This window comes from Schistocerca cancellata, chromosome 6 (assembly GCF_023864275.1).
Source record: "Schistocerca cancellata isolate TAMUIC-IGC-003103 chromosome 6, iqSchCanc2.1, whole genome shotgun sequence".
Lineage (NCBI taxonomy): Eukaryota > Metazoa > Arthropoda > Insecta > Orthoptera > Acrididae > Schistocerca > Schistocerca cancellata.
This window is the reverse complement of record NC_064631.1, coordinates 47,735,579-47,879,757: the sequence shown is the minus strand read 5'-3', so window position 1 is coordinate 47,879,757 and position 144,179 is coordinate 47,735,579. Positions and strand designations below refer to the sequence as shown.

The 144,179-nt window shown below is 44.0% G+C and overlaps 1 protein-coding gene across 2 annotated transcripts; it reads left to right on the top strand.

Annotated features, from left to right (window-relative positions):
- The first annotated feature begins 37,454 nt into the window (after positions 1-37,454).
- Positions 37,455-122,042, top strand: LOC126191546 (uncharacterized). 2 transcript variants are annotated; one of them, XM_049932456.1, is made up of 6 exons: positions 37,455-37,578; positions 90,158-90,290; positions 95,580-95,829; positions 104,723-104,973; positions 110,545-110,659; positions 120,558-122,042. In XM_049932456.1, exons 1-6 carry the CDS (start codon positions 37,568-37,570, stop codon positions 121,934-121,936), a joined length of 2,139 nt encoding a protein of 712 aa, XP_049788413.1. In that variant the 5' UTR covers positions 37,455-37,567; the 3' UTR covers positions 121,937-122,042. The 2 variants fall into 2 exon arrangements, with proteins under 2 accessions (XP_049788413.1, XP_049788412.1); XM_049932455.1 differs by lacking the exon at positions 37,455-37,578 and adding an exon at positions 56,143-56,223.
- The last annotated feature ends 22,137 nt before the right edge of the window (positions 122,043-144,179 follow it).

Below are 144,179 nucleotides of genomic sequence, written 5' to 3'. Positions count from 1 at the left end.
GTACTCCTGAAGAAACAAAGACAATTGCACTAAGTGGGGTATAGTAACTTGCATGACATGAGAAGCTCAGGGCCTGAAAGCCATAACAGACTTTAATTTTCTTTCCATAAACGTAATAGTCGAATTTTCAAAATACGTAAACCACTGTTTAAGTTTCTAGCTTAGTAGCAGAGTATGACCATTCACATTCAGATCAGGTGCGACTAGTAAAGCTTATGACTCGAATTTTTAGTTTTCCATTTTCCTCATCTACCTGAAATAAACAAGCTCCTAATCCATAATACGATGCGTCAGTAACTAAACAGAAATCTTTGCCATATCAGGAAGACGTTGATTGTCGGATTTTGTTTAAAGCCTCTCTTATTGCATTAAAATATCAGGAAGACGTTGATTGTCGGATTTTGTTTAAAGCCTCTCTTGTTGCATTAAAATCATTCTCACTATCACTCGTCTAAATCCATGGTGCATTTTACTTCAAAATACTTAGCAAATCTGATCTGTTTAAAAGCTGAATGGGTGCAAATCTAGAAAAAAAATGAGCATAACCCCAAGATTGCTTTGTTTCTCAGTACGTGAATATGGGAAATTTTTGATGGCACCCATCTCAGTGGAGGTTACAGTGTAACCAATAAATTTTAACTTCTCCATGATAAATTTAGACTTTTATAAATTGGCTGTCACTCTTGTTCTGGAAATTCATGTAGCGTGTTTTCTAATAACCGCACATGTTCTTCCCGTGTGTAAGTAGCTGTTAAAATCAACATACAGTGTAACTTGTCAAGCAGTTCAAGTCCTATGACAGTATGTAAGATGGTTACAAATACACCTGCCTAAAAGCACATTTAAGTCAAATGGCAATACCCAGAATTGATAGCTTCTTCCAGTGAAAGTAAATGAATTGTTTTTCCTAGATTCTTAGCTAAGTCTTATCTGCCACTAAGATTTCGTAAATGGATGATAGTGAGGAATTTAACCTCAAGGAATTTCTGTAATTGTTCCTCAAATTTTTCAGACAAGTTCATACAGGGATGATAATCTTGATAATTGCCCTGGCATCCAAAACTAAACCAACATGACCACCAGGTTTTGCCACAACTGACAGCAGGTTGCTATAGGGCGACATAGAGGGTTCTATTGTTGTGGAATGGCAAGAGAGCCAACCCACTATGAGAGGAAGCCGAAAGGCACGCGTCTTAGCTCACACAGGCTGGCGTGAGGTCTGGAACAGGTCAAGGAAATTAGACTAGCAAAAAAGGACGTATCTGCTGGAATACTTAACTTTAATCCATAAATGGTGAACATCGCTCTTGACGGTACATGTTTTAACAGCATCAATAGTAACTGGTCATGGCGCCTAGCTAAGTCGTAGCAAATGACGTAGCTGAAGGCTATGCTAAATAACGTCTCGGCAAATGAGAGCGTATTTTGTCAGTGAACCATCGCTAGCAAAGTCGGCTGTACAACTGGGGCGAGTGCTAGGAAGTCTCTCTAGACCTGCTGTGTGGCGGCGCTCGGTCTGCAATCACTGATAGTGGCGATACGCGGCCGATTTAAAGGCTACCACCTAGCAAGTGTGGTGTCTGGCGGTGACACCACGTCTGTTATATGCCACTCAAGCATCTCTTTTATTTATTTACTGATTGCTGCTTTCTTAGACCACGGGATGGAAGAGCCATTGTAGCAATAAATCTCATGGAGGTCAGACTTCCATATGATACTGATATGGGTTTATGATACTAGATTTTTTGCTACATACATGCACATACTTCAGCAATAAATTTTCTAGCTCAGCTCGTTGTTATGAGTCAATAGTGGTAGACTCCTTTATTGTTTCTTAGTATCTTCAACCTGATCACTTTCTACAGATGTATTACATGTGGATGCAGTTGCGGTTTTAACTAACTTCACTTTCATCCCTTGGCAGTATTTACTATGGTCTACTACTGTGTTTAGCAGATCTATTATGATTCTTTGGCTATTAATGTTCAGATAGCATTTAACTGTAGAGTAGTCTGTTATTGTATTTTTCTCTCATAAAATACACTCCTGGAAATTGAAATAAGAACACCGTGAATTCATTGTCCCAGGAAGGGGAAACTTTATTGACACATTCCTGGGGTCAGATACATCACATGATCACACTGACAGAACCACAGGCACATAGACACAGGCAACAGAGCATGCACAATGTCGGCACTAGTACAGTGTATATCCACCTTTCGCAGCAATTCAGGCTGCTATTCTCCCATGGAGACGATCGTAGAGATGCTGGATGTAGTCCTGTGGAACGGCTTGCCATGCCATTTCCACCTGGCGCCTCAGTTGGACCAGCGTTCGTGCTGGACGTGCAGACCGCGTGAGACGACGCTTCATCCAGTCCCAAACATGCTCAATGGGGGACAGATCCGGAGATCTTGCTGGCCAGGGTAGTTGACTTACACCTTCTAGAGCACGTTGGGTGGCACGGGATACATGCGGACGTGCATTGTCCTGTTGGAACAGCAAGTTCCCTTGCCGGTCTAGGAATGGTAGAACGATGGGTTCGATGACGGTTTGGATGTACCGTGCACTATTCAGTGTCCCCTCGACGATCACCAGTGGTGTACGGCCAGTGTAGGAGATCGCTCGCCACACCATGATGCCGGGTGTTGGCCCTGTGTGCCTCGGTCGTATGCAGTCCTGATTGTGGCGCTCACCTGCACGGCGCCAAACACGCATACGACCATCATTGGCACCAAGGCAGAAGCGACTCTCATCGCTGAAGACGACACGTCTCCATTCGTCCCTCCATTCACGCCTGTCGCGACACCACTGGAGGCGGGCTGCACGATGTTGGGGCGTGAGCGGAAGACGGCCTAACGGTGTGCGGGACCGTAGCCCAGCTTCATGGAGACGGTTGCGAATGGTCCTCGCCGATACCCCAGGAGCAACAGTGTCCCTAATTTGCTGGGAAGTGGCGGTGCGGTCCCCTAGGGCACTGCGTAGGATCCTACGGTCTTGGCGTGCATCCGTGCGTCGCTGCGGTCCGGTCCCAGGTCGACGGGCACGTGCACCTTCCGCCGACAACATCGATGTACTGTGGAGACCTCACGCCCCACGTGTTGAGCAATTCGGCGGTACGTCCACCCGGCCTCCCGCATGCCCACTATACGCCCTCGCTCAAAGTCCGTCAACTGCACATACGGTTCACGTCCACGCTGTCGCGGCATGCTACCAGTGTTAAAGACTGCGATGGAGCTCCGTATGCGACGGCAAACTGGCTGACACTGACGGCGGCGGTGCACAAATGCTGCGCAGTTAGCGCCATTCGACGGCCAACACCGAGGTTCCTAGTGTGTCCGCTGTGCCGTGCGTGTGATCATTGCTTGTACAGCCCTCTCGCAGTGTCCGGAGCAAGTATGGTGGGTCTGACACACCGGTGTCAATGTGTTCTTTTTTCCATTTCCAGGAGTGTATAAAAGCCCAAAATAATTCGAGTATTTGTCCATTTGTGATTAAGAATGGACATTTTATTACTCTATTTCCTAACCTCCCTTCCACCTGTGCCTGGGTTATGACATTCCATGATTGAACTCTTATAGTACCCAGGATTTTACTGTTCTGCACAGGATACGTATGTACCTTTGTACAATCATTATAATATAGCATCTTTATTGGATTTTTTCCTTTTCCCCAAACCATCCCACGATCAGCACTTGATGGCTTAATGAGACCATGTCTAGTTTGTTGACCTCGTGTTTGAGGGTCATGGTTCATCCACACTTCAGTTATATTTACTGTTTGGTGTTGAGTTCGTCAGTCACCTAAAGTACGAGTATGTACTGGCGTCTTAAGTGCTGTTGTTGTGATTGTGGGTTTTTTATTGGTGATGACTTTTCATGGGTGAATCCCATCTGTTGTTGTTGTTGTTGTTGTTGCTGCTGCTGCTGCTTCTGTTATTGTTATTCCAGTTGTTATGGTGGTTTTGTCACTGGTCATTTCCAATTCCGTTATATCCCGAAGAATACTAGTTGTCACCTCGCTTTCTGTTTCTAGAATCAACTGGGACATAACAAGAGAATCCGAGGCTAACATAAAGCAGTCTAGGTCGGATTCCGGTGCTTGTAACAATTTATTCCGAAGATCCACTCGCAATTTGACCTTTAAAATTCTGAGAACATACCGGTTAGAAATAGGATCGTCCCAGTATCTAATATTGCTTATACATTTTTCGAAATTCTTGCAGAAGCTACACTGTTTGCTATTGAAGAGCTCTAGATTAAATAAATGACACCAAAGTCTTTCTTGCACGGACCCAGATCAATATTTTGCTGATAGTGCCCACTCAAGTTGAACATAATCCTCGCAACTCTCAGTTGTCTCACTGGCCCAAAGGGCGGCTAGCCCTTGAATAAAACCTGTGATGTACTGAATTCTTTGTTTCTCAGTCATCAAGCTAAGTATTACATTTTTAAAAGCCTTAATTACCACAATAAGGTGTGTACGTTTTTATTAGGAATGAGTACTTGAAACTGCCTATGTTTAAATAGGCTTTCGTCCAGTAGGAAGGATGACAATTGTGACACTGCCCTATATCATACAACACACGGTCAGGTGACATGTCACTGTCTAACATTTTGCGGGGTGTCTGTTGTTCTAAGTCCTGTCTCCCTACCACTTTCGCGCAACGACGCTCTGAGCGTGTTTTTTAGGGAATTGACTAGTCTGAACCTGGGACCTGTTGCTGGTAAGGAGACGCCAGACCACACATGACATGTAGAATTCAGAAGAGTTCAGTGAGACTAGCGATGATATAACCAAATACTTAATGATTTCAGCGTCAGCTCCACTGCACTCCCTGTAAAAGAATTTTAATACTAACTAAATTTAGTGGAAGGGGTTCAAGGCTTTCCTATTTTTAGTTAGCTGGTAAAATAACGTCGAAAAAGCAGTTAAGTTTACCATTGGAAATTTTATTCTACTCACAAAACATTGTTTATAAATTGCACTGTTGATAAAAGGAAATGTTTTAATACAGGATGATAAAAACCAACTGTGTTCAACAAAAATGTGAACGAATATTCCCTGAATGGGTTTCCAAGTTCTACAATGGATCGAAGGATGACCTATGCCATATCACGTCTATAATCTAGGTTTAAATTAAGTTTCACAAAAGAGAAAACTATCAAAATGGTCTACAGTGACCCTCAATTATCTTTAATTACTTATCTAACTTGTCGTAAATTACAGTGGCTGAGATGGCTTCTCAATAATTTTATAACAGAAAAATCATCGCGTTTCAGATTTTAACTTACGTAGCAAATGTGAATACCATGAGCTTTATTTGACGATCGACACTAGTATTACGTAAAAAGGGGATGTAACAGATGAGACTTCTGCATTTCTGAGTGAAGCCTTATGCGCTCAAAAATGCGGCATCGCGTGCGTTCATTACCTTGTCGGTGTTCGTCAGGGGGCGGCGGGCAGCACAGCTCCGCTCACCTTGTCGTCTCGGAAGCAACTCTTGCTAACTTCTCCTTACTACAATTTACCGAAGTTAGTTTAAAAAAAACTATCTGGCTGTATTTTCATCTGACCAATCAGGGTCTCAATGTTAACCTTAAGCTCCGCCTACAAAAATTCTGTCTATCCAATGAGAAACGTTATACTTTTCGTGGTGGGGCAATGTTTTTAACGTTTGCAACGTAACAGAGACGCGAAAAAGTCTCACGCTACAACTTACAGCTGGTGTGGTCCTAGCGGTTAGCTGGCGACGTGGGTCTCCGTCCCTTATCGTAGGGCCATATAGCTTAACACGGTTCTGCTCTCGGCTTCTGTTCTCATTTCTCCTCTCGGAACTGCGTCTGTCTCACGGTGGGAAGGTATGACATGCATTTAGGCATTCTTGTGTTAGTCTGTGTATTCCATTTGCTCACTCGTTACTCGTATTACTTTGGTTAATTTAATGTCACAATTTATTCGGAGCTATGTGACATACTACTGGATTTGCTTATCATGTCAGGGTTTTCATGGAAGGTGTTGGGTTTGCCTGACACCTTACAACTGTGATTCACTTCATTCCCATACTGCGACACAAGTCACAGGACTAATATTTCTGTCTGCTCTAACAATAGTGGGTGTTGGACTGTTGACACATTGCTTAACCTTTGCCAACTCTTGTTGAATTTCTTTAACTTGTGATGTGACATTCTTTCGCCACTGTGGAAAACCTTTGTTCATGTAGTAGCACACTTCTGCTGCGTACTGTAAATAGGAGCAGTATTTGCACTTATAGGAGGCGTTATTCAATTTAATAGTTTTAACTCTGTATTAACAACTTCTCCTTGGGCTAATATCTCATTAACAGATTTTTGAACTACATGCAGCAGTTTAGAATGCAAACATTCATTTACAAATCTATCTTTATTAGCATGTCACTCAGAATAGTTTTCGTCAAAATTAACTAGTTGTGCATGTAATTGCGATTTAATGTTAGCTGTCGTTCTGTAATAAAATTTTCTACTTTAAGATCTATCTAACATACAAATTCTGCAATTATTGTGTGCTCATCAGACAAGTGTCTCATTTTCTTAGGTATATCTTCGTTTGCATCCTTAAATGCAGCAAATTCAGTATTTATGATAGCCTGATGGAGTGACAAGTTTGTAACACCATTTGTGAGGGTATTACACTGTAACGTTAACTTTGATATTTCCATAGGGAGATTCATTGTTTGACCACAAATTTCGCTATGGAACTCATAGAGCTTTGCATAAATTTCAGATGATAATTTTGCAAACATTTCATCACTTTTCATTCACAATTGATTTGACAATTCATTATGTTTGGTAGATATTTCAGATGCTAATTTAGTTGACAGGTGATTGGACTGTTCTGAGGTTTTATTTATTGAAGTGTTGGCAGAAGAGCCAACACTGTGTTGCTAGAGGAGGCCGAAATGCACGCGTTTAATTACACGCTGACTGGTTCAAAAAAATGGCTCTGAGCACTATGGGACTCAACATCTTAGGTCATAAGTCCCCTAGAACTTAGAACTACTTAAACCTAACTAACCTAAGGACATCACACACACCCATGCCCGAGGCAGGATTCGAACCTGCGTCCGTAGCAGTCCCCACGCTGACTGGCGTGAGGTCTGGAACAGTTAAGGGAATTAATAGTAGCAAATAAAGTACGTAGCTGATGGAATACTTAACTTTAATCCATAATTGGTGAACATAGGTCTCACGGTACATGCATCACAAGATAAATAGCAAATGATAATGGCGCCTTGCTAGGTCATAGCAAATGATGTAGCTGAAGGCTATGCTAACTATCGTCTCGGCAAATGAGAGCGTAGTTGTCAGTGAGTCATCTCTGGCTAAGTCGGCTGTACAACTGGGGCGAGTGCTAGTACGTCTCTCTAGACCTGCCGTGTGGCGGCGCTCGGTCTGCCATCACTGACAGTGGCGAGACGCGGGTCCGTCGTATACTAGCGGACCGCGGCCGATTTAAAAGCTACCACCTAGCAAGTGTGGTGTCTGGCGGTGACACCACATTTATTACCTCCACTAAACTGTGAAGCAGTGTAGTTTTTGGATCTTGTACTTAGCTACTGGTTGGATTAGTCATAGTATTAACTAAATGATTTATTGTAGGGCTAACTACTTCGCTTTCAGCTCCTCATGAATCAGTTTCTGATGCTGAAGCGTTCGTACCATCTACAACAGCGACATCAAATTAGTTCTCATCAGCACTAAAACCATTATTATGTTGTGTCACTAACATCATTGCGCTGTGTCTTCCTCTCTTTACCATAAAAGTACTGTAGGACGGAATTCATTTGTAATTCAAATAAACTCATCATCGAAGTAATTAATTCTATTGAGCAAAACTGTTCTTGTAGTACAATATGGAAAAACTGAAACAGTGAAACAGCGCTGTGTTATTATGTGTTCCTGCGACATGAATTCAGCAATCTCATGCAGGAAATTACCTACGGATTTAGAACTCGTTACTATGGAATTTATTAATTCTACTATGATAAACAAGTCTACTGAATGGGTACTGACTGCAGCTGAATACAATGTACACAGAATTTGTTGTATTAGACTATATCATCCTAACCGGTTTTGTACATTGTGTGCAGTCAGATATTCTTTTGATATTATCGTTTTTCTTGTTTCTCCACTAAAACATATTTGTCATTATTAATCTTCTGTTCCCCTTTATAAATTGTATCTACTTGTCATACTTATTGTCACTTCTGTTCACTGTTATTATTGGTCATTTATACATGAAGTAAAGACAGAAAAATTACAATAATGCAGTATCCTTTAATATACTCATAATACTCCTACTGTTAATACATGATCCTGTCTGAAGGGAACCAGTGTGACATTTCCCATAAAAAGTGCGTGTAGTCAGAAAAGGATGGAATACTACATTGAATAATAATTGTTTTCAGACGGAAAAATCACAGGGCTGCAGCGGTAGTGAAGATGATTTTGTTTAGTTTTCAATTAAGAAATGATTTGAACAAACTCCCACTGTAGCTGATTCTGCATGTGTTACTATTATTTTTCCTCTTGTGATGAAACCAGCCACAGAGATTGTTGTAGAAGAGTGATAAGTTGGTTGATGGGTGACTGTGATAAATTTATAGTACAGTGTGACGACATATATCGCAGTGCACAGGACGAGTAATCTGATTTCGTATAACTACCAGTTCAGACTGCAGGTTCTAAGAGAAACGATGCAAATATGCACATCACAGCACACTGATCGTGCGCAATCGACACATCACTGAGCTTACGCTTGCCAGCGGAATTAGATTCCTGAAACATATGACAAACTTGCACAGATAATAATTAGTGATATTTAAGGTACAAATCAATAAACAGTAAGCCTATTTAACTCAGTACCAAGATTATTATTCATAGTAAACGTAGACATAAATATGGCGTTTTATATGGATCTAGACACAAGAATGACTGGGAAATAAGTAGTACTTCTAAGGAACTTCCGCTGCTTTATATACAAGAAGGACTAAATTAATCCATCTACTCTAATAAATGCGAGTTCTTAACAAAGGGGGCATTGTTCTTGAACCAGTCAGTTGCCCTAGCCCATGTTTATTTATGACCTGATTAATGAGCAATTGCTGTCATGATAATGGCATTTAATGTTCATTAACTGTCAAGATAATTACTGTAATTTATGGGCAAGATGGGGACCTTGTAGAGGACTTGGGTTCATGTTTACCCAGTTGTCCAAATGCTTCTAGCGTAAAGTGATAACTATCAGTTTAATGATGGTAATTTATGAGCCAAAAATGGCGTCCCACTACTACTGCAGTGCGCTCATGCCTCTCCCTCCAACGCCCCCACTATGCTCCTGTAGGAGTCAGAATGTCCAACTGGTACCCCTACTGTTTTCAGGATGTTTGTGGTAGATTCTTGGACACATCAGCAGACGCAGTGACATAAAAATCAATTTTAAGACAGGTTTATTCAGTAATTTTACAATCCAGACAGCGTCATCCGTTGGCAGCTAAGGTCTGGGTGTGGAACCTCACGTCCATATGCTGCTGTGGTCCCCTGACTGAAGCTCTGAGAGGATGCAGGAGGGCTCAGTCCCTCCCATGGCTCCTCTCGCCTGACCACACAGTATTGTGAGGTTGTTCAATGCCGTGAAACCTGACGCTATTTCCCCACTGGACACTGCATGTTGCTGTGTTGTTGGTTGCCGTGATGATCGACGCTACTATACATCAGGTGACTGCACTGTCGCGTTATTATGCTGTTGGGCGAGCCTGACCCTCCCTTCGGCAAGCTTGTGGTGGTTCGGAGGTTGCTTCGTTAGAGCAGCTCATGCCCCAGCTTGGTGTCATGGCCAAAATCTCCTGAGTGGCTCATAGGCGACAATTATCGTTCTGGTCAAACATGGCTCCTAACATCTCACTAAGATGCAGTAACCCTCACCCATCAGTGCAGTGGAGATGTACAGAAGAACTGGAACAATCTTGTGCAAACTGTTACCAAATACACTAGTGGCCATTAAAACTGCTCCACCACGAAGATGACGTGGTACAGACGCGAAATTTAACCTATTGGAAGAAGATGCTGTGATATGCAAATCATTACCTTTTCAGAGCATTCACGCAAGGGTGGTGTGGTGTCACCGCCAAACACCACACTTGCTAGATGGTAGCCTTTTAAATCGGCCGCGGTCCGCTAGTATTCGTCGGGCCCGCGTGGCGCCACTGTCAGTGATTGCAGACCGAGCGCCGCCACACAACAGGTCTAGAGAGACTTCCTAGCACTTGCCCGAGTTGTACAGCCGACTTTGCTAGCGATGGTTCACTGACAAATTACGCTCTCATTTGCCGAGACGATAGTTAGCATAGCCGTCAGCTACGTCATTTGCTACGACCTAGCAAGGCGCCATTATCATTTGCTATTTATCTTGTGATGCATGTACCGTCAGACCTATGTTCACCAATTAAAGATTAAAGTTAAGTATTCCATCAGCTACGTACTTTATTTGCTACTATAAATTCCCTTAACTGTTCCAGACCTCACGCCAGCCTGCGTGAGCTTAAACGCGTGCCTTTCGGCTACCAATCATAGTGGCTTGGCTGTCTTGCCAAGTCACAACAGGTGGCGCCGGCGGCGACACCTACAACGTGCTGACATGAGGAAAGTTTCCAACCGATTTCTCATACACAAACAGCAGTGGACCGGCGTTGCCTGGTGAAACGTTGTTGTGATGCCTCGTGTAAGGAGGAGAAATGCGTACCATCACGTTTCCGATTTTCATAAAGGTCGGATTGTAGCCTATTGCGATTGCCGTTTATCGTATCGTGACATTGCTGCTCACGTTGGTCGAGATCCAATGACTGTTTCCAGAATATGGAATCGGTGGGTTCAGTAGGGTAATACGGAACGCCGTGCTGGGTCCCAACGACCTCGTATCACTAGCAGTCGAGATGACAGACATCTTATCCGCATGGCTGTAAGGGATCGTGCAGCCACGTCTCGATCCCTGAGTCAGCAGATGGGGACGTTTGCAAGACAACAACCATCTGCACGAACAGTTGGACGACATTTGCAGCAGCATGGACTATCAACTCGGAGACCATGGTTGCGGTTACCCTTGAGGCTGCATCACAGACAGGAGCGCCTGCGATGGTGTACTCAACGACGAATCTGGGTGCACGAATGGCAAAACATTTCCTTTCTCCTATGTGGCAAAACGTCATTTTTTCGGATGAATCCAGGTTCTGTTTACAGCATCATGATGGTCGCATTCGTGTTTGGCGACATCGCGGTGAACGCACATCGGAAGCGCGTATTCGTCATTGACGGCACTTTGAACAGTGGACGTTACATTTCAGATGTGTTACGACCCACGGCTCTACCCTGCATTCGATTCGTGAGAAACCATACATTTCAGCAGGATTATGCACGACCGCATGTTGCAAGTCCTGTACGGGCCTTTCTTGATACAGAAAATGTTCGACTGCTGCCCTGGCCAGCACATTCTCCAGAACTCTCACCAATTGAAAAAGTCTGGTCAATGGTGACCGAGCAACTGACTCGTCACAATACGCCAGTCACTACTCTTGACGAAATGTGGTATTGTGTTGAAGCTGCATGGGCGGTTGTACCTGTACGCGCCATCCAAGCTCTGTTTGACTCAATGCCCAGGCGTATCAAGGCCGTTATTACGGCCAGAGGTGGTTGTTCTGAGTACTGATTTCTCAGGATCTATGCACCCAAATTGCGTGAAAATGTATTCATATGTCAGTTCTATTATAATATATTTGTCCAATGAATACCCGTTTATCATCTGCATTTCTTCTTGATGTAGCAATTTTAATGGCCAGTAGTGTAGTAATCAGAGAATCGACTGTAAATGATGTGAAAGCCATCAATCCTAGTCATAGAGTGACCACTGGCCTGTCAACTGGCGTATTTATTATGGATGGGGAACAAGTTTTGCTATGAGATGCAATTCTTAACGAACAAACCATCCTCTTTATTCCTAGTTTCATTAGTCTCTCCTTCCGCTACATTTGCTTAATGATTCTTTGTGGCATGTTGTCCCTCTTGACAAACCTCCGCGAGTGGAACTGTGAAGTGGATCATCCCTCTTGTATAACTTTATGGGGGCGCACCGAGGCTCGCCATCTCGGCCTCTGTCGAACTCCTCCTGCTAAATCACTCACAGTCACACATTGCCTTGCTGAACTTGCTGTTTCTGCTGGCCTGTTCGCCAAGGGTGTTCCACTTACGAAACAGGCTGCGAATTGTTGACACACTGACCCCGCTCCAGATGCAATGCTCAGTCAGTGAACTTACAAATTTTCTGTCTTCCTAAACTGTTCTACTGTGGAGCACCCTCTACCCCTTTAGAAAATTTTTCCCGAATTTTGTTTATTTCTGTAGTCTATCATAACATGTAATTATAACAGTAGTTCTACTTACTTACCTCTAACTAGTATTTATACTAGTTACACAGCTTACTCATTTCCTTTTTTATGTTAATCCATTATGCAGGAATCTCATGAGGCAGCCTTTCATTTGCATACCTGGTCCTTTCCCTAAGAATATAATACGTTGTAAATACTAGTAACACAGTAATACTAGTGGTTGATATACCAATCGTTATAATGTTCCATTTACGTCGTCCACGTTGTAACATGCAACTCATTGACAGTTGTCCTCTTTCTGATTCGATCAGGCCATCATCATCATCACCATCTTGGACAGTTTCCAGCCACTGGCTGGGTCTGTCGGGAACACAAGCCTCTCTATCGTGTTCTGTCTTTCCACCATTCCCCCTCTTCCACCTTCGTCCAGTTCTCTCCTCTTCTCATCACACATTCCTTCACTCCCTTCACCCATCGATCAGGCCATCAATTGGTTTTAACAATGTGGAACCTAAAGTGCTATTCAGATAGATAAGATTTCATGTATGTTGAAAAGTGTTTCCGGGCAACATAATACTGGCCATATACCCGTAACTATAGTGGTTCTGGTAATCGTGACATCTTGTACTGTTAATCAATTGCCCACTTCCCAACAACTCTAAGTTTTGTAGACCTGTAAAAGTTCCATTGCCATTGTTTATGGTGAAAACAAAGAATAGATCCAATTACTCCTTAATCTCTGGGAATGTGAGTCAGGTATTGATACCACTCTCTTGCACTCTGTTGCTTGAACCTGACCCAAGAAAAATTGAATCTTACATAATCACTAAGTACCACTTGTGCTGGACAAATAGTGACTAATTCCCTTATACACTTGCTGAAATCTGATACTGACATGACAACGTGGGTATCCCTCTTCTCAGAAACAAACCATATATCATGAGTTCAAATTTAATCCATTTACTGACACATTCCCACCAGACAGATATGGATGTACGGTACAACATTGGTACAGCATATTTAATCTGCTTGCGGGAAACTGCATATCTATCTACACTCTGGCTTGATTGGTATAAACCTTTAGCCTAGAAACTTGATAAAACAATGCTATGTTGCTACTTACTAATGCGACCATGTGTTGTAACTCTACTGGAAAATCTTTTTATACCTGTAGCAGACCCTTCAAAAACTGTTGTGGTGTTAATAACATAATGCTTAATTGCCCATGGTCAATTGTTTCCTGCAGAGCGCTAATCTCTAATTTATTATCCCCCATACCAGTAAATAATTCACACAGTAATTTGACCATTGTTAATTCCCCATCTAATGTATGTAAGTGTGGCTGTATTTATTTTAGATCCCGATTTAGCGAATATCTTGTTTGAAACTTCTTACCAGAGTAAAACTGCGTGCCGGACCGAGACTCGAGCTCAGGACCTTTGCCTTTCGCGGGCAAGTGCTCTACCAGAGAGTTCTGGTAGAGCACTTGCCCGCGTAAGGCAGAGTTCCCGAGTTCGAGTCTCGGTCCGGCACACAGTTTTAATCTGCCAGGAAGTTTCATATCAGGGCACACTCTGGTGCAGAGTGAAAATCTCATTCTGGAATATCTTGTTTGCTTCATATAGACTTTCAAATCTGTTGTAACCCTCTGCAGTACCTTTGTGATGTTCAGTAACCCCTATGCTTGATCTGTGTCAGTATAAATCTACTCGTTTTTCTGTGCGACTCGCCATTTCCTGTACGTCCCTTATGACGTTATTTAAAATAGCGACATCTTCCCTGTCAGCAGTTTTAAACACAGTCTGAGTAATTTATCCTGTGCATTCAACTTTTCCCTTACCTGTAAACTTCCAGCAGTTATTGCAACTGAGCTCTTATCACTTATAAAATAATGATAGCTGTTGATATTCACCTGTGTAATCCTATATATCTGCTAACATCTGATTTTTTATCACTTCACTCATCAAATTTAAAAACCCTTGTTACTTTGTTTCTTATCTCCCATATGCTGAGTGTAAGCCTCAGCACCGCTTATGGCTTATAAGGAGCACATCTTGTTGCCTTGAGAACAAGACTCCAGTTTCCAGCGGTAGATTCTACGTTCCACAAGACCTATATTCCTGCAAGAAGATTATGCCCACCATAAACCAACTGAGCATCATCATTGGCACCACATAGGAGAAAGGAAATGTCAATGAATCCCCCTCCATCTCTCTGAACAACAAAGTAAATTAATACAACAGTAATCAAGAGAATCTACATACATACATCTATTGTATCTATTCCTAGATCTAAGCTTATATGGCATATTATGCCTTGATCTCCTTTATGCGGCAGCTCCTTCTCTCATTACATAGAAGGAGATGCTTGTATTAATGCACCAGTTGCACATTTAACAGGACTGATGTGGACCACACAAGTCTTTTGCTGCCACCTGACATTCACTGGTGATTTCAGTTGTACCATTTGGTATGGCATCTGAAACTTAGCAATTTCTTAGACCTACCTTTCAGATAATATGGATTCGCTAACAAAACCAGTAGCGTGCTTGTTGCTAACCTCTGCTCTCCTGATGTTCTAATGCTCTTTTATTGCCCATTACACCTTCCACTAAACTTCCTTTAATGGTCTCGCGAACTGCTTCACATGCTCACCTACAGCACCTAACTTTAGCTGTATCACATCAAAAGATGACGGCATTTTCAGCCCATACACTTCCTCATACAGCGATAGCCCTGTACCTGTGTGAACTTTAGAATGATAGTCAAATGTGACATAACTTAAAGGCACGTTCCCGTCCAAGTGTTGGCTGTTTAAATAGTAACTCAATATCCTTGCTATTATATGGTGGACTCGCTTCATATGGCCACTTTTTTATGGATGAAACAGACCGATAAATAATTTCTTGACTCTTAACAAACGGCATAATTTTTCATCACATCAGACATAAAATTTGTGCGTTGATCTGTGATGATGGTCTCTGGATCTCCATATTTGAGCAACCAGTTGTTGACCATAGCTTGCACCACTATACTTGCCTTTTGATCTGGCGTTACCCCCATTACCGAATGTGTTCGATCATCATCAACACATATTTGTTCCCCGCTAAACTCCTGTTAAAGTGTCCTAAGACATCAGCCCCTACCATTTGAAATGGTTTGTCTGATTTGGATTAACTCAGTTAAGCATGTTGCGCATGTAGAATAAAATTCCCTACAAACTGCTTCACGTCTTGTTGTAGCGTTCTCCACCAAAACTATTCTGCAGCTTCTTTGTCTATTGTTCACCTGCCTCCATGACCCAAAAGTACATGATCCTGTGCTTTTCACAAAACCCAAGTTTGAAACACAACAGTAATGACGATGCATGGACTGCATTTTGTTAATCTTGCCACATACACCGTACAAGATCAAACTGCATTCTTCCTACACTCCCCATACACCATGAGCTTATCGGCTCTTATTGCACTGGTAAATCCCATCGTCCATTGATGACCTACTGTTTGGAATGTCACACACTACTTATTAGCAAGTCGCAAATGACTGAGGGGCACATAAGCATACAGTAAGCAAACATAACAATCTCGTACCTAGCAACATGCAGTTGAGTGGCACAAACAAATGTCGGTGTGGAAACTTTTCAAAATACCATAAATCGCAAACGACTCCCACTAGAATCCTGCAACAAGCCCCTCCGATATTCTAATCGACCATACTTTTAGTTTGTCAATAGGCACTGTACGTTTGTCCAAAAAATACACTCTAGAAGTGTTATTACAATCAGTTTATGGCAAACTATACGAGCCCCTGACTACCAATCAATTCTGTGAAAACCGCACATGAATAGCACTTTCCATTTCCCCAAATGTTGCAATTTTTAGGTAATTCGCTATGTATACCATACATTAATAGGACCAGAAATCTCATACACTGTCACCAGCAACATTAACGACAGTGAAGTACCTAGCAGTAAGCATCTGAAGCGATCTGAATCACAATTCATCAGTTGGATGCAGATTAATTTGTAGCAATTGTGAGGGAAGTAGCCCAAACACTAAGAACTATGCACAGACACATCAAAAAGAGTATTGCATCACTCCGGTACCCAAACTCTTGAAGATGGAGGTTGACTGTGGATATTGTATCACAGACACAATCTCTTTGACTGTTCAGAGATGTCACTAAACCCGCCCAAGGATATAAACAATCATGCATGAGCAGCGCCTATTAGATGGAGGGGGTCCGACAGCCGATCAGTTCCAGTCATTCCTCCAGGAAGGAGATACACGGCTCGTGTTGCCTGTAGTTCATCCATGCCTAGACGGTCAATACCGTGGTTAAATCACGTCTACATTGTTACTTCATACCAGGAAGGGCTCTCAAAAAGGGAAGTGTCCAAGGGTCTCGGAGTGAACCAAAGCGATGTTGTTCGGACATGGAGGCGATACAGATTGAACAGGAACTTTCGATGACATGCCTCGCTCAGGCCGTCCAAGGGCTACTACTGCAGTGGATGACCGCTGCCTACAGATTACGGCTCGGAAGAACCCTGACAGCAACGCCTCCACGTTGAATAATGCTTTTCGTGCAGCCACAGGACGTCGTGTTACGACTCAAACTGTGCGTAATAAGCTGCATGATGCGCAACTTCACTCCCGACATCCATGGTGAGGTCCATGTTTCCAACCACGACACCATGCACCGGTACAGATGGACCCAGTAACATGCCGAATGGATCGCTCTGGTTTTGCATCGCATTCTCTTCACTGATGAGTGTCGCATTTGCCTCCAACCATAAAATCGTCGAAGACGTGTTTGGAGGCAACCCGGTCGGGCTGAACGCCTGAGACACACTGTCCAGCGAGTGCAGCAAGGTGGAGGTTCCCTGTTATTTTGGGGTGGCATTATGTGGGCTCCATGTACGCCTCTGGTGGTCACGGAAGTCGCCGTAACGGCTGTACTATACATGAATGCTATCCTCCGACCGATAATGCAACCATATCGGCAACATATTGGCGAGGAATTCGTCTTCATGGACGGCAATTCGCGCCCCCATCGTGCAAATTTTGTGAATGACTTCCTTTAGGATAACGACATCGCTCGACTAGAGTGGCCAGCATGCCCTCCAGACATGAACCCTATCGAACACTCGTCGCATGGATTGAAAAGGGCTATTTATGGACGACGTGATCCACCAACACTATAAATTTCTCGCAAAACGCTGTGTATTAAAGACGCTGATGACATGCCATCGTATATCTAGCGTAGAGATCTTAGGAATACGATAAAGGAGGACACGTAGAGCAATATCTTTATAGACAGTCATTCGACATGGTTGAATGGCAGGTGTTAGGGCTCTGAATTTGTTTGTGCAGTTCTCATGTACTGATGGTGCAGTAGTAAGGCTTCTTGACCGTTGCACAGTAGAATTATTCCCCTACATTCTACCCATTCTGCAACTGAGATCATAGAGGAGATAAGGGTATGTACAGAGAGAGGTACGTAGTATAGATAATCTAGATAATCATTTTTACCAGATCATTACGTGTGTGAGTGGAATAGGAACGTAAAAATTGATAATACTGCTATTACATAGCCCACCCAGAGCAGTGGTTGTGGAATGCATAGGCTCTTTTCTATAGCAGAGCTGCAACACCAGTAGGCTAAAGTGATATGCACAGGACCGACGACTGGTGCAGGTTGGAGATGAATGTAAATAAATGTAACGCTTGAATCTAAATAGCCAAAGAGGCTTGCTACTGTCCTGTTACGCCACGGGCCACAAATCACAAGAAACCGTACCAGTCATAAAATACCTGGACATAAACATTCACAAGGTTGTGAATTTCTTCTTGTACATTAGTGTGCTTATTTTTTCTTGTTGTAACAGCTCTCCAGGTAGACATCCTTCTAACTAATGGAACAGAACTGTCGCAACATTATGAGATTTCGAGTAAAGTTGCAATGATCTGTGACTTGGTTGGAACATCTAGAGCCACCCTTACTTGTCAAAATAAGGCAGATCCAAATTCCACAAATTGAAGAGAACGTGGGAGAGGGGGGGAGTCTAACAGAACAGGGGCAGAGAGATGATCTCTGTACTACTTGTCCTAAGTATTGTCAGGAAACATATTACCACCTCCACATATGTCTCAAAGTGACTCCAACGAGAAAATTTCTACTAATACAAAAGTTTTTAGCGAAAGACGTTCATCAGCAGAAGTTCCGTCTTTTGTTCTCTCGATAAATATATTATGGTGGAATAGTAAAGAAAATGTATGATGCGATAAAAGAAATTATTCAGGTAGTGAAGGGAGAAGAAAATTTAATAGTCATGGGTGACTGGAATTCGACAGTAGGAAAAGGGAGAGAAGGAAACATAGTAGGTGAATATGGATTGGAGCTAAGAAATGAAAGAGGAAGCCGTCTGTTAGAATTTTGCACAGAGCATAACTTAATCATAGCTAACACTTGGTTCAAAAATCATAAAAGAAGGTTGTATACATGGAAGAGTCCTGGAGATACTAAAAGGTATCAGACAGATTATATAATGGTAAGACAGAGATTTAGGAACCAGGTTTTAAATTTTAGGACATTTCCAGGTGCAGATGTGGACTCTGACCACAATCTATTGGTTATGACCTGTAGATTAAAACTGAAGAAATTGCAAACAGGTGGGAATTTAAGGAGATGGGACCTGTATAAACTGACTAAACCAGAGGTTGTACAGAGTTTCAGGGAGAGCATAAGGGAACAATTGACAGGAATGGGGGAAAGAAAAACAGTAGAAGACGAATTGGTAGCTCTGAGGGATGAAGTAGCGAAGGCAGCAGAGGATCAAGTAGGTAAAAAGACGAGGGCTATTAGAAATCCTTGGGTAACAGAAGAAATATTGAATTTAAATGATGAAAGGAGAAAATATAAAAATGCAGTAAATGAAGCAGGCAAAAAGGAGTACAAACGTCTCAAAAATGAGATCGACAGGAAGTGCAAAATGGCTAAGCAGGCATGGCTAGAGGACAAATGTAAGGATGTAGAGGCTTATCTCACTAGGAGTAAGATAGATACAGCCTACAGGAAAATTAAAGAGACCTTTGGAGAAAAGAGAGCCACTTGTATGAATATCAAGGGCTCACATGGAAACCCAGTTCTAAGCAAAGAGGGGAAAGCAGAAAGGTGGAAGGAGTATATAGAGGGTCTATACAAGGGCGATGTACTTGAGGACAATATTATGGAAATGGAAGAGGAGGTAGATGAAGATGAAATGGGAGATACGATACTGCGTGAAGAGTTTGACAGAGCACTGAAAGACCTGAGTCGAAACAAGACCCCAGGAGTAGACAACATTCCATTAGAACTACTGATGGCCTTGGGAGAGCCAGTCCTGACAAAACTCTACCATCTGGTGAGCAAGATGTACGAGACAGGCGAAATACCCTCAGACTTCAAGAAGAATATAATAATTCCAATCCCAAAGAAAGCAGGTGTTGACAGATGTGAAAATTACCGAACTATCAGTTTAATAAGTCACGGCTGCAAAATACTAACACGAATTCTTTACAGACGAATGGAAAAGCTGGTATAAGCCGACCTCGGGGAAGATCAGTTTGGATTCCGTAGAAATGTTGGAACACGTGAGGCGATACTGACCTTACGACTTATCTTAGAAGAAAAATTAAGGAAAGGCAAATCTACGTTTCTAGCATTTGTAGACTTAGAGAAAGCTTTTGACAATGTTGACTGGAATACTCTCTTTCAAATTCTAAAGGTGGCAGGGGTAAAATACAGGGAGCGAAAGGCTATTTACAATTTGTACAGTAACCAGATGGCAGTCATAAGAGTCGAGGAACATGAAAGGGAATCAGTAGTTGGGAAGGGAGTGAGACAGGGTTGTAGCCTGTCCCCGATGTTATTCAATCTGTATATTGAGCAAGCAGTAAAGGAAACAAAAGAAAAATTTGGAGTAGGTATTAAAATCCATGGAGAAGAAACGTCATCCAAAGGGTGGAGAGCCCAGCTGCGAGTCAAGACAACTCGAGCTCTGTACTCTTATGCCCGAACTCGTGACGGAGTGACAACCAGTCGTGTGAATGGCGGCCGTCTATCGTGTGAACGGGCCCAGTATTAGATCGCGTTAGCAGCGACACGCGATAAATTTTGGAAAGATGTGGTAAGGTCTTATGGGACCAAATTGCTGAGGTCGTCGGTCCCCTAAGCTTACACACTACTTAATCTAACTTAAACTAACTTACACCAAGGACGACACACACACCCTTGCTCGAACCTCCGACGGGGTGAACTGCGCGGACCGCGGTAAGACACCTCAGTCCGCGCGGTTATCCCGCGCGGCGACGCGCGATAATTGTAGGTATAATCGATTAGGACCAGTTCCAAATTCGGTGCTAGCAGCCTCACTCCGCATGCGCGAGCTAGTAGCTGTCTGCTATTGTCACGCCTCTGCCGAATGCTGAGACTGCAATACTGTTTCTGGTGCACTTAACGTATGATGAGTTTTGTTTCTCCTTATGGTCGTTTCGTTATCACAAGGAGTTTTCTCAGCAAGTGAGTACAGTACACTTTTCGTAAATATTTTCACGGAAATTTTTAAATATTTGTAAACTTCGTAAATAATTAAGGATACACTAATGTGAAATCACGACTCTTGGCACTGCGCCGCGCGGAGTGGCCACGCGGTTAGAGGCGCCATGTCACGGACTGCGCGGCCACTCCCGCCGGAGGTTCGAGTTCTCCCTCGGGCATGGGTGTGTGTGTTGTTGTTAGCATAAGTTAGTTTAAGTAGTGTGTAAGTCTAGGGACCGATGACCTCAGCAGTTTGGTCCCTTAGGAATTCACACACATTTGAACATTTGGCACTGCTATGCTAGTAGTGGTACGCTGTGTTTACGTCTATCATTTCAACACGCTGCGACAAGATCTTGTACGAGTTTATAATTCGGGCCTAGTACGCTTGGAGCGCTTTCTCGAACACTTCCGTTCGTTGTGTAAAACTGGCTTTCGTGTTCCGTTTATCCACATGCACCAACACCGGCAGCAGGCGGGCCCCGACAAGCACTGCAGTGGCGCGGCTCCAGTTAGTCGCTACGCAGCTGTAGTGTGCGGACGCACCGTCAGAGGTCCTGTCGCGTGCTTTTCTCTTGTCGTTTGGAGGATTACGGACAGGACCCTCCAAACATCTGGAGATATTGACGATGTAACGCGCCAATCGGACAGAATTTGGCTCGGTATCCCTCAGCAGGATACCTAACAACTCTATCAATCAATGCCAAACCGGATAACTGCTTGGATGAGCCAGGCGTGGATCAACGCGTATTGACTTTCTCAGTTTGTGAAGCTCTCTCTCTTGTATAAATCATCCAGCTTTTCAGACACAAGTATCGAACTCCCTCACCCCCTGGTTGCTCCTCTCCTCTCCCATCCCCACCCCCTGCCACGTCTTCACCGTTGTGTCCCCCCTACCCTCCATCTCTACACCCTACATCTCCTTTCCCAAGGTGGCTTCCATCAACTCCCCCTCCCGGATGATGCCCTCTCTCCCTCCATTTATCCCTCCTATCAACTCTGATCCTCACTCCCCCTCCTTTCCTCTGTCCTTTTCCCGGGCTCCCCCCCCCCTTCCAGCCTCTTTCTTCCCCACCTCCCCTCTCTTTGCCCCCTTCTCTCCCCCGCGTCCTTTTACATTTCCCTCCTCTGCCTCCTCTCATTCCCTCTCGCGTCTGCCCTTCTCCCCCTTTATTAGTCCTCTCCCTCCTTGGTTTCCCCCCCCTTTTCGTTTTTTCCTCTCCTCCCTCCTTGTTTTCCCCCTCCTCCAGGTCCCCCCCCCCCAATCTGCCTTGGGTCGGGAGTGCCATCTTTGTGCCGCCTTTTTCGTGCAGTGTTTTACAGTGTGTTTTTCCAGTGCGTGCTCCGTGTTGTGTCTTTTGGGAAGTGTAGCGAACAGCCATCATACTGTCGCTGGGTGTGCTTTTTATTACTTGCGAACAGAAACCAGACTGTTTTTTAATTGTGTGTCTACTGTGTTACTTGTCTGATTCCTGTGTCTTTTATCTACATTGCCAACCCCCTTTGCTTTCTGTTTTAACTTTCCGCAATTTTACGCCATTTTTCACTTTAAATCGCCATTTTATCGCCTGTTTTTCCTTGTTTCTTTCTTCTTCCTTTATTTACAAAAAGTCTGTAGGCTGTAGAGCAGCGTAGTAAGCTGCTGCCGGCTCGCCCCCTTCGGGGGGGGAATTGAAAATCAATAAAGAAAAAGAAAAAAAAGACACAAGTATCATTCGTTTGTCCCCACACGTACATCACATTTAGCAATTTCCGTCCCATTCGGATAATTCCTTCATGCAGCGTCTTCTTTTCGTCTTCTTAGTGTGCAATACACCGGAGAGCCAGAGAAACTGGTACACCTGCCTAATATCGTGTAAGGCCCCCGCGAGAACGCAGAAGTGCCGCAACAAGATGTGACATGGACTTGACAAATGTCTGAAGTAGTGCTAGAGAGAAATGACACCATTAATCCTGCTGGGCTGTCCATAAATCCGTAACAGTACGAGGGGGTGGAGATCTCTTCTGAACAGCACGTTGGATGACATCCCAGATATGCTCAATAATGATCGTGTCTGAGGAGTTTGGTGGCCAGCGGGACTGTTTAAACTCAGAAGAGCTTTCGTGAAGGAACTCTGTAGCAATTTTGGACGTGTGGGGTGTCGCACTGTCCTGCTGAAATTGCACAAGTCCGTCGGAATGCACAATGGGCATGAATGGATGCAGGTGATCAGGCAGGATACTTACGTATGTGTCACCTGTCAGAGTCGTATCTAGACGTGTCAGAGGTCCCATATCATTCCAACTGCACACGCCCCACACCATGGTTCAAATGGCTCTGAGCACTATGGGACGTAACTTTTGAGGTCATCAGTCCCCTAGAACTTAGAACTACTTAAACCTAACTAACCTAAGGATTTCACACACATCCATGCCCGAGGCAGGATTCGAACCTGTGACCGCAGTGGTCACGCGGTTCCAGACTGTAGCGTCTAGAACCGCTCGGACACCCCAGCCTGCCAAGGTCCATGGTTTCATGAGGTTTTCTCCATAACCACATGTCCATCCGCTCGATACAACCTAAAACGAAACTCGTCCGACCATGCAACATGTTCTAGTCATCAACAGCCCAATGTCGGTGTTGACGGATACAGGCGAGGCGTAAAGCTTTCTGTTGAGCAGTCATCAACGGTATACGAGTGGGCCTTCGACTCCGAAAGCCCACATCGATGATGTTTCGTCGAATTTTTCACACGCTGATACTTGTTGATGGTCCAGCTTTGAAATCTGCAGAAATTTGTGGAAGTGTTGCACTTCTGTCACGTTGAACGATTTTCTTGAGTCGCCGTTGGTCCCGTTTTTGAAGCATCTTTTTTCCGGCCGCAGCGATGTCGGAGATTTGATGTTTTACCGGTTTCCTGAGATTCACAGTCCACTCGTGAAATAGTCTTACGGGAAAATCCCCGCTTCATCGCTATCTCGGAGATGCTGTGTCCCATCGCTCGTGGGCCGACTATAACACCATGTTCAAACTCACTTACATCTTGATAACCAGCCATTGTAGCAGCAGGAACCGATCTAACAAGTGTAGCAGACACTTGTTGTCTCATCAGGCATTGCCGACCGCAGCGCCTCATTGTGCCTGTTTACACCCATGCATATACAAGTTTCTTCGGCACTTCAGTGTATGTACAGGGTGTTTCAAAAATGACCGGTATATTTGAAACGGCAATAAAAACTAAACGAGCAGCAATAGAAATACACCGTTTGTTGCAATATGCTTGGGACAACAGTACATTTTCAGGCGGACAAACTTTCGAAATTACAGTAGTTACAATTTTCAACAACAGATGGCGCTGCAAGTGATGTGAAAGATATAGAAGACAACGCAGTCTGTGGGTGCGCCATTCTGTACGTCGTCTTTCTGCTGTAAGCGTGTGCTGTTCACAACGTGCAAGTGTGCTGTAGACAACATGGTTTATTCCTTAGAACAGAGGATTTTTCTGGTGTTGGAATTCCATCGCCTAGAACACAGTGTTGTTGCAACAAGACGAAGTTTTCAACGGAGGTTTAATGTAACCAAAGGACCGAAAAGCGATACAATAAAGGATCTGTTTGAAAAATTTCAACAGACTGGGAACGTGATGGATGAACGTGCTGGAAAGGTAGGCCGACCGCGTACGGCAACCACAGAGGGCAACGCGCAGCTAGTGCAGCAGGTGATCCAACAGCAGCCTCGGGTTTCCGTTCGCCGTGTTGCAGCTGCGGTCCAAATGATGCCAACGTCCACGTATCGTCTCATGCGCCAGAGTTTACACCTCTATCCATACAAAATTCAAACGCGGCAACCCCTCAGCGCCGCTACCAGTGCTGCACGTGAGACATTCGCTAACGATATAGTGCACAGGATTGATGACGGCGATATGCATGTGGGCAGCATTTGGTTTACTGACGAAGCTTATTTTTACCAGGACGGCTTCGTCAATAAACAGAACTGGCGCATATGGGGAACCGAAAAGCCCCATGTTGCAGTCCCATCGTCCCTGCATCCTCAAAAAGTACTGGTCTGGGCCGCCATTTCTTCCAAAGGAATCATTGGCCCATTTTTCAGATCCGAAACGATTACTGCATCACGCTATCTGGACATTCTACGTGAATTTGTGGCGGTACAAACTGCCTTAGACGACACTGCGAACACCTCGTGGTTTATGCAAGATGGTGCCCGGCCACATCGCACGGCCGACGTCTTTAATTTCCTGAATGAATATTTCGATGATCGTGTGATTGCTTTGGGCTATCCGAAACATACAGGAGGCGGCGTGGATTGGCCTCCCTATTCGCCAGACATGAACCCCTGTGACTTCTTTCTGTGGGGACACTTGCAAGACCAGGTGTACCGCCAGAATCCAGAAACAATTGAACAGCTGAAGCAGTACATCTCATCTGCATGTGAAGCCATTCCGCCAGACACGTTGTCAAAGGTTTCGGGTAATTTCATTCAGAGACTACGCCATATTATTGCTACGCATGGTGGATATGTGGAAAATATCGTACTATAGAGTTTCCCAGACCGCAGTGCCATCTGTTGTTGAAAATTGTAGCTACTGTAATTTCGAAAGTTTGTCTGCCTGAAAATGTACTGTTGTCCCAAGCATATTGCAACAAACGGTGTATTTCTATCGCTGCTCGTTTAGTTTTTATTGCCGTTTCAAATATACCGGTCATTTTTGAAACACCCTGTAGATAAGCGAAGCGTTATCGGTGAGAGACAACCACTTCACCCAAACCGTTCCTTATTTTCTACTAGTGTATAATATCGCTACGTAACCAGTCACCAAATCTCTAAGTTCTTTTTATTATTTGAGACAGCTTTAGGAGGCTTAGCTCCATCGTTAGAGGGCATTTCCTGTCTACAGTTCAGTTGCATTTCTGCTGGGAAACCAATGTTGTCGGAATAGCTCATCGCATCTTCGTTGTACACTTGCCTCGAGATCACCGAAGTTGAATTTAACACATTCACTGTTAACAAACTTCAGTATCTCTGACCGAGTGCATTTGTTTCAGTGTTCGTTCTCCAGGAGCAATGCACGTGAACTTAACGCCGGAACTGCCATCTGATAATAAAGCAAAGTCTCCGAAGGTCGTCGTAAACAAAAACCGGCTTTAAATCTAGTGAATGGATACGATGTGTGTTTTTTTTATATATATATTTTAAACTGATAGCCAGAGCTAACAGCTTACCAAATATGTGTAACGTATGTGTGAAATGCGTAAGAGCTTCTGCGTTGCTGTAGAATGCAGTTCTCGCTGGCGACCCGCTACCGCTCAGGCGGGAAAACGGGACAAAATCAATACGGAAACAGGTTCCAGGGGAGCTGAGGCCCGCCGCCGAAGTTACGCAACGGCAGCTGACGTGAAGTGCCTGCGAGGAGGCGGCGGGATTCGGCCACTTCCCCGTTCCGGTTCGGCTGCTTGCACTCCGGACCGGCTCTCTGAGGTTGCACAGCCCGCCCAATGCTATATGACACAACAACACAGTGCCTCGTGATTTAACAGTCAGTTGATTCCGTAATTTTAAAGTAATTACCTCTATATATACGTATTTTATCAACTAAGACGGTGTTCACCATTTAAGTTTGTAATATGATTATGATAAAACTATGAAACGTCCCCTTATGAAAATTATACAAGACTGTGCTTAAACTGACACACAATATTTTTTAGCGCAACGCAATCTGACTTTCAGAAATCCCTACAAAGGAATGGCCCTAACTAACATTAACCTGTACCTTTCACAAATCACTTACCTCACCAAAAATCTTCGTTACTCGAACTACTGCAATACAGCGAGCGCCACTACTGCCAGCTAAATAAAAGATTCAAACTACGGAAGGCACTAACTACTGATAGGGATAGTTAACAAATGAAAGATTTTAATAGAGAACAAATAATGTATTTACCTTAATAGTCATAATATATATTGCAGTTCATAATATCGAGTATAACAAATTTCAAAACTCCGCCATCTCTCTCCCCACATCCACCACTGCTGGCGGCTCACCTCCAACTGCGCAACGCTACGCGCTGTTCACATCCAGCTGCCGCTGCCCAACACTACAATGGCAGACAACAATGCAAACTAGCCACAGACTGCACACAGCACAGCCAGTGATTTTCATATAGAGCGCTACGTAATGTTGCCAATAAGAAAACATAAACAGCCTACTTACAAAACTACTGAAAAATACAGGGTGACAATACATGGAAAAAAGTAAATTACTTACAAACTACGGCGCGCACACACTTTATTCAAGAACGTCGCTACAGATATTCAGATTTAGGTTGTGACATGTTCGATATGCCTGCGATAATGTGGCGCAGAATTCTGAAATTCTGCATCACCCGCTGAAGTGCGAGGACATCGATGCTGTCGATGACCTCCTGAATGGCCGTTTTCAGCTTAGCAATGGTCTTGGTGCTATTGCTGTACACCTTGTCTTTAATATAGCCCCATAAAAATGAGTCGCATGTTTTCAGATCCGGAGAATATGGCGGCCAATCCAGGCCCATGCCAGTGGCCTCTGGGTACCCCAGAGCCAGAATGAGGTTCCGAAAGTGCTCCTCCAGGACGTCAAACACTGTCCTGGTCGGATGGAGTCGAGCTCCGTCTTACATGAACCACATCTTGTCGAAATCATGGTCACTTTGGATAATGTGGATGAAATCATCTCCCAGAACCTTCACGTATCGCCCGGTAGTCTCCGTGCCATCAAGGAATATCGCACCGGTTATTCCGTGACTGGACATTGCACTCCACACAGTCACTCATAGAGGGTGAAGAGACTTCTCGATCGCGAAATGTGGATTCTCAGTCCCCCAAATGCGCCAATTCTGCTTATTGACGAACCCGTCCAAACGAAAGTGAACTTCGTCGCTAAACCAAACCACTATTATGCCCCACGGCCAACCGTGGAGTTTCAACGTCCTAACGTAAACCGTGCAGAAGTTATGACGATTTTATTTCACATAGTTCAATAGTTGTCACCCTGTAATATTGAAAAAACTTTGAAGTAGAAACGCTAGCTTTATAAAAAAATAAAAAATAAAAACAGGAGAAATGGGTAATGTAGACAATTTTAAACCAATTTCTAGGCCATCGGTGTTTCCTAAAATGTATACAAGGCATTTCAAATCACATAATTCGCTGTCAAATGTACAGTTTGATTTTAGAAGTGGTTTAACAACTGAAAATGCTATATTCTCTTTTCTCTGTGAGACTATAGACTGATTAAATAAAAGGTTGCGAACGCCAGGCGTCTTCTTTGATTTAATTAAGGCGTTCAATTGTGTCGATCTTTGATTTAATTAAGGCGTCTGATTGTGTCGATCACCATAAATATTGGACCATTATGGAGTAAGGGAAGTAGCTCATAGTTGGTTCATCTCTTACTTTAAGAACAGACAGCAGATGCTAATTCTTCGCAATATTGAGAATGGCTACGACGTGCAGTACCATTGGGTCACAGTTAAATTGGGGTACCAAATGACATACCTTCTAGTACTACAGGTGATTCTAAAATATTTCTGTTTGCTGACGACACCAGCTTGGTAGAGAAGGATGTTGTGTGCAATACTGACACGTTATCAAATGCTGCAGTTCAAGACATAGCCTAAGTTCGTGTGCTTCAAATGCCCCACACCCGTTCTGAAGGCAATATATACGCTACCTTCAATTCATTCTGACGTAAAAGTGCCAGCAAAGAGCTTTTTATCACCGACACGCAAGACAGTGATGGAGTTGGAAGTTTTTAGTTTTCATCGTATTTCTGGAGAAATGTAAGTGTAATCCTGTCATCTTTCTGTTGATACCACCGGAGAGATCCTTAAATAAAAAATCCAACGGCATAATATTTTGCGAAAAAATAAAAAGTTTCTTAAATTATCGTTTTCTTTTTCATCTGAGTTTACGAACTGATCCACGGAATAATTGCCGACCGAAGTGAGCCCAATATTGCCTGTTGGCAATATTACGAGGTTTCATATCATAGTTCAAATGCTTACTACACTCACTTTTTCAATTGTTATGATTCGGTTTTACCTGACACTCATCCTCATAAAGTTTAATCGAACAGTAAGGCTTCTAATGTGCAGAAAGATATGGGGAAATGACAGACACAGTCCACTTAAAATCTTCGCTGTGTATTTCGTGCTGTCCGGAATGAAGGAACGAGAACGCTGAAAGTTCAGAAAACGTTTGCAATATCCTAACTACCTATTCCGGACTCCATGAGAAGTAACGTTGGAGACAGAAAGTGTTAATTACTAAATGAGGGTCCCGGCGGAGGTTCGAGTCCTCCGTCGGGCATGGGTGTGTGTTTATCCTTAGGATATGGCTTGGTTCAAATGGCTCTGAGCACTATGGGACTTAACATCTGAGGTCATCAGTCCCCTAGAACTTAGAACTACTTAAACCTGCCCAGGCAGGATTCGAACCTGCGACCGTAGTGGTCACGCGGTTCCAGACTGAAGCACCTAGAACCGCACGTCCACACTGGCTGGCCTGTCCTTAGGATAATTTAGGTTAAGTAGTGTGTAAGCTTAGAGACTGATGACCTTAGCAGTTAAGTCCCATAAGATTCCACACACATTTGAACATTTTTTACTAAATCAGTTAATTACAAAAATCAGTTTTATGTTATTCGGAATGAGATAAAACAGATGGCTTCCAACTACAATTCTCTACAGGAAACGACAGTTTGTAGTCCAACGGAGCTGTCTTCCTCATTTTTAAAGCAGAATCCAATGTCGTCAGTCTCAGCTCCGCAGAGAGGTCAGCAGCTGCAAGCAGTTAATTCCATACATTATCTGGGGGTAGGCATTAGGAGTGATTTAAAATAGAATGACCATATAAAATTAATCGTCGGTGAAGCAGATGCCAGACTGAGATTCATTGGGAGAATCCTAAGGAAATGCAATCCGAAAACAAAGGAAGTAGGTTACAGTACACTTGTTCGCCCACTGCTTGAATACCGCTCACCGCTGTGGCACCCGTACCAGATAGGGTTGATAGAAGAGAAAGAGAAGATCCAACGGAGAGCAGCGCGCTTCGTTACAAGATCATTTAGTAATCGCGAAAGCGTTACGGAGATGATAGATAAACTCCAGTGGAAGACTCTGCAGGAGACGCTCAGTAGCTCGGTACGGGCTTTTGTTGAAGTTTCGAGGACATACCTTCACCGAGGAGTCAAGCAGTATATTGCTCCCTCTTACGTATATCACGCGAAGAGAAAATGAGGATAAAATCAGAGAGATTGGAGCCCACACAGAAGCATACCGACAATCTTTCTTTCCACGAACAATACGAGACTGGAATAGAAGGGAGGACCGTTAGAGGTACTCAAAGTACCCTCCGCCACACACCGTCAGGTGACTTGCGGAATATGGATGTAGATGTACATGTAGATGTAGACATTCAGTAAGTACTGCATCTCTTTCCAGTCAGTACAAACTTTAATTTTATTAATGTATTATATACCTAATATGTTTTAGAACAGTTGTAAGTAGGCTGTTTATGTCTTCTTTATGTAAGTAGGCTGTTTATGTTTTCTTATTGGCAACGTTACGTAGCGCTCTGTATGAAAATCACTGGCTGTGCTGTAACGTATTGTTGTGCTACGGAAAAGGCTGTCTCCTTGTAGCTATACCACAAAAGTTACTACTAAAACATGTTTTACTTTCCAGAAGAATTCAGAAAAACTGTGCAGATATAAAACAGATACACCGCAAAAGCAATATTGTAAATTGTCACTCATTAGTAACGTCGTGATATAATCGTGTAGCTGTCACATTACAGTTCTCAATTGTTTGAATTTTATTCTGAATTAATTCATTAGTTTCAAATATGCCGTCGATATCATCCCTGTCAGTACTTGCAGAGTGATTGTTAGTGTCTAGTTCCGTAGAAAATTCCGAACTGTTGTCTAACAAAAGGTAAAGCCGATTAATTTCCTCATCATGGTTTGAGAGCCAGTCTTCAAATTTCAAAGCTATTGACTTACCTTCTTTCTCGAAACTTATTTCAGCATCGTGAAAGCTTAAGATTGCTTTATGTAAGTAGGCTGTTTATGTTTTCTTTATGTAATTAGGCTGTTTATGTTTTCTTATTGGCAACGTTACGTAGCGCTCTGTATGAAAATCACTGGCTGTGCTGTGTGCAGTCTGTGGCTAGTTTGCATTGTTGTCTGCCATTGTAGTGTTGGGCAACGGCAGCTGGATGTGAACAGCGCGTAGCGTTACGCAGTTGGAGGTGAGCCGCCAGCGGTGGTGGATGTGTGGAAGGAAATGGCGGAGTTTTGAAATTACATATATTATGACTTTTGATGATATTAAGGTAAATACATTGTTTGTTCTCTATTAAAATCTTTCATTTGCTAACTATCCCTATTAGTAGTTAGTGCCTTCCGTAGTCTGAATCTTTTATTTAGCTGGCAGTAGTGGCGCTCGCTGTATTGCAGTAGTTCGAGTAACGAAGATTTTTGGTGAGGTAAGTGATTTGTGAAAGGTACAGGTTAATGTTAGTTAGGGCCATTCCTTTGTAGGGATTTCTGAAAGTCAGATTGCGTTGCGCTAAAAAATATTGTGTGTCAGTTTAAGCACAGTCTTGTATAAATTGTTCTAAGGGGACGTTTCATACAGTTAGTTTAATTCTGAAGACGATGCTCATAGTAGCGTCGAAACCTGGTCAATTTTGACTTAATATTTGTGACCGAGGCCTTATTTGTTTCTAAGACATTCAGGAGCTTGGGTCTTGACTTCCATTGAACCAAATGTGCTGTTTTTCTTCTCCAATTTCTCTGAAAATCAAGTCGGCTGTTCACAAGATATCACTAGGAGTAAAGGCAGCGCTCAGTGCGAACGTATGTCGCCACCCTCCACCCTCCTCTACTCTTACCCCAGCATCATTTTCCCCAAAAAAAATATGAACATAATGAAAGGATTTCCTCTTGGACCCAATGCAAGATTTTATGGACTAGGATGGATCCAGAGGAGTCTGTTCATAAGTGAATGAAGCATTTGGCTTCTCTTGTGAGACCTTTGCCGAGGATCTGTAAAAATATGGATCGGGATGTTAACTAGAGGTACTCAAAGCGGCCCTCTTCATCTGCCGTAATTAATCGCAAACCCTCCAAAATAATGAATAAGGTAGTCGTTATGTGTTAAATTAATCAAGTATCACAACACAGTTTATTAAAATGCAAGTGTACGATAAATCATCTGACAGAGATTGACAAATATAAACTAATACCTTGCTTAGTATGGTAAAGGTTCTGGGGGAAGCGTATACGTTTGCAATCGTGGCTGTGGTTGTAAGTGTATTGATCGTAAAATCCGCAAACCAGAATGAAGCTTGAAATTACTGAAACTGAGTAAAAATGATTTGATTGACCTTATAGTTCATCTCACTGTCGTGCCTAGATCTCACCATATTAATCTGCAGGTGGAAGTTGAAGTTTGTGTGAATTCAGTCATTGGGTGCATACCAATAACTTGTATTTACGACTAGATTCAACCCAGCCAGAAAATTTTCTAAGCCCCCTACACCGGCCGGAGTGACCAAGCGGTTCTAGGCGCTACAGTCTGGAACGGTCGCAGGTTCGAATCCTGCCTCGGGCATGGATGTGTGTGATGTCCTTAGCTTAGTTAGGTTTAAGTAGTTCTAAGTTCTAGGGGACTGATGACCTCAGAAGTTAAGTCCCATAGTGCTCAGAGCCATTTGAACCATTTTTAAGCCCCCTACTCTGGTTCAAAGAGTTGCCTGCCTGCAGAGACGCTCGGCTGATGAAGTGATGTTGTACCTTCTGCTTCCTAAAAGGCAGACTTGTGTTTTCGCGTTTTTCGCTCGTCACATCATTTACACTGAAGCGCCAAAGAAACTGGTATACCCATGATTATTCGAATACAGAGATACATAAAAACGCAGAATACGGCGCTACGGTCGGAAACGGCCATAAAAGACAAGTGTCAAATTGGTTCAAACCCGGGCGTGGGAAGCGAGAACGCTACCGCACGACCACGAGCTGCGGACAGACAAGTATCTGGCGCAGTTTGATCGGTTACTGCTGCTTCAATGGCAGGTTATCTGGACGCATCATCCAACGACGCTACAGAGCGTCGAAGTTAGCAGACGCCAGCGCCTGCCTCTAGGACACCCCTCCAGCAGCAAACGTGACTTTGTGTGGTGACGGACCGAAGGCGCAACGTCTCGAAGTGCTGTTTGTTGTTCAGTGATTGTGACTGATTGCCGCGATAGCCACTGGAGAAGATGGAACCAGCTGCCGCGTAGACAGGCCTTGTCTCCTACAAATGTGATGCTCTGTTGCCTTGGTGGACGACGTTGTTGACGCGGTTTTGCATCTCCAGTTTATTTTTCTCCTGTATAACGAAAAACACTGGAGGTTTAGAGGGCCTCAGGAGAAAAATAAACAGCCGATGGAAACCCGTGTCCAAAACTGTCATCCACTAAGGCAACAGAGCATCGCATTTGTAGGAGACGAGGCCTGTCTACAACGCAACTAGCTCCATCTTCTCCACTGCTGATCGCGGCAATCAGTCGCAATCAGCAGTGGAGAAGATGGAGCTAGTTGCGTTGTAGACAGGCCTCGCCTCCTACAAATGCGATGCTCTGTTGCCTTGGTGGATAACTTGCGAGACGTTCCGCCTTCGGTCCGCCAGTGTACAGTCACGTTTGCTGCTGTAGGGGTGGCCTAGTGTCAGGCGCCAGCAATCACAATTTCGACGCTCTGTAGCGTCGTTGCATGACGATTCCGGACGTGGTTTCTTATCCTCGATTTGTCTCTCAGACACACTCTAGAACCCCTCCAACATTGACAGAACGTTTCTGGTAAACCATGTAGACTACAAGAAAACTTTCAGTTGGGTAGTCGACCTATTTTATGATTATTTTTGAAAGGCGAGATACTCGATGCACTTAATACAACCAAATAACTTTACGAGAAAAGTGAGGATGATCTTTGCAGTAATCTTCAAGCGATCTCGATGGGTTAAACGCAAACCTACCTTTGAGGGGTTGAGATGTGCAGTAGACGAAAGGGCTGTTCTTGGGTGTAATGGGGACACATTTCGGGCAGGTATACTGCATCAACTTTTTTTTTTGCATGGTGCTGGAACTGCCCATTCTGCATCTCGCTATGCAAGGAAGTGACAAAGAGGAGACAAGATGCTCTATATTCTGTAATGGTTCACATCTCCCAAGACTGTAAAACGATGCCATAACTGCCGCCACGAAAGAAAAACGGAATAATTTCCCGTGAACGACCTGAAAACCACAAAATCAAGTGTTTCAAATGGTTCAAATGGCTCTGAGCACTATGGGACTTAACATCTGTGGTCATCAGTCCCCTAGAACTTAGAACTACTTAAACCTAACTAACTTAAGGACATCACACACATCCATGCCCGAAGCAGGATTCGAACCTGCGACCATAGCGGTCACGCGGTTCCAGACTGAAGCGCCTAGAACCGCACGGCCACACCGGCCGGCATCAAGTGTTTACTAAAGCCACGGCGTACCACACAAACTGCAGTTGGTAAAGCTACGTCTGCAGTTGAGTAGAATCAGAAAGCAGCATTTCTAGAAATAAGCGAGAATTCTGAAATCAATAAAAATTCTGCCAGAAATTCCAGGAGGAGGAAAGGTAGGTACGAGTTTACTTTTTCCATAGATCCTCTGAACGATTCTTTTATCGAAGTCATCTTGAACTAATTAGTTTACAGGATACGTATACAAGATTAGTGTTACCATTAACGAACATAATACCTTTTAATCCTACTCATGCAACTACACCTAAAAACTAGCAGTTTTACGGTCTACAAGTTTTTAAATAAAAATTCGTCCCTGGAATAGGAGTTGCCCAGGAGAAATGATTTTATGTTATTTTGAAATTTGATTTCCTACCTGTCAGAGATTTTGTGTCAAAAATTTTTTTCCTGTGTATGGAACTCCTTTCTGAGCCACTGAGAACTTCGGTAATGGGTAATGAATGTCATTTTTCCCTCTAGTGTAGTAGATATGGATATTACTATTCTTCTAAAATTATGATGGATTATTTATGACGAATTTCATTCGCGGATATATGTAGTGTGACGGTGCAGTTAAAATACCTAACTACACGAAGAGATGCGTATATGACGAACGCGGATGATCACCAAATGTTATTATTTCTGCTCGCTTTTGTACCATCAAGACTGACTTTCTAAGAGACGAGTTAGCCCAGAAAATTATTCCCTAAGACGTTATTGAGTAGAAATATGGAAAACATATCAGTGGTTGGAGTCGTTGTTTTTTATTGACTAGCAGTTATAACAAGAGTTGTAACTGTAGTAGAGAGAACCACTTCCCTCTACTAGGATTTATTGTGAAACTAGTATCATCGCAAAAGCACCAGTCTGCTTGATGAATCTTGAGTGACGTGGTTGACATGTACAGAGTGGGTGAGCTGCCCCTACCGCTGTCGCTTTATGCAACCAGCAATGTTATAGCTGCCCTCCATAAACCACTCGTGAGATTTTCATACTCTCTCGCTCTTTACACGCGAACTATTAGACCAACAGAGAAATGAACAGGGTCTTTTTGTAGGAAATTTTAGGTAGTTATATTTTGTTCTGGGGTAGGTTTTCAGTAGAGGTCGTAGTTTTCGAGTTATTAAAGAAGAACATGCAAAAGTGACTTTCAAAGGTACTCACACCCTGCCGCTAAAGATTTCTAGTGTGATGTCTATGGCACTCCCTCCTACCACTGAATACATATTTGCGACTGCACGAAATATTTCCCACATTCGAACATTTTTGGTCTTCATTGACTGGCCTTATTACGCCACCGGCTTAGTCTGGCACTTATAATTGTAAAATTGGCATTTGCGTAAATTTTAAATAACAGTTTCATTAACGTTAACAGCATAAAGTAAACAATTACATCGTTTTGTTCGTCAGGCGTCCTGACTGCGAAACTGCTGTGCTTGTAGGGCTAGCTTGGGATCAAAGTGTGAAAGTAATAAGTTTCAGCCGGCCGGTGTGGCCGTGCGGTTAAATGCGCTTCAGTCTGGAACCGCGTGACCGCTACGGTCGCAGGTTTGAATCCTGCCTCGGGCATGGATGTGTGTGATGTCCTTAGGTTAGTTAGGTTTAATTAGTTCTAAGTTCTAGGCGACTGATGACCTCAGAAGTTGAGTCGCATAGTGCTCAGAGCCACTTGAACCAATAAGTTTCAGCATAAGACAGAATTCGTTTTTTCTTCCATTGCTCTCACGTGCATGCTTAAATTAATAATATTAACTAATTAGCCCAGTCAACTGGTACCAAAAAAAGATCGAATATCGGGGCTATCTGGTGTAGTCGGAAATGTTTGTACAGTAGCAGGACGTGCCACGAACAACATACCCGAAATCGTAACTGACTGGAGATGAGTGTGTGGTGGAAGTGCACTTAAAGTTAACTTTTGTACGTTTTTCTCGAAAACAGTGGCCTCCACGGGAAATGTATACCAGTACAGAAATTAACTACTTTAAATTTTCTACAGAAAGATGGTGCTCATTTTATTCTGTAGGGCCACTAGCTTGTGCATAGGGAGCAAGAGAATATGGAAATGTCACGCGTTGATTATGAAGGGCTTCTATAACATTGTGGGTTGTATAAAACAACAGTGCTAGAGGGAGATGAATCACTCTGTATAAGGAATAATATTGGACCCAAAATTGAAGCCTGTGGAACTCCGTTGTTGATTTCTCCCCAGTCCTTAAAATTTTTCAACCTTCTAAGATTGTTTGAATTATCCAGAACAGCTTCCTTGCATTCTTTTTGTGAGTATGATTCAAACTAGTTATGCATAAAGCCATCAATTCAATAAAACTTAAGATTTAAAAAGAAAAGGAGTGCCGGTGGTGATCCGTTGAACACTCGCTCGTTTTCACCTTGCGTGTAGCCTACCCACCAGTGCCCCCGCTTGCCCCCCACCCTTGCGGCCGCCTATGTTCAGTATACTGCTTTGTCCTAGGTGTACGACGACTTCGCGGAGATACCGTACAAAGTGATAATGATGATGTATGCTAATGGAAGTGGCGAAATAATGTTGTCTGCTACTGGCTGGCCCACCAGGCGAAGCGAGAGGCAGCTGTCGATTTGCACACAGGACAGCCAGTAGACGCGGGCAGCTGGGCGGAAGGCAGGGGCGCCACCCTGGCGGCGGCGGGCGGCGCCACCGGCTGGCAGGGAGGGGAGTGCGCCCTCGACGCAGGCCGCCGATTGGCCAGGGGGCGTGGCCCGAGGTCGCGGGGATGTCCCCGCGCGCGCCGGCAGCGCGCAGTAGCGAGCGACGCGCAGAGCGGCGCAGTTGACGCGGCAGAGACACGGCGGCGGCACTGCGTGCGTGCGTGCGAGACAGAGTGCGTGAGCTGCGAGCGGCAGAGTGCGTGCGTGAGGAGGAGGAGCAGCAGCAGCAGCAGGGGGAGCCGCGAGCGACGCCGACGCGCCGCGCCGCCGGGACCGACGCGTACACACAGCGGACTCCACCTCAGCTGCGATGGTCATCCTGTGAGTACCGACCGGCGCGCGCTTTCACTTTCCACTTAACCTGCCCGCCAGTGCCGACGTAAACACTCCGTCCGGATCGGTAGCATTCCTCGCGCCACTGTTGCCACAAACCAACACGATGACTGATGCTTATCAAAAGCCGACACCAATCGAGGGATGTGACGTCAGTGGGTGGCGTGTACTGTGCCGCGGACCGCTCCCTTCAACTCCTGAAAGGGTAGGGTGTCTATAAAAAGTGACGGAATGTATTTTCGTAAATTATGCCACTGTTTGCCCTGTGCTGATAACAACACTACAGCGGAAGAAATTATTCCGGAGAAAAAGTAGTTACAACAGCAGCTTGAGATTCGAGCGTTCAACGTGACCGGCACCCAAAATGAGTCACATTTCGTACCAGCTTGATGTGGCGCCGGTCATAAGTGCGGCAGTATTGCGCAGTTGGAGAAACTGAGAAGAAACTTTGGCCAACTGTCACGTACCATCACAGCTGTATATTCGTTGTGAAATGTTAGTGGAGACTTATACAGTACAGTTCCGTCTTACAGCACATCCACGTTGCCAAGTTTTCGTAGCTGTTACGGACTTTCCCGTTCAGGACGAGCAAGCGAGCTATGAAATAGGATCAACTGTAGAGAATACATTGTAGACTAACCCGCTTTAAGACAGTGTAATTACTTTTACAACGTACTTAATCGTGACTTCCACAGTATCTGCAACCAACACGTTTAGATGTTTCGTACTCTTCTTGCGCTACTTGTCAATTTTTGGTCTGATATTTATCTGACCTATACCACTGTGGCGTTCTGGAATTTGTCTGAGGTACTATTTTCTGTCTATAATGTTGTCTCGACGGCAAATTCGTCTTCTTCCAAGAAGCATTGTAAGAATTAATACTGTCACCGATACTGTTGTGCCTTAATCTTTGCCTGCCAGCGAATAGCTTACCTTTCAGAGTATGTCGACGAAATTGGTGCTTTACAAGTTTCGGAGTTACCAACGGATTTGATGCTGTCATTTTCCTTCCACGTGTGTTTCCCCGCTAATTTTCTTTAATCACATCGGAAAAGATACCAATGTTGCCTCTCTGTATACTCGTAGATAAGTGGCTGTTAATACTGATAATGTTTTTTTTTTTTTCTTTTTTGAGGATTGCGTCAATTTTTGATTGGTGTTAAATTTTTTGTGAGACTATTTTTTTATTCTTTCACGGCGTGTGGCGTGTTCCGTTGACGGTTTGGTTGGAGTCTCGCCACCGATAAAGGCAACTGGGCCAATTGTCCAAATATTGTGCAAGGAAATGACAACAATAGCTCGTGTGTAAACACAGTTAGTTGGAAATTGTGGTAAAACGTATCAGATTCAGATGTCATAACAATGCCCAGAGACCGTGTGTTTCATAGTTACAGTACTTATGTAAAAATGTCGCAATAGTGAGTGCCCAGCTGCAACATCAAGATGAAGAAGCTGAAGACAACGTAATGAAAACGTATGAAAATATTGCATGAAATATCTTCTTGTGAATCTCTTGTGCATCTTGTTGTGAATCTCACCCACCGTTCGCAATATTAGCAGCAAAATGGGAAATGACAGGTGGTTCACTGTCCGTCATATACCATGAGGTGTCTTGCTGACTGCAAATGCACATGTATTCACTTTATCCGTGGTCGCGGCAGACTGCCTACAGGCAGTGAGGTTTTAAGACTCGGTGTTTGTGGTGAACGCAGCGCTTTCTCGAGCCGCTGGGTTTGGGGGTCTGCATGCAGCCGGTGCAGTGCCTCTGGCGGTCCCTGGCAGTGAAGGGGCGTTGCTGGCTCGCGTTTAAAAGCCCGCAGCCGGCCTCGAGGCGGGCAGACCGGAGTGCCTCGAAGGCGGGCTACGCGGGACTGGGTCGGTCCTCTCCTCTCCTCTCCTCTCGCCCCGGCTGGCGATCGCGGCCCGGTTGGTCCCCCCAGAGATATCGCCGTGTGTTTACATCCCGCGTCTCTGGAGAACGCGTCTGTCGCAGCAGCTCGGAGACGTGCCGCAGCTACGTAGTTCAGAGGTGACAGTGATTTTTGGGAGGTTTTCGTAGAAGGTCGTCTATAACAGACCGGTAACACGTGTACTTACACGCAGTTCATTGACAGTGGCGTAAACCTGCTGGCTGCGAGCTGTACAAAAATCCCCGTATTCAACACGTTTTACTCCAAAATTCCTCGTCAAATAATTAAAAAATGTCGCTGAGGTGTCTATTTCTTTAATTAATAAAGTTCTGAAAACACGATGGTTACTACAAACCCCTTTAACGAGTCCAAAGTTATTTGAACAGGAGTCGTCCCTTACCACGCAACGCCCAGGGTCAACGATTTGTTTCCCGCTAGAAACGAAACAGTTTTTCATGCGCAATTTTACGAGGCTATTCAAAAAAATGGTTCAAATGGCTCTGAGCACTATGGGACTCAAATGCTGAGGTCATTAGTCCCCTAGAACTTAGAACTAGTTAAACCTAACTAACCTAAGGACATCACAAACATCCATGCCCGAGGCAGGATTCGAACCTGCGACCGTAGCGGTCCTGCGGTTCCAGACTGCAGGGCCTTTAACCGCACGGCCACTTCGGCCGGCTACGAGGCTATTCGACAGAACTGTCCCAAATTAATCTAGTGCAATACACGGTTTAGAGACATGTGTTAACAGCGACAGTAAAAACCTTTGTTCTGTATGTCTATGTTGCACGACTCATCCTTCTCTTGCGTGCGACCCTGGCCGGCGCTGCGTGCTACAGCCATGCAGCAGCGCTGCTCAGTCTGTTCTGGAGTACTGGTAATTCCTCGTCTCTTACTGTCCCTGTTAATAACGTATCTCCAAAACAAATATGGCATTAGACTAATCTGGCATTACTCTATCGGATGCGCAAGTAAAATTCTGCTTAAAAGAATGATTTTGTTTCTAAATGGAAAAAAATCGACTCTTTTACTTCACACTCGACGTCGCGTGAAACATGTGACGAGTAATATTTGTCTGGGCTGACTCCAGCTACACGTTGCAAAAACGAAGCTGCTAATATCTGCCGAAACATCAGAGAAAATACGCATGGCGACTCCCAGGTGGGGCACCCAGAATGTGTGGTGGCCATCCACAGATGGGTGTTATGGACACAGATTTCTAAACCGTATTTATGAATGAAGTGAGTTCGACGTTTATAAACACAATCTTCACAGTAAAATGATTATTATTCTGCAGAAAATCCTGAAACTAAATCACTTGTGCCTCTTGAATTTACAATATTTGCCTTCTTGTGAAGCTAAGAACCGTGGTTTCCTAGCAAATTTGTTTACGCCAGTTGAGCCTGTCGCAGTCTATCTTGAGAGGAATTGCACAAGTGTATTTTTCTTATTGATTTTTCTTATTTTTTCCTAAAAAATATACACGTAAATCACGTCAAACGGGGAGCCCAGTTACACAAATTATTAACAGTTCTGTATGTGACAGAGACGCCCCCCCCCCCCCCCTCTCTTAGAAACCACAAAAATTCTGCGACCGAGTGTTACCGCTATTTAAATGATAACAAACATGAACAGGTAAGTCCTTATGTTGTCGGAATGAATGACACCATGTTCCATTCTCATTGTTATCTTAAATCGCTTTATCGACTACAGAGATATTATTTTCGACTAGGACATTTCTCAATTCCTTCTCGTCATACTGTCTCAATAGTAACATAGCTATCGATACACTAACATAAAAATATTCCATGTGGGCATTTGTAACGCATGGTTCAAATGGCTGTGAGCACTATGGGACTTAGTATCTGAGGTCATTAGTCCCCTAGACCTTAGAACTACTTAAACCTAACTAACCTAAGGACATCACACACTTCGATGCCCGAGGCAGCATTCGAACCTGCGACCGTAGCGGTCGAGCGGTTCCAGACTGAAGCGCCTACAAACGCTTGGCCACACCGGCCGGCCTGTAATGCATGCTGAATGACATTAGCTTAGAGAAAAATCGAGCAGGTGTGTGGGACCGGCTCAGCATTCTCCTTCGTCATTAAAAATAGTATAAATTTGTAAGCTGTGCACGTCACAAGACGTAAAAATGTTCTATCCGAAGGTACTAGAGAATTTTTTACTTTTGGAGTCAGTCATGTCCCAAAAATGTCTGACGACAACAATATGTGATGGTGCTGAGGGGAACGGTCAAGTCTATATCGAAGTCTTGGTAGAATAACGGGAAACTAATGTTCTGTTTCCAACATATGTGCGATCGTTTAGAAGATACTTGCGCAATCCTTACTGAAGTATTTCTCAACTGTGTGATTTCCTATCCCTTTGGAGATAGTAATGAAACCATATCAAAATGCATGCAGTAGTTCCTTAGATTTGTCACAACGTACATAAAGAAAAACAGGACAGCGACTTTATTTTACGTGTATATATGTCGTACGCTGAAACGACTCGTGCGTCACCTATTGTAGAATGGGTGTACTAACTGAGAAACGTTGAAGGGCGTGGGCACAACAGCTCAGCATACTTACATCGTTGTTGGTTGCAAGCTACAGGAGCACATACAAGACAAACAAAGAAACATTCATATTTAGGGTGTTAGCATATTTTTATTGGTGATTGAGGACAGTGTATTGGAAAACATTACATCAGAATTTACTTTATTTTCAGATTAATAATTGTAGTTATTAGTAGTAATACATGCACTTAGCGGTGCTGTTACGACCTTGGAAAAAACATCAGATAGTGAATTATGTGATGTGTTTGCGGGAAGATTGTTAGACACAGAGAAGAAACAATTTACGCACTGCAGGGGGTCCATATTAAGATACCAATGATCACAACAACTGCATTTATACCCCCCACGCAGTGTAAGGTCTATATATTAATATAAATGGTTCAAATGGCTCTTAGCACTATGCGACTTAAAATCTGAGGTCATCAGTCCCCTAGAATTTAGAACTACTTAAACCTAACTAACCTAAGGACATAACACACATCCATGCCAGAGGAAGGATTCGAACCTGCGTAGTGGTCGCGCGGTTCCAGACTGAAGCGCCTAGAATCGCTCGGCCACACTGGCCGGCTATATATTAATAAACTTGTACAATTGAAAAAGCACTACGCCAAACATTTAAGTACGAGTTGCAGAGCAATCACGCAGATGTCTGCTAACAGGGGACAGGGAGAGTTTAGATATAGGGCGAAGCAAAAGGCCGCAGATTTTTATGACTGGCGAAGGAATTTAATGGAAGACCTTGCAGAAACCTGCTTACTAGATACCAAACACCGGCTTTGGGGATGTTGTCTGCGAATATACCTCATCTCCGTACACATCATTTCCATACGGGTTGTGAAGATGTAGTTAGACTAATAACAGCGCGCGCGGACGTCAAGATTGTAACCTCCCCACAAAAATGTAAGAGAATAGAACCTAGTGTAACCTCCCAGCAAATAAAATAATTTATTGACAATGACAATTAAATGAGAACTAGCAATCTGACCCATGTATAAGCTGCCCACAAAAAACGTAAGTCAATTTAATAAGAAATGAATAAAATCTCAGTGACAATGAAAATGCAAATAGACCGAAATGTCGATCTTTAGGCCCTGATTAAACTCAAATTCTTACCTCAGTAAAACTGGATCTGCTCTTATTTTTCGCCATAGCTTGGAGGAAATGCTTCGTAAAAATTCTTTGAACTTACGTAAAAACTTTTCTTTAAGGAAATCCAAGGGAAATGTTATTTCAAAAAAGGATTGTTTGTTAAAATGCTTGGTTTAACAAAAACAAAATTATTATTGGGGCGATTCTTGAACAAATTAATTACAGTTAAGATCCATTACAATACATTATTAGCTGAGCGCAAATCTGCTTCATTACCTTATTTAACAATATACCTTGTCGTGAATCTCGACCATAGAGCCATGTCGACGCCCGCCGACTCCTCACACACAACACCGACTGTCTCTCGCGTACTACAAGCACAGACTGCCTACATGCAACTCCACTGCTAACTCGCAACAAAACATACTCTCGCGCTCGCTAGTAACTACTACTGCATCTACCGACTCGCTACATGCAACTGCTTCGCAACAACTGAACTCTCGCGCGCTATTACTCTCTCGCAACTGAACTGACTACATGCTCTCTGGTCAGAGATTCTGTGGCTCGCCATCGCTGCCTATGAAACGTACGCGTTTCAAGATGTAAGGTGCGAAAACTACCCACTACCACACACTTTGCAGGAGGTACAGACGTGGATACGGAGCTTAGGGCGTTGGGGACTGGTCGCAGTGCTGGTAGCATCGCGACAAGTGTGCACTCCGCTAGGCTACACGCGAGAGCCCCGGGAGTCGCGTGCCGGCCGGGACTGGTTATCCTTGCCGTGAGTCACCGCGCTGCAGACGCGCCGGGCTTTACGGCGCTGGCGCCTCGCCGTCGCTGCCGCCTCGCCACTGCTCTGCGGGCAACTGGCCCGGCACCGCGGGGCTGCTGCAAGAGCCTGCCCGTCCACTGTGTTGCTCCCATGTCACAAGGTGTGGGCACCATCCCTCAGGGCTCAATGCTTGGCCCAGCATTCTCGACAAGATACACAAACCGTGCAAATATCTGGAAGCTGGTTCAGCATAGCGAGAATTCTCCAAGAGACAGAACACCGTGTCGCAAGGGAAGGGGATCAGCTGTGATGTCCCTTAGAGCACAATGCTCGGCCAAACGTTCTCCGGACCGATGGCCTTTGTAGTCTGGTCCCTTCAACCCCCACAAACCAACCAACCGGCGTTCTCCACAACCGTAAAACATCTGGAATCTGGTCAAGCATAGTGAGACTACTACGAGGGCTATCCAGAAAGTACATTACGTTTTGGAATTAAAAATAAATAAATTATTGGAATTTTTTTTATTATACACAGATGAAAGCCACACTTCAATACTACTTTTCTACATAGTTGCCATTTAAATTAAGGCACTTATCGTAGCGATGGACGAGCTTGGAAATTCCTTCGTCGTAAAATTCGGCCGCCTGCGCCTTCAACCACGTGGTCATCTCCTCTTGAAGCTGTGCGTCGTCATCAAAACGCTGCATAGCCAACCACTTCTTCATTGCTGGGAATAAGTGGAAGTCGCTCGGTGCCAGGTCGGGACTGTACGGCGGATGAGGAAACAACTCCCACTTAAAAGATTCGAGAACTTCACGAGTAGCATTTGCCGTGTGGGCCCGGGCGTTGTCGTGAATCAGCAAGATCTTTGAGCCCAACTTTCCCCTGCGCTTGTTTTGTATTGCTCTTCTGAGGTTGTGCAGAGTTTGGCAATACCTTTGAGAGTTTATTGTAGTGCCTCTTTCCAGGAAATCCACAAAAATCGCACCTTTTCTGTCCCAAAATTAATTCCAAAACGTAATGTACTTTGTGGATAGCCCTCGTACAACATAGAGCTCGTTTATCATGTAGCTCCCATCACACAAAACGTGGGAATCAGCTTCGGCTCAACGTAGGGCTCAATTCTTAGCTCAGCATTCTCTCCTCAACATACATAAACTGTATAAGTATCTGGAATCTAATTCATCACAGCGGGGCATCTTCATGTGACAGGCCACCCATTATGTAGCTCCCATGTGACAAGTGGTGGGCATCATCTGCAGTGTCCCTCAGGGCTCAGTATCTAGTCCAGCATTCTCTACAACATACACAAATCATACAGATACCTGTAAGCTGGTCCAGTATAGCGAAGCTGCTCCAAGAGACAGGCCCTCCGGTGTGTACCTTCAGTGTCACAGAAGGTGGGTCTCAGCAGTTGCGTGCCTCAGGGATCAATAACTGGCCCAGAATGCTACCCAGCATACAAAAATCATACAAATACCTGGAAGCTGGTCCAACATACCGAAGCTGCTCTAAGAGAGAGGCCACCCAGCATGTACCTCCCATGTCACAAAAGGTGGGCGTCAGCTGTGGCGTCCCTCATGGATAAATAACTGGCCCAAAATGCTCCACAACATACGCAAACCGTACAGTTACCTGGAAGCCGAGCCAGCACAGCGAGGCTGCTGCGAGAGAGAAGCCATCCAATATGCGGCTCCCACGTCGCAAGAGGTGGGCGTCAATTGCGGTGTCCCTCAGGGCTCAATGCTTGACCCAGCGTTCTCCACAGCATACATAAACCTTACAAATATTTGGATTTATCAGTTTGTAAGGGTATGAAATGGAGTCATCATACATCCCAGTGGTAGGAAAAGCAAGTACTAGACTCCAGTTAGGCGACTGGAAAATGCACTCTAGAAAAGAGAGTGGTTACCAGACTCTCATGTGATCCATCCTAGAATATTGCTCAGTAGTGTAGGACCCATACCAAATAGGACTGACAACGGTATTGAATGTATACGAAGAAAGGCAGTACGAATGGTCACAAGTCTGTTTCACTCTTGGGAGAGGAGAGTATCACAGACACGCATCACGCTGTGATTTGCTTTTAAAATCCTGTGAGAATACTTTCCTAGAAGAGTCAACCAATATATTGCTACCGACTACATATTTCTCTCTAAAAGAGCGCAGAGGTAGAATCAGAGAGATTAGAGCTCACATGGAAGCTTTCCAACAAGCGTTCTTCTCTTTCACCCTTCGCGAGTGGAAGAGGAAATTGGGAGAAGGTGATAAGCGAGAGTAGCATAGAAAGTACCCTCCACCACCCACTTTAAGGTGGCTTACGGAGGATGTATATGCTGAAAAACATGACAGCCGTCGATCGTACTGCAGATGCCTGCCTATAAAGCTCCAACAATTTGAGCAACCACCTAGATACCAGTCCCGTAAAGACCGCAGTGACAATATGAGACTAATTACAAAGGGCACATAGCCATTAACCAGCCCTTCTTCCCGCTCCCCATACGCAAATAGGATGGAAAGCAACTCTAATAGGAGGTACAATGGGAAGTACAGTGATCTCTCAGATCTTCTCAGTCTGGTTGATTAATGCTGTGCTTTAGAGTGTTCAGTCTAGTGAAGTGAGGCAGCTCGAATTTCCTGACTATATATTGTGGGCAAAACAGAATCAACAACTCGGCTAAACACCCGAAAGTGTAACATCAATAGGAAGTATCCTCTGCCATGCACTTCGCAGTGGTTTGCAGAGTGTAAATGTAGGTACTTATAGCTTACATCAAAGACGTTAAGTAGCCTTCTACAGAAAGGCGTATCTGATAATTACACGATTACTGTGTTTTGTTTCCCTTCGTTGTTGTTTGCTGTCAGCATGCGGACGTCCATCATATCTTACACACTGTTAATTTTTAATTCCAAAGCAAGAATTTACTTAAAAAGTAAAGTAAATCTCTCGTCAACCAGGAAGCTAGTTTGAAAACTGCAGCGCTTTTCTAGGCATAGTCTATTGGAATTGATATGCCCTTCCCTTCCTCGGAATTTTGGACTGACTTACTCACTAATTTAAAGTTGATTGCGACCCACAGTGCAGGTTGTCATTTTTCACTTATAAAAGTTATTTATTATTTATGCATTTATTACTGAATTTTTAAAGCCGTTCCTTTGTAGTCTAAAGCTAGTTACGTTCTATGCAATATACTCGAAAAACGTACATCACAGAAATAGTTCCATTATTTCAACCAATTTACTGTTAACAGTACAAAAAATCCTTATAATACTAACAAGGGAACCTCCCCATCGCACCACCCTCAGATTTAGTTATAAGTTGCTCAGTGGATAGGCCTTGAAAAACTGAACACAGATCAATCAAGAAAACAGGAAGAAGTTGTGCGGAACTATGAAAAAATAAGCAAAATATACAAACTGAGTAGTCCATGTGTAAGATAGGTATCATCAAGGAGTATCTGAGCTCTAGAAAGCTGTGGCCCCGAGGTTAGCGTGAGCAGCTGTGAAACCAGAGGTCCTTGGTTCAAGTCTGCCCTCGAGTGAAAAGTTTTAATTATTTATTTTCAGACAATTATTATCTGTCCGTCCGTTACGTTTTCATCACTTTTTTGGGAGTGGTTATCACATCCACAAGAAATCCTAAATCGGGCAAGGTAGAAGAATCTTTTTACCCATTCGCCATTCGACAACATATTCCTGTCATGTGACGCACATGCCGTCACCAGTGTCGTATAGAATATATTCCTGTGGAGGAATCGGTTTACCTATGACCTTGCGATCAAATGTTTTCGGTTCCCATTGGAGAGGCACGTCCTTTCTGCTAATCGCACGGTTTTGCGGTGCGGTCGCAAAACACAGACACTAAACTTATTACAGTGAACAGAGACGTCAATGAACGAACGGACAGATCTTAACTTTGCGAAAATAAATAAAGTTGTCATTCGAGGGAAGACTTGAACCAAGACCCTCTTGCTCCGCAGCTGCTCATGCTAACCACGGGACCACGGTGTTCCTGGGCTCAGACTATCCTTAATGTTGCCTATCTTGCGCATGGGCTACTCAGTTTGTATATTTTGCTTATTTTTTTCGTAGTTCCACACAACTTCTTCCTGTTTTCTCGATTGATCTGTGTTCCATTTTTCACGGCCTATCCACTGTGCCAACATATAACTAAATGAGGACGATGGCATAAACCAGGAACTGCGAATACCACCCACTGATGTCGACATCAAATCCTTCGGACCTTCTTTAAAATTACGAAGTTAGTAGTTCTCCAAATTATTGTCTATTCCTCCGTACCATTGTCACAAGCAGTATTTTCACAATAACGCCACTTCTTTACGTCTTTTTTCTTCCTTTCGGATGCGGCTGAATCTCGACCATTCGCGAGAGCGAGGATCCTACCCTGGAATTTACGTCGTTCGTTTTTTAATTACTTGGGCGATCTGGGGTGTACGTTTATACCAGAGTTGTTTCCACATCTCCGTGATATCAGCGATCAGTAGCTCAACCAAAGGTGGTTCTGTGACTTTAGGCGCGCTGCTGGTGGATTCTAGAAAGCGCTGCTCAGAAGCGAGCTGAGAGGAAACTATGCACTCTTGTAAATTTGTCTTTTAGCACCTTTTTTATGGTCCAGAGCGGCAACATTGGAAGTAACAGGCAATCACTGAACTGGTGTCAGTCTGACAATACCAGTAATGGTCTTCATGATCCCATTCAGGCCTACATCTATTCTGCGCAATATTCAGTGCTGCATACTTAAGTCAAATTGCAGCATCAGTTAGCTTACCTGCATTTCCTCTCCAGCTCTTTCTGACTGCTTTATGAAAGAGATTTACTCTTTGAGCGAAGCTTCTTTGACAGATGTGACAGATATTTTAGCTAAATAGCGATGGGAAACTTCGATCCCATCAAATAGCACATGTAATTTGCTGTATGCTCCTTTATTATAGAGATGTAGCGCTGTGGTGGAAGGCTGTGACCTATGTTTACCAAAAATAGCAAAGTAAAAGGTTAAACAGCAAGTAATTCTGTTACAAAACGGAGCTTACAATATGAGGAGAAATTTTTTTCCCTAACACCGGAAGGTTTTAAACGGATGCTTGCGGTCACGGTAACTGACTACAAAGGGCAGGATTCAGCAATTCTAGAAATAATGACTGGAAAAAAAACATACAAACTTTGAAAAAGAGACACATCAGAATCAGTAGGGATCGCGAAAAAAAATAGAATAACATGACGTAAAATGATAATGAGGTCTTTGACGATTTCCGTCTGTAAGACTCGTCGCTTGTAGGCTGAATAACACATTTCATGTGTTCTGCGTCAACATTGCCCGGCATATTTGGGAGACCTCGGTGCGAAAAATGAGAAAATGCAGAACTGAAACCCGAGTATTTTGTGTCAGGTACGATCTATCATACATACTGCGAACTTCTTAGCTGTGGGAAAGTGTTTGGGACAAGCCGACTACGTTACGAATGGCTCTGAGCACTATGGGACTTAACTACTGAGGTCATGAGTCCCCTAGAACTTGGAACTACTTAAACCTAACTAACCTAAGGACATCACACACATCCATGCCCGAGGCAGGATTCGAACCTGCGACCGTAGCGGTCACGCGGTTCCAAACTGACGCGCTTAGAACCGCACGGCCACACCGGCCGGCTAGAGAATAACAGAGACGCATGTACTTAAAGAGGGTAAACAGATAACAACAGCTAGTAATCTCGCGCGGCTAGGAATTTAGGAATTTCATCAAAAGTAATGCACTAACGGAAGTGTGAGAGTATGATATTTGTCAACGAGTGGGAACATACTAGCATGAATCACTTTACTGCTTTATGGAACTGCAACCAAGCGAAAAACTGTACGTTTAAGTACTGAGAAGAGTATTGTCCGTTATGAGATACAAAATAATTTATTACGGTAGCAGCGAAAAAATAAACTATTCTTGGAGTGAGAAATCTGTCTTGCTAAACCTCGCGTTTTGCTTATTACGTAAAACAGATTTCCATGTATGCGGTTTCATCATTAGACGCACTTTACTGGAATCACGTAGTTATTCTGCGACTGCACACGAATCAGCTTGCATTATCTCTAACAAACAAATCATAAGGTTGAATCAAGGCAGATCTCCTACTCAAAATGTATTTCAAATAGAAATCGCGGCCGAAACACTGAAAATTTATAAATTATCTTTTCTGTTGCATTACATGCTGTAGACGAGTTTTCGTTACTCTTGTTTTCAATTTAGTTTGTATTTGACAATTAGTGCAATCGAAGAGATTATAAATTGAGAAATAAATCCATTAATTCAACGTCTCTGACAATTAACCACTAACGAGGCAGGAAATGTGTCAATAAGCTAACTAGGCGTCTTTTTTTAGTTACTTTTGCCTATGTTGTGCTGTACATAATACGGTTTTCATAATTTGTTTCCTTCAGCACATATCTTGAGTTTTTTGCTTGTGACAATTTTTTTTCTTAAATACATAGAGATAAAACATTGCGGTTCCAGTAATAATTGCAGTGTTGTGCATGAGTCAGCTGTCCGCCTGGAACAGTTCTCGGTTGTCATAAAACTTGTTGTGCCGAGTTCTATTAATAGTACTGGAGATTCTTTCACAGCACAGATAGTACAACAGCAAAACGAAGTCAACGGTGAGTATGGACGGAGCCACTGCTTCAAAGTACGAAGCGAAGAAAACGGACTGTCGCTTTAAAGATAAAGATCTCTTTTAAGTGTGTTACGCTCTTTAATGCGCGCTACACAAGAACAAGCTACTTACTTAACCACAAGGATAATGCGTGAAAGGCTTTACCGACGCTCGAAATTACTTGTTTCGATAGTACTAGTTTAATCAGTGTACTGGCGTCCAGTTTAATGACGCTGTTCATTCGATAACCACCGTTATTATGTGGCATTAGTCTTCTCCTATCCAGCAATTAACACTCTGAATGGTCACGGACATCCCTGGCGTTCGCTTTCGGCATCAAACAAAAACGATGACTACCTGCCGCTCCCGGCGAGTCTGTAGTGACGTGTTCATCGTGAGGCGAGAGGCTGGCTGTATCACAGAGTGGTGGCTCTCCCACTGTGGAAGCGACACAAAATAAAAGAGCACGCTTTCCGATGATACACAGCGAATAGTGAATGCTTCGAGCAGACAGGTGATGGACCAATTGTGAAGTTAGCTTCAGCTGACCGAGACAGTCAAGGCATCGGACTGGAGAAGGAGCAGCGTTCGAATCCCGGGCGACCATTCCGATTTAAATTTCCCGCGGTTGAGCAAATCATTTTTTAAGAAAAGAGGGGATTTTTTTTCTTTAACACGATCTCCTGTCTTCTCCAGTGTTATTCAGTAGAGTTCTGGAATTACGGTCTGCGTTACCGAAATGAATTTTTGTTCTTTGTTCGCCTGAACATGTTGAATTCGCCCACTACACTAAGTGAGGTGGATTCCGGTACAAATCCCTCTAGCCCTCCATGTTTAGCTTTCCCGTGGTTTCCGTAAAATGCTGAGATGATTCCCTTAAAAGGGACCGGTCTGCTTTCATTCCCCACACCCACCAATTCGAGTTTGTTCTTCATCTCTATTTACTTCAAAAATTATAATAATTTTAATAATTTAATAGTAATAAAGTGGTGGTGTTAGAATTAAAAATTATTGTATCAAAGTTTGAATGCATCTAATGACAACGTGAATAACAAAAAAATGCCTCTGAGCACTATGGGACTTAACATCTATGGTCATCAGTCCCCTAGAACTTAGAACTACTTAAACCTAACTAACCTAAGGACGTCACACAACACCCAGTCATCACGAGGCAGAGAAAATCCCTGACCCCGCAGGGAATCGAACCCGGGAACCCGGGGTGAATAACAGTACATACAAAGAACTAATAGCATTGATGCTAGCGGTGCTATAGCAGCTGCTGTTGCTGATAGTAATAGCGATAGTAGCAGATACAGAATGAATTTATACGTGACATTTTCTGACATAATGAGTGCTGAGGCAGAGAAATTCAGGTAGACTCCATCAGCTACGGACTTCGAGAATGAGAAAGGTCTTCGTCGGAAAAAAGGAATGTTAGTTGTAATGGGGTAGGTGTACGCACAGAACAAAGACAGAACTTATTGTTCCACGATATGAGAAGGGGCAGCATCAGTCGTAAATTTTTAATCTGCTTATTGCAGATCGATTTCAGCTACTGTGTAGCTATCTTCAGTCCATTATATCGAAGTCATGATGATTTATCGTAAATACAACACCACATTAAGGAAAACGGACATCAATTTCACTGATGTTCGTTATCTCTCCTCGTCCTTAACGCTCTCGTGTGGGCAACAGAACAGAAACACTCACTCCCATCCGAGCATAAACCTTTTCTCGTCACACTCCATAGGCAGTAGTTCAATTGATGTTGGTTATCTGTAATCTCAAGTGGTACCGTATGGTATTTTATTTACGAAAATACACTGAAGATATCTTCACAGTAACTCAAATAGATCTGCAGAAAACAGATTAAAAATTTGTGACCGATGCTGCCATTCCTCCTATTTTGGATCTCATTAATACAGTCGTGGAGCACGCTGCTCCTGATGGAAACAAACATAAAGACATTATTGTGTCCGCCCCCGGTTGCTGAGTGGTCAGCGCGACAGACTGTCAATGCTAAGGGCCCGGGTTCGATTCCCGGCTGGGTAGAAGATTTTTCTCAGGGACTGGGTGTTATGTTGTCCTAATCACCATCATTTCATCCCCATCGACGCGCAAGTCGCCGAAGTGGCGACAAATCGAAAGACTTGCACCTGGCGAAAGGTCTACCCGACGGGAGGCCCTAGTCACACGACATTTACATTATCGTTGTCTTACTAGATATATCATCAACGGTCTTTGGGAACTGGAGTTGTTACCTGGTTATCTGATAGAGTAAGGGGGATCATTCTTACTAAATCATTCTTACTAGATATATCATCAACGGTCTTTGGGAACTGGAGTTGTTACCTGGTTATCTGATATAGTAAGGGGGATCATTCCGTTGTTGGGTTCCTGTTGCTGATGGTGTGTGACAGAACGGTGTTTGCTCTGATGGGAACGACTGTATCTGCTTTGTTGTCCAGACGAGAGTTTTAAGGCAGAGGAGAGATACAAGGGACAGTGTATGTTAATGATAGAGGAGACAGGGTGTATGGAAATCTCTCTGCTTGGCTGCATCTAGCCACGGCAGCGGTAGGTGGAAATGTGATCAAAAAGTCCATTGTCACAGATATCTCTTTAACAGGCATTGATCACCAGTTAAAAGCGCCGAGAGGACTACTGAGAAATACCTTGCACGATAACATCAGTGTAAGCAATAATTGAAAATACAAGCGTTCGTACAAGTGCCTTTCTTACTTCTAAAGACATCGTAATCATTCCTTTCTTCCACCTCTTGGTTATTAAACTATCGAATTACGTTAAGAGTAAATTGTGGCTATGTAGCATACCTGTGTTCGGTTACAGCACTCCATTTGCAATATACGCGTGCACCTTCCAACTGCTGTTCATATTTTTTGTAAGCTTTTCCCCGTATACTTTTCTACGAAGACCGTAATATTCGTCTTTAGTTAGTGTATGAGAGAACTTTACTAGTACTTATAACTTCTGCTCTTTTATTGTTGTTGTTGTACTCTTGTGTCCGATGACTGATTTGATGCCGGCCTCCTCATTACTCTATCTTGAGAATGTCCATATCTGTACACTTCCGCAGTCTGCTTACACCTGAACCTGTTAGGTGTAGTCAGGCGTTGATCTCCGTCTACAATTTTTATCTCCCACTCGTCATTCCATTAGCAAATTAATTGTTCCTTGATGCCTCGCTATGTGTACTGTTATCCGATTCGATCTTTTAGTCAGCCTATAAAGCTCTTGTCTCCTCGACTCTACTCACTACTTCATTATTTATCGAATATACCTATTAACTCTTCAGCCTTCTTCTTTAGCACCACACGTCAAGAGCTTCTCCTGTCTTCTTGTCTGTCCTTCCAGAGCCCGCGTTCCACTGCCGTATGAGGAACATTTCAGACATATCCTTTAACAAAAGTTTCCTAACACTTTAAATTACTTGTAAAAAATTATATCATTTAGAAAAGCTATCTTGCCATTGCAATTCTCCATTTTCTGTCGTCTCTACTTCTACCATCGTCATTATTTTGTTGTCCAAATAGTAAAACTCATGTACTACCACAAGCGTCTCATTTACTAATCTAATTGCGTCAGCAATGTCCTATTTAATTCCACTGAATTCCGTTACCCTTGTTTTACTTTTGTGGACGTGCATTCTGTAATCACTTTTCAACACGCTGTTCATTCTGTTAAGTTGCTCTAAGTCCTTTGTAGTCTCTGATTGAATCATAATGTCATCGCAAGTTTTTTTTTCCTCTCCAAATTTCTCGTTGGTTTCCTTCACAGTTTGCTCATTGTGTCGAGTGAATAACATCGGGGATGTGCTACAGACCTGCTTCACTCCATTCGCAACTACAGTTTCCCTTCCGCATCATTGCAGTCTTATAACGGCAGTTTTATTTGTGTACAAGTTGTAAATAAACTTTCGATCCCATAGATATCTTAAAAGTACAATCAACTAATAATCGTACGGACAGGTGCGTATATGCAGTCATTCTTCCCAAGCTGCATTCATGAACTGACCTGAAAGGAAACGTATAGTTTTCCTCGACGGCGAGTGTTCATCAGAGACAAGGGTATAGTCAGGAGTGCCCCAGGAAAGTGTGATAGGATTGCTGTTGTGTTTTGCATACTCGTACATAAATGATCTGGCGGACAGAGTGGGCAGAAATCTGCATTTGTTTGCTGGTGATGCTGTGGTGTGCGGGAATGTGTTCAAGTTCATTGATTGTAGAGGGATACAAGATGGCTTATACGAAATTTCTGGTTGGTGTGATGAATGACAGCTAGCTCTAAATGTATAAAAATGTAAGTTAATGCTGATGAGCATAAAAAACGAACCAATAACATTGGTAGTATCCTGCTTGATACAGTCACGTCGTTTAAAAATCTGGGCGTAACATTGCAAAGCGATATGAAGTGGAACAAGTATGTCTCCATTGGGGTAGGGTCGACTTCGGTTTATTGAGAGAATTTTGGTGAAGTGTGGTTCATCTGTGAAGGAGACCGCATGTAAGAGGCTAGTGCGAGCTATTCTTGAGTACAGCTCGAATGCTTACGATCCGCACCAGTTCGGATTAAAGGAAGACATCGAAACAGTTCTGAAGCGTGCTTTTGTATTTGGTAGCGGTAGGTTATAACAACACCTAAGTATTAGAGAGATACTTCGCAAACTCAAATAGGAATTGCTGGAGTGAAGGCGACGTTCTTTTCGCGGAAACCTATTGAGGAAATTTAGAGAAACGGCTTTTGAAGCTGACTGCGGCATAGGTCTGCCACCAACAGACATTTCACGTAAGGACCACAAAGTTAAGACAAATTAGGTCATATAGACGGTCGCGTTTTCCTCGCTGTATTTGCGAGTGGAACAGGAAGTGGTAGTGGTACACAGTACCTTCTACCAGGCACCGTAGAGTGGCATTAGAAGTGTGTACGTGTCTATGTGGATGCAGAAAACATCCCCCTTGTCACGGACGATGTACTGGTTCGCAGACTCTACAATATAGAATTGTGGTGGAGATAAACGCCAAATATCGGACAACCAGTGCAGGTGTGAACGCATGGCGCGGGTGACAATGAGAAGCAGCGTTCTCGCTGTCGGAGTCGTGCGAGGGGTGGAAGGAGTAATAGGGCAGCCATTTCACGCGAAGCGCCTTTCGACACCCGATAGAAGACCGGCGGCTGGAAAAAGCGCCCCGGAGAAACGAGGGGCCGGCTATCCCTTCCACGCGCTTCCGCTTCAACCCCCTTCCCCGGCGGGCCGCCGCCGCGATTGGCTTCGCCGGACCCACCCTTCCGGCGGCGTCGCCCAATAGCGTGCCGCCGAACTCTTGGCCGCGTTTTGCCATTGGCGAGCTCCAGATTCGGCCGCGGAAGTGGCGCGGGCGCGCGCCGATACCGCCGCCGCCGCCGCCGCCGCCGCGCTGCGGGGCAGATGCGGGCACGCAGTAACGCACGCGTTAGCGAGCCAGCCGGTGACCGCCCGGTCGCCGCGGACTCGTCCCACTCCTGAAGACGCGTTCGCCAGCGGGTGCCGAAACGACGCCGAGAGGAGAGGACAGGAGTGGCCCTTGATGCATGCACCTGCAGCCGCTGGATGCGGACCCCAGGTACGGTGCCCGCAGCCGTCTGCACCGGTGATCTACAGTGCCACACCCCTGCCCCTCTCACGCTGCACAGTGGAATGCAGTGAATAACAGTGAACAACTTTTTATACGAAAACACCTAAGGGGAAAAATCGCTTAACACGAGGTTATCCTGGCTCCCGTCAAAACACGGCAAGCTTATCGAAAGGTTTACGAATTTTCCATGCACAGCCCGGATATTACTGAAAAGGCAAAAAAAAAAAAAAACAAATCCTGAAGTGTTCTCTTATAATTAGAACGATCTATTAACGACACACCCCAAATTCTTTAAGGAATCGAATTCTATGTATAAAACGACGTCAAAGAACTTACTACATTTCAAATGAGTTAATGTGTTAAACTTTTGACATTAAACTAGTAAAACCTATATCGCTGATGATGAAAAACCCTAATCATCTTCGTTTTATTAGTTTCGTATTATTCACCCACAGATAGGCCAAAACCGAGGTTACAAATTATATTTAATGTCTGTTGCACGTCGCAAGTGCTCTAATTATCAAACGCTGGATGAGTAGAGTCAGTTTTAAGAAAAGCTGATTTTTCACGAACCCCTAATTTTATGACGCAATAGCTCCTAAACTATGTGTCTTATAGTGCTATAGTTTTGCATGTACGTGCTTGTGACATGTGTAGATACCGTTCGCAAAATGTGTTGTGAATAGAGTTAGCAGTAAAGAAGTAATAAATTAAAACATAATACCTGATGCTCAAGTTTTACTGCATGAACAGCCAAAATGAACGATAAACTTTTTTTTCTTTTCGTTATTCATATTCACTGACAAAAAGATTCGAGAAGGTTTGAAATTATCTGCAAAATTCTGCTTGAAGTCGCCAAGAGCTCTCATTCTCAAATATTAGATGTATGTGCTCTGGGTAATATGTGCACCATGAGTTAGGTTGCCTCTTTTTCTAATTTTAATACTTGAGTTTTTGTGATAATCCCTTAACATACTATAATACAGTGTGTTTACGATTAAACTTTCGCTTCTTGAGCCAGTATACACGGAAAACTATTGACTGTATGTGTACCAAACTTTATAGGAACTATGTTCAGATTGTGTGCTGCAGGATTTGCAGTGTGTTAGAGTCGTGACTTTCCGTTAGACACCGAAACTCGTTATGGTGATGCAGGATTGAAACACAAGCATCAGTGTGCATTACAGTTGCAGACAGTCAACATAGGTGAGTAACGTGTTATTCGTTAAGCTGATTTATCAAAATAATAGTACTAGTGCTGGTGCATTTCGCAAATATTGATGCATTAAAGGAATGCAGAGAGGTCCTCTTTCGGCACTGGTGTCGAAGAACAGGATTCGAAAAGTCGAACTGACCGGCGGTTTGGAAATTGCTCCTGGGAGAACCGAGGGTCCACTTCCCCCACAAATTGTTCAGGGAGTTACTGTCGCCATGGCCGAGAATGCTGGGCATAGTGTTTGATCTTCAAACAGTGCACGAGTTGTGTCACGCCAGCTGAACATTTCATTGTCCACCGTTGTTTCGGACAGCAGTAGAGCAATCGCTAGAGCGATTCCACTCTGTCGTGGATACAGGTCGTCATCACATTGATCAATGTTTGTAAACTGAAACGTAAACATGGTACGCAATTAACAAACGTCACCCTGCCACTCGGAAGTTAAAATGTGCTTATTTCAATGCTATATTCGTTATTCATCTACATCTACATCTACATTTATACTCCGCAAGCCACCCAACGGTGTGTGGCGGAGGGCACTTTACGTGCCACTGTCATTATCTCCCTTTCCTGTTCCAGTCGCGTATGGTTCGCGGGAAGAACGACTGTCTGAAAGCCTCTGTGCGCGCTCTAATCTCTCTAATTTTACATTCGTGATCTCCTCGGGAGGTATAAGTAGGGGGAAGCAATATATTCGATACCTCATCCAGAAACGCACCCTCTCGAAACCTGGCGAGCAAGCTACACCGCGATGCAGAGCGCCTCTCTTGCAGAGTCTGCCACTTGAGTTTGTTAAACATCTCCGTAACGCTATCACGGTTACCAAATAACCCTGTGACGAAACGCGCCGCTCTTCTTTGGATCTTCTCTATCTCCTCCGTCAACCCGATCTGGTACGGATCCCACACTGATGAGCAATACTCAAGTATAGGTCGAACGAGTGTTTTGTAAGCCACCTCCTTTGTTGATGGACTACATTTTCTAAGGACTCTCCCAATGAATCTCAACCTGGTACCCGCCTTACCAACAATTAATTTTATATGATCATTCTACTTCAAATCGTTCCGCACGCATACTCCCAGATATTTTACAGAAGTAACTGCTACCAGTGTTTGTTCCGCTATCATATAATCATACAATAAAGGATCCTTCTTTCTATGTATTCGCAATACATTACATTTGTCTATGTTAATGGTCAGTTGCCACTCCCTGCACCAAGTGCCTATCCGCTGCAGATCTTCCTGCATTTCGCTACAATTTTCTAATTTCTATTTCTCCCTTGCATATCCTTACAAATGTTTCCACAATATTTCCTTGTCGTTCGATCACTCGTTTGTCGTGGGGGTCCTTTCAAGTAGCGAAGGTTTAACTGTAACTATCCTGCACATCTTAATGAGTAGATACGACAGCATTTTAAATTTTTGTTGCCCATGGAAGGCGTCAGATGGAGAGCCTGTAACTCGGATCGAGTGACGAGGTGACGTTTTAGCACTTTGTAGTTCAGGTTAGATATTTTCGTTTATAATACGCTATTACGCATGTGACTTATGCTTTACCGCTTTAAGACGATGCGGGCGCCAGTACCGATCCCTGAAATACTTTTACGTTGTTAATTTCGGGTAAACATGGGGACCCTACAAATGCTTCAAATGGCTCTGAGCACTATGGGACTTAACAGCTGAGGTCATCAGTTCCCTAGAACTTAGAACTACTGAAATCTAACTAACCTAAGAACATCACACACATCCATGCCCGAGGCAGGATTCGAACCTGCAACCGTAGCGGTCACGCGGTTCCGAACTGAAGCGCCTAGAACCGCTCAGCCACCGCGGCCGGCGGGGACTCCACATTTGTAACAGGTCCACGGCCGATTTCTTATCTATATGTTTGTTTAGTCCTTTCCCAACTCATTGAAAGCGGATAGCAAAGAAAATGATTTGAATTTTCTTCCTGAAATGTTTCCCTTAGTAATTCTTGCTCGGCGCTGATACGAAATGAAAGCACACTGTTAAACACTGCCGTGAGTAATGCATTGTTCATGATACTTTTCCAGTAACCGGTAGATCTCAATAACACCGCAGCTTCTAAACTGGATGATTGACAATGAATGTTAACCTATACCACGTTGCTTGTTGATACTGAAGCTGCAGATAGTTGACATGTGCTAGAAAGATGAGAGAGAAACGCAAACGTGTTATTCTGAAGATCAGAAAGAGGAAGTTGTGGAAAAATTAGATAAAGGCAGATCTTTAGCAAATATTTCCCGGGATTATGGGATAGCAATAGAAACAGTGAGAGACTTAAAAGAAAAATAAAGGAAAACCGCTAAGTTTTGCAACCAGAGCTGACAACCGAAACCGGATGATCACGCGAAAGTAGATGAAGCACTGCATTTGTGGTTCCGGCAGAAAAGAGGAGAAAGAGTGCCCGTAAGAGGTCACATGTTAATAGAGAAAGGAAGGGAGTTCCTTATAACTCTGACGACTGAAGGAAACATTTAACGCTTCTTCAGGACGGCTGACTCAATTTAAACATCGCAACGGGATTCGTCGTAACAAAGACGCGGATGATGCTTTTCGCAATGAATTCGTTAGTTCCATCGAACAGAACAATTTTCTCCCACGACAGATTTACAATGCTGATGAAACTGCCTCATGCTGGAAGGACATGCTCACACGAACTTCAGCCAATCGGACCGAAGCATATATTAATTTTCCGTTATCAGTGCGGTCTCGGGTCCGCAGTAACCCTTATAATCGGTAGCTTGTTATACTAAGAGAAGTGCGGACAGTAGTGGGCATCGTCTGAGAGTGTGCACTTTAAGTTTCTCTATCTTCACTGCATTTGGCGGGAATCTGGAACTGGCTAATCATTGCCGTAGAGAGTGGTGTCGTAAACACCAGATGTTTGCTGTTGCTCCTCTTTTCTTTCGTGGTATTCAGATAAGAAAGCATTTATGCTATACTCAAAATCATTAGCTGCGAAGTAAACATGGTACCGCTTCCGTGTCGACTTCATAGCAGCTATCTGTCATGCGGTAAGATCTAACGATGCGTTTGTCAACTAATGCGTTTTGGACAGGGGTACTCAGAACTGCGGTGGTTCTTTCAGAAGTGCCTACCGTCGGATAGCAACGGACAGTGAAAGCATCAAAAGCATTTGCAGTAACGAGGATGTTGCTCCTTCCCGTGTAATGGCAGGAGACGAAACTACAGTTCGCATCATCGTGTATAATAGCACGACAGGAGGAGATAGCAGCCCAGCGAAGGAAACCCAGCCAGGAACTTCTGCAGGGGTGCTAGCATTAGTACGTGGCAAAGAACGTGGTGAGCACAAAAATACAGTTGCTGTACCTGCACCAGCACGTCTTTAGAAAGCATCGCTCCTGCGAAACGCAACTCGCTCTTTTTTCACATGATATCTTGCGAACCATGGATGAAGGGTATCAGACGGATGCCATATTCCTTGACTTCTGGAAAGCGTTTGACTCGGTGCCCCACTGCAGACTCCTAAGATACGAGCATATGGGATTGGTTCCCAAGTATGTGACTGCCTCGAAGACCCAGTACGTTGGTCTCGATGGTGAGTGTTCATCGGAGGTGAGTGTATCATCTGGAGTGCCCCAGGGAAGCGTGGTAGGTCCGCTGTTGTTTTCTATCTACATAAATGATCTTTCGGATAGGGTGGATAGCAATGTGCGGCTGTTTTCTGATGATGCTGTGGTGTACGGGAAGGTGTCGTCGTTGAGTGACTGTAGGAGGATACATGATGACTTGGACAGGATTTGTGATTGGTGTAAAGAATGGCAGCTAACTCTAAATATAGATATATATAAATTAATGCATATGAATAGGAAAAAGAATCCCGTAATGTTTGAATACTCCATTAGTAGCGTAGCGCTTGACACAGTCACGTCCATTAAATATTTGGGCGTAACATTGCAGAGCGATATGAAGTGGGTCAAGCATGTAATGGCAGTTGTGGGGAAGGCGGATAGTCGTCTTCGGTTCATTGGTAGAATTTTGTGAAGATGTGGTTCATCTGTAAAGGAGACCGTTTATAAAACACTAATACGACCTATTCTTGAGTACTGCTCGAGCGTTTGGGATCCCTATCAGGTCGGATTGAGGGAGGACATAGAAGCAATTCAGAGGCGAGTTGCTAGATTTGTTACAGGTAGGTTTGATCATCACGCGAGTGTTACGGAAATGCTTCAGGAACTCGGGTGGGAGTCTCTAGAGGAAAGGAGGCGTTCTTTTCTTGAATCGCTACTGAGGAAATTTAGAGAACAAGCATTTGAGGCTGACTGCAATACAATTTTACTGCCGCCAACTTACATTTCGCGGAAAGACTACAAATATAAGATAAGAGAGATTAGGGCTCGTTGAGAGGCATAAAGGCAGTCATTTTTCCCTCGTTCTGTTTGGGAGTGGAACAGGGAGAGAAGATGCTAGTTGTGGTACGAAGTACCCTCCGCCACGCACCGTATGGTGGATTGCGGAGTATGTATGTAGATGTAGGTGTACAGTGAAAAACATTTAACAGCGACGGCACCGAAATATCTTTTCGGATAAAAGAATTTTATGTTGAAAAAGCATGCTTACAAAGAACTGTATTCTAGATTTGGTCAAATCTTATAACATTACAGTAATTAGAATTCCTGTCAGAATTTACTCTTATAGCTACATACTGTACCGAAGCTTATATACAGAATATTATGGTTTTTAGGGAAAATATGTGTACTGTTTTTATGATGTCTTTTTAGCGTCAAATTCCCGAAAAATTTTTCACTATCGTTCGCTGTTTTATTTACTTCGCGACTCGAATGCGCATCTAAGCACCACACACTTTTCACCGTGTTCCACATTTCTGACTAGCGTGCGTTCTAACTGAAATGCTGGCAAATTCGTCGTCTACGTCGACGCGATCTCTCCAGCTTTGAACGGTCTGTAAAACGTCCTCGTTTGCGATAATCGGCGCTGGAAAGACGTAAGTGACTGCAAGCAAATTTTTCAGTGGTACTGTAGGAGAATGTAATAACGAAGAAACTTTCCCGATTTCTCTGACATTTTGCATAATAAATGAATTTCCAGTCCCTGTATTTAAAAAAAATTGAAAACTCGAAAACTACTTTGATACAAAATTGATTGACCAAGATACACATTTCACCGATTTCAGTATTCATCGCTGAATTCGTAATCCGACTAAAGTGTTTCTTGATATTGGGAGTACCCAGAGACGAATGTTGCCAATACAACAGTAACGACCTGTATTTACTTTGTGGGATGTAACGAAAAAATTTGAGAGATATCGCGACTGCAAAAAACAGGTATATTTTTTTGACGATGAAGTGAAATATTTTCATGTTAGACAAATACTGTTTCATGAAAAAATGAGAAAAATTATGTAATTAGGTAAACGGGTTTCTGGTAAGTGTACGCAGATACGGAGAAACTACTGACATCTACTTAACCTTTTACTGTACTCTAATTATTTATTTAGCAATCTCTCATTTAAGCTCTTACACATTAATCACCATAAAACTGAATGAACGGTTACTCTTAAGACAGACACAATAAGAGCGAAAATGCATAAGAGTTAACTGCGTACTTTTACTCGAACCTGCGGATAAGAGCACTCGTTTAGTCAGGCGAGAGTTGACACACGAAATCTTTCAGCAGCAGCCCCAGAGGTAACGTATTTTCATAATCTGCCCAGTCCTCACGTCACCATTCTTTACATTTATCACACTGTATGCAGACACCAACAAAATCACATACATGCTCTAGGAAAATGCTTTTATTTTTCGATTAAGTTTTCTGAGGAGCTAAGAGTAAATTTCCTTTTTGCAGAACGAGGTTTATTCTGTTCTCTAACACACTGTTTTATTCTTCTCTCTTACATTCGCGTATGATTCTCCTCCTTATTCTTTTGTTTCTGTTCAGGTATATTCTTGATGATGAGATGATTTACAACTTTTCGGTCTTCCGCTTCCTTCTGCCAACTGTCAATTTTTGGAAATGGGCACTTCAGAAATGAGCGTGCGCGCTTTTACGCCTGTGAAGGCCATATTTCGCGTCCCTTTCTCTGCTGCGTCGTGACGTGTGGATCGTGGCAGATAAGCCTGTGTGACCTAATCAGCTGCCGCCGAGAATGGCGACTTGCATTTTGACGATATCGCCGTCAGCCCACATGGGAATAGTGAGGGTAGTACGGAGACTGTACACAGCACATAAAACTGTCCGGTTGCTTTGGAGCTTTCTGATGATGTTCAAAATATGAACGAATTCCGTAATCGACAGTAACATAAAATATTACAGCGAAGGGAATCTCCGTCCACAGCGGAAAATTTTGAGCTTGGGAAGAGATGGAAGTCTTGTGGAGCGAAACCAGTGGAATAAGGCGGGTGTGGCAACAATTCGTACCTTGGTTCAAGTAACTTTTTTTACATTTTTTTTTCAGGGCAACGACTCATGTGTGCGGGCGCGCATTGTCTTGCTGAAAAATTATTTTCTTCCTTGCCAAACCTGGGCATTTTTGTCGTACCTGTAGATGTAATTGGTCCAGGAAGCTAGCGTAGTATTGTCCCATAGTTTTCTGACTCGTGGGAAAGTAATCCATCTACTGAATCCTTCTCGCATCCCAGAAAACAGACGCCATGACCTTCCCTTTCTTTCTTTGCTTTCTTTGGTGGTGTGGGGATCAACACTCTGTTGCCGGTTGTTTTGTCTCTGAGGTATATTAGTGGACCCAAGTTTCGTCTTAGGTCACAAAGAGGCGCAAAAAAACTTATTGGTTGCTCTGCAAACGGGTCAAACATTGTTCGGACATTTCTATTCTAAAGCGTTTCTACTCCTACGTCAAGCATCGCGACATCCGTGTACCACGGTTAAAATACGATACGCCCTTTCACGTGACATCCCTATAGCTTCAACAGTTCCTCGTACATTCAGAAAGAGATCCTTCATGACCATTTTATGCACTTTTGCTATAATTCCTGAGGTAGAAGTAGCACATCTTGGCCGACCAGGAAGTAGATCGACATCAAGTCTGTCCCGACCACTCGTTTGTCCATTTGGAAACAGCTGAATATGAGGGAGAGAAGTCCCAGTGCGTTCTGACAATCGGCATGAATTTCCTTTGCTTTCATACCTTTCTTTACAAAGTACTTAATCACTGCTCGAATCTCGATTTTTCCATCTCCACAAATCATTACACGGGAATAACAACAGAGAGACGCCCGCACCACAGGTATCTACGCAGAGCACTAACAAGTCACGTGTTTACTTATAAAGGACGACGTGCTATCAGACGGGAACCTCATTGTGCTACTGCTGACATCTGGTGGTCATTGCGCGAACTTTTCAGACTTCCTATGTGGTTCCTGCGCATCGAGGGAGGAAAATACGAGGCAGTTCCCGTGAATCAAAGTCGGGACCTAAGCGCCAGCCGCCAGTGGGGATAATAACGAGACGAGCCCTGCATGGTCCAGTCGTTTTACACTTGAAGGGCTATGACGGTATCCTTGGTACTGCAGCAGCAATTCCTTAGGTTGTTTTTTTTTTTTAAAGTTAATTTCCAATTACGGTTCCCTTCGATCTTGTACGGCACGAGGCTTAATCTAATTTCGCGGCAGATTAGCATATTTCGCAAGCGATCAATTTTTGTGCCGTTCGCTGCTCCACGTGTCCTTGTCGCCGAAAACATGTTTGGAAAGTGACGGTGATCGGTGGCCAGCGAAGCAAAACGAGCAAAAACAATACCCCCACATCTGATCTTAAAATGCCGATCGCGTACCGTAGCACAGACATTGCGCCGCTAACACACAAACCGAGAGATTAGCGCGAGTTGCGTTGGGGCTTTAGGAGATGCGAAAACTGGACCGATTTGGAGGAAACCCGTGTAGAGAACGCGCGAGCAAGCGGACAGCTTGGAATGAGTTATTCCGGAATATTGTGCCACACGACACTGATGAAGAGTGTTGTGTCTATACAAGACAGTCTAGACACAGGGTGAGGTTACCGATAGGCACGCGTACACACACGCCGGCTGGCGTGAGTTCTGGAACAGGATACTTCATAAATGCTATAAAGAAAATAACGTAATGTCGGTTTACTTAACTTTATTATCCTTGTGGTATACTTCATTTATGATGAATACAAGTAAGACTCTCTCCAGATATGATTAACTGCGCCTTGCTAGGTCGTAGCTATGGACTTAGCTGAAGGCTATTCTAACTGTCTCTCGGCAAATGAGAGGAAGGCTTCGTACGTCTAGTCGCTAGCAATGTCGTCCGTACAACTGGGGCGAGTGCTAGTCCGTCTTTCTAGACCTGCCATGTGGTGGCGCTAGGTCTGCAAGTACTGACAGTGGCGACACGCGGGTCCGACATGTACTAATGGACCGCGGCCGATTTAAGCTACCACCTAGCAAGTGTGGTGTCTGGCGGTGACACCACAAAGAGAATGTGGAATACGTGCCGCTTATGGGCTATTTTAAAGCTGAAAATCGCAGTGGCAATATGAAGAACTTCAAAAGTTGCCAAGTTCGATACGACGCAGGCACGCAATAACTCAGAATATACATCGCCGTTCACACAGTGTCCTGACTTAGGAGACGGATGTGATCTGATTATTTTACACAAAAACGCAAAAAAAAACTGGAAGCAAGAAGCAACTGGGTATTGCATTTACTAAGGGAAGTATCCAATCTGTAACAGCTGACAACCGCATAAAAGCGATTTCAAACTACTTAAATTAACGAAACTTAACTCTTTACAGAAGTACAGCTCGCCAAAGAAACAATACACAATAACGACCAGCAGATTAACAAAGATCGTAAATGAGTCATTATTTCACAAAAAGCTAAACATTTGCTTCAAGCAGTGCTATCATATGTTGACACACGCAATGGTTACAGAATTATGTTTTCCAAAATAGAGCTTGCTTCTTTGTCATACGTACTTCTCTTATTCCTCGTAGCGGTGCAAAAGTGAAATTTCTCTGAAGTGATTAAAATACAGCAACAATGGAAAAGGCGCGCACACTTGACACGGATGGCACGTGAACATACTACATCAGTTTAGCAGCCTCTCCGCCCCAGTAGTTCAGTAACAAAAAAACATAATAATCACATCCTCTAGATCTTTCCCACGAGCTGTTCCATCAGCTTGCGTTATAATCACTTCATTGAAATTCCCCGTTCGATGTCGTGTAAGGGAGGAGCGTACCACAACACAGTAACTTCAATTTTTGGGGACCATGTCTCTGTAAGTACTCTAACTGTTAACATACGCTCATAGTGTTTCAAACGTATGTTTAGCTGTTTGCTAAATAGCACATAGTTTGTGGCTTTCGTGAACCCGGTGGTCGTAATTGTGTTGTTTCTTCAACGCCATCTTCTCTGAACTCTCAGACATAAACTGTACACAAATGCAGAGTTTCTCAGGTAAATGACTATGATGTTTATTATAACACACTGGTCTCCATACTTAAAAATAATGTTTATTCGGCTTTAGCCGTTCTAGCTGGAGATGCTTCCCCTGTGAGAGTAATTACAAATGAGGGGACGCTATCGACTTTTTTCGAGGCAAGAGATAGTCCTATCTCTCCGCAGGGAATACCTATAGTGATACCTTCCTGGCAGAATGTCATTCTCAATGGCTATAAGTCTTCAGACGTAAAAGGAAATGTTATATGATCATTATTTTTTTGCTATATATATGGTCACCCATCCAAGTGCTAGCCCAGCCCGACAGCGCTTAACTTCGGTGATCTGACGTGAACCGGTGTTCCCACTGCGGCAAGGCCGTTGGCGTATAGAGTAGACAACTTCGGAAGTTCCATGCACCTTTTCGCGGATGATGCTGTAGTATACAGACAAGAGATAATGCTAGAATATTTTACTGAAATGCAGGAAGACCTGCAGAGGATAGATGCTTGGTGGAGGGAGTGGGAGTTGGCATTCATCACAAACCAGTGTAACGTATTGCGTCTACATAGACAGAAAGACCCATTACTGTGTGCAGAATAGTCACTGGAAGCAATTATTTCTATAAAATATCTTGGAGTATGCATGCGGGGCTATTTAAAGTGCAATTACCACATAAAACTAACCGCAGAAAAGGCTGATGCCAGACTGAAATTCACTGCAGGAATCCTCAGAAAATTTAGTCGATCAACAAACGAGGTAGCTTACAAAACCCTTGTTCGACCAGAACTTCGATATTGCTTGTCAGTATGGGATCCGTAGTGGGTGGAATTGATAGAGGAAATAGAGAAGGTCTAGAGAAGAACAGCGCGTTTTGTTACAGGTTCTTTTAGTAAGCACAAAAGTGTCACAGAGACAATTAAGCAGCTCCAGTGGAAGACGCTGCAAGAGAGGTCATGTGCATGGCAGAACGGTTTATTGTTACAGTTCCGAGAGCGTACGTTCCTTGAAATGTCAACAAACACAATGCTTCTCCCTGCGTGTATCTAGCAGAAAGACCACGAAGATAAAATTAGTGACATTCGAATCCACACGAAGACTTACCGCCAATCGTTCTTCCCGCGAGCCAATCGAGACTGAAATAGGAAAGGGGAGAAATATCAGCGGTACACAAAATACCCTCTGCCACACACCGCAAGGTAGCTTGCGGAGAATAGATGTAAATGTAAACTACAACAATGCGAGGCGATAAATGAGATACGAGTTTTTGTCGAGTACCAGCTGAGTACCAAAATAGTGTGTCTAGGTAAGAAGTTTAAGTGGAATCGCCGTTGCTTCTACTAAACGCGCGTGCAACGCAGTAAAGTAAACAAGAATGTATTTTCGTCGCGTTGAAGATTCAGAGAACGGAATGTCATCTGATCTGCATTAACAATGTCGATTTCAAGGGCGTGCCTCTTCCTACCAGAACGCGACGACGGGAGGAACAATGGCGTTGCAAAACTCCTCGAAATACGGCCCCGAATCTCTAAGAAGCGGAGCCAGTCGATCCAGCTGCTGATATCCAGAAGGACACCACGGAGTTCGCTCGCAGGCGCGCGAACCGAACCAATACGGCGTAGGACTACCTTTCGCTCCACTGCCGGCGTCCTATTCCTAGTGCAGTGCAGCCATGAAGCTAATTCTAAGCGAGGGGAGAGTTCTACGAGATTCCGAGTAACCGCACGGTACTTATTAATACATTTCGATAACCAAGCGCTAGCTTTCCCGAATGCCATGTTTTATGCGACTCGGCAGTTTCCTTACCTCGCTTCTTTGATCTTAGCTACCCGTCTCTACTCCCGCCAGTCTATTCTTGTCATGGTCGAACCTCGCCGTCGAACATGGAGATTGCTTGTAACTATTGCCGCCGGAACGCCACCGTCTTCGTATAATAGAGCTGCCTCCACTCTATTTGCTGCTGAGCTGTAAGGTGCTGTGATAGCTTCAAAGTTTAGGAGCATATAGAAGGTCTGTGCAAGGGAGATGAAATTGCAGGCAGTATTATAGAAATGGAAGAGGTCGTAGATGAAGATCAAATGGGAGACATGGTACTGCAAGGACAATTTGGCAGAGCACTGAAAGATTTAAGTCGAAACACGGCCCATGAGTAGACGGCATTCCGTCAGACCTGCTGATAGCCTTGGGAGAGCCAGCCATGACAAAACCTTCCATCTGGTGCGTAAGATGTATGAGACAGGCGAAATACCTTCAGACTTCAAGTAGAATATAACTGCAGTTCCCAAGAAAGCTGATGCTGACAGGTGTGGATATTACAGAAATATCATTTTAATGTCATGGCGGCGAAATACTAAATATACTAAAAACATTTACAGAAGAGTGGAAAAATACTAAAAAATTTACAGAAGAGTGGAAAAACTGGTAGAAGCCGACCTCGGGGAAGATCAGTTTGGATTCAGGAGAAAAGTAGGAACACGTGACCCTACGACTTACCTTAAAAGATAGGTAAGGAAAGGCAAACCTACGCTTATACCATTTGTAGACTTAGAGAAAGCTTTCGACATTGTCGACTGGAATACTCTCTTTGAAAATCTGAAGGTAGCAGCGATAAAATACAGGGAACAAAAATCAGACCGCAGCTATAAGAGTCGAGGGGTATGAAAAGGAAGCAATAATTGAGAAGGGAGTGAGACAGGGTTGTATCCTATCACCAATGTTATTCAATTTGTACATTGAGCAAGCAGCGAAGAAAACAAAAATTCAGAGAAGGAATTAAAAGTCAGAGAGAAGAAATGAAAACAGTGAGATTTTCCGAAGACGTTGTGATTCTGTCAGAGACAGCAAAGTACTTGGTAGAGTAGACCACCACCTCTGAAGGTATCGTTGTATTGTGGTACAACATGCAATGTGTGCTTTTCATGAGCAACAAAAAGGGTGGAAATGATGTTTATGTTGACCTCTATTCAAATTTTATGTACAGGTTCCTGAACTCTCGGAACCGAGGTGATGCAAAACTTTCCTTGATGTATTACTAACTTTTAAAAAAAGTGTTCAGCTGGATAATATAAAAACAGTCGATTGTAGATCATAGCGTAGATTACATACTGAATTGTACAAGCAGAAACCGCATCAACAAGAAGACGCAGCTGCTAACATTGAAATATATCACTTTAAAGGCAGGAAAACAGCATGTAAAAACTTTTTTTAGCGTTGCGATCTATGGCTCTGTGACGTAAAGGGTAGCTGAAGCAGACCGGAAACGACTACACGCTTTTTATCATGGGGTTGGAGAAGAGTCCTAAAGATTTTGTGGACAGAGAGACCGACCAGCAACAACAAGGCAGAAAAAAGATTTTCAAGGAACGGAGGTACCTGTGGGTTGGACATCTGTGCATACCTATGCGTTACCCCCTTGAGTTGTGAAATTAATAGAAGGAAAAATTCCTGGAAAGAATGCAAGATGAAGACTTCAGTTCATCAGGTATAGAAAACACTACCTGAAATTGGCAACATATTGCGAGCTGAAAAGAAGTACAGAAGATAGGTAACGGAAACTGCTGACAACCAGCCTACGGACTGAAAACAAAAGAAGAAGAAGAAGACACTTTGTCATACATTCACAGCAGCAATAGTCTACATGCAGCGCTGTCACTACACGATGAGAAGCACACAACACGCCGTGCTACTTTACGCTTCTGGCGGCTGAAATTGCTTTTGTTCGCAGTATGTGATACAGTGGTTTTCACCAGCAGGGCTTTTCAGCTCAAGGGAAATGCGCTGGAAGTGATGGTGCTAGGCCCGCAGCTAGAGACGCGATTCCGCTGTCAACAGCGCCAGTGGACTTACGTGCGGTCTGACACCAAAACGAGTCGACTGCTCGGTCACCTTGACAGTGGGGACTGGTTTTCAGGAGTAAATCGTATTAAATTAGTTTTTGCAGTGGTGAAGGTATAAAAAATGTTGACCGGTGCGGGAGCAGGGAACTGTCTGTAATTATGGGTCAGCCTTAACGGTGAGGGCATTTACGTCCCAAACCGGGCGTCCGTGCGCGCAAGGTCTGCTCCCCGGACGGCCCTGGCTTTGCTGTGCGAATTTCCTCCCGAGCAGCATACGGCTGAGGAAGACACGCGGATCGTTACTCTGAGCACACTTTTCCGTGCTAAAGGTCAAACGCGTCACGCGTAAAACTCATTCGTCGCCAAAGTCAGCTGTAATTATTACATTCTGCAAATAATGATGGAACATTACCGCATCACCCGTATGCGCAGGTCGTTAGAGAAATATGTACAACGTTGGGCGTCCTCCAAAGGATCGTTTTAGAACCACTCATATTCACAAGGAACTCATTTGGCCTCTCCAAGCGAGCGGCACAGACATCCTATTGGCTGAAGCATAGCTACTCGAGAACGTTTGCAAAACGAGCAACTGTGCGCCTCGAATGCATCCAAAGGCGAAATAATGGGTCTTGTTCAAGGCTAAGAAAAACTACTGTTTTTATTTGCAACATAAGCAGTCTGCTCGTGAATTTGGCTGCGCCAATTAGATAAAAAGAAATCGTGCAAGGCGATTCAGCGAGCAATAGATACATCAAATCCGCAGAAAATGTAACATGTGGCTGTTTATGGAGAGATTTTGATGGATGCTACAGATCAGAAGAAGGCACTTGTCCTGCTACACGAGTCGTAAGTCAGAAAATAGTACGACATGTCGGCCAGCTGCAATATATTTTAGCGCCTGTACCGTTCCATGTATTTGGTATTTGGCTACCTGACAATCACTATAATAAAAGCGAGGATGACTTTAACTACTGCTTTAACTACCAACCAACTACAGAAAAGTTTAACATTTACAAGCCTAAATGATACTGAACAAATAAATATTTCTCATGATGAGGAAAGGTGTTACCTGAAACCCCAAAATGATCAATTCATTTCCACAAGAAGCAGGGAAGCCTAAAATGCGTAAATTTTCGCTGTTAACAGACGTATCACAACTCCAAAGATTAACACCAGATGGAAAAGATTTTAAAATGCGGTGATTTATTTGTTCTATAACCAACCACTGCCATTCATCTGTGAAACTCTGCATTTATGTACAACCGATGTTTGAACTTTTACGACTCTAAAGACTTACAGAAACGCATGTCACTCAAGAGATAATGTCGTGTAACAAACAACTATTACGAACAGATCTGTCCGCCCCTGGTAGCTGAGTGGTCAGCCCGGGTTCGATTCCCAGTTGGGTGTTGTGTTGTCCTTATCATCATCATTTCATCCCCATCGACACGCAAGTCGCCGAAGTGGCGTCACCTCGAAAGACTTGCCACCAGGCGAACGGTCTACCCGACGGGAGGCCCTAGCCACTCGGCACTTACATTTTACCAAAGAGATCTCCAAGTCATAAATGAGGTAATATTTGACAAAGAGCTAAACATTTGCTTGAAACAATACATATTAACACTTGCCTACAAGAGATATTCCCTGCGTTGTATGATCTTCCGTAGTTTCTCGTCGAAGTGTAAAGGTGGAGTATCAGTGATGTCATTAAAACGCAGCGGAATGGGCAAGATCGTGTCAAAGGCGATCCCCGTCGTTTTTGGCATTGTCTTACGGCAGTGCCGATACATCGAAAATGACTTAGCATGTCCAAAAGTAGTACTTGTAAAGAATGACATTTTCACTCTACAGCGGAGTGTGCGCTGATATGAAACTTCTTGGCAGATAAAAACTGTGTGCCGGACCGAGACTCGAACTCGGGACCTTTGCCTTTCGCGGGCAAGTGCTCTACCAACTGAGCTACCCAAGCACGACTCACGCTCCGTCCTCACAGCTTTCATTCCGCCAGTACCGCAGGAGAGCTTCTATGAAGTTTGGAAGGTAGGAGACGAGGTACTGGCCGAATGCAGGAAATTGCCTGCACCACACGTTGTAGGAGGATTTGCAAGTATAAATCGCGCTCAAGCAGAAGTCATTGCGTATGAGAGTACGTAGGAGTATAATGTGCGGCGTGTAATCGCCCGAGTGGTGAGAAAAGAAAACAAGCGCCGGCAGAGAGAAGTGACTGGATGCGCGGGCCAGCAGGCGCAGCGCGGCGTCCTTGGCGACGGAAGGAGAACCGCCGCGCCGCGGCGCGCTGGACTCCAGCGGCTGCCTCTGGAAGGAGGAGGTGGAGGAGAGGAAGAGAGGAGCAGCCAGCGGGAAGTGTGCCAGCCGGCCGTAGCGCGTGCCCGGCGGGCGGCGAGTGGCGCGCGCCGCGTTGCGTAACGCTGCCATAGTAACTGTTCATTCAGCAGCTCCTGGACCGGTTCCAGCCCAGCCGTCAATGGAGGCTGAGCGCCGCGTCTGCAGGAGCCCCTCGAGGAGGGCACCGCGCAGCACGCGCCGCAACGCTTGGTTGCCTGCCGTGCAGGCGCAACAGTTTACAATACACCTTCCCTGGGATACACGTCTCGCGACAGGTATCATATGTGCGCTCTCCCTCTGTCCTCTGCCTTTTCCTCAGTGTTGTTGCGGTCTTCAGTCAAAAGACTGGTTTGATCCAGTTCTCCACGCTAGACTATTTCTGACCCACGATCCACACAGAAGGGTGTCACTATTTCAACGTTTGTATCTGTGTATCTGTCTGTGGCAACGTAGCTCCCAAACGGAAGATCAGAGTTTAATACAGTTCTTTTTTATTTGAAAGCTGGTTTAATCGGGACGGTTATTAGGTGGGTTCCATGAAAGCCGGTTCGGCCATTTAAATTTCATCAACCAAATTATGTAAAAATGTTTTCCGCTGGCGCACTCTTTTGATATAAGCTACGTAATACATAAGAGCTACATCAAGTTACCTAGCACTGGATTGTGGAGATCTAAATAAAAGTCCTAGAGGACATATGTGCATCTCTTACGGTCGAACATCAATGATGATTTTTGGCTTTAGAAGTCGCCTGTTCCAGTACTTTCAAAGCAGAAAATGGCTGATCGTGATTCGACTGTAAAAGATAAACATATGCTTTCGCAGACTTCTTTGTATTTATTTTTGAGGTCTACAATTGACTACTAAATCAGATGATTTTACCCCAGTAGTTAGGCAGCCTATTGCAAGAGAGACAATGGCAGCCCACTTTCTTCCGACCTGATTTAGAACTATCGCCATTGTTCATTGCTTATGTTACCTAAATTAGCTAAATATATACTAAAACATAGTCAATGAATATATGTGTGAATTGAAAAAGGAAACACGTAAATCGCATACGTGGAAAAAAAAACTTGCGTCGCAATCTCGTGTTCCACCCCGGGAAGTAATTGTGTGGATGTTGGAATAGAGTGTCGATCGTACCCTGCCTACTAGTAAAATATGAAGTTTGCATGTATGACGTAAACGTAAATTAAAAATTTAAAAAGAACGACTCAAAAAACTCTAAGAAGTAAAAAAACTACGTATTGCCCTTTGAAGTTTAATATAAGTAGTAATATAATCGGCGGACCGATAAGTAAATAAAATAAAAACAGAGAACATCCAAGAATGATAAAATATGCAATGCAGGTATATGCAGGTAAATATCAAAGCAATAACATCTAATTCTTGAGTGAAGGTCTTGATTAATTTGCTCCGAAAATTTAGCAATACCGGCATGACCGTCAACGTCGCCTGCCCTCACACAGCTGCACGCCCCGATACCACATTCCGCGCACCGCACGACTCACACTCGCGATATAATGAAGCGTGAGTCAGTATGTTACCATCAAACCACGGCAGGACGTAGGTGTCGTGAGACAGATTAATGCATGAAACTACGTTCGTACGTAATTATGTAAAAAAATATACAAAATAAATATTTAACTCTGTTCTTTAACAATGTGAGGTTGATTAAAGACAAATTGGTTTTCATACTTTTATCTAGTAAGTAATAATAACTTCACTAGCTACTCTGAGGTGTCGATGTGGGACGCGCAGGCCCGGAAGAGATGATGCGAAACAGAAGAGACTTGTAGCCAGAAATAATGACAGTATGCTGTTCTAAGAAAGATAGCTGGTGTTAACGTATTTTTATTTACTTAGCTGCCCCCGCTGCTTATATGAAACTTGATGGGGCAACACTTTTGTTTCAACTTTTTAAAGCCCTTTTTGTGTCAGGTGTCTTTTTCTTCAATTTTTAATTTAAGTTAGTGTACAAGACTCTTTTTCTTTGCATAATTACTACAACCGGGATCCACTAGAACCTGCCGAATTTCTTAAAACGCCCATACACCGATCATGCCATTACCAAATAGAGATAAGAACTTTAAAGTAACGATCAACTGTTGATGTCATTAATGGCACGAAAACATCAGCAGAACAAGCTAACGAGACCTCCGCGGGAATATGAAATTTAGGTACTAGTGATGTTCTTATTACTAGTGCCTTCAGACAAGTTAAAAACTTGAAAATTTTGGGCCGTAGAGGAAAAACAGGAGTTTCGGACAGGGGTGTCAATATAACAGTGGAATGGACACTCCACGCATATGTACATATTACTCAATTTTAATACCCTGCCGCGTTTTTCAGACGGTATGTGACGACTAAGCTCAGGAACTGTAGAGATTTTGATATGGTGTTCACTGATCCACGAGAAAGCTTCGTGTACAGAATTTTTCAGCGCTGCGTAGCACAAGTCGCCCAGCCGTCGATTCACGCTGCTACCAGTACAGGTCGCTAGTATATATGTCAAAAAAAGATTCTCATGACACTTTCGATATCTTCGACAATTCAATACTATCGCGTTCCAACTAACGTTAGACCTCAAGCTATGCTAAGTTCAGTCTGTCACTGCAACTCAAAACATAATTCTCCACACTCGCATCTCCACTATACATACACAGATCTGGTGAAAAACTTAATCTAACCTACACCCCACAACAAATACATGACATAATGTTATCCAAATATGCACCCGAAATTTACAGTTAGAACAAACAAACGAAATATCCCAGACGTCACCTGCGTACCATATGACGTCACACTTCGAAGAATACACCCATAGCCTACGCTGTTCATTAGACGTGAATTAGCTTACTGTAGTCAAGCATTGGTCTAGTCCCGCTACTTGTTTTACCCCACACCTCCCCACCGTCACACACACTTGTGTCGTAGCAACAGATCGCTTTTGTTATTCAAGTTGTGCCATAGATTTATTTTCTTCGCACTTCGATTCGATATTAGTTATCGTATCTACACGTCTTCACTATTCCTTTGTGTCACCGCATTTCATAAGCTTTTTTCTTATCTGAACTGTTCGTAGTTCACATTTCTGACCCATAAATGTTCAAGTCCTGACTCCAAGAAAATATCTTCAGAAAAGACTTTCTGACACTTAAATTTTTGTTTTATGTTATAGTTTTTTCCTCACACACTTTTCTTCCTATTGCCCTCTGCATATATATATTGCCGCTGTCAGCACTACCCAAATAACAAAACTCGTCCATTGCCTTTAGCAAACCAGTTCCTAACCTAATTCTCTCAGAATCAACAGATATTTTTTTCTGACGATTATGTTCTCCTGTGTACTTTCGACCAGCAGATTCTAAAAGAGGGTATGTGTCACCTACGTAATACTTTACGCAAGAGTATGCCACCGTCATTAAACCAATCAGTAGAGCCCCACGTCCTCGGGAAATATAACAGGTGTAGCTCCGCCCGCCTTCAACCGTCCGCAGTATCAATATAGTCAGGCCTTCTTGGCTAAGGTTACAAGGCAGATCAATCATCCAGACTGATGCCCCTGCAACTACTGAAAAGGCTGCTGCCCCTCTTCAGGAACCATATGCTGCTCGGACCTCTCAACAGATAACCCTCCGATACGGCTATCTGTATAGTTTTTTTTTTTCTTTCCGCAAAAATTGGTGTAAAATGTTTCGCCGAACCTTGAATATAATAACGGCGTGTGATGAGGGCCTCCCGTCGGGTAGACCGCTGGCCTGGTGCAAGTCTTTCGATTTGACGCCACTTCGGTGACTTGCGCGTCGATGGGGATGAAATGATGATGGTTAGGACAACACAACACCAACACCCCGGCCCTTAGGATTGACAGTCCGTCGCGCTGACCATTCAGCTACCGGGGGCGGACGACCCTTGAGTAGCAGCAAGTGGTTGACTTCGTGGCACACACATTTGCATCTGTAGCGCCAAGAAGCTAACCAGTGGTTGATCGGCGGGCGGCAGCTTCCCACCACGGTGCGAGTAGAGGCGCAGCCGAGCGGAACCCGATCCAGACCGGCCCTCTGGACGCGACGGCAGGTCACGTACTCCTACGCGCTCATCCTTTGTTTCGCCACATCGCCGCCTGTCGAGGCGTCATTGCCAAAGGGTGTTGGGTGTCGGGCCGCTACAAAAGATGGCCGGGACACTCGAGAAACGATGTTAGAACACAAAGGGCAGCCTAGAGGAGGGAACAAGCACCCACTTCCCGTATCATGTGAGCGACGTTCTCCGCCAGCGGTTCCCTCGAGACCAGCCCGTTTAACAGATACCAATCAGTTTAAAACTTACCGCGTATGACCGAGAGATGCAGTGATAGAGCTGCTCCCGAGCGGAATCGATACTGCCGTGTGCTGTGCTATCCAGGGTGTCCCAGAAGGAGTGGTGAAATTCAGTGATACGGCAGGAACGATCATTTGGAGCAAAACGCTTCACATGGACATATGCCTGTGAAACACGTCTAACGTACATTCTCATTTATTTACTGTATAATTCAATACATTGTCAGATTTACGTACAACAGCTAGTAAACATTTCAACATTCCTTTTACAAAATATGATTTGAAAAATAAGTATCTTTAACACATTCACACTACAGCTTTTATGCGGTTCACAATAAATGTTCGAATATTCCACGGTCAAATTCAGTGCTTTTTTGCACTCTTGGGAGAGCATGTTCCTATACGTTCAGATGAAAAACAGGAACTTGGAAGAATACCTGTTTCACGCAACGTGCTGAAAACTTTGGTAAGTACTCTACGATGGGGGATTCGACATGTCGGAAAGCGCCAACGATATTCTTCAGTAGCAGGAGCACTACCATCGCAGAAGCCCGAAACATACACCTATCCTGCACAGTCGTCATAGTGTAGATGTATGGCATTTCATCCAGGGCGAGTACAAACGCAGTTAACTAACGCTTCTCTCTGATACACTCTCAGTTTCTCGCACTATTTGGCTCACAACACACCAAGGACAACCGTGCGTTCAACGGGTTAGTTTCGTGGCAGAAAGATATCCCGAGCGAAGGGGCTGAAAGCAACACGGAAGGTTGGGCAAGAAAAGAACGTCAAAGAGGTTGGTACGTTGGTACGTCCGCGCCACTAGCCCGAAAACAAATGTACATTAAATATTTTAAAATGAACTTAAACAGTCTCGACCGCAAAAATATCTATTTTTGTGGTTAACGGTTTCGGTCAGTTAAGGACCATCTTCAAATATCATACCATGTTGGTAGGCTTGGTGGTGAATGGAGCATGGGGTTACGAACTCCACGAACGTCAACTGCAGTCCGTAACGTCTGCTCCAGCGACACCGTTGATGTTCATTTTAAAGTCCTAAGAAAATGTTCTCTAAAACTACTTATACATTAAATATGTTCTATCTCGGAAATCATTTGGAATAGGGCACATGTCCATATGAAGTTTTTTGCTTCAAATGAGCGTGTCTGTCATATACCTGAATATTCATTATTTCTCCTGGGATACCCTGCACATATTCACTCAGAATTAACTGCAGTCTACCCTGCACATGTTCACTCAGAGTTAACTGCAAATCGGACGAGAGAATCGACTTGTTACACCACAAACACAAGTGGCTATCCCCATTCCCGTATGCTTATTACCAACCTACCTTTTGCTTCTTATTATTAAAAGGAATTAAATTAAATATAGTTCTTCAGTAATAGTGGTTATTTCAACTTTTTGAGCAACATTGTGGACCCTAAACAGTCGTACTCTTTTTCAGCAGTCACATTCTCCGTTTAGCCACATAGATAGACTCATTACATAAAAGTTCGAATTATGAAATTTATAAGCGGCGTTACTTCACAAGAAATTGGGTTGGAGCAGAGATTTTCTTTGATCAGCAGTCTCATTTTCGAAAGTTACTTATTGATGACAGTAAATATTCAAAGGGTCCATATATATGATTTAAGTTACATACATTATTACGAAAGTAACATGTATTAATTATTGCAAAATTCACATGTGCTAGCTACAAAGTCTATAAAACATGTTATACTTCTTCTACAGATGAAATAGCATCCTGAAGTGAATCTAGTTCTTCTACAGAAGAAATATCATCCTGAACAGTTTCGGAAACATTTTTCGCACTCTGATGTTATTACTTCAAAAATATGGTTCTGGAAGCGTTCAACACCTTTTCTAGCTGATGGAAATCGTTTGGCAAAAGGAAACAAAAATTAGTAGTCAGGATACAAATCAGGTTAATATTGGCAATGAGTCGTTAACTCCATGGTTTTCTCCGTCAACTAATCAAGCGTTTGACGAGCTGTATAACAGATAGCACTCTCATCATGAAGAATGTTACGACGCAGTCGCTTGTTTTTCCTGATTTAATGAATGATTTGGGACAAACAAATTGTTGTATATCGTTGAGCAATAGCTGTTCTTCGATCTTCTATTGCAACGATCGCGGCATGTCCAGCGCGCTGATTTTGATTTCGGTTCATCTGAGAACACCCAGACAGTTGATTTTTGTTCAGTTTCCGGCTAATTCGAATGTAATAAAGCTTCTTTCCCTTTTAAGACGTTGTATACAGATTTTGCGTTTTCTCAGTCTAATTTTTTCTGCATTTCCTTACACTTAGCAAGCTCGTTTCCGAGCTTCGGTCAAGTTGTGTGCAATCTATATCGAGCAGGCACATCATTTCCGCAGATGGATGTTTATACAAACTCTACAGTGCCGTAGTCTTCTGTAAGCCTAAGGACGACACTGTCTCACCGTAAGTAAGTCACGTGCTGACCCACTTCAATCTCAGCGCATGGACGACGATTTTTTTTTCCTTAACAACGATCGATTTTCATTGAATTCCTGCAGAGGATTCGTGCTTGGTGCAGCATTTGACCGTTGACCCGGAATGTAAACAGATTTAACCTACTGCACATTAACAGGCAGAGAGACTCACTTTTGTATGATCACACGATTGCAGAACACTCACTGGAAACGGTCGCATCCACAAAACATCTAGAAGTATGAGTACGGAGCGATGTAAAGTGGAAGTGCCACATAAAATTTATCGCAGGTGTGGCAGATGCTAGACAGATTCATCGGAAGAATCTTAGGAAATGTTGTTCAGTCACAAAGGAGGCAGCTTATAAAGCCCTAGTTCGACCAACGCTATAGTATTGCTCGTTATATTGGAATTCGTACAATAGAGGATTGATAGAAAAGATCCAAAGAAGAGCAGCACGCTTTGTCACAGGCTCATTCAGTAGGCGCGAAAGTGTTGTGGAGATGCTCAACCAACTTCTGTGGCAGACGCTGTAAGAGAGGCGTTGTGCATCACGTTATACCCTGCAGCTAAAATTCAGAGAGAGTAGAAGAGTCAACGAATATGTAGCTTCCTCCTAAAGTATACCTCATAAAAAGACCATTAAACTAATATTAGAGAGATTCTAGCCGACAGGGAGGCTTACCAACAACCGTTACTCCCGCGTTCCATTCGCTGCTGTATCAGGAAAAAGGGGGAGTGATCCGATACACAAAGTACCCTCCGCTACACATCCTAAGGTAGTTTTTGGTTTATAGGTGTAGATGTAGATTCGTCGCTGATGGAAGCATGACCACGACGAAGTTCTGTAAACCAATTACAAACAACCGGCTGCTGTGGTCGAGCGGTTCTAGGCGCTTCAGTCCGGAACCACGCGGCTGCTACGGTCGCAGGTTCGAATCCTGCCTCGGACATGGATGTGGGTGATGTTCTTAGATCAGTTACGTTTAAGTAGTTCTAAGTCTAGGGGACCGATGACCTCAGATGTTAAGTCCAATAATGCTTAGAGCCATTTGAACCATTTGAATTACAAACAGTGTTTTCTGGAGTTGATTTTTGCAGTTCAGTTTCCTTGTCTGCTGCATTAACCCAGTATGCCACTATCGATTTGCTCGGTAATTGAATGTTTGCCAAAAGCTAGATATCACAAAGGTTCGAAATATTTCTTTAACACCTTTCATAAATCAATGTCAGGGGACCTAAATACTATTGTTGTTAGTGGTTGGTGACTGACCTTCTCGTTTATCGTCGATGTAAGTGTATCACGTAATTTTATTCGAATTATACACGCCAGTGATATTACTGGATCGAGCGACAGCAATACTTCGGTTGGTAGCGCTCTTGTTAAAATTCCCACGCCAGAGATTCTCATCTGACTTTATTTTTCAGTACGTAACAGTTTTTTTTTTTTTAAATGCAAACCCCTCGGCCTGAAAATGAAACATGTTGACATTTTTTCACAGAACGTTATACGGATATAGAACTGAAAGTTATTCTGCTGTTACAACGCATAATACGTTAGGAGGTTCTCTACCAGAGTGTTTTAATACTTAATGTTAAAAAGGCTCATATTGAAATTATCTTTTTATTTCATATCAAAATATCAGACTGAGCTAGAAAGATAACTAACAGTTCACATAGCTTAAGAAATATGGGCCAAAAATGTTCGTTATTGCCATATGCGAGGCCTTGTAGTTTTCAACATCCGATCGGTTGCGAAATGGAAACCACAGTGAGAATCAAAAACGTTTTATTTGCAGCATTTAGCTATACCTTCCTGCTCCTTCTCTTTATAATCGCCGCTTCAACTTAGATATGACGCCTGTGATTTCAGCCAATATTTCCTACTCTGGTCTGCTGCTCGTTGTGTACGCCGACATTCCGTCCTCATAGCCAGTGGTTCATGTGAGCGAAGAGACGGAAATCAGAGGGATTCAAGTCTGGACTGTGTGTTGGGTGGTGGAATACTTCCCGTCGAAAACACTGCAGAAGCATCTTCGTTGCACACGCAGTGTGCTGCCAAGAAGTGTCATGGAGAAGGGAACACGTCACAGTTATGCGGGCTGCGTGAAATCAGGCGAAACCCCTCAACAGGCACTTCACACTTGCCAGGAGACACTGTTTTACAGGCACCTTTACGTGCTCACTAAGCGCTCAGAACTGAAAAGTGCGCCAAGGACACTACCCGAAACATCTGCCAGAAGCTTCACTGGATTTTCAATATGGTTTGAACTTTGCGACTGATTGGAAGTTGAAAAAAATACTAATTGTATCTACTGGAAATACAGCTTTTCTGCTTCAAATGAAATGCGTATTTATTACTTGATTCACCCACTGTAGATGTAGATGTATACAAATAACTAGGCCCATTTCTGAGCTGTCATTGTTTTAAGAATAACAAATGATGAACTGTAAAGCAATAGTGACATCACATCTTAATAACCTCATCTAATGGTCGTTCAGAAAAACTTGAAAAGAGATAGTCGTATTAGATGTGTACGAGGTGCGGCTAGAAAAAAACCGGACTGATGCTGGAAAAAACATTTATTTACAATTATTTACAATTTCATGTTATCTCCTTCAATGTACTCTCCTCCTCGGTCTCTACACCGCTCCATACGAATTTTCCAGTGTTCATAGCAATGCTGCAGATCATTTTCGGTAAGTCCATACATTACTTCCGTCGCTTTTTCTTTTACTGCTTCAACAGTCTCAAATCTAGTTCCTTTCAAAGCTGACTTGACTTTAGGGAAAAGAAAAAAGTCACAGGGGGCCAAATCAGGTGAGTAGGGTGGATGATCTAAGATGGGAATGTTGTGTTTTGCCAAAAACGTCTTCACTGACAACGCACTGTGAGCTGGGGCATTGTCTTGGTGAAGGATCCATGACTTTTTTCTCCACAAATCGTTCCGTTTTCTCCGTACTCGCTCACGTAGGGTAGCCAGGACGCTAATGTAGTAATGCTGATTCACTGTTTGTCCCTTTGGTACCCAATCAATGTGCACAATCCCTTTGATGTCAAAAAAAAAACAATCATCATTGCCTTGAATTTCTATTTTGACATTCGTGCTTTTTTTTGTCGTGGAAAACCAGGAGTTTTCCAATGCATCGATTGGCGTTTAGTTTCGGGATCGTAAGTAAAAAACCACGATTCATCGCAAGTAATAACATTTTGTAAGAAGGTGGGATCACTTTCAATGTTTTCCAGGATGTCAGAACAAATCATTCTTCGGCGTTCCTTCTGTTCAATTGTGAGACACTTTGGAACCATTTTTGAACACACTTTGTTCATGTTGAAACTTTCATGAAGAATCTGCCTAACACTTTCCTTGTCAACTCCTGTTAACTCAGACACTGCTCTGATTGTTAAACGGCGATCTTGTCGAACAAGTTTACCGATTTTTTCAATGTTTGCATCAGTTTTTGCTGACAATGGTCTGCCAGTGCGAGTGTCATCACTGGTGTCTTCGCGGCCATCTTTAAATCGTTTAAACCACTCAAACACTTGTGTTCGCGATAAACAATCATCGCCGTACACTTGTTGTAACATTACAAACGTTTCACTTGCAGATTTTCCTAGTTTGAAACAAAATTTGATGTTAACACGCTGTTCTTTCTGTACACTCAACATTTTCCGACGCACAGACAAAACGTCAACTACTTAAAACAGACGCCACGGGCAGACTGAGTGCAGGAGGCAGATGAAACTCGAGCAGTAGGCGGAGCGAGAGTCACGTGACAGGCCACGCGACTTTCAGCCTTATTGCATTCGTTTTATTGTTTCACCAGTACTAGTCCGGTTTTTTTCGAGCCACACCTCGTACACTTTTCCATAGTCGCAATATTTCCACCGCCCAACGCAGCAGCGCATTAAAGTTAATCTCTTCTTCACTTGTACGCTCAGTGATGGAAGATACCAGCTCCGCGACGAGTATAAATCTCTTACCGGACCAAGAATGCCGAGGCAGAATGTTGTTGAGACGCTGTTGCAGTTGCCAACTGGAATACGGCGCAAGTGGCTCTAAGCCGCCGTTTACCTGTTCCGCCAGCCCCTAATTACACGGATGGTTTCTTGCTGCAGCTCCCGTTACGCCGTTTAAGGCACCCGCCGCTTAGCTCGGCGTTATTTATAACCCACGCAGCACTCTGTTACTTGTGTTTCCCATCGGACAGCACAGGATGAATTGCTAATGTCCGTGGTCAGCACTCCGCGGAGTTGAATTTACTCCGTCTCTGTGTGTAATGTGACTCTGATGGCTTGTCCACGACACAGAGGTACACAGAATGCCGCGCCGGGGCAAGTTCTCTTCCAATGACACTCAACATGCCCCGCACATGGGAGCTCCATTACTGGAGAAACAGCAAAAGGTATCTCCACTGAGCAAATAATGTGCAGTAAACAGTAGCAGTCATTAACATAATTGCTCTGGACGTCTCCATTTTAACACGAGATACGAGAATACGAAAACTGACACGAATCGACGGTTAAATTACCGGAACATTTAAGCAGCGCGACATTGCTAGCTAATAAATAGAACCAAACACAGCACGTGTGTTGCATCGTAATGTTGAAAGAGCCGGGATACCGAATGGTGAAACACGGTGACTTAAACTGCCACACGACCAACTTACGCCCTCGCGTTTGCAGAATAATTTGTTCGCATTCTTACTCTGTTGTTGCTACAGGTGATATAGCCTACCTTTCGTTAACTACTACTTTTCATCCCATTTGGCGTCGCAGCCTACCATCCCCTCTTGAAATAATAAATCCCACGCAATTTTCGTATTCCGGTACCAACTCTCACTAATAAATTTTATCATACATTACAGACGAAACGTATTCTATCTTGCCTAGCTCCTCTTTATTCTTATTTTACCCATCCCTATAGCTTTTTACGTCTTTCTCTACCACAGAAATTCTGACTCTTCTACGATTCACACATCCCGTATTACTCCGGCGTCTCTTCTAACTGTCGTTGTTTCGTCTCAGCCTCTGTTTTCATCGTTACGTTACGTATTTATCCGTAATTGTCAAATCCTTGAACAGGAGCGAATGACTGAGGAAAATGTGTACATACTCGTCTCGGAATACCAGATCGTTGAAAACTTTGTATCTCATCTCTGTCGATTTCTTTCCTACATATTGGAACACTTCCAACAAGCAGTACAGACTTCAGGCTTCATAGTATTGGCTAGACATGATTTTTTGGCTACTTCTTCTTCTGTTCTAAATCCCTGCACTCTTTCGGGCTTGGCTGACCTTTTCGTCAGTAAGTAACTGAGTACTGTTTTCGTTCGATTTTTTTTTCGTTTAAGTCTCGTACCTCTCGTCCTTAGAATCATAATCTCTTCTCTCTCTTCGATAGGTAACTTTGTTATATTTGCCTCGACTATCATGAATGTCTTTGAACTAATTCTCTTTAAAATGTCATATTTCAAAACCTTCAAGAGCTGCTGATGAAATGAACATTTATTAACTGCTAGCTTCGATGAATGTATCATACAATTATTTACTTTAGCTTGTCTCGTAACGTTTTACTGTGGCGTCGAAACCAAAAAGAAGGTTTTTTAGCTCCACAGAAACTGTCGTCAGTAACAAAACGCAGTGATATATTTAAACATTGTTCACACTGTGAAAATCATCCTGCAATGTGGAGCAAACTCTGCACACTCCGTAACATAATTTTATAGCTCTTATGACGATCGGTGGACTGAAGCAGGTAGCTGATCAAGGTTTATTTAGGATTTAAAAAGTAATAAAACTGCTTTTTGGTCTATTAATATTCGTTTAGTCGTAAAGGTTTCGGCTTATCGAGTCCAGAGTCAGGAAAGAACTGGTTGGCGTCCACAGGAGACATTAGTGTACAGGAAACGGAATGCTAGAAACAAAGATACTATCAACACGCACAGAATCTTTATTCATGCGATTAGTTGAGAAATGTATAATCTTGCGTCATCACTAGAGTTATGCGCCAACGTTGTTAAATCACAGTGTTAAATTACGGTTAACGAGCTGGATTGTGCCAAAGACATTACGTAACGAAAACACACAATATTAAAATATATAAGTTGTGATGAAAAACTAAGTAGGGTTGTATGTGATCATTGGGACTGAATTCTGGGAGCGTATGGCAGGTTTGATGGATCAAGTTAAGCTTAAGAGTCAAATTGTGATCATTTAGAACCAAGTGGGGATTTGAACTAAGTCCTTGCTCATCTCTAGTGTTTCTAATAGGTTAAATTTTCTTCTGTTTGTTGACTATTTGCAGCACTTCTGTGCTGATGTTGTATCTGTGACCTTCCTCCTGCACATGTTCAACAAAAGTACTGCTCAGCCAGTCTCCTTGCTGTAAGTTATTCCATCAGCAGTTCTCGGTGTATTTGAAATGTGATTCTTTTCAAATATTTACTAGCTCTGGGGCACCACCTACTCAAAACCATGGGTCTTGGTTTTGTCTTTCCGTAAGTCGCTGAGCTGTTGTTTCAATACCCGCGGTTTCTAATAATCTCGATATGAGACAGAGAAAGGCATTTCTCCTTCTGCGCATTGTATCTACTCTTCATTCATTTTATTAGGTATCAATCTCCGTCAACTGAAAATAAAAGCTGCTGTATCCAGCCATGTTTATTATTGCATTGTGTATCGTGTGTATTGAACCGGGGACCTACAAACGACGGAGAGGCTTTGTCCCGACGTAGCCCTCAGTGGCCACAGCAGTCCAGCCACCCACCCCACCGCCGCCCCACACCGAACCCAGGGTTATTGTGCGGTTCGGCCCCCAGTGGACCCCCCCCCCCCCCCAATGTTTGCGTGGTAGAGTAATTATGGCGTACGCGTTCGTGAAGACAGTGTGCGCGCAGCAATCGCCGACATAGTGTAACTGAGGCGGAATGAGGGGAACCAGCCCGCATTCGCCGAGGCAGATGGAAAACCGCCTAAAAACCATCCACAGGCTGGCCCGTACACCGGATCCCGACACTAATCCGCCGGGTGGACTCGTGCCGGGGACCGGTACGCCTTCCCGCTCTGGAAGCAGCGTGTTAGACTGCACGGCTAGCCAGGCGGTCATGTTTATTATACTCTCCACTACATGTTTCGATTCGAAGGATGAAACCCAGGTCTGTCTCGCCCCCTCCCTTCCCCTCACACCATCTCAGACATCAGTTGCCTTTCCGCGGACTCACAGTAAGCCCTGTAAAAATTTTCACTTGGCGCTCAAGTGGCCACTTATTTGCTTTTGCCTTGAACCCGTCCCTACTTCACCTCCGTTTGGTGGACTTGTGTCAGTAGCGCATGGCTGTATTGTATGTACGACTTTTGTGTAACCTGTGGTACTGTCTCCTCTTGCAGTCGTGTTTACGTCACATACGCACTCTGCATACTGAGTTAAACAAAGGTGTTTGCAATGCAGTTTGTGTGTAGTCCATAGACGGTTTATCCATGTGGCACATGACGCAGGCCCCGTGCGCTGGAGAGTTCCTCAGTCGCGCTGTCCAGTTTTGTGCAGTAGAATTAATCTCTAGCAGTTTTGGACTGAAAATAGTAATACTGTTTAGAATTATAAACGCATGCTTGTACAGCACAGGCAATAACAAATCATTGACGCAACATTTTATATATGAGGAGCGGTCAAATGAAACCGAGACACAGGGCAGAAAAGTAAGTTAACAGTTCATTATTTCAAAAGTAATCGCCATTACTGTTAATGAATTTATCCCATTTTGAGACAAGATGGTCAATGCTTCGATGGAAAAATGTTTGGGGTTCCCTAGTGAACAATGATTCCACCCAGGCGTGCTCCTCTCCGTTCGAAGAAATTCAAAGGAGACGAATGTTTTTCTTCGGAGCTCCAAAAGTACGAAAATGTCATGAGGAGAGATTGGGACTGTATGGAGGATTTGTAAGGACTTCCCATTGAAACTTCTGCAGCGTACTCGAAAAACCTTGGCAACATGTGGCAGGGCGCACATATCCGTGAAGGACATGTGACCGTCTTGTGTCACAGTGGGACAAATTTATTAACATTTATGGCGATTACTTTTGAAATAACCAACTGTTTACTTACTTTTCTCCCCCTCTGTCTCGACTGCACGTGTCTCGTTTGCGTTTGAATGTTCCTTATATTTTCGAACATTTGAGAACTGGCTCAATAGTTCACATAACTTGTGCCGCAATATTTGCTCAAAAAATCATTTGCTGATAATACGGTACCCTCTCCCTGAATGACTTTGGTCGCCAAGCCAAACAGTCGGACAACCAGAATTCGTTTTAATTAAGATTTCAAATTCATAGAACATAGTAGGTACTCCCATGAGTTTCTAAGATATCATCTGTTTCTCCCTCTTGGCTTTTATTTCTTCTTATTGTTATTTTATTGCTATTTGGTAGAGTATTTATAACTGTCCCACAGCCTTCGTTAAATTTTATGATCTTGCTACCGATTTCATGCGCGAAATTGCGTCCTGTGTAACAGCTAAGATTCTGAAAGTAGGTTGCTCCTTCCAGTATTACATTATTTATTGTAATTTTAGATCTCATATTGCATTTTCCTTGGAAAATCCTAATGGAATGTCCTAGTGGAAAAACTGGTAGAAGCCGACCTCGGGGAACATCAGTTTGGATTCCGTAGAAATGCTAGAACACGTGAGGCAATACTGACCCTACGACTTATCTTAGAAGAAAGATTAAGGAAAGGCAAGCCTACGTTTCTAGCATTTGTAGACAGAGATAGCTTTTGACAATGTTGACTGGAATACTTTCTTTCAAATTCTGAAGGTAACATGGGTAAAATACAGGGAGCGAAAGGCTATTTACAGTTTGTACAGAAAGCAGATGGCAATTATAAGAGTCGAGGGACACGAAAGGGAAGCAGTGGTTGGGAAGGGGGTGAGTCAGGGCTGTAGTGTCTCCCCTATGCTATTCAATCTGTATATTGAGCAAGCAGTAAAGGAAACAAAAGAAAAGTTCGGAGTAGGTATTAAAATCCATGGAGAAGAAATAAAAACTTTGAGGTTCGCCGATGACATTGTAATTCTGTCAGAGACAGCAAAGGACTTGGAAGAGCAGTTGAACGGTGTCTTGAAGGGAGGATATAAGATGAACATCAACAAAAGCAAAACGACGATAATGGAATGTAGTCGAATTAAGTCGGGTGATGCTGCGGGAATTCGATTAGGAAATGAGACACGTAAAGTAGTAAAGGAGTTTTGCTATTTGGGGAGCAAAATAACTGACGATGGTCGAAGTAGAGAAGATATAAAATGTAGACTGGCAATGGCAAGGAAAGCGTTTCTGAAGAAGAGAAATTTGTTAACATCAAGTATTGATTTAAGTGTCAGGAAGTCGTTTCTGAAAGTATTTGTATGGAGTGTAGCCATGTATGGAAGTGAAACATGGACGATAAATAGTTTGGACAAGAAGAGAATAGAAGCTTTCGAAATGTGGTGCTACAGAAGAATGCTGAAGATTAGATGGGTAGATCACATAACTAATGAGGAGGTATTGAACAGAATTGGGGAGAAGAGGAGTTTGTGGCACAACTTGACTAGAAGGAGGGATCGGTTGGTTGGGCATGTTCTGAGGCATCAAGGGATCACCAATTTCGTACTGGAGGGCAGCATGGAGGGTGAAAATCGTAGAGGGCGACCAAGAGATGAATACACTAAGCAAAGGATGTAGGCTGCAGTAGGTACTGGGAGAGGAAGAGGCTTGCCCAGGGTAGAGTAGCATGGGGAGCTGCATCAAACCAGTCTCTGGACTGAAGACCACAACAACAACATCCTGATCTTTGTTTTATTAGTGGAAATGTTCATCTTAGAATTAAAAGCCAGTAAACTAAGATGATAAACGGTTCTTTGAAAATTGTCTTCATTCTCTTGAATTATTACTTGGTCATCTGCGCATAGTAGAGTATAAAAACATTTCTCTTTGTTGGTACGTATTCCGTTGGTGATAATTTGTCCCCTAGCCCTGACTAGGTCATCTCTGTTAATGTTGAAGAGACTTCGAAAAAGTCCACATCGTTATCGAATTCCCTGCGTCACTGTTATTTGTTTTGAGAAGTTTTATCCATCTTCGATAATAGTTTTGTCTCTTTGTAAATAGATTTTACAGAATGTCTTCGATAATCTGGTACACTAGGTGTCTATTGACTTCTTAACAACACGGTTTTCCTTAATGGGAGTACCGCGACCCTTCTGTAGCCTGTTACGACGCTGTCAGGTGAGCCGTCGTGGTGACCCCGGCTGCCCCTGTGTTTCAGGAGCCGCCGGGCGGGCGGTTCCCCGCCGGCCATGAGCGTGCCCGGCGCCGCCCACTGCCGCCTGACGACGCAGACGTCGACGCCGTCGCGCCATCACGCCGACTGGGACATCAACGACACCAGCATCCCCAGGGTGCGTACCTCGACTCTCCTCTACTGCTTTGCTCGCGCTGTGAGTTGCAGGCGCTTCAGATCACACTGACTGGACGATAAATAGTTTAGACAAGAAGAGAATAGAAGCTTTCGAAATGTGGTGCTACAGAAGAATGCTGAAGATTAGATGGGTAGATCACATAACTAATGAGGAGGTATTGAACAGAATTGGGGAGAAGAGGAGTTTGTGGCACAACTTGACTAGAAGAAGGCAGACGTTAACCTTTCTGGGTTCACGTTTGGCCTAACAGAGTGAAGTTCGATGAGTCTCTTTGAAATCGGGTCCACAGTTACCTAGCATTTCTAAAACGGCTCCGTGCCTCCTACAACAGTTGGATTTTCTTACATTTACGCATTACTGCACAGTTCAGGCCTTAGACCGTTTTCGAGCACCGTTCGTTAGTTGTTTGGTCATCAAAAATCTCCGATGGCAAATATTGACATAATGGTCAGTTGTCCATCCAGTCCATGTTGTAAAGGCTGAGCAAAATAAACATGGTCTGGAAAATACTAGTATTTCCTCCACTGTAATATAGGCTACCCAGCTTACATCATCTGCTCCAGTTCCGCAAGATGTAAGTTTGGCTGCCTATCTTGAGGTGCAAGAAATATTTACTAAGCTAATTTTATTTTGCCCAGTCTGTGTATAAAGTGCGCCTCGTAGCCTAATACTTATCAGTGCAGATCCCACACATATAATCAAAACGCCAATGGTATGCTGACACGTCATGACATTAAAATCATATATAATAGCAAAATACATTATCACACTGGACGTACAGGGCGTGGCCCTCGCCTCGCACGGATGGGGCTGAGCCGTTGGCGGTACAAGGCTTCCCACTCTTCAGGTTAATCGTTTTAAAATACCTGTACCGATATAACATGATTAAAAACATGAAACATTTACGCAAGCTTTTAGAATAATTGAAAAACGTCATTTCCGTTGATGATATATTAAATAATAACTGCTGACTTTTTATCGTCCTTTGAAACGATACTAAAAAGTAAAATAAAAAGATGTCACTAGTAGGAGGACGATGCTGAGAAGAAGCACTATACATTCATTGTGAAGGACCTGGACAGCGAAAGGAGACCTGAGGGAGAGTTAGGAGTGTAAAGGGTAGGAATGAGCATAAACAAAGGCGTCTTCTGGGTTGTAAGAAGTGGAGATCATTGTAGCTTGGGTAGTAGTGAGGGGAGGGCGTGGGGGGACGGTATAGACGTAGGAACAGAAGTGGAGTAGGGAACCGCAGCGTCAGGCAGGCTATGCTATGAAGAGGAAAATAAACATGAAAACGTAGAAAATAAGGTCGGCGTGATATAGGCTAGGGAAGGAGAAGAATATCACAGATCATAGGATGCATAAAATTAGAAGTTTTGTTAAAAGACGGAGTTGATACGGAGCGTGTTGTAGATGCAGATTTGCAATACATTTTTTGTTTGTAGCAGTTCCTTTACAAGGTAGAGCGGCGTGCCAGCTGATAAAACCGCTCGTCAGTGAAATATTTCACATATCTAACAGTTTTCGTTACATAAAAAGATGAATTAATCCTGTTGTAAAATATACATTTCTGAAGATATTTTTTTTAATTTGGATGAATTTACGCAACAGTCAGAACCTAATCAAAGATCAGGATGGTGATGTTGCTACGACATAATGACTATGCTGGTGGTGCAGAAAAATGATCATGTTCATGATGGAGATCGAAAGGCGAGCACTACAATAGGGCTCTGTAGAACTGCAGCAAGCAACTAACAGCTTTTGAGGGAGAGGTCCGGTGGAGGAGGGTCAAAACCGAAGGACGGAACGAGATGGAGCGTTGTTGACAGGGATGCAACGAAGGGTACACCACGGCATAGATTTCATAGTGTGTTGTGGGAGGGACTGAAGTTATGGAAGGTGGAAAACGGGATAAGGTTGTAGAGGCACAACGGGGTACCACGAATGGTGGTTAGTGTGATTAGTGGATAGGACTGTTTCTGTGACAAATACATTGGGTCGGAAGTTGGTCCAAAACGGGAAGAACGTGTGGGAAACCTACGATTGGGTGTACGATTCTGGAAGATAGGTGGGCGCGAAGGGGCGAGGCAGATTGCATGTCTTTCTAGGATTTCAAGGGATTCATAGAATTTAGGACAGGTGAAGATCCAAGCATCAAGTTGGGATGTGACAAGAGGTGTTAGTAAATAGCGATAATGGCAGAAGAAGGTAGACTCGAGGTGCGGCCTTTTAGTAGTTTCAGTTGGTTTTAGGTTTGTGTCGAGTGGTAAGTTCCTGTGAATTCCATAAAAATTTCCTGTCAGGAGTTAGCCCTAAATACCTTACTGTTTCAGTGAGAGAAATGAATTGGTTGAAGATAGACAGGGTTAGCATTATCTAAGGTGACAAAAGTCGTGGGATATCTCCTACTATTGTGTCGAAACTTCTGCAGTACCATGTTGACAACTTTGGTCCAACTTTGGTCTGCGCCACACTCGAACCCTGCCATCGGCTCTTACCAACTGCAATCGGAACTGACCTGACCAGACCACGGTTTTCCAGTCGTCTAGAGTCCAACCGATTTGGTCACGAGCCCAGGAGACGTGCTGCAGACGACGTCGTGCTCGTAGGATAGGCACTCGCGTTGGTCGGCTGCTGCCATAAACCATTAACGCCGAATTTCGCCGCAGTGTCTTAACTGATACGTTGGTCGTACGTCCCACATTGATTTCTGTGGTCATTTCACGCAGTGTTGCTTGTCTGTTAGCACTGGATTCTAGTATTTCAAGGGATTCATAGAATTTAGGACAGGTGAAGATCCAAGCATCAAGTTGGGATGTGGCAAGAGGTGTTAGTAAATAGCGATAATGGCAGAAGAAGGTAGACTCGAGGTGCGGCCTTTTAGTAGTTTCAGTTGGTTTTAGGTTTGTGTCGAGTGGTAAGTACCTGTGAATTCCACAAAAATTTCCTGTCAGGAGTTAGCCCTAAATACCTTACTGTGTCAGTGAGAGAAATGAATTGGTTGAAGATAGACAGGGATAGCACTATCTAAGGTGACAAAAGTCGTGGGATATCTCCTACTATTGTCTCGAAACTTCTGCAGTACCATGTTGACAACTTTGGTCCAACTTTGGTCTGCGCCACACTCGAACCCTGCCATCAGCTCTTACCAACTGCAATCGGAACTGACCTGACCAGACCACGGTTTTCCAGTCGTCTAGAGTCCAACCGATTTGGTCACGAGCCCAGGAGATGTGCTGCAGACGACTTCGTGCTCGTAGGATAGGCACTCGCGTTGGTCGGCTGCTGCCATAAACCATTAACGCCGAATTTCGCCGCAGTGTCTTAACTGATACGTTGGTCGTACGTCCCACATTGATTTCTGTGGTCATTTCACGCAGTGTTGCTTGTCTGTTAGCACTGACAACTTCATGCAAACGCCGCTGCTGTCGGTCGGTAAGGCCGTAGCCACGGCGTTGTCCGTGGTGAGACGTAATGCCTGGAAAGCTGTACTCTCCGCATACTCTTGACACTGTTATTCTCGGAATACTGGATTCCCTAACGATTTCCGAAGTGGAAATGGCGCGTTCAAAGTCTCCTAACTCACGTCGTGCGGCCATAATCACGTCACATGATCCATCTGAGTAAAAATGACAGTCCGCCAATGCACTACCCTTTTATACCTTCTGTAAGCGATACTACCGCCGTCTGTACACATGCATGTCGCTATCCCATGACTTCTGTCACCTCAGTGTATACCTTTCTTTATGTACTGTACTGGCCATTAAAATTGCTGCACCACGAAGATGACGTGCTACAGACGCGAAAATTAACCGACAGGAATAACATGCTGTGATATGCAAATGATCACCTTTTCAGAGCAATCACACAAGGTTGGCGCCTGTGGCGACACCTACAACGTGCTGACATGAGGAAAGTTTCCAACCGATTTCTCATACACAAACAGCAGTTGACCGGCGTTGCCTGGAGAAACGTTGTTGTGGTGCCTCGTGTAAGGGGATGAAATGCGTACTATCACGTTTCCGACTTTGATAAAGGTCGGATTGTAGCCTATCGCGATTGCGGTTTATCGTATCGCGACATTGCTGTTCGCTTTGGTCGAGATCCAATGACTGTTAACAGAATATGGAATCGGTGGGTTCAGGAGGGTAATACGGAACGCCGTGCAGGATCCCAACGGCCTCGTATCATTAGCAGTCGAGATGACAGGCATCTCATCCGCATGGCTGTAACGGATCGTGCAGCCACGTCTCGATCCCTGAGTCAACAGATGGGGACGTTTGCAAGACATCTGCTCGAACAGTTCGACGACGTTTGCAGCAGCACGGACTATCAGATCGGAGACCGTGGCTGCGGTTACCCTTGACGGTGCATCACAGACAGGAGCGCCTGCGATGGTGTACTCAACGACGAACCTGGGTGCACGAATGGCAAAAAGTCATTTTTTCGGATGAATCCAGGTTCTGTTTACAGCATCACGATGGTCGCATCCGTGTTTGGCGACATCGCGGTGAACGAATACTGGAAACGTGTATTCGTCTTCGCCATACTGGCGTATCACCCGGCGTGATGGTATGGGGTGCCATTGGGTACACGTCTCGGTCACCTCTTGTTCGTATTGATGGCACTTTGAGCAGTGGACGTTGCATTTCAGATGTGTTACGACCCGTGGCTCTACCCTTAGTTCGATCCCTGCGAAACCGTACCTTTCAGCAGGATAATGCACGACCGCATGTTGCAGTTCCTGTACGGGCCTTTCTGGATACAGAAAATGTTCGACTGCTGCCCTGGCCAGCACATTCTCCAGATCTTTCACCAATTGAAAACGTCTGCTCAATGGTGGCCGAGCAACTGGCTCGTCACAATACGCCAGTCACTACTCTTGATGAACTGTAGTATCGTACTGAAGCTGCTTGGGCGGCTGTACCTGTACACGCCGTCCAATCTCCGTTTGACTCAATGCCCAGGCGTATCAAGGCCAGAGGTGGTTGTTCCGGGTACTGATTTCTCAGGATCTATGCACCCAAATTGCGTGAAAATGTAGTCACATGTCAGTTCTAGTATAATATATTTGTCCAATGTATACCCGTTTATCATCTGCATTTCTTCTCGGTGTAGCAATTTCAATGGCCAGTAGCGTATACCATTCGTCGGAATGCAAGCTGGGAAGAGACAGTGCGAGGTGTACCACGCTGCGCAGAAAATTAGGATAAGTATTGGATTCTTGTGCTCCAGAGGTGAGGCTGGACTGTGGTGTGTGCCCGGCAGGTGAGCGAGTTCGACCGGTGGCAGGAGTGGGCGGACGGCCACTGCCGCCTGGTGTACCCGGCGTCCAGCGAGGAGGCCAAGCGGCACGCGTCCGGCTGGGCCATGCGCAACACCAACAACCACAACGTGCACATCCTCAAGAAGTCCTGCCTCGGCGTGCTCGTCTGCTCGCTGCGCTGCGTGCTGCCGCACGGCGACAAGGTCCACCTGCGGCCCGCCATCTGCGACAAGGCGCGCAAGAAGCAGCAAGGTAGGCGGCAGCGCACAGTGGAGGCAGCGCTGGCGTGTACACGAGTGCTTCTCTGGGAACACCACCATAGGTCTAGACTGAGAAAATAGGGTTACCATTGCTTGGAAGTTATACGTACCAACTTCAAGTTTTAGTTGGAAATGTTCCTAATTTATTTGTTTATGCAGTCATTTGAACCACAGATTAAGTGCCTTCAGGGCCTTCCCTGCATCTAACCAGACATCGTCAATGCTTCAACGTTACTATAAGCAGAATACAGGGGGGTGGACAAAGATACGGGAACACCAAAAACACAGCGCATTACTAACCCTAACACGGTGTAGGAAAAGCGTTGACATCCAAAACAGCATCCAGTAGATTCGGAATGGGTAGATACAGATCCTGTACCGTTTTCAAGGGAAGTCTTATACCATTCGTCTTGCAAAATAGTGGCAAATTCAGCTGACGATGACGGAGGTGGTTAGTGATCGAGCACCCTTCTCTTCAAATTAGACCACAGAAGCTCAATAATACACTCCAGGAAATTGAAATAAGAACACCGTGAATTCATTGTCCCAGGAAGGGGAAACTTTATTGACACATTCCTGGGGTCAGATACATCACATGATCACACTGACAGAACCACAGGCACATAGACACAGGCAACAGAGCATGCACAATGTCGGCACTAGTACAGTGTATATCCACCTTTCGCAGCAATGCAGGCTGCTATTTTCCCATGGAGACGATCGTAGAGATGCTGGATGTAGTCCTGTGGAACGGCTTGCCATGCCATTTCCACCTGGCGCCTCAGTTGGACCAGCGTTCGTGCTGGACGTGCAGACCGCGTGAGACGACGCTTCATCCAGTCCCAAACATGCTCAATGGGGGACAGATCCGGAATCTTGCTGGCCAGGGTAGTTGACTTACACCTTCTAGAACACGTTGGGTGGCACGGGATACATGCGGACGTGCATTGTCCTGTTGGAACAGCAAGTTCCCTTGCCGGTCTAGGAATGGTAGAACGATGGGTTCGATGACGGTTTGGATGTACCGTGCACTATTCAGTGTCCCCTCGACGATCACCAGTGGTGTACGGCCAGTATAGGAGATCGCTCCCCACACCATGATGCCGGGTGTTGGCCCTGTGTGCCTCGGTCGTATGCAGTCCTAATTGTGGCTCTCACCTGCACGGCGCCAAACACGCATACGACCATCATTGGTACCAAGGCAGAAGCGACTCTCATCGCTGAAGACGACACGTCTCCATTCGTCCCTCCATTCACGCCTGTCGCGACACCACTGGAGGCGGGCTGCACGATGTTGGGGCGTGAGCGGAAGACGGCCTAACGGTGTGCGGGACCGTAGCCCAGCTTCATGGAGACGGTTGCGAATGGTCCTCGCCGATACCCCAGGAGCAACAGTGTCCCTAATTTGCTGGGAAATGGCGGTGCGGTCCCCTACGGCACTGCGTAGGATCCTACGGTCTTGGCGTGCATCCGTGCGTCGCTGCGGTCCGGTCCCAGGTCGACGGGCACGTGCACCTTCCGCCGACCACTGGCGACAACATCGATGTACTGTGGAGACCTCATGCCCCACGTGTTGAGCAATTCGGCGGTACGTCCACCCGGCCTCCCGCATGCCCAGTATACGCCCTCGCTCAAAGTCCGTCAACTGCACATACGGTTCACGTCCACGCTGTCGCGGCATGCTACCAGTGTTAAAGACTGCGATGGAGCTCCGTATGCCACGGCAAACTGGCTGACACTGACGGCGGCGGTGCACAAATGCTGCGCAGCTAGCGCCATTCGACGGCCAACACCGCGGTTCCTGGTGTGTCCGCTGTGCCGTGCGTGTGATCATTGCTTGTACAGCCCTCTCGCAGTGTCCGGAGCAAGTATGGTGGGTCTGACACACCGGTGTCAATGTGTTCTTTTTTCCATTTCCAGGAGTGTACTTAGATATTGTGATTGTGCTGGCCAGGGAAGATCGACAGTTCATCCTAATGCTCACAAAACCAGTCCTTCAATTATTCAAAAACAGTCTTTATCGCATTTATTATTATTATACCGCCAACAGGTTTCAACCCGACGTAGGGGTCATCCTCTGGGCGTTTACACCATTGGTCGAGTGCTGGTGGTGTCACTCCTAGTTTCCTGCCGTTATGTAGACAGGAGTGACACCACCAGCAGTCGACCAATGGTGTAAACGCCCAGAACATGACCCCTACGTCGAGTTGGAACCGGTTGGCGGTATCATAACAATAAATGCGTTTAAGACTGTTTTTGAATAATTGATTAGTCATACTAATCGCTGCTTCATCTCCACATCCATGTTGTCCAAAAACCAGTCCTTGGCTATGCGAACTGTGTGAGAAGGGTTCCTGTTGTCTTGGATCACAGTATCGCCATTGAAGAACATACACTGTACTATGGGATGGACCTCATCAGCCAAAATCGTCACAAAATCCTTGGCAGTAGTGTGACCTCGCAGAGTAGCCATAGCTGTCCAAATCATCGCCGAACCTACTCCACATTTCACTCTTGAGGCGTAAACTCGGCCGGCCGGTGTGGCTGAGCGGTTCTAGGCGCTACAGTCTGGAATCGCGCGACCGCTACGGTCGCAGGTTCGAATCCTGCCTCGGTCATGGAGCTAAGATTAGTTAGGTTAAAGTAGTTCTAAGTTCTGGGGGACTGATGACCTCAGAAGTTAAGTCCCATAGTGCTCAGAGCCATTTGAACCATTTGAAGGCAAACTCGGCCTGAAGTTGGAAACAAGACTCATTCGACCAAATCAGAATATTTCATTGCTCCAACTTTCACGTTTTATGACTTTGGCACCACGTTTTCCTGTTACGGGTATTTGCACCACTCATGTGCGGCCTTGGAATACCAGCTCGCCCTGCACGTCCCTGCTAATGGAGCTCCCGCCGTCTTGTTTTGGTGCTGACAGAGTTCACGAGTGCGACATTTGGTTTTTTACTGACTTTTGCAACTGTTGTCCTCTTATTTTTCCTCACAATCCTTCTCAATGACAATCAGTCACGATCACTCCACACACACTGTCATCCGCGTTCTAACTTACAGGATGATGTCTTTCGCCTTCACTGTATGAGGTATAAATCTTCCACACGGTGATTCTTGAAACACGGAAAAGCTCAGCTACCAGCATCAACAATATGCTCACTTTCGAAGTCACTGAGCTCCAATATAATGCACTCACAACTACACAGAAAACTGTCTGACCACTACTGGCACTTCAAATGTATTGGAGACACTGCATAGATGCTATTCGTGGTCGGAATACAACACTGCAACCTGAAAGCTTGACATTTATCTTCGAGCACGGGCTTCTCGCAGTAATTCCATCCTTTTGTCCACCTCCTGTATAATATAATAACATGAATAACACGCAAGTAATCGTAATAATATGTGTAGTACATGATGAGTATATAATCACAATTGTGCACATGTACTAAATATACTCTAGTCATTACTACATCTATTGTTATTACTTATATACTGCTGACATAGATTTAAGAATCTCTGGAAATTTGTCAGTAATATAAAAACTGCATCAGCATTTTTACACACGATATTGGTCAAGTACAAAAGGCCAAAACGTTGAAGAATCTAGGAAAGGTAATGAATTAGAAAAATTTGCTGTAGTTCAAAGGAACACAAAATGGAAATGGAGTCATGAATAACTAAAAATACATAAAATAAAGAGTGCATATCAAGAAGTGCCAGAGTAATGCATTACAATATGGCAGTGAAACTAGAATGCCTCTGAGCAAGCGAATGCCTACCACTGAATTGTAAATTAGACAGACTAAAAACATTAGAGAGAACATATTTGGTCCCATAAGAAGCAAACGAATCTGGCAGTTAAAAGGTATTGATGAGGAATATCATAAGACATAATTTTGACACTTACACAGGATGAATGACAGTAATCTGACGAAACACATCTACGAGTATCTGACGGAACAGAAACCAAGACGGATCTAAGTAACTAGGAAAAATTTACGTGAGCAAAACATAAAAGTAGGACACACATACACACACATGGTAAAAAAAGCTGAAAAAGTACTGGACGAAATGTAAAGAGTCTGCGAGAAGGAAATGAGACAGTCGAGTAGCCGCTAGTCGTCCGAAGCGGAAGGAATTTTTTCGATTATATGTAGAAAACAGAATTCTGTAAATTTCAGTCTTATTCAAATTTTGTTTGGCGATTTCTTCATTACTTTCTTGTTGAATGTGTATATTGACATCGAACGAAATGTGTGGCAGCAGCACAAAAGGATTCAAATGTAGAGAAGGACTTGACTGGTTACAGGAAGAACGAGAAGTAATAAGTTAAGGTTAGCGGATGAGCTACAAGAAGACAACAGAAACAGATGTGCATTATTTACGGTGTGACAGTGATACTGGTTCACTGATGGACTGAAGGAAAACAGCTGCGATATGGCGAGAGGTAAAATATATATTGATGTTAGTAGATAAAATTTCAGTCTCTTTTTGAATGCTGAGTGGTTTTGTGTGGGACAGAGGTTACTGGTTAGTTGATTCGAGGATCATATAGCTAAAATAGAAAAGGAGCTAAGGAAGACGACACGTTGAGGTCCTGTCGACGGGTATGTCATTAGAGGCGGAAGAAAATGACAGGTATCTTGGCACACTTGTTGCATAATCAGTGTGTTCTTAGTTTATTGATATACGTATTACAGTTATTTTCGTCAGGAGAATCAATCAGTATTTTTTGATTTACTTTTCTCGTATGTTCAGTTTTGCAAATAATAGTTAATAATAGTAATAGTGAATAATGTAGTCATGAGTTATATTATTTAGCATTTCTGATATTCCAAATAAAGACACACATGCATGAAATATGTTCGTATACTCCATTTATTGACATTCAAACGTTTTCGGTTGAATTCACATAAAAACTTTGACATACACTTACTGCCACGGTCCTATGGTGTGCCATGATCTGAACTTGCACTGTTTAACTGGTGACGTGGTCCGGTTTGGCGGGCGCAGCAGCCGATGTACATATAAGTTCTAACAATAAGAACTAGATCACCTATTACTGACCAGAGTATTTTAACTAAATTATAATTGCAGAAATTGATTATAGAAATACTGAAAGGCGCCATGGCGTACTTAATGAAACGTAAACACAGACTTTATAGTCAGTATTGGGTAGTTTACATTCTTTTAGCCTTATATTTACATCGTAAGAAGTTTTAACCATCAAAGATTATTTTAATGAAACATGCTATTACTTTGCCAGACATGTTACTATTATTTGTGCCAGAACATTTGATCGTATAGAGTGATGTCGCGAGCCGGCCGCGGTGGCCGAGTAGTTCTAGGCCCTTCAGTCCGGAACAGCGCGACTGCTACGATCTCAGGTTCGAATCCTGCCTCGGGCAAGGATGTCTGTGATATCCTTAGGTTAGTTACGTTTAAGTAGTTCTACGTTCTAGGGAACTGATGACCTCAGATGTTAAGTCCCATAGTGCTCAGAGTCATGTGAACCATTTTTGAGTGATGTCGCGTTTTCGTTTCTATTATATTAGGAATATAACAGTGTATAATGACAAACAAAGATTGGTTCTGTAAAATTAGGAAATAGCGATATTAATTAAGCGTGCGTATAACACAGTAAATAACAGTTACAATGAGTGGAAAATAAAAGTTGCAATGTTAAGCTTTAACGTACGTAATACATGGTCCTACAACTTTTTTACACTGAAGAGCCAAAGAAACTGGTGCACCTGCCTAATATCGTGTAGGACCCCCGCAAGCACGTATAAGCGCCGCAACACGACCTGGCATGGACTCGACTAACGTCTGAAGTAGTGCTGGAGGGAACTGACACCATGAATTCTGCAGGACTGTCCCTAAATCCGTAAGAGTACGAGGGGATGGGGATCTCTGCTAAACAGCACGTTGCAAGGCGTCCCAGATATGCGCAGTAATGCTCTTTTGTGGGGAGTCTGGTGGCCATCGGAAGTGTTTAAACTCAGAAGAGTGTTCCTGGAGCCACTGCAGCAATTCTAGACGTGTGGGGTGTCGCATTGTCCTGTGGAATTGCCCAAGAACGACGGAATGCACAATGGACGTGAATGGAAGCAGGTGATCAGACAGGATGCTTACGTACGTGTCACCTGTCAAAGTCCTATGTAGACTGTCATGGGTCCCTTATCACTCCAACTGCACACGTCCCACACCATTACAGTGTCTCCACCAGCTTGAACATTCCAATGCTGACATGCAGGGTCCATGGATTAATGAAGTTGTCTCCATACCCGTACATGTCCATTCACTAGATACAATTTGAAACGAGACTCGTCCGACCAGGCAACATGTTTCCAGTCATCAACAGTCTAGTATCGGTGTTGACGGGCTCAGGCAAGGCGTAAAGCTTTGCGTCGCGCAATCAAGTGTACACGAATGGGCCAACAGTTCGGAAAGCCCATATCGATGAAGTTTCGTTGAATGATTCGCACGCTGGCACCTGTTGACAGCCCAGCATTGAAATGTGAATAAATCTGTGGAAATGTTGCACTTCTATCACATTGAACGATTCTCTACAGTCGTCTTTGGTCCCGTTCTTCCAATATCTTTTTCCGGCCCCAGTGATGTCGGAGATTTGATGTTTTACCGGATTCCTGCTATTGGCGGCACATTCGTGAAATGGACGAAGCCGGCCATTGTGGCCGAGCGGTTCTAGGCGCTTCAGTCTGGAACCGCGAGACCGCTATGGTCGCAGTTTCTACATCTACATGGATACTCTGCAAATCACATTTCAGTACCTGGCAGAGGGTTCATCGAACCACCTTCACAATTCTCTATTATTCCAATCTCGTAGAGCGCGCGGAAAGAATGAACACCTATATCTTTCCGTACGAGCTCTGATTTCCCTTATTTTATCGTGGTGATCGTTCCGCCCTATGTAGGTCGGTGTCAACAAAATATTTTCTCATTCGGAGGAGGAAGTTCGTGATTGGAATTTCGTGAGAAGATTCCGTCGCAACGAAAAACGCCTTTCTTTTAATGATATCCAGTCCAAATCCTGTATCATTTCTGTGACACTCTCTCCCACATTCCGCGATAATACAAAACGTGCTGCGTTTCTTTGAACTTTTTCGATGTGCTCCGTCAGTCCTACCTGGTAAGGATCCACCGTTCAGCAGTATTCTAAAAGAGGATGGAAGAGCGTAGTGTAGGCAGTCTCGAGTCCTGCCTCGGGCATGGATGTGTGTTTTGTCCTTAGGTTAGTTAGGTTTAAGTAGTTCTAAGTTCTAGGGGACTGCTGACCTTAGATGTTAAGTCCCATAGTGCTCGGAGCCATTTGAAATGGTCGAACTGGAAGATCGCCGCTTCATCACCACCTCGGAGATGCTGTGTCCCATCGCTCGTGCTCCGACTATAACGCCACGTTCAGACTCACTCAGATCTCGATAACCTGCCATTGTAGCAGCAGTAACCGATGTAACAATTGCGCCCGACATTTGTTGTCGCCGGATTAGCCGAGCGGTCTAAGGCGCTGCAGTCATGGACTGTGCGGCTGGTCCCGGCGGAGGTTCGAGTCCTCCCTCGGGCACGGGTGTGTGTCTTTGTCCTTAGGATAATTTAGGTTAAGTAGTGTGTAAGCTTAGGGACTGATGACCTTAGCAGTTAAGTGCCATAAGATTTCACACACACTTGTTATCTTATATAGGCCTTGCGGACCGCAGTGACGTATTCTGGCTGTTTACATATATCTGTATTTGAATACACATGTTTGTACCAGTTTCTTTGGCGCTTCAATGTTGTAAAAAGGTGTATCGTATGCTACGAGGGCAGTTCAATAAGTAATGCAACACATTTTTTTTCTCGGCCAATTTTGGTTGAAAAAACCGGAAATTTCTTGTGGAATATTTTCAAACATTCCCGCTTCGTCTCGTATAGTTTCATTGACTTCCGACAGGTGGCAGCGCTGTACGGAGCTGTTAAAATGGCGTCTGTAACGGATGTGCGTTGCAAACAACGGGCAGTGATCGAGTTTGTTTTGGCGGAAAACCAGGGCATCTCAGATATTCATAGGCGCTTGCACAATGTGTACGGTGATCTGCCAGTGGACAAAAGCACGGTGAGTCGTTGGGCAAAGCGTGTGTCGTCATCGCCGCAAGGTCAAGCAAGACTGTCTGATCTGCCGCGTGCGGGCCGGCCGTGCACAGCTGTGACTCCTGCAATGGCGGAGCGTGCGAACACACTCGTTCGAGATGATCGATGGTCAAACGATCAACTCTGAAGTGTATTGTGCTACTCTTCAGAAATTGAAGTAACGACTTCAGCGTGTTCGTAGGCACAAAAATCTGAACGAACTTCTCCTTCTTCATCACAACGCAAGACCTCACACAAGTCTTCGCACCCGAGAGGAGCTCACAAAACTTCAGTGGACTGTTCTTCCTCATGCACCCTACAGCCCCGATCTCGCACCGTCGGATTTCCATATGTTTGGCCCAATGAAGGACGCAATCCGTGGGAGGCACTACGCGGATAATGAAGAAGTTATTGATGCAGTACGACGTTGGCTCCGACATCGACCAGTGGAATGGTACCGTGCAGGCATACAGGCCCTCATTTCAAGATGGCGTAAGGCCGTAGCATTGAATGCAGATTACGTTGAAAAATAGTGTTGAGTAGCTAAAAGATTGGGGAATAACCTGGTGTATTTCAATGCTGAATAAAACAACCCCTGCTTCAGAAAAAAAATGTGTTGCATTACTTATGAACTGCCCTCGTACAATTACTTCGTCTCGCTCTGTTATTACAGCAGCAGTCGTCGGTAAACAGGGCTTTTGTCTGAGCATCAGAACACCGAAGGACGGTGACGAGGCGGACCGTTTTGTTGTGCGCAGGCAAGCCGTGCCCGAACCGGCAGTGCTCGGGGCGGCTGGAGATCCTGGCGTGCCGCGGCCACTGCGGCTACCCCGTGACGCACTTCTGGCGCCACACGGAGCACGCCATCTTCTTCCAGGCCAAGGGCGTGCACGACCACCCGCGGCCCGAGGCCAAGTCCGCCTCGGAGGCGCGCCGCAGCCTGGGCGCCGGGCGCCGCGTGCGCGGGCTGGCCGTGCTGCTCGCCAGGGACGCCGCTCTGGGCTCCAAGGTGCGTGTGCAGCCGCGCCGCCGCCTGCTGCCTGCTGCCTGCTGCCTGCTGCCTGCTCGAGTCGTCCGAAGTCTCAGCACTGGGCTGCTGCAGCTCTCCACGCTACTCTATCCTGTGAACACCTCTTCATCTCCAAACAACTACTGCAACCTACAACCCGCTGAATCTGCTTACTGTATTCATCTCTTGGTCTCCCACTACGATTTTTACACACACACCCTCCCCCCTCCCTCCAAACTATTCCGTTCAATACGAAAGTGGTGATCCTCTGATGTCTCAGAATATGTGCTACCAACCGATCCCTTCTTTTAGCCGGGTTGTGCAACAAATTCCCCCCCCCCTCCCCCCTCCCCATTTTTATTCAGTACCTACTCATCATTTTTGTAATCTACCCACCTAATTTTCAGTATTCTTCTGTGGCACCATATTTCAAAACCTTCTATTCTCTTTTTGCCTAAATTGTTTATCGTCCATACTTTACTTCTATACATAGATACACTCCATATATATATATATATATATATATATATATATATATATATATATATATATACACTCCTGGAAATTGAAATAAGAACACCGTGAATTCATTGTCCCAGGAAGGGGAAACTTTATTGACACATTCCTGGGGTCAGATACATCACATGATCACACTGACAGAACCACAGGCACATAGACACAGGCAACAGAGCATGCACAATGTCGGCACTAGCACAGTGTATATCCACCTTTCGCAGCAATGCAGGCTGCTATTCTCCCATGGAGACGATCGTAGAGATGCTGGATGTAGTCCTGTGGAACGGCTTGCCATGCCATTTCCACCTGGCGCCTCAGTTGGACCAGCGTTCGTGCTGGACGTGCAGACCGCGTGAGACGACGCTTCATCCAGTCCCAAACATGCTCAATGGGGGACAGATCCGGAGATCTTGCTGGCCAGGGTAGTTGACTTACACCTTCTAGAGCACGTTGGGTGGCACGGGATACATGCGGACGTGCATTGTCCTGTTGGAACAGCAAGTTCCCTTGCCCGTCTAGGAATGGTAGAACGATGGGTTCGATGACGGTTTGGATGTACCGTGCACTATTCAGTGTCCCCTCGACGATCACCAGTGGTGTACGGCCAGTGTAGGAGATCGCTCCCCACACCATGATGCCGAGTTTGGTGCACTTGACATCACTTGCGTGAGGTTCAGCGTGAAATGAACATATTTTACAACAAAAAGATGTTTAAAACCTGAAGATGACGGCAAAGACTGTTGAAACCGGTTGTCTTAAATAAAGAAATATTTTATGCGATCTTGGCTTTTGAATGGTTTTTAACTCCTCAAATACTCTTTTATTTTCGTCGTTCCTCATTAGATGTACAGATTGAACAGTAGGGGATATGAATTGCATCCCTTTCTTGCACACGTTGTTAATGCGACCACTTCGTACTCTAGTCTTCTTCCCTAATCGTTTCTCCTTTCGTGTTAAGTTACCTACCTTTGTATATAACTTAGACCTATTGTTCTGAGAATTTCGAACATTCTGCACAATTTTACACTGTCGAACACTTTATGTAATTACACACATCCTGTGAAGGTCCCTTGATTTTTTTAAGTCTTGCTTTCATTATTATTAAACGCATCGCCAAAACTAGCTGTCTGATGCCGTCACCTTTACGAAAACCAACCTGATGGTCTCACGAAAATGTTCAGGTTAAATATCCATTTTTCGCAAAACTGTTTCGTTAAAAGCTAACTGTAAAAAAATTACTCGACTAGTTTCTGAGTTCTCATTGTTTTAACAATAACCACTGACAAATTTTAAAGCGAAACACATCAGTAGCGTCCTCTGTTGGTGTTCTGTGAAGAGATAAAGGGCGAGCCTCGTATCTTCAAGGTCACGCCACCTGATAGCTGCCGCCTTGCGCATTTCCGTTTATCGCCGGTTCACTGTCTAGCTTGGCAGGAAGTCATCGCGTCATAACCGCTGACGTCACGCTTGTCTGTTCCGAGTAAGGTGGCACTGTGCTTATACAGTCACGACATATTCCGTAGGAGCAGTCTTCAAGTCGGTACTAATGTACATTCCCACGGTTTCGCACAGTTTCCTGGTAGCACAGGACTGTTCTCCAAACAAGTCCACGATCGGTTTCCTCGCTCTCGTTCTACCATGTGTTTCCGTAAGAGCGAGCAAAAATGTAACAGAACACAGAGAATGCCCCAGTGAACAATTTGAGTTAGGGAACCTAGGGTCGGAGAAGCCAGCTTAAGGGGACCCGGAGGTGGTCAAATCCAAAAAAATTACGATTTTTTTTTCTTTTTTTTTTTGGCTACCGAAAATTAATTGGAACATTCCTCTTTACTGTAAACTTTGAATTATTGTTCTACTCGCCCTAGAATTGGAGTTATTACCATTTTCCCCCACGCCTGCAGAGAAAATGGGCGGCCGCTGAATGCATGTAACACCCTCTCGTGACTTCCTGGCGAACTGCTTGGGATTTTCTCGGCCTGTTACGCATACAGCGCGTTATGTTACGCATACAGAGAGTGTGCAAGGGTTGGCTACATTGTTTTCTGTGACAAATGAAGCGCTAAGAGCGCGGAACATCGTCTCTTTGCTGTTTACCGTTTAGAATTAGTTCAGTGTTGCGCCTGTTGTTGGTAGTATTATACTTCTTGTATAAAGCGTTGTTCTGGTTACGATGCCACGTTTTAGTAACCGTGTATATAAGAAGAGGAAGAAAGTAGGGAAAAGAAAATTACTACTAATACCAAGTTGCGATGCTACATTTACTGAAACAGTGCGTTCTTCTGCTAAGCAACACATGGCCGGCCATAGCCCTGTGACATCTTTTAGCAAGAAGCTGACTGGTGGAAGTGACAGATTTCGTGAATATGTTAGTGACTCTGTACGAGCACTAAGAAATATATGCAATAAAACCAATTTTTCATGACTTAGCACAGCCAGAATTGTTACACAAATGTCTACACGGAAAGACGCAGAATCCTAATGAGAGTGTAAACAATTTGATTTGGAAAGTGATTCCTAAAAGGGTGTTTGTAAGCATAAAAACACTTCACTTTGGCATTTATGATGCAATAGCAACCTACAACCCAGGGAGCAGTGTGAAGTGTGAAGTTCTGAAGGCATTAGGATTTACAGCTGGGGTGAACACTGTACGAGCACTAAGAAATATTGACAGAGAAAGGATAAGAGGAGCAGAAAGAAGAGAAAGGCATATGAAGTATGATGGAATAACAGGCCAGAAAAGAAGACACAAGAGGAAGCTTTTGGAGGATGAAGAAGAAGACCCTGATAATCCATCCTATAGTGCAGGAATGTATTGAGAAACTTTGATAGCCATTTCCCGTAAATTAGAATTTTTCGAATATGAGGAACATTTTCTCAAAATTCACTCAAGCTAGAGAGATGAAATTTTTATACAGCACTCCTAGTGGTCAAACTTACATTGTAACACAGCCATTTGGCAATATGTTCAGTAGTTTCATTTCATTTTAATTATAAAGCAATTATTTCTAAAAAAAAATTTGGGTCATTAATAAAAAAAATAATTGGAAGAAAACTAGAAAATATACTCCAAAATCCCTCTGTCATAACTGCAATACTGAACCACTCTATATGTCAAAAAAAATTCAAATTTTTCTATTTGGTAGTTTATTCATAAATGTTCCTCAAACTTAGTGATTTTAACATGGCAGCATAGGCACCTCCGGCTCCCCTTAAGGAGATATGGAAGTATACTTGTCTGCCACTTTATGCAGCATTACTATTTTGCAGCTTATTTACAACTAACATGCGTAAAAGTTTACACGTACTGTGAGGTTTATTTACGTGTACATACTTTATTTCCTGCAAGGAAACAAGGAGGACGAGCCTGATTACTAGGAAGCCATGATGCAGGTTTTGTTTACTTTACTTGTCCATAAGATGGCTCTGTTTTATTGTATTTACATTGCCCCATGACAGAACGTACTATGAATCAACGGCAGACCCTTTCATTACTCAGTGCTATTCAGGGACGTACAGTGCAGTACGATGGATCAGTACCGGTACAGTTTCGCAAAACTCACTGAAGTACACCTTGTATATGGGGAAGTACGTTGCAATGCTCTCGCTGCTGAAAGGCTGTACAGGGAACGATTTCCTAACAGGCTTCATCCGTCACGATGAATGACGAATGCGGGGGACTGGTTCATTGGAAAGAAGAAGCGAGGAACCTGGCAACACGAGGATCAAACTTGGGATATTTGTCATGGTGCGTCGGGATCTTGTTCGCGGATTCATGCTTGCATTGAGGTTGATGGCTGTCAGTCTCAGCACGTTTCGTAAGATGCAGTACTAATAGTACGATAATTGTGCCAATGATGGTATTTCCACTTAATTGTAAGTAATGGAAATAAAAAATACACAGGGATGTGGTTTTATTCCTGTTATCTCCTCAAGCTGGCTGCTCCGATTCCAGGTTCCCTACATCAAATTGTTCAATGGAGCATCCTCTATGTCCTGTTAAATTTTTACGCGCTTTTACCGAAACGCCTTGTATAAATGAGCTTGACTCGTTTCATTGTAAAAAATAATATCACTGTAGGAACGTCGTTTTCTAAATCCGCTTTCATCTTCTCGGAAGACTGTCAGCTCGAACTGTTATTTGAGATGTCGTAGTAAAATTTGTATGCAGCATTCAGCAAGCTGTTGCCTCCGCAGTTTCCGCATTCGTACCTATTCCTTTCTTTTGAACAGAGAGATAACTTCCGATGTGTTCCACGAGTTGCAGATCTCGCACCTCTTCCAGCTTATGTTGATCAGATAACAATGAAATATAAATGAACATACAGCTAGATACACAGGAGACTAAACATGTACGGGTACGACCTTAACTAACCAAAGCTATTAAAAACTGCCGGCCGCGGTGGTCTAGCGGTTCTAGGCGCTCAGTCCGGAACCGCGCGACTGCTACGGTCGCAGGTTCGAATCCTGCCTCGGGCATGGATGTGTGTGATGTCCTTAGGTTAGTTAGGTTTAAGTAGTTCTAAGTTCTAGGGGACTGATGACCACAGATGTTAAGTCCCATAGTGCTCAGAGCCATTTGAACCATTTATTAAAAACTAACGTATTTATTTAGAGTAGTTTACGGTATCCTACGGTAGATTTACAACTCTGTCTGCACTTACTGCCGATGAGACTGCCTGCCCTGCTGGAAGACGTGCCTTCAGTGGTATGAAAGGTGACGTGGCTACTGCGTGACGGTTCTGATCTCTTGAGTGTGTAGCTGAAACACTAGTTCAGAGAGATGACTCGCACTTGCTTGGGATTGATCTCAAGTGTGCTTTGAGTCATTGAAACCAACACTGTCAAAGATCTTGACGTACCTCCCTTAGAAGGCACTTCCGGTCATATGTCCATATGACCTTATTTCCTCCTTATGCTGTCGTGTCTCAGGTATCGTTTCCTGCAGTTTGTCACAATGTGGCATAATTATCTTGTATAAATGACACACAGAAAGAGAGAGACTAAACATTAGTGGCCCGTTTCGGCAGAGTGGTGACCGTGGCTTTCCTTCCGCAGCTGCTGTCCCTGCGTGAGAACAAGAGGCCGGCAGACGGTAGCTGCGACAGCAGCCCCCGGAACAGCCTGTGCGCGCTGGAGCCGCCCCCGCCGCTCATCTCGGACACCGAGAAAGGTACGTCCGGCCACTGCAACAGCTCGCCACTTCTTTCCAGTTTCAGCTCATATTCTTATCTGTACGAGGGTAATCTTTTAACACCCTGAAAAAATAAAGTTCCTTTAATTACCATTCAAAAACAATCGTGAGTTTCTGAACGTTCTTTCTTAAGTTAAGAACGACACGTTTCGCCCGGATAGGGCATTATCAGGTTATCTCATGCAGACGAGGACAGGCGTAGCAGCGCAGAGCGTGACGTCGTGCACAAATCGTAAACAGCCGTACGCTACTTCAACCCCAGAGGCCAGCTCGCGCGGGCGAGGTCCTGTTGTGCCCTGCTATGCCTGTCGTCGCCTCCATGAAATAACCTGATGATGCCCTATACGGGCGAAACGTGTTCCTCTTAAGGGGCTCCGGAACGCCCTATACTTGCGATGTTAAAATAACGCTTATAAATTACATCTTTCCTCACAAAGTATTTGAGGTAGAAAGTTGAACTTTTTACAGATTATTTATTGGAATATGGGCTACAACTTAACACAGGGATTTTACAAAATTTTAGTTCAGTTATTAAAGATGATTTTTTTTTTTCAATTGTAATGAAAATTCACAACATTTTTTTGCAATTTTTTATTTATATATTCAAAAATATACAGTTTTGTGGAAAAAGGCTGTGTTAAATTATGCAGAAGGTACTGTCTAACATTTACTGAAAGTTTGAAACAAATATGTTTGCAAGATCCTTAGAAAACATGTAATTAGTATGAGAAAATAAAAGTTTTGGGAATCGAGCGAAGAAGATTGGATTAACTTTTTAGTGCATTCCAGGTCCATAGGATGGATTATCTTCATCCTCTGCAAACTCCTCCTGCAGCTTCCTCTTGTTCCTCCTCCTGTTTACTCTTGCTTGTATTTCTAGACTCTTTACAGCCCTGTCTGCAGCCCGAAGGCGTTCCTTGTGTAAAGCAAGCATCGCTCGTACCATGTTAGAACCTATCTTCATTCCCATATTTCTAAATACCTTGCACCTTACAATGTTGCCATCATTGAAAATCGCAACAGCATCATACACACCAAAGTGAAGTGTTTCTATTCCAACAAATACAGTCTTGGGGATTCTCGACCATATAACACTATTTACACTTTCATTGGGGTTTTGAGTTTTTCCGTGAATACACTTTTTCAACAGTTCAGATGCTGCTAAGTCTCTGAAAATAGGTTTTATCACCTCCATTATTGCATCTCACATCACTGAAACGTACCTGATGAACACGGACGTTGATAATAACACCATTTGACAGCAGTTTAACAGCGCCACAGTGGGTCACGCCCATGTAGAACACATTTTAAAAAAAATTTAAAAATGGTTGTAGTCTTCGGGATTGAATAAATTATATATCTATTAAAAGGTAATAGTCTGCAGATTCAGAAAACGCAAAAAAGTAAAAATTGAACTTTTCATGATTTTGAGCCTTTCCGGAGCCCCTTAAGTTAATAAAGAATATTCTGCAACGTTCGACTGTTTTTTACATAGTAACAATTGAAGTTTTCTGTACTACCAAGCTAAAATGGAATGGAATAATTCTTAAAATGGAATGGTATAATTCTTCTTTAATTAATTTTTGTTTGTTTTCACGCATATTTCTCTAGCATAAGTACGCACTGAAATCCCCGCGCCACAGTACGTCTACATCTACATGACTGTTCTGCAGTTCACTCTTAAGTAACTGTCGAAGGGTTCTTCAGACTATTTCTCTATCGATCCACCAACAGCGCGTGTGAAAAATGAACACTTAAATCTCTCTTTACTAGCTCTGATTTCTGTTATTCTATTACGACGATCTTTTCTCATTATGTAGGTTGGCGACAATAAAATATCTTCACAGTCGGAGGAGGAAGATGGTGACTGGAGTTTGGTGAAGAGATCCGGCCACAACGAATGAATTGCCACCTCAACTCGCTTATCATATCCGTCACACTCCTTCCCCTATCGCACGATGGAACAAAATGAGCTGTCGTTCTTTGAACACTTTTGATGTATGCCGTCCATCCTGTCTGGCAAGGGCCCCACAGCGCACAGGAATACTCTAACAGAGCACCGAGAAGCGTGAAGCGTGGTGTAGGCGGTCAGTTTGGTGGGTTGCATCTCTTCCAAGTGTTCGCAAAAAAAAAAAAAAATTAAAAAAAAACGGTCTTCTGTTCGCCTCACCCACAACATTATCTCGTCGTCGTTACAATTTAAGTTGTTCGTAATTGTAGTCACTACTTATTTAGTAGTCATGGACCGTGCGGCTGGTTCTGGCGGAGGTTCGAGGCCTCCCTCGGGCATGGGTGTGTGTTTTTGTCCTTAGGATAATTTAGGTTAAGTAATGTTTAAACTTAGGGACTGATGACCTTACCAGTTAAGTCCCATAAGATTTCACACACATTTGAACTTATTTAGTTGAACTGATTTAACTGACTGCCTTTAGATTTATGTGATTTATCGTGTAACCGAAATTTAACGGCCTTCTTTTAGTACTCATGCGGATGAACTCACACCTTTCCTTATACAGAAACAATTGACAATTTTCACACCATGCAGATATCGTGTCTACGTAGTTTTGCAGTTCGTTTTGATCTCCTGATCACTTTACTACACGGCAGATGGCAGCGCCATCTGAAAACAGTCTTTGAGGACTGCTCAGATGGTCTCCTAAATCGTTTATACAGATTAGGAACAGCAGAGGGCCTATAACAGTTACTTGGGGAACACCAGATATCACTTCTCTTTTACTCGTTGATAAACGCTAGATTACTCACGTACTATGAGCTTGATGGAAGGAAAACACGAATCCGGTCACACAACTGAAACGTCACTAGACAGGCTTGCAATTTGATTAAAAGTTCGCTTGTGAGGAACGGTGTCAAAAGCCTTTTTATTATTCATTTACAAGTGGCAAGGGCCTTATCGACCGTACGCCTGCTCTAAAAGCGTCTTCCACTTTGTTCTGTTGAGTGCGCTCTTTATCCATTCAGTGTTCGTGTTCATCCTGGTTGTGTTCTCCCGGTTGTTATCTCTCCACCTACTTATTGGTCTCCCTCCTCCTCTCGTTCCCCCTACTATTTCAGGTAGTCTGTTTTCTGTCATTCTTCCTAAGTGGTCTTCCCAGTTCAACCTTCTCTTCTTTACCACAACTACGATGTACAGCTCTCTTAATTCTTCATTTTTCATTATTCTCCATTCGATGTTATCTTCATCATATACTGGACCATAAATTTTTCTCAGTATTTTTTTTTTCAAATATTAACAGTTTTTATTCATCTTTCTTTCTAAATATCAATACTTCACATCCGAATAATGTTACTGGTATAATGGTCGACTGATACAAACCTAATTTGAAGTTAGTGCTCAGTGATATTTCCTGTAAGAGTTTGATAAAATTAAGGAGTGTTTTGTTCGCTGTTGCTAGACGGGCATCTACTTCTATCTCCATTCCATTGTTGTTACTAAATAGACTCCCTAAGGACTTGAAGCGATCAACTGTTTTGAAAGTGAATCCATCTGCAGACAAAGGTGCATCATTTTGGTTTTTCTTACTTATGACCAGATATTCTGTATTTTCTTCATTAACATATAATCCCGCTTTCTCAGCAATTTCGTAATAATTTTGCATCATTTTGGTTAATTCTGTTTGGGAACTACTTATTAATGTTACATCATCTGCGTAGGCAAGTCTAGTAATTTTCATCCCCTGCATTTGGATCCCTTTAGTTTTACTAAATTCTCTATCGATCTTCTCTAAGACGAGGTTAAATAAGATAGATGAAATGGCGTCTCTTTCTCTCAGTCCAGTCAACACCTTAACATTTTCTGTTTCTCCTACAGTTGTCTTGATACGACATAAAGTTGCATCTGGAAATATTTTAATTAATCTGATAAGCTTTGATGGTATTTCAAATGCCCTCAATATATTTAGTAGTGTATGTCGGCGTATGCTATCGTAGGCCTTTTTGAAAAGCCTTTTGGAAATCTAAAAATGTGGAATCAGTTTGACATCGCCTGTCGGTAGTTATTATTTCGTGCGAATAACGACCTAGTTGTGTTTCACAAGAACGATGTTTTCTGAATTCATGCTGACTTTGTGTCAACCATCCTACTGTATATAGATGTTAGTGGTATGGGTCTGCAATTCAGCGCCGGCCGCCGTGGTCTAGCGGTTCTGGCGCTGTAGTCCGGAACCGCGGGACTGCTACGGTCGCAGGTTCGAATCCTGCCTCGGGCATGGGTGTGTGTGATGTCCTTAGGTTAGGTAGGTTTAAGTAGTTCTAAGTTCTTGGGGACTTATGACCTAAGATGTTGAGTCCCATAGTGCTCAGAGCCATTTGAACCATTTTTTTGCAATTCAGCGGAGCACATAGCTAGATCACACAAAACAAAATGGCGCGGCCGATCCTCCTTTATCAATGAAATGCGCCACCTTTTTGTGGCCTAAAAATGTACTACTCCTAATAGCTATGATCATTAGTCTGCAAAGGAGTAAATACTGATGTAATGTAGTACAGTACACTATTCTCAGTCACCAATAAAAATATCTGCAATTATGCACATCACACCCTGTATGCCAGGACTGCCGGCCGTTGTGGCCGAGCGGTTCTAACCGCTTCAGTCCGGAACCGCACTGCTGCTACGGTCGCAGGTTCGAATGCTACGTCAGGCATAGATGTGTGCGATGTCCTTAGGTTAGTTAGGTTTAAATAGTTCTAAGTTCTAGGGGACTGATGACCTCAGATGTTGAGTCCCATAGTGTTCAGAGCCAATTGAACCATTTATAACCTGAAAATAAACAGGACATTCGTTACGTAACTTCGTTTTTCGAGGTGAGAATACTGCCCAACAACTATTTTTTTCACTTTGCAACTCAAAGTTTAGTCGTTTTGGACTGATAAAGCGGCTATGACAAAGAAGAATGTTAATTACCTGCAGTTTCTGTGATATACAATAGGTCTAAGTACTTTATATCAATGGATTAAGAGAAAACGATACTTTTTAATTAGGAATGCCAACAACAATGAAAGTACATTTTACAGTTTCTTAATGACGATTTCTGTTGTGTCGGCTACCATGGGAGACATCGCCGACACAAACAAGGAAGTAGAGAAGTTGCGATGGCAGCTGGCAGGAATCCAAAGTGATCTGTATATGATACTTTAAAAAAGTAGACCATTTTATTTCTAAAAGGAAGGAACCATGTTGTTGTTGTGGTCTTCAGTCCAGAGACTGGTTTGATGCAGCTCTCCATGCTACTCTATCCTGTGCAAGCTTCTTCATCTCCCAGTACCTACTGCAGCCTACATCCTTCTGAATCTGCTTAGCGTATTCATCTCTTGATCTCCCTCTACGATTTTTACCCTCCACGCCGCCCTCCAATACTAAATTGGTCATCCCTCGATGTCTCAGAATATGTCCTACCAACCGATCCCTTCTTCTAGTCAAGTTGTGCCACAAGCTCCTCCTCTCCCCAATTCTATTCAATACCTCCTCATTAGTTATGTGGTTTACCCATCCAATCTTCAGCATTCTTCTCTAGCACCACATTTCGAAAGCTTCTATTCTCTTCTTGTCTAAACTATTTATCATCCATGTTTCACTTCCATACATGGCTACACTCCATACAAATACTTTCAGAAACGACTTCCTGACACTTAAATCTACACTCGATGTTAACAAATATTTCTTCGACAGAAACGCTTTCCTTGCCATTGCCAGTCGACTTTTTATGTCCTCTCTACTTCGACCATCGTCAGTTATTTTGCTCCCCAAATAGCAAAACTCCTTTACTACTTTAAGTGTCTCATTTCCTAATCCAATTCCCTCAGTATCAACCGACTTAATTCGACTACATTCCATTATCCTAGTTTTTCTTTTGTTGATCTTCATCTTATATCCTCCTTTCAAGATACTGTCCATTCCGTTCAACTGCTCTTCCAAGTCCTTTGCTGTCTCTGACAGAATTACAATGTCATCGGCGAACCTCAAAGTTTTTATTTCTTCTCTATGGATTTTAATTCCTACTCCGAACTTTTCTTTTGTTTCCTTTATTGCTTGCTCAATATACAGATTGAATAACATCGGGGATAGGCAACAACCCTGTCTCACTTCCTTTCCAACCACTGCTTCCCTTTCATACCCCTCGACTCTTATAACTGCCATCTGCTTTCTGTACAAATTGTAAATAGCCTTTCGCTCCCTGTTACCCCTGCCACCTTCAGAATTTGAAAGAGAGTATTCCAATCAACATTGTCAAAAGCTTTCTCTAATTCTACAAATGCTAGATACGTAGGTTTGCCTTTCCTTAATCTTTCTTCTAAGATAAGTCGTAGGGTCAGTATTGCCTCACGTGTTCCAACATTTCTACGGAATCCAAACTGATCTTCCCCAGTGTCGGCTTCTATCAGTTTTTCCATTCGTCTGTAAAGAATTCGCGTTAGTATGTTGCAGCTGTGACTTATTAAACTGATAGTTCGGTAATTTTCACATCTGTCAACACCTGCTTTCTTTGGGATTGGAATAATTATATTCTTCTTGAAGTCTGGGGGTATTTCGCCTGTCTCATACATCTTGCTCACCAGATGGTAGAATTTTGTCGGGACTGGCTCTCCCAAGGCTGTCAATAGTTCTAATGGAATGTTGTCCACTCCGGAGGCCTTGTTTCGACTCAGGTCTTTCAGTGCTCTGTCAAACTCTTCACGCAGTATCATATCTCCCATTTCATCTTCATCTACCTCCTCTTCCATTTCCATAATATTGTCGTCAAGTACATCGCCCTTGTATAGACCCTCTATATATTCCTTCCACCTTTCTGCTTTCCCTTCTTTGCTTAGAACTGGGTTTCCATCAAAGCTCTTGATATTCATGCAAGTGGTTCTCCTTTCTCCAAACGTCTCTTTAATTTTCCTATACGCAGTATCTATCTTACCTCTAGTGAGATAAGCCTCTACATCCTTACATTTGTCCTCTAGCCATGCCTGCTTCGCCATTTTGCACTTCCTATTGATCTCATTTTTGAGACGTTTGTATTCCTTTTTGCCTGCTTCATTTACTGCATTTTTATATTTTCTCCTTTCATCAATTAAATTCAATATTTCTTCTGTTACCCAAGGGTTTCTACTAGCCCTCGTCTTTTTACCTATTTGGTCCTCTGCTGCCTTCACTATTTCATCCCTCAAAGTTACACATTCTTCTTCTACCGTATTTCTTTCCCCCATTCCTGTCAGTTGTTCCCTTATGCTCTCCCTGAAACTCTGTACAACCTCTGGTTCTTTCAGTTTATCCAGGTCCCATCTCCTTAAATTCCCACCTTTTTGCAGTTTCTTCAGTTTTAATCTACAGTTCATAACCAATAGATTGTGGTCAGAGTCCACATCTGCCCCTGTAAATGTCTTACAATTTAAAACCTGGTTCGTAAATCTCTGTCTTACCATTATATAATCTATCTGATACCTTTTAGTATCTCCAGGGTTCTTCCATGTATACAACCTTCCTTCATGATTCTTAAACCAAGTGTTAGCTACGATTAAGTTATGCTCTGTGCAAAATTCTACCAGACGGCGTCCTCTTTCATTTCTTAGCCCCAATTCATATTCACCTACTATGTTTCCTTCTCTCCCTTTTCCTACGCTTGAATTCCAGTCACCCATGACTATTAAATGTTCGTCTCCCTTCACGATTTGAATAATTTCTTTTTATCTCCTTATACATCTCATCAATTTCTTCATCATCTGCAGAGCTAGTCGGCATATAAACTTGTACTACTGTAGTAGGCGTGGGCTTCGTGTCTATCTTGGCCACAATAATGCGTTCGCTATGCTGTTTGTAGTAGCTTACCCGTACTCCTATTTTTTTATTCATTATTAAACCTACTCCTGCATTACCCCTATCTGATTTTGTATTTAAAACCCTGTATTCACCTGACCAAAAGTCTTGTTCCTCCTGCCACCGAACTTCACTAATTCCCACTATATCTAACTTTAACCTATCAATTTCCCTTTTTAAATTTTCTAACCTACCTGCCCGATTAAAGGATCTGACATTCCACGCTCCGATCCGTAGAACGCCAGTTTTCTTTCTCCTGATAACGACATCCTCTTGAGTAGTCCCCGCCCGGAGATCCGAATTGGGGACTGTTTTACCTCCGGAATATTTTACCCAAGAGGACGCCATCATCATTTAATCATACAGTAGAGCTGCATGTCCTCGGGAAAAATTACGGCTGTAGTTTCCCCTTGCTTTCAGCCGTTCGCAGTACCAGAACAGCAAGGCTATTTTGGTTAGTGTTACAAGGCCAGATCAGTCAATCATCCAGATTGTTGCCCCTGCAACTACTGAAAAGGATGCTGCCCCTCTTTTGGAACCACACGTTTGTCTGGCCTCTCAACAGATACCCCTCCGTTGTGGTTGCACCTACGGTACGGCTATCTGTATCATTGAGGCACGCAAGCCTCCCCACCATCGCCAAGGTCCGTGGTTCATGGGGGGAGGGGGGGGGGGAAGAACCATAACTTCACGTTATGATTGGCGTGATGATCTCCCTGTGTCTCTTACATGCAATTACGTTTACATTCTATTACTACTCGCAGAACACAGGCTAAGTATCATCTTCCTATTATCAGTACTGAACATCTCGAAGTCTGCGACCGAATTGGGCCCGACCAGCGATCGGCGGCTGGTTAAGTCAACGTTGACAGGGGGCGCTGAATTCTGTTTTCCTGGAGGTGTGGCGCTGCCTGCTCTTTCCACTGGCCCGCTGGTCAGCGCCTTGCTGATTTCTCGGTGCTGTGCTGGTCAGTGTGCAGTCGATGCTTGAGGACTGCACAGTTACATTTTAAGAGTTCTAAACTGATGCAAGAATTCCTGGCAGTGGGTTGGGTCTGAAGTGACAGTAGGGTTATGAGATTGTTGCCTTTTGGTTTGCCTTGGTCCGAGTGTTTTATCATCTTTTTCTCCAAAATCAGACTCACGGCTTGTGGAAGCTTGTCGAGTTCTTCTACTTCCACACTGTTTTCATTTTGTACTTGAAGCTCATAATTTTAGGGTGATGTAGGAGCTGGTCGATTATCAGACTGTGGAATATGGCGAATAACAGATGGAATATTAGGGTATTGAACTGTTCCTCTTTTCTTTATTGACAATCGTGCCTTTATAGGTGGAGTTAAGCAGAAATAGCAGTCATCTGTATGATCTGTAGACTCCCACCAAACCACAGGTACAAAAAAGCCATAGATCTCTTCATTTTTCACTCATTCCCGTAATAAGTTAACAACGGCTGCACAACTTATGCGGGGCCCATGACTAAATCCTGGTTCCCTAGGTTCATCCCATTATAGTGCTGATAGGCAGTCTTCACAACAGGTATCAGATTGTGTTTCTCTGGTCAAAATGTCATTTCACCACTAATACAATAAAATTATCCACTGAATTTAAACATTTTCGTGGAATTTTAGTTTAACAAATGCTACAGTTCAAAAGCGCAAATAAACCAGAAATTCTGCACTAAGTGCAACTTAGTAATATAAAACTCACAGTCACAGTAACAGTAAAAATGTTCTTAACCTATGTACAGCTCGTGAACGTGGTGTGATAACTCCAAAACAAAGTTACCCCACACTGACAATGCAGACCAATGACCTGTCGCTGTTTCTCCAAAACAAGAGCTAATCGGTCATTTTATCATGATTTTGTCATTAAGCTGGTGAAAACATGTAATAATAAGCAGTGTTTGAGCCCACAAGATTTTCATTGTTGGGCAGTGTAATTAAAACTTTCTGTGTATCCCTGGGACTGTAAGAATTAAGCGGTATTTTTACGTAGCAATGTTTTCGTCATGTCCATTGTCGACAAAACAGCAATACATTATCACTGTCTCATTGCTCGCAGGTTTTTCCTGTTCCTGTCCTCCGTTCGAGTGCGTCTGCACACGCCAGACAGCGGGCCAGCAGGGCAACTTCTACACTGGCTCCCAGTACCAAGGCACTGTGGCACACACGGACTGGCTGCAGGAGCACCTGCACCAGATGGGGGCTCTGCCAGTGCACGAAGAACCACCCCCGGTGCCAGCCTCCTTCTTCGGCCTGCCGGCCGAGGACAGCAGCGGTGCAATCCAGTCGCACCACCACCAGCCTCAGTACGACTTCACTGCCGCCGCCGGGGACCTCTTCCAGCCGGACGAGATCTTCCAGTTGGACCAGCCCTTGCGGACTCCAGACTACGGCGCCCTGTTGCACCAGCAGCAGCAGCAGCCGCCGCACCCCCACCACCAGCACCACAGCCACGAAGACCTGCTGGAGCAGGGCCGGAGTGGCAGCGAGGCAGCGCACTCGCCCCCCATGCTGCTGGACTTGGGAAGTGGCGTCGTCAAGTCTGAGCCGGCCTCAGAGCCCTACTGGCTGGTGACGCAGCCGCAGCCGGCGCAGCACCACATCACCGCCGATGAGAGTGACAGCTGCTCCAGCAGGTTCGCCGCCTGCTCCCCAGACAGCGGTGCGCCCATCACCACCGGCGTGGACGACTCGGTGGGCAATGACGGCCTCGGCTTCGGCGACCCCTCCTTGCGGATGCAGTGTGCTGAGGGTTTGCAGAGTGTCCCCTGCACCACGCCAGACTTGCAACCGGATTTGGCAGCCTCAAACAAGAACGACGTCGACTGCGTTCCAGTGCTTCCCTACGGTCTCGAAGACGGCAGGGATAAGATGCAGGTGGCAAACGGACAGTCCGGTTCTGTGCACAACGTCCAGGGCATGGTCTACTACGACGCGAGGGACGCTTTCCAGCACCACGGTGAAGGGCTACACGAGTTCCATTCCTACAGTTCGAGCAGCGAACACCTGTACAAAGGACGCCCCCAAGACCAGTCTGACCGAGTCACGTGTGAAGCGAGTAATGACCTCCTCAAGAACTACCGGTATCCCACTGGCGACTCGACGTTCGACCCACGACTGCAGACCAGGGATCTGATTACCCCAGGTTTCGCCACTAACTGTTCCTCTGGTGTACCCATGGGTGACGAGAACGTCCACTGCCCAATCGTCGATTACCCGCTCAACAGTGTTGTCGGGATGTATTGCACAGACGGTGACATTGAAATGCAGGACAGGAGAAACACTGCGAGTGGTGATAGCCTGAGAATGATGTGTGTGAACGCTTCTGATGACCCCATGCACGAGTTCCGAATAAACTGCTCCTTACCCAGTGACGGCTTCCACTCACCCCCACACTTCCACGGCAGTCCTCACTTCCAGCACGTAGCAAACCACTGATGTCCAGAGCGAACGTTTGCACGTGGCGTTCTATTGACTGGCTCACTTTTGTTTTACAAAGTTGCTGTTACAGATTACTTCTGAAGCTTCATGTTTGTACATAGAATAAATGCTATATTAGCAATTCTATTATTGAAAACTTTTTTAACTTTTTTTACTTTATATGCACGAAATCCCACAGTGTTATTCTTATGATTGAACATAAACCCGTACCATATTTTACCTTCGTGTATTACGCAATGAACTGCATGAACAACCTGGTGAGTTGGTTTTTCGTAATAGAAGGGCTTGGTTCCAAACAATCCAGTAAATCTGATTGTATTAGTACAGATCGTCTACCAGGTTACTGTTCAGTCAAAAGCGAAATGCCATCTGATTTGTGGAGACCACCAAATTACCCGTATCAGTAAGTATGCGATTATATGCGATAAATACCATATATTACACTCTCTTCTGCTTCACAAGAGCACTGATAAAAAGATGGTCTGTATTTTATCAACGCCCTTACTTACTGACTCATGCTACCTACAGTTTCACAAATTCCTTGGTCGTTTCCGAGTAAATCTGACTAAAACTTAAACTAACGTCTGGCTGATGAAATATTCCAAGCATTTAGAATATGTAATACTTGTAACACAGACACAACAGTCATCGATATAACCCGCAACAAATAAACCAACAGCTGTACTTTCATCTCTAATTCATTCCAGAGGCAACCGGTTTCGGCATTCCATTAAGTCAACATCAGGCCCTGTATGGCAACATAGTGGCTAAACCTGTACTGTCAGATGAAATATAAAGCAAAAGCGAACCAGTATCCGCACCAGCGTATATATCACAGCTGTACACTCGTAAACGATCTGAACGCACAGATTGTTTACGAGTGTACAGCCATGGTATAGACATTGGTGCGGATAGTGGTTTGCTTTTACGTGATACTCATATTTTGTCTGACATTACAAGCTCAGCCACCATGATACCATAGAGGGCTTGATGAGGCATGAGGGAACGTTGAAAAACGTTGCCTCTGGAGTAAATCAGAGATGAAAATTCGGCTGTTGGTTTATTTGTTGATTGTTATATCCATATATCGTCCTGTTGTCCCTCATAGTAAGGATGGATTAAGTGAAAAACTCATCGACAGCTTAAATTTATGTAGAATGAAGCGTATTCGTAGAAGCTGTCTACTAAAAGGGTGGTCAGAAGAAGCACTAGCGACGGGCGGAGAATCAGAAATGCTGCAGTAACAATATTAACAGTTTGGTTGTGACAGAGTGAACTGGAATTGTTTGGAAGTAGCACCTTGATTTTTGATAGCTGGGAATCTGAGGCTTCAGTTGGTACCACAAACGTCTTGTCAATCGACGCCGTGACTTCCTCTAAATTATAATCAATAATAACGTCAAAACTAGCTAGGCACAGTGATATAACTAAAGAGATCCAATAACAAGACAGTTGTGACAAAACGCGATGCACAAAAGATGTTACTGCGATAGGAATCTAGTCCAAGACTAGAAATCAAAAAGCAACATCGTTAGTATAATTAGCCTATAATAGCGAAAAGAAATTGAATGTTCTTAACTGCATTCCAACAGCCAGCTGAAAATCATTCGTCAAATTGAGTATCCGGATTTGAAAACCCCTGACATTTTGTCATCGCAGTTAGGAGCATTAACGTCAAACCAATGCAACTACAGACAGAACGAGAAACTAAAGTAGACTTACCGAGTATCTAATAAAACAGTTTATGTTCGATCTGTGTGGGAGCAACCTAGTCTGGTATTTTCGGCTATATTTCCTTTTTCACTTAATTTACATACGTTGTGCCAAAACTATTAAATTTTACAATGAATCATTCAAAGAAGAAATATCGCCTTGATGTACAGGGTTATTACAAATGATTGAAGCGATTTCACAGCTCTACAATAACTTTATTATTTGAGATATTTTCACAATGCTTTGCACACACATACAAAAACTCAAAAAGTTTTTTTTGGCATTCACAAATGTTCGATACGTGCCCCTTTAGTGATTCGGCAGACATCAAGCCGATAATCAAGTTCCTCCCACACTCGGCGTAGCATGTCCCCATCAATGAGTTCGAAAGCATCGTTGATGCGAGCTCGCAGTTCTGGCACGTTTCTTGGTAGAGGACGTTTAAACACTGAATCTTTCACATAAACCCACAGAAAGAAATCGCATGGGGTTAAGTCGGGAGAGCGTGGAGGCCATGACATGAATTGCTGATCATGATCTCCACCACGACCGGTCCATCGGTTTTCCAATCTCCTGTTTAAGAAATGCCGAACATCATGATGGAAGTGCGGTGGAGCACCATCCTGTTGAAAGATGAAGTCGGCGCTGTCGGTCTCCAGTTGTGGCATGAGCCAATTTTCCAGCATGTCCAGATACACGTGTCCTGTAACATTTTCATCGCAGAAGAAAAAGGAGCCGTAAACTTTAAACCGTGAGATTGCACAAAACACGTTAACTTTTGGTGAATTGCGAATTTGCTGCACGAATGCGTGAGGATTCTCTACCGCCCAGATTCGCACATTGTGTCTGTTCACTTCACCATTAAGAAAAAATGTTGCTTCATCACTGAAAACAAGTTCCGCACTGAACGCATCCTCTTCCATGAGCTGTTGCAACCGCGCCGAAAATTCAAAGCGTTTGACTTTGTCATCGGGTGTCAGGGCTTGTAGCAATTGTAAACGGTAAGGCTACTGCTTTAGCCTTTTCCGTAAGATTTTCCAAACCGTCGGCTGTGGTACGTTTAGCTCCCTGCTTGCTTTATTCGTCGACTTCCGCGGGCTACGCGTGAAACTTGCCCGCACGCGTTCAACCGTTTCTTCGCTCACTGCAGGCCGACCCGTTGATTTCCCCTTACAGAGGCATCCAGAAGCTTTAAACTGCGCATACCATCGCCGAATGGAGTTAGCAGTTTGTGGATCTTTGTTGAACTTCGTCCCGAAATGTCGTTGCACTGTTATGACTGACTTATGTGAGTGCATTTCAAGCACGACATACGCTTTCTCGGCTCCTGTCGCCATTTTGTCTCACTGCGCTCTCGAGCGCTCTGGCGGCAGAAACCTGAAGTGCGGCTTCAGCCGAACAAAACTTTATGAGTTTTTCTACGTATCTGTAGTGTGTCGTGACCATATGTCAATGAATGGAGCTACAGTGAATTTATGAAATCGCTTCAATCATTTGTAATAGCACTGTATTTATGTTCCTTTTGCAGTGTACTGGAAAATTAAAATCGCGAATGTGATCCTTCTTTCAGAAGCATTAATTTTTGTTTGTAGTTTACGATAATATAGGTTTAAATATCCAAAGGTGGAATATTTCAAATCTTAGCCCATTGCAGATGTCTTACCTTTTCAAGATTATCCCAGGATGCTGGAATAATGGCACATGGCTTTCCGGATGGAAACGTTTAGGAGGGGAGACCTTCCAAAACTATTGTTCGGAGCCCGAAGAATGGAGTTAATTTCCGTTTAGTTTGTTACTGAGATAGGCCCAGACGAAAATATCAAGGTAGGTGCAGCCTGCACCACCTATGTGTATTAATTTTAGAGGTTATACATTTGTGACGAGCCACATCTACCTTTGAGCTATTGTTTCCGCCTCGGTTCAGACTGCAGGACGCTCCTGAGTAGAGCTAAGCTATTAATAAAACTCGTATCCAAGATTCGCCATCTACTGTCTATTCAACTCAGACCAAAATAGTGAGACGCGACAGTACTAATAGGAGAGCCAGAAAACATTAAAATGAGTGTTCACAGACCACAAACCGGTAATCTAGAATTACGCCCCGCTCCGTTTATCTGCGGCGGTAACTTTTTTTATTGTTGTGTCAATCAATCCTTTAGGTACTCCGTAGAACGTGTTTCTTCTATCCTGAGTATTTTACGTATTTCCCTTCACGGTAGTAGCTCAAATCCGAGCAGGTCTGTGCATTTCAAGCAACAGGCGAAATTTTTTGCCACTGTGTCCATTAAATCTCACACGAAAATCGTGTTTCGTTATGCCATCGCCCATCTTTATAAATTAAGTACAGATATTAAATCCAGTAGTTGGTAAAGATTTTCGATTAACCACAATTGTACTATAAAAAGAAAATTCTTATTTTTTAATTTTTATTAACAACCACGTTACATCAAAAAATGTTTTACATGTTGAAACATCATACGTATCGAAAACAGAAATAAAATCGATAATTTTTAGGTCAACAGCTTTTAGCATCTGTGTCACAAAGAAAACAAATTTCGTGTTTTAATCAAGATCCTTACACTATTATTTTGATTCCACTTCTCTTAGAAACCATATTCCTCTGCCAGTACAGTCCTCCGTGAAGTTTTTTTTTATTTTTTTATTTTTTAAATACTTGTCAGGGAGGTGTGGCGAAAATCACTCTCCATATTGTAGCGCTCCAAGAATGGTGTTTCCCACTTTTAAATTTCCCTCAATTTTCGGTATAGATAACTCCCACACAAGCAAGAGAAAACATTTGAAAATCTGAGGCGCAGTCATTTGTTCTGTTCTGATTTCTTTCTGGGTCAATAAGAGTACCGAGTGAGGTATCGGTAGCTAAGTAGGAAAGTGGCAACCATGAATTCAAATGTTTCGGTTTCGATCCCCAGTGCCTTCGAGGACTTTCATTTGTCTTTTATTGCTTCTGTCTCATCTGTAAATGTTCATTAATGCAAAAACGCCGATCTGCACCGTAGCTCTGAATCCACATTAAACTGTAGGATTCCCCTACAACTGACTGGGTAAGTCAGTTCAAAGTTCGGAGGAAGACAACGGCATACCACCTCCCACTGGATCATGACTAGTAAAGCACTCCCGCGCTCAGACAAATCTTCGGATTGATGAAAGCTTTACCTTTTGAGAGTACTGCCCCACTGGAAAACGTGCATCTCTATAATGTATAAGACTGTTGGTTTGTGACCGTAAATTCAATAAACTTCGTCACATACAGGGGTTGCACGTATTATGACAATATACACAATTTCTTAAATGAAACATGAAAGTACACTACTGGTCATTAAAACTGCTACACCAAGAAGAAATGCAGATGATAAACGGGTATTCATTGGACAAATATATTACACTAGAACTGACATGTGACTACATTTTCACGCAATTTGGGTGCATACATCCTGAGAAATCGGTACCCAGAACAACCACCTCTGGCCGTAATAACAGCCTTGATACGCCTGGGCACTGAGTCAAACAGAGCTTGGATGGCGTGTACAGGTATAGCTGCCCATGCTGCTTCAACACGATACCACAGTTCATCAAAAGTAGTGACTGGCGTATTGTGACGAGCCAGTTGCTCGGCCACCGTTGACGAGACGTTTTCAATTGGTGAGAGATCTGAAGAATGTGCTGCCCAGGGCAGCAGTCGAATACTTTCTGTATCCAGAAAGGCCCGTACAGGACCTGCAACATGCGGTCGTGCATTATCCTGCTGAAATGTAGGGTTTCGCAGGGATCGAATGAAGGGTAGAGCCACGGGTCGTAACAAATCTAAAATATAACGTACACTGTTCAAAGTGCCGTCAATGCGAACAAGAGGTGACCGAGACGTGTAACCAATGTCACCGCCGGGTGATAGGCCAGTACGGCGATGACTAATACACATTTACAATGTGCGTTCACCGCGAGGTCGCCAAACACGGATGCGACCATCATGATGCTGTAAACAGAACCTGGATTCATCCGAAAAAGTGACGTTTTGCCATTCGTGCACCCAGGTTCGTCGTTGAGCACACCATCGCAGGCGCTCCTGTCCGTGATGCAGTGTCAAGGGTAACCGCAGCCACGGTCTCCGAGCTGATAGTCCATGCTGCTGCAAACGTCGTCGAACTGTTCGTGCAGATGGTTGTTGTCTTACAAACGTCCACATCTGTTGACTCAGGGATCGAGACGTGGCTGCACGATCCGTTACGGCCATGCGGATAAGATGCCTGTCATCTAGACTGCTAGTGATACGAGGCCGTTGGGATCCAGCACGGCGTTCCGTATTACCCTCCTGAACCCACCGATTCAATATTCTGTTTGTGGTGTCACCGCCAGACACCACACTTGCTAGGTGGTAGCTTAAATCGGCCGCGGTCCATTAGTACGTGTCGGACCCGCGTGTCGCCACTCAGTACTTGCAGACCTAGCGCCACCACATGGCAGGTCTAGAGAGGCGGACTAGCACTCGCCCCAGTTGTACGGACGACATTGCTAGCGACTAGACGTACGAAGCCTTCCTCTCATTTGCCGAGAGACAGTTAGAATAGCCTTCAGCTAAGTCCATAGCTACGACCTAGCAAGGCGCAGTTAACCATATCTGGAGAGAGTCTTACTTGTATTCACCATAGAGATGTACCACACAAGAGAATAAAGTTAAGTATATGAGACGCTCCGTTCTTTTCTTATTAGCATTCATTGAGCATCCTGTTTCAGACTTCGCGATATTCTGGGGGAGCTGATAGCGTGCCTATTCGGCCCATCGTAATAACACTGTGTCGGCACTTCTGTCGACACATAACACTGTTAACAGTCATTGGATCTCGACCAACGCGAGCAGCAATGTCGCGATACGATAAACCGCAATCGCGATAGGCTACAATCCGACCTTTATCAAAGTCGGAAACGTGATGGTACGCATTTCTCCTACTTACACGAAGCATCACAACAACGTTTCACCAGGCAACGCCGGTCAACTGCTGTTTGTGTATGAGAAATCCGTTGGAAACGTTCCTCGTGTCAGCATGTTGTAGGTGTCGCCACAGACGCCAACCTTGTGTGAATGCTCTGAAAAGCTAATCATTTGCATATCACAGGATCTTCTTCCTGTCGGTTAAATTTCGCATCTGTAGCACGTCATCTCCGTGGTGTAGCAATTTTAATGGCCAGTAGTTTAGTTATTTCATCTGTTTTAACTTTTGCTGATGGGAACAGAAGGAAATAGGAAAACTAGTTCACTTTTGCAGCGGAATGTGTAGAAAATAAATCCTTACAGTGAGGTACAAGTTATATGACGAATTAAGAGCTGTCTCGTTTGGGACTACTCAGTAAACGTTTGTGCTTCGATTGTGATGTGAGGAGGGCCGATGTTCATGCAGACTCACATCCTTCGCAGACCAGCTTTTCGCAGTTTCATCTTTCTTAAAATTACCATTTCGTACTCGAGCATATAAAAGTGCATTCACTTTTCTACTTTGCTCAAGAATTAACGTGGCCGGGTACCTATACTGGAGAAAGAGCACTTCTGCCCGTTTATTGTGTTCTCTACATATTTGTTTGGCAGGAACCATCGAAAAAGATTCAGATAGATGAGTTACCTATCCGTGGCAAGTTGATACACCCATGTTCCGTCACATTACGATCTTCACCCACCACGTGTAAAACTGTTAAGTATTAGTAAGCAGAACTTCAGACAACGAATCACCTGTCTCTGAATTAAATATTGCTCATCCTACTGCGAACTCTTTTGGCTAGAGGATTCGAGTGTAACGTTTTGGAGATGGCCTCTGATCCAACTCTGAATCATATGCTACCTGCAGACATTCTCCGAACTCGAATCGCCGTTACTTCGTTAAGTGTTTCTGGGCGCCTGGATCTGTTTCATCCAGAAGAAAAGTGTAACACTGTTGCATTCATTACCAAACAGAAGCCTGTGATTCTAAGAACAGTTTCACACGAAGTACAATCGTTCCTAGCACTAGCTTTCGCATGCCAGGAGACAACCCGAGAGTAGAAGGAGGCTAAAGTATTCCCTTGCTTGAAAGATAACAAGTGTCAGTGGCTTTAATTATCAGGAATAGGTAACCAGAGAGTGGTACTGTGAAATTACGACCGTATGATTTTCAACTCCAGACAGCAGTCAAATATCTTGGTTTATTCATGGGCAATATGCTCCCGTGAAATTTAAACATTGCACACGTTACCGAAAAGCTCGGAAAAGCACAGAGTTTGTTACGTTTCCTAATATGATGCAACTGAGGGAACATTCCAGATGGTAGGACAACCATTATACCGTAGTTTTATATAGCCTTATTTTCGTGAAGTCAGGGTGCTGTGCTTTGATTTCTCATTCGTCATTACGTCGTACTGACTTGTTGCAGTCCAAATCATCGATACTGCCCCTTGCCCCCATGATCCGCACCAACTTGTGTCCTACTCCTGTTGATGAACGATCACCCATTTAATATAAGACGTCAACATCTCAGTGCGAAATTGTCGAGAGGACATAACGAAAAACAAACTCTTCGCATACACTCATTCTGTAAACTACGCAGTGACCCGTTCCACGACCAAGTACGAGGGTAAGTCAATTATTATCCGCGAAGCAGTTATAAAATTTTATTGTAATCAATTAGGAAACTTACAAGAACATCATTTTTCGACATAGTCTCCTTGCGTTTCAACACACTTGCTCCATCGTTGTACAAGCTTCCTGATGCCCTTATAAAAGAAGGTTCTCGGTTGAAGTGCGAGCCAGGAATGCACCGCTTCTTTCACTGCTTCGTCCGAGGCAAATCGACGGCCACATAATGCCTGTTTGGGTGGCCAAAACAAGTGATAGTCAGCAGGGGCAAGATCGGGGCTATATGGAGGATGATCCAGTACTTCAAATTTGAGTTTCTGGAGCGTTTCAGCAGTGTGGGCAGCAGTATGCGGATGGGTATTGTCGTGCAACAACACAACACCTTTTGACAGCAATCCTCGGCGTTTGCTTCGAATTGCAGGCTTTAGCCTGGCATTAAGCACCTTACTGTAACGGACTCTGTATTTTGTTGTGTCCGTTTCTCCATAATGTTCCAGTACTGGACCTTGTGCGTCCCAAAAAACCGTAAGCATCAGTTTTCCTGTGAACGGTTGTGTCTTGAACTTTTTTTTGCACGACGAATTTGGATGTTTCCATTCCATACTCTGCCGTTTACTTTCCGGCTCGTAATGATGGATACATTTTTCGTCATCAGTAATGACCCTGTCTAAGAATTTGTCCCCTTCGTTACCAAAGCGACCCAAAAGTTTTTTGCAGATGTCCAAAAGCCTTTGTCTATGCAACAGTGTGAGTTGTTTTGGGACCCATCTTGCACAAACTTTATGAAACGCCAGACTGTTGTGGATGGTTTCGTAGGCAGAACCGTGACTAATTTGCAGACGATGTGCCACTTCGTCACTAGTTAATCGTCTGTCTAAGAGAATCATTTCACGTGAACGCTCAATGGTTTCTTCCTTTGTGGCGGGCCGGCCTAGGTGGCCGAGCGGTTCTAGGCGCTACAGTCTGGAACCGCGCTACCGCTACGGTCGCAGGTTCGAATCCTGCCTCGGGCATGGATGTGTGTGATGTCCTTAGGTTAGTTAGGCTTAAGTAGTTCTAAGTTCTAGTGGACTGACGACCTCAGAAGTTAAGTCCGATAGTGCTCAGAGCCATTTGAACCTTTGTGGCGGTAAACGGTCGCCCGGCTCCTTCATCGTGCGTAACACTTGTGCGACAATTTCGGGATTTTTCAATCCATTCGTACACACTCCGTTGTGGCAAAACACTGTTCCCGTACTGTACCGAGTTTTCCGACCACAAAAATCGGATCACTGAACGTTGCTCTTCTTTGCTGCAAATAGGCAGCGGAGTAGCCATGATTAACGAAACGGCAGCGATGACGAAACTAACCTAGCAGCTATAAAATTGCAAAGATATAACGACAAATAACAAAGCATGCGTCATCGACGTAAAACGACAGTACTACCAAAATAAACAAAAATATAACTAAATTGAGGATAATAATTAACTTATCCTCGTAGTTCTGTCTCGCGTGATCGTAGCGAACCTGATAAATAAATAACAATTATCGACGTGAACGTTCTCTTCAACTATAGCCTGGACAGAGACCTCCCCTCACTCGTAGTGGAGTTTACGACTGCATGTCTTTACGCCAATGGAAAATCCGTCAAGGAATTACGTTTCGTTGATGCCAGCCACCAGTGTATCTTCTTTCTTACGGAGATCTCGCTAGCCCTCTCTCCGCGGAGGATGCTAAGTTCACCCAACCTGGATATGATGTGACGTCATTATGACGTATATACGCTTTAGTCGATTAACACACCTATCGACTTTTACGAACGTTCGAGATTCTAAACTGTCGTCAGCTAGTGGTTTGTTTTGCACGTGCGATTCTGAAAACAGCTGTGTGGCAGCGTATATGTATTTCGCCAAAATAAAAGTAAAAGAGCTGGATATTAATAGAAATATTCCTGACCGTGGCCTTGAAAACACCACGGACAACACGTTTCGTAAAAAAGTGAAGTCTTCTTATTTCCCGACCAAATTAGATTGTGTGATTGTTGTATTGAATGCTTACGCCGAAAATAATATTTATTTATTATCAACATTTAAGTATGGTTTCATACAATTGGTCTTGTCAGTACATATTAGATTGTAGGAGCATACTCTTGCTGACTTCTTTTTCTTAATTTATATAGCTGAAAGAGAACTCGTGCAAGTTTGTTAGCTAAGTAATTTACATGTCCATCCCAAGATAGTCTTTTATCAACCATAATTCAAAGTAATTTTACACTCGGACCGCAGAGACAGGTACCTTAGAGTCCAGTAATGACTGGTGTGTAGAATGATTGAATTTCGAACTTAAAAAGAAAAATATGAGGCATTGTTGAAGAAAAATCGTCGACCGGAGATGAAATACGAGGGGAAGTGGATTCTCAATGTAATCTTAACCAAAGGTTAGTGTTTAGTACTAATTGAAGTATGAAATGATTGAATGCAGTGTCAAAGCATTCCATGGTGGTATGATAAACCAGACGTACTGTATATTATGTCATGTATACAACCACAATAGTTTTAGCATGTACCTGGCCATGTCAATGTGGTTTATGTCAGCAGTATTATCTGCTAAGACAAGATTATGCAAAATACGAACATGAGCGGATAGCCACAATAATTAGAGACGATCAAACGAAAAACAACGCACAGGACACAAACACAGTGTAATACACGATTTAAACGCAAGGAACGCAAAACACATTTAAACGAATGGCGCAGAGCACAGTGCTACCCTCTCACAACCTCTCGAAAGTTCACAAAAGTCGAATAGTCGATATACGGTTTCTATCGTTTTCGATGTAGCGTGTATACGTCATAATGACGTCACATCGTATCCAAGTCCGGTGAACTTAGCATCCTCCTCTCTCCGCTGGTTAACACCGTCAGCACCTCGTTTGCTGGCAGGAGCATCACTTTGGATTGGGCAGTGTGCGTTTTTGAAGGAGCCAAATTTCTCATGCCAGGGAAACGTCGGTATGCGGTCTCCTCTTTGATGTACAGATAGAAACTCCTCAAGCACCCTCAAGGCGAGAGCTGTGCAATCCAGCGCCCTCCATACCTATGGCAAGCAGATTAGTGCCAGCAACCGTCGTCGATAAGCATTTTGGGAAACAGTACCGTTCAGGCAAAAACTGGAGACAGAAGGCGTCCCTTCCCTGCGATTGAGACACTGTGAAAAGCATTCTGCCGACATCACGAGACTTCCGAGCTCTCGTTCCTCTCGAGAAATCGAATACTTGCCACTCTCAGGAAAATGTATCGAGCTCACACAATTAATCATCACAAAGAGAAATGTGACAGCCATGTCACATCATCCCTTCATCCCTCTTCAGAAAGGAATATAATCCCCATCTAATATAATCACATTCGTCCACCACTTGGTTTACGCGTCCAAGAAACAAATTGGCCAATGTAACCAAGCAAAAGTAAATATCAGGACACGTGACGGTCTTCCAAGACAAATATTTGATCTGGCAAGGTGTCACATTGCCTGCATGCTTCATACAAAAAATGGTTCAAAGCACTATGGGACTTAAAATCTGAGGTCATCAGTCCCCTAGACTTAGAACTACTTAAACCTAACTAACCCAAGGACATCACACACATCCATGCCCGAGGCAGGATTCGAACCTGCGACCGTAGCGGTCGTGCGGTTCCAGACTGAAGCGCCTAGAACCGCTCGGCCACGCCGGGCATCAAAAATAAAGAAAAACTTTAACTGTTTAATCACATAGTCAAATATACTTAAATGACAAGTTCCCACAGAAATATAAGTGTAGGAGATATCCAGTCCTCTCATTCAAATCTACATCGAATAAAAAGTATTCCCCAAGAAAACTGAATTTTAATTTTCCTGTGCTATTCCATTTTGTTAGTACAAGCCATGAAAATGAGTAAGATACGCACTAAACAGGTAAGTTCATAAAGGGTGACAAAAATTCGCTCAAAACAATATATCCTACCACTCATAGCTACCTGGCGTTCACAAGTGCCACAAAAAAATCAGTAGTCCCTCACACAAATAAGATTAAAGCCGCTCGGCACTCTTTTGGCGAAACTGATGTCTGACAAAACCATATTCTGCAGTGCGTCCTTTTGCCACTCAGAACCTCAAAATCCCGTACACATAATCGTCTCTCATACATCAATAAAACGACCCTCGCCGTTCAAAACTCAATAGAAGTAAGAGAATCTACACCCAGGTGATAAAAGTCATGCGATAGCGATATTCACATATACAGCTGTCATTTCTATCCAGATGATTCGTATGAAAAGATTTCCGATTTGAACTAGACACATTAGACATTCAGTTTCGGAAATCGTTAAGGTATTCAATATTCCGAGATCCATAGTGTCAAGAGCGTACCGAGAATACCAAATTTCACGCATTACTTCCAATCACGGCCAACACAAAGGTCGACGGCGTTCATTTAACGACCGAGAGCAGCGGTGTTTGTGTAGGGTTGTCAGCGCGAATAGACGAGCAACAATGCGTGAAATAACCGCAGAAATCAATGTTGGACGTACGACTAACGTATCCGTTAGAACAGTGCGGAGAAATTTGGCGTTAATGGGCCATGGCAGCTTACGAGCGATGCTGGGGCCTTTGCTAACAGCACGACATCGCCTGCAGCGCCTCTGCTGGGGTCATGACCACATCGGTTGGACCTTAGATGACTTGAAACGTCCCCTTAGAACAATTATACATGACTGTCCATAAACTGACACCCAATATTTTTTAGCGCAACGCAGTCTGACTTTCAGAAATCCCTACAAAAGAATGGCCCTGACGAACATTAACCTGTACCTTTCAGAAATCACTTACCTCACCAAAAATCTTCGTTACTCGAACTACTGCAATACAGCGAGCGCCACTACTGCCAGCTAAATAAAGGATTCAAACTACGGAAGGCACTAACTACTGATAGGCATAGTTAGCAAATGAAAGATTTTAATAGAGAACAAACAATGTATTTACCTTAATAGTCATCAAAAGTCATAATATATACAGCAGCTCATGACATCCATTTTTACAAATTTCAAAACTCCGCCATTTCTCTTCCCACATCCACCACTGCTGGCGGCTCACCTCCTACTGCGCAACGCTACGCGCTGTTCACATCCAGCTGCCGCTGCCCAACACTACAATGGCAGACAACAATGCAAACTAGCCACAGACTGCACACAGCACAGCCAGTGATTTTCATATAGAGCGCAACGTAACGTTGCCAATAAGAAAACAGAAACAGCCTACTTACATAAAGAAAACATAAACAGCCTACTTACAGACTTGTAAACCGCGGCCTGGTCAGATGAGTCCCGATTTCCGTTGGTAAGAGCTGATGGTAGGGTTCGGGTGTGGCGCAGACCCCACGAATCCGTGGACCCAAGTTGCCAACAAGACATTGCGAAAGTTGGTGGTGGCTCCATAATGGTTTTGGGCTGTGTTGAAATGGAATGCATATTCGGCTACTTGGAGACCATTTTCAGCCACTCGTGGATGTCATGTTCCCAAACAACAATGGAATTCTTATGGGTGACAGTGCGCCATTTCACTGGTCAATAATTGTTCGCCATTGGTTTGAAGAACATTCTGGAGAACTCGAGCGAGTGGTTTGGCCACCCATATCGCCCGATATGAGTCCCATAGAATATTTACTGGTCATAAACGAGAGGTCAGTTTGTGCGCACCACATACTCCGCCGGAAATACTTTCGGAGTGATGGACGACAATAGGGTCAGCACTGCTCATTATTTCTGCAGGGGCTCCACGACGAGTTTCTGCACCATGCCGGGAGAAGGGAGGTCCGACAGGATACTAGCTGGTATTCCGTGATTTTTGTCGCCTTAGCATAAAGTCTCCACAGAAGAAAATTGACTGTCTTGACAAAAAAGATAAACATAGTGTTCTTGGACACAGCACAGTCGGGATGAGAACTTCCATAGGACAAGGGAAGACGTACGATACACCACATTTTGTTGCCGTTTATTTCCCGTAAGCATATATCGACTGACATCTCTCGCTGACCATATCTACAACATTCCAAAAAGATGTGTTACACGTTTTTCAATCAAATTGCCAAGTCATCCATGTGCAGTGAGAGGTAAAAGTAAAAAAAAAAAAAAAAAAAAAAAAAAAACATGGCTTCTCCGGCACTCACGTCACTTTGCTAGTCGCGCCTGAATCCGACGCCCTACGCACAACTTCGCAATCAAAAGAAATTATTATGCTATTTCGCTGATAACTGCAGGAGTATTTAACAGTGACACAATATTGTCCCACAAGAGAATCAATACACGGAACTACACTACTGCCCGTTAAAATTGCTACACCAGGAGGAAATGCAGATGACAAACGTGTATTCATTGGACAAATATATTATACTAGAACTGACATGTGATTACATTTTCACGCAACTTGGATGCATAGATCCTGAGAAATCCGTACCCAGAACAACCACCTCTGGCCGTAATAACAGCCTTGATACGCTTCGGCATTGAGTCTAACAGCTTGGATGGCGTGTACAGGCACAGCTGGCCATGCAGTTTCAACTCGATAACACAGTTCATCAAGAGTAGTGACTGACGTATTGTGACGAGCCAGTTGCTCGGCCACCGTTGACGAGACGTTTTCAATTGGTGAGAGATCTGGAGAATGTGCTGGCCAGCGCAGCAGTCGAACATTTTCCGTATCCAGGAAGGCCCGTACAGGACCTGCAACACGCGGTCGTGCATCATCCTGCTGAAATGTAGGGTTTCGCAGGGATCGAATGAAGGGTAGAGCCACGGGTCGTAACACATCTGAAATGTAACGTCCACAGTTCAAAGTGCCGTCAATGCGAACAATAGTGACCGAGACGTGTAACCAATGGCAACCCATATCATCACGCCTGGTGATACGCCAGTATGGCGATGACGAGTACACGCTTCCAATGTGCGTTCACTGCGATGTCGCCAAACACGGATGCGACCGTCATGATGCTGTAAACAGAACCTGGATTCATCCGAAAAAGTTACGTTTTGCCATTCGTGCACCCAGGTTCGTCGTTGGGTACACAATCGCAGGCGCTCCTGTCTGTGATGAAGCGTCAAGGGTAACCGCAACCATTGTCTCCGAGCTGATAGTCCATGCTGCTGCAAACGTCGTCGAACTGTTCGTGGAGATGGTTGTTGTCTTGCAAATGTCCCCATCTGTTGACTAAGGGATCGAGACGTGGCTGCACGATCCGTTACAGCCATGCGATAAGATGCCTGTCATCTCGACTGCTGGTGATACGAGGCCGTTGGGATCCAGCACGGCGTTCCATATTACCCTCCTGAACTCACCGATTCCATATTCTGCTAACTGTCTTTGGATCTCGACCAACGCAAGCAGCAATGTCGCGATACGATAAACCGCAATCGCGATAGGCTACAATCCGACCTTTATCAAAGTCGGAAACGTGATAGTACGTATTTCTCCTCCTTACACGAGGCATCACAACAACGTTTCAACAGGCAACGCCGGTCAACTACTGTTTGTATATGAGAAATCGGTTGGAAACTTTCCTCATGTCAGCACGTTGTAGGTGTCGCCACCGGCGCCAACCTTGTGTGAATGCTCATTTGCATATCACAGGATCTTCTTCCTGTCGGTTAAATTTCTCGTCTGTAGCACGTCATATTCGTGGTGTATGAATTTTAATGGCTAGTAGTGTATTAACCACAAGTGACAGAGTACATGCGAAATCATGTTAAGCCTTATTAGCAACACGGATGCTATGGGAGTCATGCTTATTTCCAGCTTCCTACCCCCACGCTGCATATTAAACGTAGTACACAAATCAATACTTCTGTGTTATGAGCACAAAATGAAAATTATTTACGTCAAAGTATCCTGGTTTAAACGCATACAGAAATGAAAGTCAACTGATTTGGTTAACAGGCGAATATCGAATCTCTGCGATTCCATTCCTCCGTTTTCCTGCTCTCTTTATGGACCTCGTGCAGCGTTTCGCTGACAAAATCTATCGGCATTGTTTCCTCACCCCTGATTGCGCCAGTTTCCTCTATGGTTCCGTGACCTATTACTGTTCCTCCTCCCAAAATTTTCGTTCGCAAGTTCATCCTCAAATGAATTGCCTTGTGGCCGTCTGTCATAAAATTCTCTCTTCTATCCCAACACAAAATTCTCTCTTCAATCTCCTCTCACGTGTTTGTCCGGATCCGTTAGGATCAATCTGCAAACTTCTAGATCACCCTTCTCTACAGAGAGTAAGGACTGTTATGTTCTGTGGGCACCAAATTGATGAAGAGCTGCCTTAGCTCACCGGTATTAAAGAGGTGACGAAGAAGCTGATTTCATTTTAAAACAAGATTAAATTACGTAGTGTGTGTTTGGAGCTGCATAGTTCACAGAGGTAGGATCTCATAATGCTATGAGCATTCGATTCTGCTCCACGGTTGACCAATACGGTTTCTTCAATTCTGCCTGAAATATGCAAACGTTCTGCAGTCTACCCCTCTCGGATCAACGAGCGAAAGTCATCCTTGTGCAAAAATACATCTGAACAAGATTATTCATTCCTTCACAACACAGTATTCTAGAACTGCGTCAGGAAAGATATTTCTTTGTGTTTTTCTATGTCCTCTTCAGACACAAGCACAATTTTTCTATTATTTCAAATACACTCCTGGAAATGGAAAAAAGAACACATTGACACCGGTGTGTCAGACCCACCATACTTGCTCCGGACACTGCGAGAGGGCTGTACAAGCAATGATCACACGCACGGCACAGCGGACACACCAGGAACCGCGGTGTTGGCCGTCGAATGGCGCTAGCTGCGCAGCATTTGTGCACCGCCGCCGTCAGTGTCAGCCAGTTTGCCGTGGCATACGGAGCTCCATCGCAGTCTTTAACACTGGTAGCATGCCGCGACAGCGTGGACGTGAACCGTATGTGCAGTTGACGGACTTTGAGCGAGGGCGTATAGTGGGCATGCGGGAGGCCGGGTGGACGTACCGCCAAATTGCTCAACACGTGGGGCGTGAGGTCTCCACAGTACATCGATGTTGTCGCCAGTGGTCGGCGGAAGGTGCACGTGCCCGTCGACCTGGGACCGGACCGCAGCGACGCACGGATGCACGCCAAGACCGTAGGATCCTACGCAGTGCCGTAGGGGACCGCACCGCCACTTCCCAGCAAATTAGGGACACTGTTGCTCCTGGGGTATCGGCGAGGACCATTCGCAACCGTCTCCATGAAGCTGGGCTACGGTCCCGCACACCGTTAGGCCGTCTTCCGCTCACGCTCCAACATCGTGCAGCCCGCCTCCAGTGGTGTCGCGACAGGCGTGAATGGAGGGACGAATGGAGACGTGTCGTCTTCAGCGATGAGAATCGCTTCTGCCTTGGTGCCAATGATGGTCGTATGCGTGTTTGGCGCCGTGCAGGTGAGCGCCACAATCAGGACTGCATACGACCGAGGCACACAGGGCCAACACCCGGCATCATGGTGTGGGGAGCGATCTCCTACACTGGCCGTACACCACTGGTGATCGTCGAGGGGACACTGAATAGTGCACGGTACATCCAAACCGTCATCGAACCCATCGTTCTACCATTCCTAGACCGGCAAGGGAACTTGCTGTTCCAACAGGACAATGCACGTCCGCATGTATCCCGTGCCACCCAACGTGCTCTAGAAGGTGTAAGTCAACTACCCTGGCCAGCAAGATCTCCGGATCTGTCCCCCATTGAGCATATTTGGGACTGGATGAAGCGTCGTCTCACGCTGTCTGCACGTGCAGCACGAACGCTGGTCCAACTGAGGCGCCAGGTGGAAATGGCATGGCAAGCCGTTCCACAGGACTACATCCAGCATCTCTACGATCGTCTCCATGGGAGAATAGCAGCCTGCATCGCTGCGAAAGGTGGATATACACTGTACTAGTGCCAACATTGTGCATGCTCTGTTGCCTGTGTCTATGTGCCTGTGGTTCTGTCAGTGTGATCATGTGATGTGTCTGACCCCAGGAATGTCTCAATAAAGTTTCCCCTTCCTGGGACAATGAATCACGGTGTTCTTATTTCAATTTCCAGGAGTGTATTTATTGTTATGAGCGTGGCATATGGACGTCTTAAATGAGCACTGTAGTGGTAGTTTTTAGTTACTACTCATCCGGATAGAGATTTTCCTACGTCTAGTCGGCTGGATTTCATAGTTTACTGTTGGAAATAATTAAGTTGCTACAACATAATTTGTGGGTCTATCTACGACAACAATGACGATAAATAATAACAGATAACTGGGTATGACATTCGTACTTACGTTTCTCTCTGGCAGACAGTGCAGAGAGATCGCCAGCTGTGGCCGCCATGTCGCAGTGAGCACAACATTTCAGTGTAACCGGCAGCACAGGAGAAGTATCACTGAGAAAAAATTCTGGAGACAGCTAAAACGTCCAGCGTACTGGACGCATGGTTACAGCGCAGAAGAAACTGTTAATTGCTCTTAAAGCAAAATAGAGAAGTAACGTCCAGGCAGCTGGACACGCGGACTGCAGAGGATATATGCAAGAACCACCCTGGAAAATTGATCGGATCGTTCAAAAAAAGTTGATGTTATGACTCAGAAATTTAAAAAATGTTATTGTGACCTGCACAAAATCAAGGAAGTTCACGAAAATGCTGCGTGAAGAATTTTTTAAATGTGTCGTTCTTCCATACGTGTGACAAGAAAAATTTCTTTGAGATACCGATTCGTGCCGAGGACAGACTGATCAGACATTTTACGATCAAATGTTTGTAGATGAAAGGAAGGTATGCATCTACAGCATAAAAATTATCCCGCCCTAATACACTTCACTACCCAGGTTAAAATTTTCTCGAAGAATATTCAAACTGCTCCCGACTTGCTAAAGATTAACAGAGAAATCGCTTCGAGAGAAGATCCCATAAAAACACATTCTTCAATTTTGCATCAAATTAGTGTACCTGCTTTCACAGGAATGATCAAATATTCATGGATCGCATTGAAGTTGATCGTTTCTGAAAAATCCTTGTGCCTTGTGCAAGGCAGTTACAAAATTGGAGAGATGCTGTCCCCATTCATATGTGTATATTTTCTGTATGTAGTGTAGTTTTCCTATATACGAGGGCAGTTCAATAAGTAATGCAACACTTTTTTTTTCTCGGCCAATTTTGGTTGAAAAAACCGGAAATTTCTTGTGGAATATTTTCAAACATTCCCGCTTCGTCTCGTATAGTTTCATTGGCTTCCGACAGGTGGCAGCGCGGTACGGAGCTGTTAAAATGGCGTCTGTAACGGATGTGCGTTGCAAACAACGGGCAGTGATCGAGTTTCTTTTGGCGGAAAACCAGGGCATCTCAGATGTTCATAGGCGCTTGCAGAATGTCTACGGTGATCTGGCAGTGGACAAAAGCACATTGAGTCGTTGGGCAAAGCGTGTGTCATCATCGCCGCAAGGTCAAGCAAGACTGATCTCCCGCGTGCGGGCCGGCCGTGCACAGCTGTGACTCCTGCAATGGCGGAGCGTGCGAACACACTCGTTCGAGATGATCGACGGATCACCATCAAACAACTCAGTGCTCAACTTGACATCTCTGTTGGTAGTGCTGTCACAATTGTTCACCAGTTGGGATATTCAAAGGTTTGTTCCCGCTGTGCCCCTCATTGTCTAACCGAACACCATAAAGAGCAAAGGAGAACCATCTGTGCGGAATTGCTTGCTCGTCATGTGGCTGAGGGTGACAATTTCTTGTCAAAGATTGTTACAGGCGATGAAACGTGGGTTCATCACTTCGAACCTGAAACAAAACGGCAATCAGTGGAGTGGCGCCACACCCACTCCCCTACCAAGAAAAAGTTTAAAGCCATACCCTCAGCCGGTAAAGTCATGGTTAGTCTTCTGGGACGCTGAAGGGGTTATTCTGTTCGATGTCCTTCCCCGTGGTCAAACGATCAACTCTGAAGTGTATTGTGCTACTCTTCAGAAATTGAAGAAACGACTTCAGCGTGTTCGTAGGTACAAAAATCTGAACGAACTTCTCCTTCTTCATGACAACGCAAGACCTCACACAAGTCTTCGCACCCGAGAGGAGCTCACAAAACTTCAGTGGACTGTTCTTCCTCATGCACCCTACAGCCCCGATCTCGCACCGTCGGATTTCCATATGTTTGGCCCAAAGAAGGACGCAATCCGTGGGAGGCACTACGCGGATGATGAAGAAGTTGTTGATGCAGTACGACGTTGGCTCCGACATCGACCAGTGGAATGGTACCGTGCAGGCATACAGGCCCTCATTTCAAGGTGGCGTAAGGCCGTAGCATTGAATGGAGATTACGTTGAAAAATAGTGTTGTGTAGCTAAAAGATTGGGGAATAACCTGGTGTATTTCAATGCTGAATAAAACAACCCCTGTTTCAGAAAAAAAATGTGTTGCATTACTTATTGAACTGCCCTCGTACATATTCTGAAATCCTAAAGGTACTTATAAATTACTCCATATAAAGGTTGATTCAGCTGCTCTTCCTATGGGTTTTATGCAACCCACAACACCTTCAAAACCACATGTGAGATTTGCATATTCTGTTGCTCACTATGTGCGGGCTATTAGTCTGCACAATAACCCTGGGTTCGGTGTGGCGCGGCGGTGTGGTGGGTGGACTGCTGTGGCCTGTTGTGCGGTCGTGAACCGCTGATATACCGTCGACAATGCAGTCCGCTGCTGTGCTGGTTGCTGTTAGGTCTCACGCAAAACACTCCCCTCTGCAAAGGCAACCAGAAAAAGTGAACAGACTTTATTTATTTATACACTCTGCGAGTGACATAATTTTGGTTGCATGATTAATTTTGGGGTAATAACTCAAACTACATTACACTGCCGGCCGGTGTGGCCGTGCGGTTCTAAGCGCGTCAGTTTGGAACCGCGTGACCGCTACGGTCGCAGGTTCGAATCCTGCCTCAGGCATGGATGTGTGTGATGTCCTTAGGTTAGTTAGGTTTAAGTAGTTCTAAGTTCTAGGGGACTGATGACCTCAGTAGTTGAGTCCCATAGTTCTCAGAGCCATTTTTTTTTTTGCATTACACTGAAAACGTTTCGCCTCTGTTTCGCTGATTGGTGTCTCATTATTGTTTCCATGTTTGAAGACGTATCCAAGCGAAAAAGGCGTATTAGTAAGTGTGATATGTGAAAAGAAGGCGTAGTGGACGATTTTTTTGTGTCTGAAACTGCATGGTGGGAGACCGGCCGAGAGGTTGGGCAGGAAGGCAGGGGAAGGGGGGGGGGGGGGGGAGGAGAGAAGGAAGGAATGGTGGTGGCTTGAAAATTTGTCACGCGGTGGCAAAACCCCTCGAGCCCGTCCTGCGTCTACCTACAGATCACTTTATTTATGAAAATACAAAGTACAGTCTCCAACAAATTTTACATATTCACATACTCCTTTACCTTTAATCCAAATAAATACAGACTCATTTACAGATATTTTTCTTTTGTTATGGGTATACAATGACAAGGCAGAGGTAGACATATAAGCAGATTTACCAAAGTCTTTATTTGCAAGTTCGACAATATGATAGGTACGGTACGCAATAATGTCAGACGCTACCGTCGTCGCTCTAAGCAAACAGTCTATAAAACCATCGAGAACATTGAATTCTCAACGTCTGCTGCAGACAAGAAGAAGAATGCTGTGAAGAACATTGCTGCCCAGGCACTTGTCGACGGACCTTGTGTTTTCTGTGGTTGTAGACTTAATTTTAGTATAGACTGGAATGATACATTTTCACATGGTAACGGTTGGCTTACTGTAGCCATTGTACGAGGTGGTAGTGGAGTACCTAGTGTTGGTGAACTTGAAAGCTTTGTAGACAGAGACATTATTGCGTA

What these genes read in the sequence shown, in the direction of transcription:
- LOC126191546 (XM_049932455.1), top strand. Translation starts at nt 56,192, where the DNA reads ATGCACCTGCAGCCGCTGGATGCGGACCCCAG. An exon ending in ACGACACCAGCATCCCCAGG is followed by an intron (nt 90,291 to 95,579) that starts GTGCGTACCTCG and finishes TGTGCCCGGCAG; the next exon opens with GTGAGCGAGTTCGACCGGTG. An exon ending in ACGCCGCTCTGGGCTCCAAG is followed by an intron (nt 104,974 to 110,544) that starts GTGCGTGTGCAG and finishes TTCCTTCCGCAG; the next exon opens with CTGCTGTCCCTGCGTGAGAA.